Source organism: Euleptes europaea, chromosome 4, assembly GCF_029931775.1.
Source record: "Euleptes europaea isolate rEulEur1 chromosome 4, rEulEur1.hap1, whole genome shotgun sequence".
Taxonomy (NCBI): domain Eukaryota; kingdom Metazoa; phylum Chordata; class Lepidosauria; order Squamata; family Sphaerodactylidae; genus Euleptes; species Euleptes europaea.
This window is the reverse complement of record NC_079315.1, coordinates 50189370-50296273: the sequence shown is the minus strand read 5'-3', so window position 1 is coordinate 50296273 and position 106904 is coordinate 50189370. Positions and strand designations below refer to the sequence as shown.

At 42.8% G+C, this 106904-nt stretch overlaps 1 protein-coding gene across 1 annotated transcript; it reads right to left on the bottom strand.

Moving 5' to 3' along the window:
- Positions 1 to 24168: 24168 nt before the first annotated feature.
- On the bottom strand, positions 24169 to 86305 carry TMC1 (transmembrane channel like 1). Its single transcript, XM_056848981.1, has 17 exons — positions 86178 to 86305; positions 77749 to 77839; positions 77009 to 77090; positions 71740 to 71846; positions 70221 to 70319; positions 57620 to 57762; positions 52569 to 52713; positions 50647 to 50841; positions 42472 to 42651; positions 40832 to 40984; positions 37797 to 37925; positions 36646 to 36713; positions 31041 to 31280; positions 27821 to 27946; positions 26835 to 26913; positions 26625 to 26730; positions 24169 to 24350 (listed from the first exon to the last, which is right to left on the bottom strand). Exons 1-17 carry the CDS (start codon positions 86288 to 86290, stop codon positions 24169 to 24171), a joined length of 2238 nt encoding a protein of 745 aa, XP_056704959.1. The 5' UTR covers positions 86291 to 86305.
- Between the last annotated feature and the right edge of the window lie 20599 nt (positions 86306 to 106904).

Genomic DNA, 106904 nt, shown 5'->3' with positions numbered 1-106904 from the left:
TTAATAGATTTTGTATATGTTTTATGTAAGCATTTTATATGTGCCTTAAGCTTTGTTACAGAGAAAAGAGATTCTCCTTTTTTCCCCAGGAACATCTCTTGCCTCTTATTCTGAGTACAGAAGCCTCCCCTATTATGTTGGGGGAGCCTCTGACTCCTTTCTTCCCTGTTTCTGGTTCTAAGAACTGTGTGGACCAGTTCTGTAATTTGGGTTTCACAACTTCCATGTTTCTCAAGGAAAGTCAGACTATTTAGATCATTCAGTGAAAACCCATCAACTCCTTACTAGAATTAATGAGATGTCAGTGTTTCCAAATATGGAACTGATCCAATACTCTTAGACCCCACAGTAAGGTTTAGTAGGAATGCTAAGAGCCTCCATTATATGGAATAGTCTATCAGCAATCATTTCAGATATCCAGCCTTAGCAGGTCATCTTGAAACGAATCCCTCTCAAAGAGAGTCTTTCCCATTCTCACAAAGAACTTGTGAAATGGTATAGTTTCATATCACGCAAGACATGAAATGATAGAATATAATGGAAATGAGTTATGGCCAGACAGACTTGCTGTCCTCTCTGTAACTCATTTCATGTGTCTCACGCAAGAGACAAATATAGGGAGTGAGGTCAGTCAGCGTCAGCCAACTTCCATCAACTCCCAGCGTTCCTAGTTTTACATCTTAGAGGATGTCAGGAGACCCAGCAGCCAGACAGCATTCAGCTGTCCTCTACCAGTCCTCCTGCCTTTTGGCCGTTTGAGGCTTCCTTATATCCTCTCAGATCAGTGGTTATCTGAGCTGAGTCAGGAAGCTGCAGGCTTCTGTCATGGGTCCAAGTTAGGTCTTTCTGGAGAGTGACTGGCAGTGTCATTTCTACCTCATCTATGGAGAAAGCATTAAGTCACCAGGTTTACAAGTGCAAGGTCACCAGTACAAGGTCTGTTGTACTGCTGTACTGTCTTATCAGACAGTGGCATAATTCCGTCCTTTACACTGAATCTCAGAGCAGAGACCGAAAATCCCCAAAACAGAGATGACCTTCCATTCTATGCCTGGAAAAGCACCTCAGATAAGCAAGTGCCGACTTTTCAGACCCAGCTATCAAGCGGGCAGCATGAAGTGCCTTTAACCTTGTAGTCGTGTAGCTATTTCAAAACAGCTGTAAGTGGCATGAAGTTTACCGCACATTACTGCATTAGGTCTTAAGGAATGCTTTTTATTTATTTAGATCCAGAGGAAAACCATATGCTCAAGCCAATTATTGCCACGGACTGCTACAACCACACGTAGCTCCTAGCCAGGGCCTTCATGCGCACGATTCCTGGGTGGCAGACGTGTAGAGCCTCCAGGACCCTTGTGCACAGCTTCGCCAGAATCACCATGCGGCTCCCCCAGAGCAGGCACCCCTTGTTGAGTGATAGTTCGTGTTGGCGTGTGGTGAACAGCTTTAATTCCCCATCAGGCTTGGTGGCCGGCCACCCCTTCCCCACCCAGTTGAGAACCCGGGCGAGGGTGCGATCCTTAGCTGTGTGTGCGGCGATGTCTGATGCGTGGAGGGGGGCTTCTGGCAGCAACTCCAGCAGCATGATGTTGCCAGCGGGGAGTGGGTCAGGGTCGCAAGCCTCCAGTGGCAGGCGGCTGAGGGTGTCGGCGTTGCCGATGGACTTCCCAGGCTGATGGGCGAGCTGGAACTCGAAGGCGTTCGTGGAAATCGACCAGCAGAGCATCTGCGGCAACAGGATCTGCTGCGTCTGGCAATCCAGAACGAACAACCCCAAGAGCGGCTTGTGGTCTGTCACACTCATGAACCAGCAGCCGTAGACGAAGTCGTGGAATTTCTTGATGCCGGCCACGACGGCAAGGGCCTCTTGGTCGATCTGTGCGTAGTTGCGCTCGGCCAGTGTGAGAGTCCTGGAGTAGAAAGCGATCGGGGCTTCCCGGCCATCAGCCAACTGGTGCTTCAGGACTGCGCCAACACCGTACGGGGAGGCGTTGCAGGTCAGCACCACCAGCAACTTCTTGTCGAAATGGACGAGCAGGCTGGATGAGGAGAGAAGGCCCTTTACGGCCTCAAAGGCTCGCTGCTGCGGCTTGTTCCACGACCACGGAGCAGACTCGTCCAGGAGGCGGTAGAGGGGTTTGGCGAAGGAACAGAACTGCTTAACACAATGAGCAAACACTGTTTATATGCCCCCTTGGCTGCCTGTGGCCACTCCCCCCTTGATCTGTGATAGGAGGACATAACCTCCTGGTGACCAATGGTACATGTTGGCTTAGAGCCAATGGGGTCCATTTGCTTGACCAATAGGGTGAGCAGGGTTTAGGATCCTTCGTGCAGAACTCAAGCTCCTAGGTCTCCCCTTGCTTACTCCCCAACTATATACATACACAACAAAGACACTGGACCTTATCTCTATATGGGGAGAAGCGAATGTTCAGGAGGCTCTGGGATCATCACACAGGAATATTGACGTGTTTGAAAAGATATTAGTGGCAGAGGGCTCAGAAGAGCTCTTTACACAGGACCTGGAAACCATTGATTGCTTGCCCATTCTGTCCTCCACCCATGTTGTGGCTGGTGAGTACAACACCTTTTTTGAACCCTTTTCTCTGTGTCTGGGAGCGTGACCATGTGCTGGCTTTAAATCTCGCCTGCTCCTCCCGTTTTGCCATTTGGTCTTCCTTGCTTTTCCACCAAGAAAAAAGTGCCTCCATAGCAACAGGGCCATTTTGTCTGGAAGCTTTTCAGAGTCACTCTGGCCTTAATCAGGCCTGCTGACCCCGCTTTTTTAGCACCTTGGAGGGCTAAACGAAAGACTTGATTCCCTATTAGGAAAGCAAATACATTTCTTCCCCCTATGCCTACTATTAACTTTCCTCCCAGGAAATAATGCTTCCACATAAACAGGGCAATTTTGTCTGGAAACTTTGCACAGTCACTCTTGCCTGCGTTTTTGGTGCTCTGGTGAGCAAAACAAAAGGTTTGTTTTCCTACTAAGAAAGTATAATCGATGTTCAAAAGTCGCGTGCTTGTATTTAAAAGGGGGCCCTGGTGTGAGGAAGCTCTTTGCAGTGAATGGGGCCTTCTGGAGTGGAACTGGGCCTAAATTTAAAGCTGCTATAATCAGACACCATAGCAGTTTTATTTGCAAAATGGCATATTTTCACAAGGTGGAACTGCTTCTCAGATGAGAGGGCCCTTTGGTGTGGATGCTTTCTACAGCCAAGCAGGCCTTAACAAGGGCTTTGCATGCCTGGCTTCTCTTGCCCAAGGTACTGAGAATGTGCCACCCCCTCCCCCCCCCCAAAAAAATGCCCACTATTAACAGAAACTGAGCCATTTTTTTCCTGCAAGCTTTTCACCATCACTCCGGCCTTGAGAAAACCAGCTGGGCCTGCTTCGTTGGCACCTTGGGGGAGCAAAACAAAAAGTTGGTTCTCCTATTAAGAAAGCAAAATCAATTTCCAAAAGGCTGGTTCTTGTACTAAAAGAGGGCCCTTGCCAGAAGAAGCTATTTGCATCAAATGTGGCCCTCTGGGGTGGAACTGGGCCTAAATTTAAAGCTGCTATGATAAGACACCACAGCAGTATCATTTACAAAATGGAAGGTTTCCCAAGGTGGAACTGCTTCCCAGATGAGAGGACCCTTTGGTGTGGAAGCTTTCTACAGCCAAGCAAGCCTTAACAAGGGCTTTTCATGCCTCGATTCTCTTGGCCAGGGTCCTGCAAAGGTGCCTTTTCCCGCCCCCGCCCCCAGTGCCTACTATTTACTTGCCTCCCACAAAATAGCTTCCAAGCAAAATGAAGGCCATTTTGGCTGTAAGCTTTTCACATCAGGAGTAGCCAATCAGCTAATCATTCTTCCCTTTCCAACCTTTGCCCCCCCCCCTAAAAACCCCACCCCTTCTTGCACAGAATCCCAGCGAGGAACAGGCAACGGACCTTTCAATGCCCTGCCAGGACAGTTGTTCCACGCCAGGTAGGGTTGCCAGGTTCCTCTTTGCCATCGGCGGGAGGTTTTTGGGGCAGAGACTGAGGAGGGCGGGGTTTGGGGAAGGGAGGGACTTCAATGCCATAGAGTTCAATTGCCAAAGCAGCCATTTTCTCCAGGGGAACGGATCTCTATCGGCTGGCAATCAGTTGTAATAGCAGGAGATCTTCTGCTATTACCTGAAGGTTCGATGAAGGTTGGCAACCCTATATCCAGGACCAAGATGAAACTTCTTTTTCTATTGAGGAGGAGCCACATTCCCCCAGGACAAGGAGTCCAGGTAAGGGATCCTCACTTTTAATCGAAGTTGTTTGTTTATCGATGGCATTGAACCGGTAATGTGCTAATCTTAAACAATGGAGTCGCTATTATAAATCAGCTGCTGATCTGAATACCGTGATGGGCTATTTTTGGTGAACCATTCGACCACCACATTGATTCCTGTTCTTTCCTTACATTACAGAGACACAAGATCAAGAACGCCACACTCAAGTCAGTAATGGCCTAGTATCCACACCTCCCAGGAACCCAGGAGGTGAGACAATTTATTATGCTACATTATACTCTGCCTGTGGAGCTGTGATGTGATGGTGACTATAGCTAGCCCATTGGGCCACCACCCTTACTTTCAATTAAGATGGAAAAAACTTTGGGTAGCCTTCAAGTCCAGCACAGCATACAATGCAATGTAGAAATGGATCCATTTGTAGGTGTTTGGTGGTTTGTGTTATGTCTGGAAAGTTAACTCACTGTTAATGTTTTCTTCCCAGCAGGTGAACCCAATGAACCCAACCTGGAGGAACATGCCAGGGTGGACTCTCCAGCCAGAAGATTGGTCAGTGCTAGGAACAGAAAGAGATGCCTTGCAATCCTGTCCGATGTTGCCAACCAGCTACTACAGCAAGGTGAGAGGGAGGAGGAAAACGCCAGTCGACATCATGCTGATATGGTGCGGGACAATGAGCCTTGCTTCCAGGCGGAGGAGAGACGTTTTCTGGCCGAGGAGAGGTGCAATGAGCAATTTTTTGCACAGGCTATAGAAGACCTCAACGTCTTCAAGGAAGTGGTGGACCACAATGCCGAGGTCATGATGGCTGCTGCTAATGCCATGACATTCACGGGGAGAGCTTTATTCGGGAGATGAGAATGTTGCAGACATCAAGACGAAATAAAGCAAGACTCTAGCCAGCCAGGAGTTCAGGGCTACCCTCCCCACAAAATGAGAAAGCCATTGCTCAGCCTGGGACATAAGGGACCGACAGCATTTCTGGGGGGCAAGGTGTTAGTGATGGAGGTATCTCCAGAGAACCAGAAAAACCATTAATCCGTCAAAAACATTCATGCGTTGGTAAGAAGAGACTGCACATGAACGTTAATTGCACTTCTGGCCCAGTGTTAAGGTGTTGTTTTTAAAACCTTGCAATGCAGTGATTTTCATGGCTAACCAGAATTACCAGTGTTATCTTGTTCGGTTTTCAGTTTGTATTTGTTCATGCTATTTGCATTTATGCACTTTTGGGAGATTGGTATCAATTGTTTGTTGTTTTCACGAAAACACCGGCCCAGCATGCAGATGTGGTGCTAGCCTTTACATGTTCTTTCCTTTCTATTTTATTTGGTATAATAAATTAAGAAATGTTTTTAATGGAAACTTGATGCACCACTCACAAAGTAGCCATCTACCTCCGCCTGTTTTGTTTGGCCTTGTCCCAGATCACCCAGATATGTGTGCAATGAGGGTCGAGACCATTTGTTTATAATCAAATATTTTTATCAACAGGACACATAACATTCAATAAACCGACCCTCCCATCAAAATATTTACATGAACTATTACATCAACAACTTTTTGCTAGTCATTGTTCATCCCCAGCCTCTCCATAATGGCCGATAAATCGGTCTCCATGGCGAAGAGGTGGTTGCACACGTGGTCCACCCTTCTGTGTATTGATCTGTATGAAAAAAGGAAAAAATTCAGTCTGGGCTTTGGTCCACTGGTAATCCAGTGTATGGACTGGCCATGCTCATCACTACTTACACATGCTCTTGTCCTCCACCCCAGTGATGCTATGGCCTCCAAAATTTACCATGTTCCCTCGTCAGAGGGCCCTACTGCATTAACCCCCTGGGTGGATTCTCATGGAGCTGATGGTCCTATAATAAAAAAAATCCAGAGGTGCACTTTCTGCTGTGGTACCTTTGGTCAGCCTCCCGACATGTCAACTGCCACAGCAAGCCTTGATACTTGTATAGTAACTTACCTGGCTGCGGGGTGGGTGGGTCTGCCTTAGGCTGTGGCTGCTGGATCTCTGCCTCCTCCAGTATCCACTCCCCGGGAATGAGTCACATCCTCCTCTTCTGGCATATCTCCCTCTCCTGCTGCCTCCTCTATCCTCTCGGCCATGGCTGGCACCGCCCTCATCTCCTCCGATGCCCTTCACTGTTTGGCTGTTGGAGCAAAATGACAGTGTTTAGCCCACAATCACCTCTCTGACCTGGGCATAGAGAGCGCCAAAATCACAAACTCAAAGAGTTCACAATGAACATGTTGACAAAACCCTCACAATTATGTCTTGGCCATTTTGTTGACATAAGTATGTTAGCTTTGATGGCTGTCCATTACTTGGACAATAGTTAATGCCCCCTTCCTTGGGGTTAGCCGGTATGTTGGGCTGGCAAGTGGGTAGGTGGTGGATGGCAGCCCACGGGATGAACCCTGTAAACGGGGGTGTTGGTGTTGAATGAGAGTACACTAAGGGTGGGGAATGACCAATATTCTGTACCTGAAAGAAAATAACAGTCCCTATTACCTTGGTGTGTGTGTGTGTATAGTGCCGTCAAGTTGCAGCCGACTTATGCAACCCCTTTTGGGGTTTTCATGGCAAGAGACTAACAGAGGTGGTTTGCCAGTGCCTTCCTCTGCACAGCAACCCTGGTATTCCTTGGTGGTCTCCCATCCAAATACTAACCAGGGCTGACCCTGCTTAGCTTCTGAGATCTGACGAGATCAGGCTAGCCTGGGCTATCCAGGTCAGGGCCCTTGGTGGGTACTGGGCCACAAACTTCCAGATAGAACACATTTGAATCAAAAGGGGAAGCCTTCTTGGCTTTTTGCACCATGAGCAAGCTGATTTTTGTTTTGTTTTTTGGTTGTGTGTACTGGCAATATAAAATTACCACCCCCTTTTCAACCCCATCCCTAACCTGGGTTGAATACACTATAAAGATGATCTTGCCACTCTCATTTGGTTTCAGTATTAATAATAATAATCCAAATGTGTGCACTTACCAGCGTGGCGGTAGTCTTCCCACCATGGCTTTCCTGCAGCCTCCCACATTCTCAACATTATTGCAAAATGGGGCAGCCGCCTAGTGACCCAAGGTATGCCACGCCAGGCCTCCATGGTGTTGAAAAAAGTATTTTTTATTCTTTTGAATTTAGAGTGGCACTGCTCAACGGTCCTAGAGAAGTTGTCATTTTCAAGGTGTGTAGCCACCCTCGCAAACAGAGAGGAGTTCGCAGTGTGGGTGCTGGACATCAGCCTGTTAGCGTACCATTTCCTTTCAATGAAAACCAACATCCTCTCCTCCTCTGCAGGCTGCCAGAATCTCCCAATCCTTGTCCATGGTATTTTTGCTGGCAGCTCACTAAAGGTTCTATCTGCAATGAGGTCTTTATCAGGCAGGAAAACTGCTGCATCAGCAATGGCCATTTGATTCGAATTTGGTGCCAAAATGTCAGTATTGCGGACGCCTGGTAAAAAAAACCATGAGTGTGGCCCATTGCCGAAATACAGGAGAAGTGTCAAAATTATGTGGCCAGATTTCTAGGGAGTTTGTGGAGATTGGTTTTGGATGAGTCCATCTATGGATGAGTAAGTGAGTGGGGCTTCTTTTTTTTGGTCAGTGGAGGAAAACGGAGACATGCAGTAATGATAGGGGTGGCATTGACCTTGGTGACAGCCAGGGGCCCATAAAGGCAGCACCAGCGCCCCTTAAGACAACCAAAGGCTCGCTCCACCACATTTCATGCCCTTCACAAGGCATAATCAGAATTTCTTTCTTGGTAGTCCCTCGGCAGTCCATAAGGCTTCATAAGCCAGTGCCTCATTGGGTACGCCCCATCGGCTATCATAATGGCAGGTACAGATACCCCTCCAATGTAAGAGTCAGGTTGCGTGGAAAGAACGCCCCATTATCCATGGTCCTACAGATACCAGAGCATGCAAAGGCGCAAACATCGTGCACTCTACCAGACCAACCCACAACCACATCAATGAATCTTCCAGTGTGATCAACAGTTGCCTGCAACAGAATGGTGAAAAAAATTTCCTAGTTTCCATACTTTGCAACCTTTCCCCCCAGATTCAGGATAGTAATATGGCAACTGTCTATTGCGCCAATGCAGTGGGGCATCCCCCACATGGAAGGTGATCAAACCCTGCCATGATCTGCAATGTAGAAAAGACAGGACATTAGATTTTTTTATTCCCCACAACAGCATGAGATTTTCACTTTTACATTCTGACTTACTGAGATGCCGGGATACTGACAAGACAACACAAAAATTAAACCCAATACACAGAAGGCTGGCAAAGTGCCTGCCCTACACACGCCAGACATTGACAAATTAAGCAGGTGCACCTAATAATAATCAAAACATTCATAGGGAGAGTGTACCTGTTGAATGTCAGATCCTAGGCAGATGGTCTTTCAGTAGAGATCAAGCTGAATGCAAATGCTCACTTCATGGACGATCTTGCCAACCATGGTGACTCTAATGCCAAATTGATTTGCCATTAAGCTGTAGGGGCTGCCAGTTGTGAAGTACCATAGGGCCACAGCAACGCGCTTCTCTTCAGGGATCGGTTTCCGCATCACCGTATTTTCACACTGTAGCCTTTCCCTCAGAGTATCCACTATCTCCATGAACATGGAACATGTCATCCAAAAGTTGGCCAACCACTGCTCATCTCCCCCAGATTCCTGCTACCAATCGATCCCACCAGTCATTGCTTTTGGAGTACTCCTAGTTGCGGCAGGGCAAGGGCACATGGACCAGAGCATAACATCTCTGGCACAAAATATGGGTTGAAAGATGAGGAGCAAGGCAGCGAGCGGGTCTGTTTGGTCAGGAAGACATCAGCATTAGTTCTCTTGCTGCCCTCCACTGCTGACCATGATGTTGTAAATAAGATGAGGAAATTGCCGCAGCATTTTTGATGCACTGGCACAGCAGATGGAAAGCCATCATCATCTGTGCCATGATCAGTGGCATCCCCCTAAGAGGGGCTGACCTGGCGGGTGGCATGGCGTGTATAAACGCAACCTCCCAAACATGATCCTCTTTTCCTGCTTGTCTTTCACACAATGGCCACTCTTCTAAATTGAATGCAAGTTTCCTGTGAAGGGTTCAAGAGGGTGGCCAGTGATGAAAAATGGAAGAAAAAGTACTTTACAGCCAATCCTGTCTACGGATCCATGCCAGAGGAAGAAATCAACGCTAGAAAAACTATTTATTTTGACGAGACAATAGCATTGGTATGCCAGGAAAAAAATAAAAAAATTAAAAGGGCAAAAAAATATAGCAAAAAGAGAATAATCACTCGCCATTTGGGTGAGCCTCTAATCACCCATGGCCAATAACAAAATGGTGACGAAAATTACTGTGACACACTCCCCAAGAATCCCACCTTGGATGGTAATCCAGGGAGGGGGTTGGGGGGGTGGCCAGTGACGAAACATGGACCAAAAAGGACTTTGCAGCTAATCCAGTCTATGGATCCACATCAGAGGTGTAAAGAAACACGAAAAATGTGTTTTTTTTGTTTTTTTTTAAATGAGACATCCTGGTATGCCAGAAACTTTCCTTAAAAGAAAAAAGGCAAAATATCAGCGAAAAGAGGATAATCGCTTGCCTCTAACCACCCATGATCAATCAAAAATCGGTGACGAAAGTGACGTCAACACCCACGACAACTCCCAGAATTTCCCATGTAAAACAGAGGGCTAAACACATGGGTGCCTCGAACATGCTCAATAGTGGAAATGGTGTGAGATAGAGAACACCATGCATTTCATCTTAGAAACTCAGAATAAAATAGTGTGAGACAGAAGAGGGGTGAACCAAGGATGTCTTGGCCACGCATTAACCCCCTTGGTCAAGCTGGAGAAGAAACCCAGTCCACGTCTTCCCAAACTAAAGACAGCAGTTTTTCATTACAGGATGGCTGGTTACTGATAGAATGCTAAAAGTGGACTTGGAAGTTTCTTAGGGAAGGAAAAGTCCAATGAACTGGGAAAATTAAGAAAAAATTGGAAATCTATGTGAATTCAAGGGAGTCATATTACAGGTGCCATCTTGGCTGGCAGGACTTCTATTCTATTAGCAATTACAGACAGGCTGAAAATCAACAGATGGGATTTTCCTGGTATGGTGCCTATGACTTTTCCTAGTGGCCATGGTTACTCCTACAATGAGGCCAAGTAAGGCAGCTACTTCAGACAGCAGATTCTTCTGGGTGGCACATCTCACCTGCCCATCGATAGCTTCTCATCCCACCTACCTGTCTACTCACTTGCTGCCTACCCAGAAGCAAAAGTTGCTATCTTCCTTGGCCACTTACTCCCCCAGGCCTCTCTAAAAACAGAATGGTCAGGCTCTACAAAGGGTTTACTGAAGTTGATTTCTTCCTCTCACAAAAATTCAGATGTCATTTGGGTTGGGAGTCATGTGGCTGAACTCTCACAAGAGAAAGGAACCTCGCCCACTCTAGAAACCCACCCACTAGGACCTGTGCAGCTTGTAGTGTTTTTATGGGAGCAAGGCAGAAAGGAGGACTTGGTGATCTCTGGCAGAACAATGGTCTAAGCAGGCACCAGAGATGGCAGAATATAGTAGCCCTGCTGGATCAAACCCAAAGTCCATCTAATCTGATTCCCTGTTTTGCTTAACAGCCAACTAGATGCCACCAGGAAGTCCATAATCAGGGCAAGGAGGGAACAGCCATTTTGTGATGTTACCCCCAAGCAAGTGGTATTGTGTTGTACTGCCTCTGAATATGGAGGTTCCACTTAGCTATCATGGGAAAGTAGCATTTGTTGAGTTTTTGTTCATTGAAGACATGAAAAATGGTAGCATTCCTAATTTGGGGGAGAAAGCAAGGTTCAAGAAGGGGCAAATGGGAGTGCGAGTCCTAGAACAAGATACAAGGATTAAATTCTAAGAAGCACTAACCATCCCCAAAGGATTATGCAATGTGTGTAAACTGGCAGGTTTAAACATCAGGAAATGTTCAGAAGTGCTGAGAGATATTATTTAACATTGGCCTTTAATATCTACAAACAAATATGAATTCCTCCTTTCCATTCAAGGGGGAAATCAACACACTTTTTTTGTTCTTCATTGGAGACAAGCCCAGACCTTGATTAATCCAACATGGTACTGAATATGGCCAGAAGTCCTGCCAAAGCAAAGAGAGACACCTTTAGTCAATTAAGAATTCAGGTCAGACTAAGACTGAACCTGTTTATGTTTGCTTAAACCATCCAAAGAAGAAAGCCACCAACTCAGCAGGTACTGCTAGATCTGACAGAGGTTCGATACTGCACTCACTTTAGTAATGGTTTGCAATCATAGGCATGATCTGGTTCAGAACTTGCCTTGCAATGAATTTTGGAAAAGGCTGAATAACATCCAACTAATGACTGATCATGGATGGTTTTCAGAATCATGGTCAACTGGGGAAGGTTGCAAAGTTGTATTGAGGAAAAAAAATCTTCCCTAAATTGCTGAAGTGAAGCAAGGGTTATAAACGGGCCTGGAGAAAAACATCCTGTCCTTTTAAAAGAGGCCTAATATGTGGAAATGGGCAGATGAAGTTTTTCATGACCTGGAGATAAGTAGTATCACCTGGTAAATAACATCCCAGTAAACCTCTGTTAAAGGGACAGTACATTTATTTCTCCAGGCAGTTGGGCTTAATTTGAGGCAAAGATTCAATCCGGTTCTTATTTATAATATCAGGGTTCAGAACAAATGTGAAGTAAGGAGTGCATGTACAGCATGTACAGAAAGTTTCTCCTCTCTCCACTAAAACACAGTTTACTTCTGCATATCTGAGATTTGGGATTAAGGTAAACAAAAGAGCAAGTTTCCCAGGCAGATTTCAGTAGGGTTGCTAGACTGCAACATGTATAATATAAAAGTATCTGAATGGGCAAAGTACCTACAGATGTTTGCAAGCTCATCTCGGGTAATTGTTACAGATATCTTGTAAGCAATGTGAGAATTTACAACTGGCCTCTGGTAAGAGATGCAGAGAGATGACTGATTTTCCTAGCTGCTATTCTCAACAGAAAGTGATGAGGACAAAATTCAATGGGTAGTGCTCTCCTTTTGTGCATTTCTGAAAGATGCAAGATCCCTGTCAGGGGAAAGGGGGCCATTTAACTGCTTGACAAATAAGGGTGGTTACTGGAGACGCCCTGATCAAGAAAGTTGCTTGGCCATGAAATAAGAGCCCTCTGAGGCATCTCAAGTAGTCCGTGAGCAATTCTGAGCAAGCCTCTAAAAATGGGCACCACCAGAAGGAACGCAGGTAAATGGCAGCGGCCTATTGTGCAATGCTTCTTGCCACTCCACTCTCCTGTGAGCGAGCAGCACCCATAACAATCCTTCCTGCAAACATTCCAAGGGTTCACTGTTTCACCTTTCCAGAACAACCATAATGTTCAGTGACAGGTGATTTGCACAAATCACAGCAAACAGTCACTCTGAGGAAGCAGGGCACTTAAAAAAAACTGAACTCCCTGGGCACCTCCTGCACACCTGCTAGGAATTAGCTGGTGCTTGCTGTGCCTCTGCCTCAGGTACTGCCCTTAGCAGAACAGGTGGGCATCAAGAGGAGGCCTGCTTCTTGCTGTCTCATGCCCAGATCTATCCAACTCCCACAGGTAAATCTGGCAACCTCCCCTCCACTTGAATTATATCTGCTTCCTAAGATATCTAGTGTAATCTGACAGTTACCTTCACAGCTCCAAGATTTCATGAAAACAAATAATACATGTACTTTGCTTTGCTTCTCAGTGTATTCCTGAGCCAGTGCAACATACTGTCACTCATAAACATTAAGACACTATTTTCGTTGCAACCCTATAAAGTTACTTCAGTCACTTGCAAAGGATTGTATTGTTAGTGAAGTTGCCAGGTCCACCCTCTCCCTCGTCGGAGGTTTTATGGGGTTGGACTAGGCTGATCGCATGCGCGCGTGGCCACGCTACGTGATTACGTCATTTCTGGGTTCAACCCCAAAAGCGCCACATCATTGCTGCCGCTTTAGCACTCAAACCCCCAAAACACTGGTGCTTGGGGGGGGGGGGGTTGAGTGCTAAAGTGGCCGTGGCGATGTGGCACTTCCGGGGGTAAATTTTCAAGTGACGAGATCGGGTTGCATGCAGCCCCAGGCATGTGTGATCTCCGCTCAGGAGCAGTCCAGTGGATTGGTGGGCAGTTGCCCACCAAAACCACCCACCTGGCAACCCTGTTAGACCCAGAAACAGAATCCGGGTTACTTCATGGGCAACCATTTTTAAGGCAAGCAGGTTGCCATGTGGTTAGGGATGCCATTCCAGGTGGGGCCTGGAGTTCTCCTGGAATTACAACTGATCTCTAGACTGTAGAAATTTGTTTCCCTGAAGGAAATGGCAGCTTTGAAGGTTAGACTCTGTGTTATCACATCCTTGCTGAGCTCCCTCCTCTCCACAAGCTCTTCCCTCAAAGCTGGAGTAGGCTTTTCACATACATATCACTTCGGGGAAACAGTCTTGTGACAGAATGTAAGTGAACAGTTCCGTCAAGTTGCAACCAATTTATGGTGACCCTGTAGAGTTTTCAAGACAAGGGAGACCAGACGTGGTTTGCCATTGCCTGCTTCTGTGTAGCAACCTTTGACTTCCTTGGTGGTCTCGCATCCAAGTACCAACCAGGGTTGACCCTACTTAGCTTCCAAGATCTGATGAGATTAGGCTACCCTGAATGGAGTATTACATAGTAAAATAACAGCCGGCATGGTATAGGACCTAGACTGTTGGATAAGGATCTGGGAGACCTGGATTCAAATTGCTACTCTGCCATGGAAGCTTGGTGCGTGACCTTGGGCTTATCTTTCTCTCAGACTAACCTACCTCACAAGGTGGCAAGTGTGAGGATAAGGGGTGGAGGGAAAACCAATGTTGTAAGGCACTTAGGATCCTCATTAGGGAGACAAGTGGGGGTATAAATAAATAATGAATAAACTGGCCATTATGTTCTAGAAAACACTACAGCTTATCAAGGTGTGGTACAGTTACAGTTTAGAAGCTGATTCAAAGGACAATTATGCCATGTCGATATTATGAGGGGGAAATTACCACATGGAGACCCTATTACCACAAATAAATGTTCTTGTACTGTCTACAGCTAGTCTTGTCCAACCTAGTTGATGGTCAACCTATCTAGTCTCTCTCTTTCCCCACTCCTACACATGAAGCCAGCTGGGTGACCTTGGGCAAGTCACACACTCTCAGCCTCACCTACCTCCCAGGGTGACTGTTGTGGAGAGGGGAAGGGAAGGTGATTGTAAGCCGGTTTGATTCTCCCTTAAGTGGCAGAGAAAGTCAGCATATAAAAACTAACTCTTCTTCTTCTTCTTCTTCTTCTACACTTCTCCCTCTGCTGCAGTGGATGTAATCCAGAAATTCCCCCTCAACTGGGATTGTCACTTGTCAGGGCTCCTCTGCCTTTAACAGATTCACACCAGACAGACATAAAACAGGTGAAGCTACAAGTAGTGAAGAGACATTTTTTTCCAGTACTTTTCTGCCTGAAAGGGAGTTCTGCAATGCTGCTGAAAAGATTCATTTTATTTGTATGCTGATCATGAAATCATATCCAATTAAAAAAAAAAATTTTGAAAATGAACACAAAACCATCACTGCCTAGGCTATTTTGTAACTGATCATCAGCAGTATGGAACAACTATTTAACAGTTTATGGGGGCTGATAAACATGGGGAAATAAATGGATCTTGCTCTCAACCAAAAGGACTGAGAGGAGCAAAGTACTCTTTATATGAGCATATTGCTTTTACCTTATTATTTTTGCCTGTTTTTCTCCATTAAGGCTGTCAGCATAATCACAACAACCTTCTTTCTTCATATGAGTGGATGTGCAGAAAAGGAGGATTAACTCCTTGGCATTATCAGATGGAAAGAACCCCTGATTGAACTCTTCTGGTCATACTTGAGGAGCTACCTGATTGCCAGTTCTTGGGTGGAGGCTGAACGGTCTTTCATGATTGCTCTGGCCTCACAGCTCATTTGAGGTCAGGTCATTTGAGGCCATGCTAATATTTGAGTTTGCTTTAGTCACTTGACACGTCAACATTTCTCCTTGCAGCAAAAAGATCTGAGGCGGCTTTTTCTGGCATTAGGGTTGCCAACTGCCTTTAGAAAGTAAGGCCTGTCCCTTTAATATAGGCTTAATGGGATGTTATTTACCTTCATGCCATGAAAAGCTTCAGCTGTACATTTCCACACACACACATTTTTCTCCAGGCCTGTTGGCAACCCTACATGGCATAGACAGGGTGAACGCTCCATTTATCAAATGTCTACCTATTAAGCAGGACTGAAACCCTGCTAGAAAAGCCGGCAACTCTAAGTTAACAGTGAGCTGAGCATGTAGTTTGAGTTTCTCCACACTTAGGAATTGCTGTTTATTTTCAGGATCCTTCTCCTGTGTGCGTGAATTTAGTAAGTGGCCTCTTACCATGTACTGCCATGCTATGAAAAGTTTCACCTTCAAGCTTGGAAAGGTCTTTCCCAACACCTGCTGCCTGAGATCTTTTCAGTAGAAATGGAAGGAACTCCTCCTGGGACCTTCTGCGTGCAAAGTACACAATCCTCCCTTGAGTATGAACTAGGGTTGCCAGGTCCCTCTTGGTCGCTGGGGGTGTATGTGTGTAGGTCTGTCAGCTCCAGGTTGGGAAACTCCTGGAGATTTGGGACTGGAGCCAGGGGAGGATAGGGACTTCAGTGGGGTACAGTGGCATAGAGTACAGTGGGGTACTTCATTGAGGGGATAGGGACTTCAGTGGGGTACAGTGCCAAAGCATCCATTTTCTCTAGGAGAACTGACTTTGTAGTCTGGAGATAAGCTGTACTTCAGAGGATTCCCAGGTTTCACCTGGAGGCTGGCATCCCCAGTATGAACCTTCTCCAAAAGATTCAGAGGTACTCTCATCTCAAGCCTCTTGGCCAGGGTATTAGGCTCAAGCGTACAACTTTGCATCTCTCTGGAGCTTTTAAGACTCTACTCTGTCCCCTTTTAAAAAAACCTATGTATTGAAAGAAACCGTAATAGACTGACCAGATGCAAAGAAGGGGAAGTTGCCTATTGTTGTAACTGTTCAGTAATACTGTGTGCCATCAAGTTGCAACTGCCTCATGATGACCCAGTTATTAGTAGTCTGACCCCTCCTCACATTAAAGGGCTTCATGAAGGCAAGGGGACCTCTAAGATTGGCAGCAGAGCAAAGCATTGCTCACTCAAAACTAGATGCCCCTCAGAGTTTTGGGATCCATCTAGTTGTTTTCAAGCCTGGGCAGGAAGAGGTTAGCAGCTGACCTCCTCCCCTGGCCTAAAGGTGTGCTTTACAATGGAGGTAGCTATACCCTACTGTGTCACCTTATGATGATTTAATCTGAGCAAACCATTACTCACTATATCTGCACCTATTACTCTAATCATTTGGCACTTAAGAAAATGGTCCAAACATGAATGGACCCTTAAGCTCTCCTACCCTTTTGTCCAAAACCCTGAAAAGGCAATAAATTCTTTGGCTTTTCTGCCAGAATACTTCATACCACCTCAGGACCCATTTTATGTTATAAAAACAGTTCCTTTTGCCCCTACAAGGTGTGTATGTCTTGGATCAGTGCACTCATCCCCACTTGTGTGGGGGTCCTCTCTGCTTCTGGAAATGCCGATCGTTTTTCTCCTCAACGCTGCTTTCATGGACGTCTCCTTCAGGAATTGTAATTATCACCCTTCCCTAAGCGCTATCCAATCTCCTTTTTCTCTAGTTAGCTCTTGTGTGCTTTGCATTTGTATGTTCATTTTTTGGAATTTTTTTTTATTACTTTTTTTCTTTAATAAAACCCATTTCATTTCTAACAACTGCCTGTTTATGTGAGAGTTCTCACCTGGAACAATCCTGGTATACACAGATTATCAATCCTAGTTACCCCCTTTCGCTTTGTCTCCAGCTAATTCCCCCAATTTAAGTGGAGACTGCCTGCCAAGGGTAACAACAAGACCATAGGGTTTTTAAGGCAAGAGATGAGCAGAGGTGGTTTGCCATTGCCTTCCCCTGTATAACAACCCAGTCTTCTTTGGTGGTCACCTATTCAAGTACTAACAGTGGCCAACCCTGCTTAGCTTCCAAGCTCTGATGAGATCAGGCTAATCAGGACTATTCAGGCTGCTAACAGTTCAACAGAAGTGGGAGAACTAGCTAATGTAGCTTGTTATCACACAGCCAAAATTTCTTGGCAACACTGGATTTTTAATGCGTATTGGTAGGGAGTAGGATGGACTTCTCCATAACAAGATTGAGATAGTGGTAATGAGAAGGGTAAATGGTCCCTAAGTTGACCAGGGATATTCATACTGGCTCTCTCATTTTTAAACATACCAAACAATTCTTCCTAAACCGTCACTTTTAGGTGTTCACAGAATTATTTATTTTGAAGGTGAAACATTTAATAACAGCTTTGGACCATACACTAAGGAAAAGTATAACAAAATGGGAGGCTGAAACATGAAGCTTTGCAGAGACCAGAGACTACAAACTAAATGAAGCCAGAGACAAGGTAAATATTTAAAACTAAAAACTCTCATTGTTTAAATAAGGCATTGTGAAAGTAACTAGAAAATATCTGTTCACTTTTTATTCATCAGCTGGATGATGTAAAATAGATAGATAGATAGATAGATAGATAGATAGATAGATAGATAGATAGATAGATGCCACATACCTGTATAATAGAAGAATCAGCTGTGAGTATAATGCTTTGCAAGTAATTCGTATATAGAAGAAAGTATTACCAAAAGTTTCTGTAGAGTATTTTATTACACCTGCTCAGGATGATGCAACATCATCCACTGCTGTAGTCGTATTAATTCCTTCATTCTTTGAGATACTTGTATAAACCTGCACAATTATAGAGATTATCATCAGAGGCAACACTGTGTGCAACTGTGATGACATACTACAGGGCCTTTCTTGTGGTGGTGCCTCCAAACATATATTTGGCTAGGCCTAGGCAGCTGTGCTTGGTTCTAGCTATTACTTATTTATTTAATATTGTTTATTTACTCCATTGTTTATTTACTCCTTCCAATATTGTTTATTTACTTCCCCCCCCTTCTCCCCATTGGAGACCCAAAGTGGCTTACATCATTCTCCTCCCCTCCATTAATTCTCACAACAACCCTATAAGGTAGGTTAGGCTGAGAGTGTGTGACTGGCCCAAGGACACGCAGCAAGCTTCCATGGCAGAGTGAGGATTTGAACCTGGATCTCCTGGACGCTTATCCAACACTGTAATCAAGGGGTGTTGCTAAGTGCCTCTTTTTAAGCCCTATAAGCCTTTTTAATGGGGGTTTTTCCCCCTCAGATGAGCCATAGTACTTTGAGCACCATGGCTTAGCTGTGAAGTAGGGAAAGAGAATTGCTGGGCTGAGGGGGCTCAGTACAATTTTCTGCCATTGGTGCTTCTGCGCTGAACTAGAGCCGGCATGATATAGTGGCTAAGAGCGGCAGATTCTAATCTGGAGAATTGGGTTTGACTCCCCACTTCTCTACATGAGTGGCAAACTCTAATCTGGTGAACCAGTTGGTTTCCCCACTCCTACACATGAAGCCTGCTGGGTGACCTTGAGCTAATAACAGTTCTCTCAGAACTCTTTCATCCTCACCTACCTCTCAAGGTGTCTATTATGGGGAGGGGAGGGGAAGGCGATTGTAAGCTGCTTTGAGACACCTTAAAGGTAGAGAAAAAGCTGGGTATAAAAACCAACTCTTCTTCTTCTAGTGGAGAGGCAGGGGGTACAGGTACAGGGAAGGTATGTGTAGATGAAATCACTGCAGACTTCTCCCCTGCATCTGCTGCTTCCACAGTAGGGGCAGTTTTTCCTGCCCTGTGTGGGAGCAGCCACCAATAAAAAAAAAGTTGGTACACCTAAGGTAGAGACAACAGTATCAGCTGTATGCTTCCCTACACAAACTGTGTTGTCACATTTTTAACCTGTCCATCCTCCAAGGAGCTCAGGGAGTTTTTCATGGTTCTCCCCCTCCATTTTTCTTCACAAAACCCGTTATCCCTTACATTAGGCGAAGAGACCAAGGTCATGTAATGAGCTTCATAGTAGAGTGGGGATTTGTACCCAAATTGCCCAAGCCCAGTCCAACATCAATCACTACGCTAGAATGGTTCTCCCTTATGAGAATGTTACCTTTTCACCCAGTTTGATTGTGTTTCCTTCTACAGTAAACAAGGCAACGTCTTTCAGGTAAGAAGAAGAGGAGTTGGTTTTTATATGCCAACTTTCTCACTTAAGGGAGACTCAAACCAGCTTACAATCACCTTCTCTTCCCCTCCCCACAACAGACACCCAGTGAGGTAGGTGGGGCTGAGGGAGCTCTAACAGAGCTGTAACTTGCCCAAGGTCACCCAGCTGGCTTCGTGTGTAGGAGTGGGGAAACCAACCCAGTTCACCAGATTAGCCTCCACTGCTCATGTGGAGGAGTGGGGAATCAAACCCGGTTCTCCAGATCAGACTCCATCGCTCCAAATCACTGCTCTTAACCACGACACTATTTCCCTCTAGGAAGCAACTGTCTGGGTGACATCAGAGAATTTTCACATTGCTCCTATAAGAACTGAAAATATCATGTTAGCCTATTACTTTTAGAGTTTCAACTCAAACAGGACAGGGTTTCAAATCAGTACTAAGCAACGTAAAAAAGCTCTCCTGGGACAATTAGATTAGTATATTCTTCAAATCTGCATAGATAAAACTGAGCTTGTTAACACTCCTACCCTGGCCCAGCCTGATCATCCCCTTTTTCCACTGTGACACGTTGCAGAATGCTATTTTTCACTCCTTGAGTGTATTGTATTCATTTACTCAGTAAATTACTCTGTGCCACATTCTGAAACAGCTCGCATTGGTAAGTGATTGTTCACAGTTTTCATTTTTAAACACATTTAATCTTACAATGGGTCTGGATATACTCATTACAGAATTCCATTCAAGCCTAACTTACTAGGCAACATTTACTATGTGGATGGGTGGTTATAGGGGCATAGAAAAGAAAATACTGCATGGACATTCTATGGGGGTTACCACATTATGTATTCCCAGCGATGTATTAAAAGTTTGAAAATGTTATAAAAAACATCGCTTTAAAAGGGTTTTTGGATGCCACGGCTAAAAAATGGTTGGAAGACATCTTCACAGCTAAAGGGGCCAAACAAAGTGCGAACAGTATTTTTTATAACATTTCCAAACTCTTGATACATCGCTGGGAATACTTAGTGCGGTAACAGCCTACGTCTGCATTTGTGCACATGTGGACCTGAGTCAAGCTTTGCCCACTCTTACTTTCAGAATTAAGTTCTTGAGAATCAGGACAGACCAGAAACAGTCTAGTGCATTTGTTGAATGATCATTAACCTAGCTTTAAAAGGCATCCCCAACATCTAACCAATAGGTAAAATAGGAAGAGAGTTTTACTGGGGAAATGGGGATTGTACCTGGTAAATTATAAATCACTGGAACTTGTAAAATAGGTAGGCCATTGAAGTGACATTCATGTTTGGTTACTTTGTTGCCTCACAGATGAAGATCCATTCTAGTCCAACAAAGGTTAGCCAGATGCCCTCAAAAGTTTACTCAGGGCATGGAGAAAATTCCCTCTTGCTCATCACTAGCCTTTGGTATAGTGTGCCTGTCACATGCTGCCTTACGCCAAAACAGACTGTTGACCCATCAGAGTCAGCATTGGCTACTCTGACTGGCAGCAGCTCTTTAGGGTTTTAGGTAGAGGTCTTTCATACCACTTTGCCAGGCCCAGCAACCAGGAAAACCTGGAATTGCCATTATGCCTCTCTAAGAATCACTGGCGAAACCATACAGCTTTTGGCAATTCCTAGAGGAGACTGACATCACTACTGAGTTTTACCATAGAGTTTCTGGAGCTTCCTAGAGAAAACTGATGTCACCTCTGGGGGAAACCCACATATGACAGCACACCTCTGCTGATGGCGTTTTGGTTTCTTTTTTTACTCTCCCATCCCCAGCGGGCATATGGGCAACCTTACTTACTACCTGGTCTTTTTTTGTTTGTTTTTTTAACTAGCAGTGCTGTGGTTTGAATGTGGGACCTTCCATATGCCAAGAAGATGGGCTGCCACTGAGCCACAGCCTTCTTCTTAACCTGGAGGTTTCATTTAGCAGTTATGGCTAATAGCTGTTGGCAGACCAATCTGACACGGATTTATCTATTCTTTTTAACTGAATCAACCCACCGGGAACAGAACTGTGGATTTAGATAATCCATGTTGAGCCCTGCCCTCTGGTGGCGCTGTGGATTCATTACATGCAGCACTTGTAAAAACATGAATCTACTCCAAAACTGTCAGCGCTGTAAAAGAGAAAATGTACATCCTAATTTGAAATTATAGTATTTATACTATAGTATTATAGCATTTACACTAAACCTATCTAGGTAGTAAAGAAAGCAAAAGATGGAAGTGTTGTTGAGTAATTAACACAGCAGAGGTGCACAAGCTGACTAAAGTGTAAATAAAGCTTTGTTCAGGAACTAACATACTCGATAGTAAAAAGAAGAGACAGAGATAGGGTCCAATCTACATCACTAGCTGAGAGAGAGACTTCTGAGAAGAAACAGGATATTTTCCGAAGACTAGCAATGTGTAGCCAGCCAAAGAATGACATTTAACAGGAGAGAAGGAGCTGACCTCACTATCCCATCTAACTGCCCTCTTTCTGCCCCACCCCCTGTAGGGTTTTCTTTTCTCTTCTTTGTACACTAGACATTGCCTATTCCAACAGGATGGGAAAAATAAATACAAAGAATACCAAAACAAAAAAACCCATATTTAAAAAACCTCCATTGTTTTCATTTCTACAGCAAACAAAACCCAGATTTTGAAGGTAAAAATTATTAATAAACATTATTGTAAGTACTATTGGTAGTAAAAACACACTGGAGTGGATCCTACAGAAACACAAGTGGAAGAAGCTTGCAGAAGCAGATGATTCCCATATTCCCTTTCTCCAGCAGCCTTCAATAAACCTTTTCAAAGGGGTGGGGGACCCTTATGAGCCAAAGGCACTGGAGAATGTAGTGGAGACATGGATTCTTGCAAAATCATCTAGACCTCCTTTGCCTGGGGATTTGCCTGATGCCCCCTCCTCACTGGACCCAACACTGCCTTGGCGCTTTTTGCTCACAAGGGTCCCCCAAATTGCTGCAGAGGTTTACTGGGATCACTGGAGGATGCTGGGGAAAGAGAATGTGCCTCTGTTAGCTTCTTTGCTCACTCTACCAGTGAGCCCAGCCCATGATTATCTTCAATAATTGCAGAGAATACATTTTGAATTACCCCCAAATACACTGAAATGTAGTTAACGAAACATACAGGTATCAATCCAACTAGAAGCTCTCCCAGACAAGCCCCATTGATCATGGGTTCTTGTGATGCTCCCAGACATTTAAATGGGGTTTGTGCAGGAGAATTCTCACTTGATTATGCTGTTTTTTAATAGTCTACTTCACATTGTTGCTTTTGTCTTTTAGCATCTGGGCCTTTGTAGGACATTAAAATGTTTTCAGCTATTTGAGAGCTAGAATGGTGTACAGTGTCAGACTGAGACTTGGGAGACCCAGGTTCAAATCCCTACTCTAGGTAAGCTTGCTGGATTACCTAGGGCCAGTCACACACTCTCCAACTAGCCCACCTCATAGGGTTGTTGTGAGGATAAAATGGAGGAGAGGAGAGTGATGTAAGCCGCTTTGGGTTCCCATTGGGGAGCAAGGTGAGAAATAAATGAAATAAATAAACTATGGGATACACCAAAGCCCCACAATATCTTATGGTTTGGGATTTCAGAAAATGATGAAAATCATGACAAGAAAGTAAGACAAGCTGAGTAAACATTAGTAAACAAGCTTGGAAAGCCACAGAGATGCTATGCATGTGGGTATGAAAGCCAAGATAGGCTGCTTCTCCTGAGAGGCAGAGCTGGAAGCAAGTCTTCCTTGACCTGTGCCACTTACAAAGCAAGGCTGAGCAGACCCACAATAATCAGTATGGGGCTAACATGATAGAGAGGCACAGTTAGGAGAGACAGGATGGCAGACTCAAGCAGAAAACCTGATAACAGCACACCCACAACATCAGGGATCCTAGTCTCTTTATTAGGTAAAGTTCAAAGGTCAGGCTCCAGGAGGTACCACTGGCTTGATCAGAGACTTGTAACCATGTAACAAGCAATAAAGCCACTGCTGGGGATCCCCATACTCATCTAGACTCAAAGAGAGCATTGAGAGTCCTGTGTTGTAGTAAACTCCATTCCATCCAGGCCAGTATTTTGGACTGTCCTGGCTTAACCCCACCCTAATCCACTCTAGATTTATAGTGGGCTAGAAGGACAAAAAGGAAGCTCTAGGAGTAAGTTAAATTGGTTGCTGCTGAAACTCTGTGGAAAGAAGGGACTTCTTTATTACACTCTACCTATTTAAAACTGTGCTGTCTCCAGATCGGATTGCCTCATCTTCTGGGTATAACAGATGCTGACCAAATATAGTCCCAAAATGGTTCATTAAACCAGTTCCAGTTTCCTCACTAGCTGACAAGCCCCAGTCCCAGCTCTGCGTCTCCTTGTGACACTGTTAATCTTCCCTTTAGTAGTATCTGAAGTCCCTTATCAGTTATATAATTCTACGGAGAACTTATGTTGTAGAATAATCAAGTAAACGTTTATCTTCACTGTTGTCAAGGTGGTCTTGGCATCCTCAGCTGATTTCCTGGAGGATGTTCATTCACGCAATAGTTGCTAGTCCTGATGACTGTGTCACTGCTATACGTGGGGGAGGAACCAGGCCTCTTCCTCTTCCACTGCCTGGGGGAAGACCGTTTCCATTGGGGACTCCAGCAGGCGAGGGCTTTTCTTTCTGCTGCTGACCCTGCATTTTCTTGGCATTGTTCTCTCCTTTTTGCTTATCTGAAACACATTTTGGAAAAAAGAATGTTTAAAACCCAGACTCAGAACACGCGTTTGACAGCTGGTGCATGGCAACTAACCACATTTAACAAATGCTTGGTAGCAAATTTGACAGCAGTTACACCATGGCAACCAGAAAATCCTAACGTCTCTTCATCCCTTTGGCGTGTCTCTCCAGCATGGAGGTTTAGCAGAGATTCTGTGTTCCTGGCATTGGGTACCAGGAATATATAGGGCTCCTTCTGACCTAACATCTGAGCTGGTGAGGGTTACCTGGCCGGCTTGGTGGACTGTTCTTGGGTATGGTAATGGAGATTTTATCTCTCTACCTAAAATGTTTTTATCCCACCGTTTTTCCAAGGATCTCAGGGCAGCATCCATGGTTCTCCTGTCCCCTAGATTCCTAGTGAAATAGTTCTGGAAGACTTCAACATCCATGCTGTTGTTAAGCTATACTCAGGACTTTGTGGCTGTCATGACGATAGCGCTATCCCAGGTGTGACAAACAAGGCATTAATCTTCAGCAGAAGCTGAGAGACCAAGAGTGGGCGCAGCCAAAAAGCTGACACCCTGAGCACTGAGAGACAGAGAGGATTCTGAGCTTGGTAACTACAGTGAGAAGAAGCTGTGAATGATTCTAAGCTTGTGCACATGTGTGACAGGAAGCTGTGAACCACTCTGTGAACCTAAGGGGTTCGGTGTAGCCAAAGCTAGTGGAACACACAACCTGTGGAGTGACAGGATTGAGATTGGGTGGGAAAGGTCACAAAGGGGGTCACAAAGGGGAATTAGTCTCTGGGACAGAGCTATTCCGGTTGCAGGGTGGTGTGGAAGAGTACTGCCACTGGTGTGGGGTAGTTCAGTGAGAACTGGAAGAGGGATTTTGGTAAATCCCCATACTTCTGTATGTTCTCTGGGAATAGAGATTTGAAAGTCTCTTCCTTCCTGATAGCTAGGCTGGGGACAGAGTCTGTGAATCATAGAATCATAGAGTTGGAAGGGACCACCAGGGTCATCAAGTCCAACCCCCTGCACAATGCAGGAAATTCACAACTACCTTTCCCCCCCCCCGCACCCCTAGTGACCAGAAGATGGCCAAGATGCCCTCCCTCTCATCATCTGCCTAAGGTCACTGAGTTCTGAGGAACAGAAATAAGCTTGTAACCTAAGAACTGAAGAAACTTAACTTGAGTAACATCTAAGTTAAATCTAAACTAAGCTCTCTCTCTCTGTGAAGTAAATCTTATGTGTTTGTGCTTTCCCTCCAATTCAGCCTTGCCTCAAAATCCATCTTGTGAATACTGTTTAATACATTTCCCTGTTTACTTTGTTAATTCTAAGACACCTCTTGTGTCCTATTTCTCTCAGATAAAATCTGGTAGGGACTGGAGAATGAGAAAAATAATCTCCATATAATACTCTCTGGGAAAATAACAAGTAAGGTGATCCCTCTCTCTCTCCGTCAGCACCAAATACTGATCACTGGGAGATAATAGGAAGGAGTGGGGTCGTCATACCAAGCTATAGTAGATCCTACACATGCAAAAGAGCATGTGTTGGATCTATATTTCTGTATTGAGCAGTCTGCTGGTGATCTAGTGAAGAATTTTGAGGTGAGACCAACATCAGGGGCAGATCACAACTTGTTGAAAGTATAGTTGGTTTTGTCACTTCCTTCTTATAGGGGCCAAATTTGAATAATCCACTCCTGGAGGTGTATGGATCCTATTGGATTCCAGCATGCTCTGTCTGACTTTGGGAGTTGGTTGAAACCCTGGTGACAATGTGAAATATTGCATCATCCATAGCTATAGACAAGGCCACTGGCCTTTCCTTCCTTCAAACAGACTCCCCCTCCTTAGTGTGACTGGTGATTGAAATGGATTGCAAATGACAAGCACCATGACAATCTGGACATGCTCCCAAAACAGGATGTTCTTGTAGCTGTATGACCACACACACCACTTCTTCCAGGACAGCCATTCATATTTATGGGAAGGAGGCCAAAATATCATACGGGCCTCATGACCAAGAATATCAACTCTTACAATCTTGTTGTGACTCTGTTTATGAAATAAAATGCTGATCTTTCCCTCAGTGCCTTCCATGGCTGCATGTCAAGATACAGGCATGTAGGTGCAGTGATTAAAGGCAGGGAACTTGTCTTGAGGAGGAAAGGGTAGCTTAGTCCTAGCAGAAAAGACAAAGAATGGAGGAGGGGGGTGAAGTAAGGAAACTGTCTATGACAGCAATGGCTTGCAAACCGTTCCTTACCTTGAGTGCTGTTTGAGTTGTTCTCATTGCTCTGCTGAGCCTCCTCTAATGCCTTTCGGGCTTCCTGTGCTTTTTGCTTGTTCTTCCTTTTATTTTCGTCAGCTTGCTGATGGTAAGAAATAGAGCAAACATCCCATAATTATTTTCATGAAACCCTACGTTGAACAAGAAAAAAAAAGGAACTAACAACACTGAGTACAACATCCTTACATTTTGCAATTTCTTTTTGAGCTCCAAGATAGCTAACTGGTAGGATTTGGATGTAGCGTTGAGATAGTAGATACTCAAGCTGATGAGAAAAACAAAATGTGGAGGGTCATATAATGGTTACAGCAATGCAAGCTCATTTTATTACTCTGAAACCATGGGAAATCCTTTAGAAAACCTCTGCTGATGTAAGAGATTTTTGTCAGCAGAGTAGGACTTCCTCGCCTTCCCTCTCCTGATGTAGGCCAAAATGTCCAGCCCGGGGGGGCAGGGGATTTTCATGAACAGCATGGGGGGGAGTCAGAGGTCCAGACTAGGAGGTGGGGGAACTGGTGAAAATTGCTCCCCTTCCATTAGTGGAACTTCTCAGCAGGATCTAACCCAACCTTTGGTTGTCAACAGCTAGGGTTGCCAGGTGCCCGGTGGTGGCGGGCAAACCCCCGGCAATTCGCCCCTCTGCCCACCAACCAACTGAGGGTTAGCGGGCAAATGTGCATGTTCGCGCGCACACCGCGCGCACGGCACTTCCGGTTTACAGCCGGAAGTGCCGCCTCACGAGGGGCCTTTTCCTCTTAGTTTGAGTGGTAACGGGCCGCTTTACCACTCAAACTAAGAGGAAAAGGCCCCTCGCGAGGCAGCACCTCCGTTTGTAAACCAGAAGTGACGCGCACACACGCAATCCCAACCACAGCCCCATAGTCTCCTGCCGGAGGAGTGAGGGGACCTGGCAGCCCTATCAACAGCAGACCCAGGTTAATTGAACAATATAAAAATGGTGGTTATGGTTACTGATGTACCTGTAATGCAATTCCCCCACCAAAGGCATACAAATTATCTCTAATGTAGCTTACCCCCATTTTTTTGTGCTCTAAATGAACCAAGGGGGGGGGGAGTTGCCACAAACACAGCCTTAGAAATCAAGGTACATTAACTGTGAAGAAGAAAATGCAAGTTCCCACAGGAAAGCAAAGGGGTGAAGCTGTACATACACCATCAGCAGTATGAAGGGTAAAATCACTCCAGGGTTTGAGGCGAGATTAAAAAGTTTCCGAAACCAGGCAGGGAAATCATGCTCCAGAGTTTCTCCAATGACCTCAAACATTCTAGTTTTCCCACTGTTGATAAACACACCCAAAATAAATTAAAATCATTTTTGTAAATAAAAACACCACTAATCAAATCACATTTATAGGGATACCAGAAGAGTAGCCAGGGTTGCCAGCTCCAGGTTGGGAAATACTTGGAGATTTTGGGGGTAGAGCTTGAGAGGGACAAGGTTTGGGGAGGAGAGGAACTTCAGTGGGGTATAAAGCCATACAGTCCACCTTCCAAAGTGGACATTTTCTCCAGGTAAAATAATCTCTGTTACCTGGAGATCTGTTGCAATCCCAGGAGATCTTCAGCTACCACCTGGAGGCTGGCAATCCTACAAGTAGCTGTGACTTCAAATACAGTCCTATGTAATAACCATAACTATTATGGTGCAAGCCCACTTTTAATAGCAGGGAGGAAGGGATAATTCCAGCCTATAAAGTGTCTCCTTTTGGGCTGGTCACAGATATGGTAGCCACAATGTTATCAGTTTGGGGAGCAACTGCCATACTCACATATTTCTTCCTCCGCCATATGGCTGGTAAAATAGAATGCATCATGTCAGGGAGCAGCACACTATCATTTGAATGCATCCCTCATGTTGGGGTTTAAAAACCCTTCCAAGCAAAGATAACACTTGCTCAGCTGGAAGAAAGCCTAGTTAATTGCTTACTATGTTTGGTGATCACTTTGCAGGGAGTTTTTAACTTTGAGGAGCTTTTGAAACAGTGATCCAACCTGCAGTCTGGATCACAACAGTCTCTTCTGCTACCTTGTACTACTTCTAGAGTACATGCCAAACACATGGCTGTGAAAGCAATAGATAAACCTGAGAATTGACCCCTCTGCACAAGACTGGAAACGGTGCTCTCAAATATGTAGCTGAGCAGTTGAACCAAGGACAAAGGCTGAAAACAGCCATAACGATCCAGTTATCTACAACTGGATTAGTGTATCTTCTCCATTCTTATGCACTTTTGATATAGGATATTTATATATTTCAAAAGGCAAGCACGGAGTGATCATGGTGAGGAATGCTAGACTCACATCCAACAAATACTACTTGTTGTCCTAGAAGAATAATTCATAAAAAAACTCAAATTATCCCCCCAGTTTTCAGAATAATATTCAAACAAAAATCTATATAATTCTTGCTTGGTCAGGAAAGTGATTGGATAGCCCTGAACACATGAAGCCACCTAACTTTCTCCCCCATATCACAATGCCATCCATGTTGCGTGCCTCCTGCTGCTCTGTGCTTGTGCTGAAAATGAAGACATTTATCAGACATGAGCACTCAGACCTGAGCAAAGAGTCTAGCAGGAGGCACATTAATGGAGTATCTCTACTCCTGCCCTCTTGTTCGAAAGGAAGACTAATGAAATGCTGTTGGATTTGAGATCCCCATTTTACACTGCAAAGGGGGTAAAGTACAATGAATACAAATGAATTGCAGGGCTGTTGGAAGTCATACTTTCAGTTGCAATCCAGCCTTCCTGTATCCCCATCTGCAATATAGGACTCATAATTCTGAAATGTATCTGCATTAGCAAGACTTTTTAAAATGAGCTTCAACTATTGGAAAACATCAGGGTTTTTTCCTCCATCTGATAAGTATGGCCTGCTTTTCTGGAGGCCGCACACACGAGGCTTACTCACAGCTCTGCTAAAATCCCAGCTGTCACCTTAATTTCTATGGACAGTTATTTCTGCCCCATGATAGGCAACCCAAATATTGTTGCTTCTAATTTATTGGCCAAGCAATATATAAGTTTGGAAAAGTAGCTAGTACGAAATATATTTTATCTAGAAATACAGTATGTTGATTCCCACATTAAAATATCCATATAGGGTAACAGATACTTTTAACTATCCTGGCTTGGGAAAATATGTTTATCGACTTGCCCATCTTGAAAGGTTTCTAATTTTTAATGCATATAGTAAGCTAGTAGAGAAGAAGAAAGAAGAAGATGGCCAGTAGTTTATTTATGTTTTTTTTCATGGCCCAAAGCCATTAATGACTACCTGTTTCTGTACTACTTCTGCATAGGTTCTTTGACTGCATTTACCTAAAACCACCTCTAGATGTCACCCATGGTTTTCTATAAAAAGTAGCTCACCTCACCTGTTCTGTAGCCATTAGTTTTCCTTAGGGCAGGGGACCCCATTGTACTGCCTGTGGGCATCATGGTGTCAGCTGACATCTTTCCTGGCACCTGCCAAGCATTTTTAGAAAGTAGGAGGGGCCAGATGGAGCTTTTGCCCGGCAGGGTTTCTGATTGGCCATTGTGCCTGGAGACAGGCAAGATCAAAGTAGAGGCTACAGTATGTCTAGCTTCTATCTACCTCTGGCTTAAGTTAAACTTTAACAGTTTGAGGGAACAATAGACTTTTGAGCAGCTGGGGGTTAGTAGACGCAGAAGAAGAAGGATCATAGGTGGGGAGTCTAATATAATGCAATCAAACTCCCAATTTGAAATGCAATTGCAATGCTCTTAAGTAACTGTGGCCGAGGCTAGCCTGATCTCTTCAGATCTCAGAAGCTAAGCAGGGTCAACCCTGGTTAGTAATTGGATGGGAGACCACCAAGGAATACCAGGATCACTATACAGAGGAAGGCACTGGCAAACCACCTGTGTTAGTCTCTTGCCTTGGAAACCCTAAGGGGTTCCCATAAGTCAGCTGCGACTTGACGGCACTTTACACACACAAGTGTTTTTATACAGCTTGATCCTATGTATGCTTAGTCAGAAGAAAGTATTACCAAGTAGATGTACTTACTCCTAGTTAAAATGATCACAGAATTACATATACTAACTATAATCACAAAAGCTATATTTTCCACATTTACAACACTGATCCAAACCTCCCTGCCCACAGCTTGACTGATTTTAAAGAATATTTCAGACACTTGAGGATCCAACTATGGATCACTAGTGTGTCATCTAGTTTAAGGAAAGATACCAATGCTGCTGAGCAAGGGTGCACAGGATTGCTGCCTTTAATCATTTCATTTATTTTGATGGGATTGAGTCACAGCTACGTTGCAAAGGAATACACCTGACATCTTTATTTCTTTAGCTTTCCCCCATGATTCAATAAAGAAATGCAACAAACCTGAATGGACCACAGTCAAAAGATGGTGGGACGGAAACAACTGTGTAGACAACCGGCAGTGTGGAGAGGAAAAGAATAAACAGCAGCATGGCCATGTAGAAGTTGTTAGATCTTGAGGCTTTGAAGACTCTCGCATGCGGGACATTGCAGCACATCACAGCCCAACACTGCAGGTACATGGAAGTGTGGAGGCGGATCACGTTGATAGCTGGGAGGCAGGGTGCATAAAAGGCACCCATCCTGGAAACAATCAATAAACCATCCTGTCATAAGAAAGCAACAAAATATATACCACAACAAGGTGGTCAAATTCTTCCAGCTTCATCTTGTTAAGAATCCAATTAATTCATCTTCCTTGGGATTTAGTCCATCAATCTTCTGTCAAAGGCTTCTCCTCCTTTCCTCTCATCACCCCATCTACCAAAGTCACAGACACCAGAGAAAATGTTTTTCAGTGCACTTCCAAGATCTTTCAATTTAGAGATTATGGGGAAAACATCTCCATTGCTTGGTTAAGTTTCTAAGTTTATTTATTAGTTTACTTATTAGTTCAAGTTGTCTTACAAACATGGATAGCAGGTGGGGGGGGGGAGTTGTTCTGAAGTTCCTTAGTACACATTTATGGAAAGCTCACCTAAGGATTCAGAAGAATATCTAATGTAATTCGAGAGCAAGCCTAAGCAGGTCTACTCAGAATTTAGTCAGGTCTATTCAGTGGGGCTTACATACAAGAAAGCAGTCTTAGAATTGCACTGTTAATATGATAAATAGTTTGAGTATCAATTAATTATTAACTTATGTAATGTGATATTCAATTATATCACATGATTAGAGAATGACACAGAGCTACAGGATTCAACCCAAAACATTAAATATTTCAGACACTGACTACTGTGATCTTCTTTTTAATATGCTAATTCAGTTAAGGGGCACCTATTTTACTGCATTATTAACCCACCTTCCCTCTAGACTCAAAGCAGCATAAATAATATTATCTCTTTTGCATGCACAGCTGTAGACTCCAGAAAGAATAAGAAACTCACACTAGAAATGTACATTGGGGTATTAATAAACCAACCAATTAAATGAAAGGGACATTTTTGTTAATGCCTTTATTATTTGAGTCCTTATAGGGAAAATAATGGCATTCGCTTATATTTGATAATATTTAGGTTTATTGGTTCTATTAGACTTACTTAGACTTCATAGAGGTCAGTGAAGGAAAGGAGGATGAACAGTAGATGATATAATTGACAGGGCCATTTTCCAATGAACAGAGTTAAATGGGTGTCATCACTAGAGTTGCCAGCTCTGGGTTGGGAAATACCTAGAGATTTTGGGAGTGGAGTCTAAGGGGGTTGGAGAGAGGAGGGGCTTCAGTGGGGTATAATGCCATAGATAGGGCTGTGCATATTGGTAAAGCCAAACAGGAAAAAGGCCGAAAAATGCCATTTTGGCTTTTCCGGGTTCAGGCTTTACCGGATGCAAAAAACCGCAGGAAATAGCCCAGCTGAAATGGGCGTTTCTCAGATAAGCTGAAAATATATTTGGCTGTTCTGGGTTCGGCTATTTCCCGCATTTGCAAGGAGAAAGCTCTCCTTGGGGCAACCTACTTGGCTGTGGACACCCTAAACAGGGGGAGAGAGGGGCGACTTTAACTCCCAGTGGCCAGTCGGTGGCCAGACCTGGGAGAAGAGTGTTCTTTGGCCAATCACAGAAGCTGGATTGCCATTCAAACTTTTCTGTGTTTGGCCAAAGGCTATATATACTACCTGGTCTCTACTGGCCATTGCTCACTGAGAGAGAGTTTGTTCTGGTGCAAAAACCTTGGCTTTTGCTCCTGCTGCCTCATCCTGAGCTGACCTGGTGGATTACAGCCTGCTGCTTCCATTGGATTATTTCCTTCTTGCCTGGAGGAGAAGAGAAGACATTCAACAGTTTGAGACCCAATTATTACTCTTATTTTATTTGGGGCTTATTTTCTAAACTTGGCTACAAGCAGGGGGGGTTCTAGTTTGAGGGACTGAATTCACACTTCAACACTGTGTTGTTATTGCTCATTCCTACCTGCTTTGTGTGTGTGTAAAGTGCCGTCAAGTTGCAGCCGACTTATGCGACCCCTTTTGGGGTTTTCATGGCAAGAGACTAACAGAGGTGGTTTGCCAGTGCCTTCCTCTGCACAGCAACCCTGGTATTCCTTGGTGGTCTCCCATCCAAATACTAACCAGGGCTGACCCCTACCTGCTTTACTTCTTGTTTAAAAGTGTGTTTTGTTCTTTGGTTGTGTGTGTTAATTTAATTCCAGTTTAAAGTGTGTTGGCTGGTGGGTTTCTGTAACCAGAATCAGGCCACCTCTGCTGGTGATTTACTGATTTCTATTGTTTGGTTGTGTGTGTGGGGGGGGGGGGAGATGGCTGCTTGGCTTTAGTCTTGGACTTCCTAATCTGAGTGGCTAGTTTGATCGTTTTTCTCTTGGTTGGCAGTCTAGTGGGGTGAGGTGACTTCACAGACACACAACCAGCATTAATAAGATCTGTGAGGAAGTTGTCGGGCTACATTGGCCCCTCAAATTTAAACCCTAGCTGTAGGGCCTCAGTTTCTTACCAATTAGGCTCTGTTAGGTCTAAAGACCAAGGGATATTGATTTCTAAATAAATAGGTCAAACAGTTATCCAAAGCCTCCTGGCCTGTATTATGCCCGGCCGGCATTAGATTTACAGTTCAACAGTGAGGGAAGCATGTCCTTGCAGAGAAAACTACTCCTGGTTCCTTGGGTATCCATTGGTGGAGCACAGAGTTAGATAGGGTTTAATGTATCCTCAGTGTAGGTACTACTTTCTCCTTTTAAAATGTTTCCTAAGTCCATCTCCAGGACAGTGTGAGAGGTTAAACTTAGACAGGTCTCTAGACCAGGCTCACCAGGTTGTTCTTTAAAAAACCAAACAAACAACCAGAAATTATTAAGTGAAGGTTAGGTTAGGGCCTCTTTTTGTTTGCAAAAAATAATAATTAGTTTTCTTGGGGGAGGGTTCATAACAAGTTCTCAGGGACTGATCATAGTCTAGGACAGTTAGCTAGGCCCTTAAACCTCCCCGCATTACAGATAGCCAGAATTTGGCTCAGGGGAACAAAGAGAGGCAGGGGTGCAGGTAAGAAGGGCCCTGGGGGCAAAGCGAAGGAGAAGACTAAAGGGGTGCATTGGTTCTCTATGGAGGAAGGGGGTGACCTCTTCCAGACCCCATAAAATCAGACCCCCTGATCCAATCTTCACCAAACATGGGGGTAATTACAAGGAGAGTCACCTCAAGCTAACCTGAAAATTTGGGACCTCTACTTGCAAAAATGCCCCCCAGCAGCTTCGCAAAAAAACCAACCCCATTGCATGTATAGGTGGGAAAATCTAATCATTGCATTGCTTTGCATTGCTTCTCTATGGAGGGGGTGATCTCTTCCAGACCCCATAAAATCAGACCCCCTGAACCAATCTTCACCAAACATGGGGATTCTTGCAAGGAGAGTCCCTTCAAGGTACCCTGAAAAATTGGGACCTCTACCTGTAAAAATGCTCTCCCCAGCAGCCACAAAAAGCCCCCATAAGCTTTAATGGCTGAATTTTTGGGAAACCCAAAAATAACCTGAATTCCCATATTTACTGGTATGGGAATTCAGCTTTTTTCATGTTTCCTGAAAAAAATGGGACCAATAAACCCGAATTTTACCAATTTTTTTTTTTTTGCACAGCCCTAGCCATAGAGTCCACCTGCCAAAGCGGCCATTTTCTCCAGCTGATCTGATATCTATCGCCTGGAGATCAGTTGTAATCCCAGGAGATCTCCAGCCACCACCTGGAGGATGGCAACCCTAATCACCACTGAATTGACTTGTTCTTAGTAGTCTACTTCTCTAACGCATTATTACCAACCATATTGCCCACTCACTAGTTTGGGGATTTCCTACGATGTAGCTAAATTTTGCTGGAAGACCATTACTAAAAGGAATGCTCAAAATAAAAAGGGTAATATTATTAGAGATTCATCAGATGATGAGTGACGGGTGAAGTAATGTACAATGTATAATGTGCAATGTTTATTTGGTACCTTATTATGCTAATAATGTAATCAGTTTATTTTAGGCCATATTTTACTGAAAGTAAAATATAGGTAAAAAAATACCTATAGCCCACATCCTGATGATCTCAACATATATGAGATTTCATCATTGTGAAATCTTATACAGCTAATTATCTACAGCTAATTATCTACAGCTAATTAAAAGAGCAAGGCCTTGTGCAGCAGGAAGCCGGCAGTCCAGGGCAGTTTTGATCTACATTCCCCCATCCAGTTTATAGGCATTCTGCATGGAAGGATTCCTTTCCTTTCCTTTATCCCTTAGAAGCGCCATGATCCATTGATCCTGAGCAGCATAGTTTTGAATCTAATGTTTGAGGGATATAAGGACTGAGATAAATTTTTCCACTGCAAGCGTAGCCTTGGGATCCCTATCGCTTAATTAAAAAGGCATTATATCAGACATGGAGGCATTGGATTTATGTATTAAAAGTGGAGAGAGATATCACGTTCTAAAGTCCTCATAGAAATGACATTCCAAGAGCACATGAGCTAACGAGTCAATGGAGCCAGAAGACCACGGCAAGTCTTTTCCGAGTATGATAAATTCAAAATTCTGCCTTACATTTATAGAAGGGTTAGCGTTTAATCTAGCTAGAAAGAAGGCTCTAGAGATATGAGGAATTGTCAAAAAGTAGGTATAGGCAGGCAAACCACGTGGTGGTATACTGACAAACTGAGATCAGAAAATGCAGCAAGCACGAAACGATGTGCTATCATAATCAATCTCTTTGATACACTTTTTTATCATAGTGAAAGCTCCTGTTTTTCCAAGATCTGATAACATATCCCACAAGATGCCCATCAGTGACAGTTTCTCATCAAATATTTTTTTGCCATGAGGATCTATGAGTCATGCTTCAGAGAAACTAGGTACCCGTCAGTGATTAAAAAAACAACTTAAGGTGTAGCTTAAAAGAAAACAACCATGCCCTATTTTTGAGAGACATTTGGCTAAACTCAGAGCGAAGTGTATCACCAGCAACACATCGAGGGGCACTTAACAGTTTTCGTAAAAACTGAAACAATGGTCGACCCACAACAACAGAATAATACTGTGTATTTCTCCATCTCCTGTGCTTTCTCTGGGATAAGATGCAAGAGGAAAGCAGCACTGCATTTATTTAACCATCGTTGCCACCTACATGCCTCTTGAAGTTTGACTTTGCCCTACACTAGCAACAACTGCCCCGGGACAGCCCTTTGTCATGCCAGAAAGGTGACACTCAACGTCACTCCACAGGTGAAGTCTGATTCACCATTTGGTGACTTTCAGTTTATGCCAGTTTACTTTGAGGCTTCCAGTCATGATTTCTTTTCTGCTACACTAGCATAAAGCTGGAGCAATCAAGACCAAAAACGACAAGTGTGATTTTCCTGCATTTCTACTGGCATGAACATGATATGAAAGAATTCACAGTCAGGTTTTTGCCCAGATAGTTTATATTGGATCTGTTTGGCTGGTTTTGCTTACTCACCAGATCATGCCTTGATTAAAGATCAGACCCAACACATTGCCACTGATATCAAATTCCGAATAAGAAGGCTGAAGAGAAAAACATATCACAGACTCCCTTAGATTTGCAATAAAAAATATTGTGCTGTATTATAAACAGTTTTCTTTTCCTGGAACAAATAAACAAAACTCCAGAATCAAGAAAAAGAATCCATACATTATGCAGAATTCTACTTCTACCATTTTAGTATGTGCTTTGATAGAATCAAACTCCTTGATTTTTAAAATGATAGTCAAAACTGGTAGTGGGGAAATTCTCGTTTAAAAAATGCATGTCAGAAAGCAAGAGAAAATGTTTGCAGATACATATCCCCAGGAAGACCGAAAAATTTGATGGAAGAAGCAGTAATACCCAGGATGTTCTCTGTAGGTTGCGATCAGAAAAGTCTGAAATTACCTAGCTGTAACTTTCATTCTCAGGGCAGTCTCCGACATGTGTTTTTAAAATGCAAGGAGGAAGCAGCCGTATCAGCAGAAGCCCTTAGTGCAATAATCAGCTTCTTTTCTGGCAGGGCTTCTGTGCCTACAACAGCAATGTGGCAAGCAGCAATTCAGAAGTTTAAGCTTTCCCTGGCCTGCAGGTACACTTCAAACAGCTTTGTTTGCTGAATTTCTGATTACTACACTATGGGAACTGCCCATTCTCTTCTGCTAACGTGGCTGTCGATTCCTGAAGGGGGTGGAAACGTCTTAGTCTGGTGTCTCAGCTGTGACCATTCAGCCTTGAATGACTCTGCTAGGAGTTTAGCCTCTTGACAGAATCTAAGCCCCTTGCTGTATTGGTTTCAGCTTCGCAGACACACACACACACACCCCGGCACATCAAGCTGTGCATCCAAGAACATGACTTACCTTTGCAGAAACCATGTTGGTTTTAATTCAGCAGGGCTTGCCCTTTTATATCCTTGGCAATTTTATCTTTACTAATAACTTCCTTATAGATGGACTGCTGTACCCTAGTAAAACTGTTCTGGGATTTCAACCAGTACATCCACCAAAATTCAGTAATTAGTATAAAGCTGATACTTTCATAACTCGGTAACACTTAGTATAAGGTTACTTTCAGAATGAGCAGCTTAGAAAGTAGAAGGCAAGAAGAAATGGGATACTTACAAATCCATATTCCAGGTCCCAGCACCAGCAGTAATTGAAAAACCTGACAAAGACAGCTTTCAAGAAATCACCAATTAAGATTGTAACGTAAGTTGTCACAGTGTCAGAGACCGTCAGCCGCACAAATTCCTGCAGAAACAGAGTTTCCCTTTTTTAAGAGAAGCAAATCATTTCAGTTGTTTCTTCTGTTGGAGTGCTTAACGTATACCCCCCCAAAAAAAGCCATCTTTCGCTTTTGTCGAAACTGACCCTTGGAATTATTCAGGGGCACCTAAGCACTATTCTTGAATTATGCATGCAAACAAAAGTTTGTTGTCACCCGAACAGTCTTACTGAATACCTCTTTTGTGACCTTTACTTCTCTGTAACATTTCAGAACTGTAGAGTTCAGAGCATTCTTTTGCCTACTATTTTTCAAAACGCATAACATTTCTTATACACATCATCTTTTTGTAAAAAAACAAAACAAAACAAGAGGTCAAACCATGTGTAGTTTTTTGCCATGACCAATCACTTCTTTACCTAGTTCAGTGGTCAGCAAACCGGGGCTCACGAGCCGCATGCGGCTCTCTGGCCCCTTGAGTACGGCTCTGGAAAGCACCCTCCTCCTCCTCCCCCCTTTCCCTCCCCTCACAACGCAGCTGGGTTTTGCACGCGGCGCTCGAGGGCCGGCGGCGCCAAGGTGGGCGGTGGCAGCCAATCAGCGGGCAGGATTTTTCGCGCTGGTTTTGGCTGGCGGAGGAGGCCGAGGCGCTGAGGACGGGCAGACGGGCAGATGGCACGCCGGCCGGGGAGGGAAGGAAGGAAGGAGCCCAGGCGGCGGCGAGGAGGAGGAGGAGGAGGACAACGTCGGGGCCCAGGGGGCGAAGCCATGTTTGATTCATTTGTACTCTCTTTTTTGGATTTGTACTCTCTACATGCACATTTTCCCCATCCAGATTCTCAAAACAACAGTAAGCCCCCCCTGCAGAGTTTTGAGAATGCAGATGGGGAAAATGTGCATCTAGAGAACGGCAAATCCAAGACAAAACCTCCCGGGCATGAATGGTTGTTAAAAGGCGTTTTGGCTCTCAAAAGAAATCTCAGTCGTTGTACTGTTGATATTTGGCTCTGTTGACTAATGAGTTTTCCGACCACTGACCTAGTTCATTGCATGTACATTGGGTGTGCAGACACTGGAAACTAAACAGACTTACAGGTAGCAAAATGGATAGTTGGCACACTACATGCTTCTTTGTCTACAAACCTGAAGCAGTCCTTGGAGACTGCAAAGAGACAAACATATTCAATGAGTGCTGCTAGACAGGTGTGTATTCCTGGCCAGGGAGCTATTGGTTAGGCCCTTTGCGAGATAAGTGATCAACAGGAAGCTACTTGGTCCCAAATCATTCTTTTATTTTGCAGGCTACATGCATCCAAACAGTCCAGTTGTAGCTATCCGTGAAAAGATAATAAATCCACACATCTCTCTCTTCCTCCGGTCTCATTAACAATGAAAACAAAGGCACTTACTTTTCCCGGGCAAATTGGTGCTGGCCAATCAGTGGACTAGTACAGAGACATGTGACTAGTGGGGTTCCTAAACTGCAATAACTAGCATGCACTTCTCCCAAAGGGAAAGTACTATTTCCTAACACATTACCAATACAACATGAGCTTTAACCTATGCATTCTGGAAAGTCTATTACTCTGCCTGGGGGGCAGCACAGTGTGCTTTAAAAAAAATCCTAATGTGCGCATTGCTTTCTGGAAGCCTAATTTTTTAAAAGTGCTTCTAAATTCATATGCTGCCAATTTTCAGTTATGTATTTGAAACGTGAAAGTTTCAAATGCCGAACACAAAACACTATTTTCAGCGGTCTCTGAATCAATCCCAATTGGGGGGGGGGGTTTGAATTGGGCCAATTGTTTACTTTAGAGAAATCATCTGTGTATCTCAGTCCACATTCCTGCTAGCCACTGTGGGGAGAGTGTGGGATTGGATGAAAGATTCCACACAGAAAGTACAAGTTACAGGAGGTCAATAAAGATGGGCGAAACAATATTGAGGAAGGGTAAAAAAAAAAATCTTCTTCCATTGCCATGGACCCAATCAGCTCCCCATTCTCCAGGCAGCTGTTTTTTCCCTTCTGAAAAGCCACAGGAGATTCCCATCATGGATTTCTTAGGTCACATCTGCTTTGGCCATGAGTTGAAATTGCAGTTTAGGCCTCTTATATCTAAATCTCACAGCATGTCTTGACAGGTACCTCTCTGGGTGTGGATATCTTATACTGTACCACTTCCACCACAGATAGAGAAAAGCAGGTTGCCTACTTGTACCTGATGTTCTTTAAGTGGTCGTCTGTGAAGTAACACTGATAAACTTTGCAGCTGTACATAGCTTTGATACAGAGAGCTTTTAGGCATGAAAATCCTTTCCCCTTGGAGACACACTCTTCAGTGTATTTGCCAGGTGGGGGAGGGGAGAGTCATGTCTTTGTGCTCAGTTTCTCCAAAAAGTAATTCTGCAGCAAGTTAAAAGTTCCAACTTGGATACAGACTAGCCCATGGACTGTGATTTTCTCCCCTCTTTTCTCTCATAGCAGTCCAAAACGCCAACTGGAATCCTGTTCCTGGGGAAAAGGGGACAATTTAAGCCATCATGGTAGGGGGGAGGCAGAAAAACCAGATCAGGATGAAATAATTCTTTAGTCAGCCTGTGCTGCCAAAATGATAGGGCAATTTCATTGCAAAAACTAGGCCTACTGTAATTTGGGAATAAACTAATCCCCGTTACCACCAGGAAAGAAGATGATGCTTTCATATCCCAGTGTTACAGAAAGACAGTGATGGGACACCTGCCCTTTGATCCAAGTCATGCTCTGTACCTAAAAGTTATGTTTATGTGCAGAGTTTCACTGCCCCGCATCTCCGAACACAACAAAGAACAGTCAGAGAAGCTGCCATCATGATGGCATGCAAATTGGGGGGGGGGGCAACGAATACCTTTATAAGAATCAGCAAGAACAGTTGTACAAGAAATATGGCATTACCTGACCAACCATTGTTTCCCAACATGGGCCTCTAGGAACATCAGCAAGATGCACATGTGGTGGAGGATAAGTGACGTTTTCAGGGATTGTCCCATTGTATAGATGGGTTAACCAAATTGTCATGTTCTGCCTAACAATCTTCTCTTCCTCCAGCTAAGAAACATCGGGGTAAAACATATTTCTTTTAGTATCATAAATCACAGTGTATGGAGATCTTTGGTCTACTAGTTTTTCCTTGTTCCTTTCCATATTATAGCTTATTATATCATGCCTGAGGGTGTGATGGACTAATGCATGTCTTAGAGTGACGGTTGCTTTGACCACTAGAAGGAAGCCACTGTGAGACCCTTCCTGAAGAAGCTGTCCCTGGATTCTAATGATTTTAACAACTATCGACCAGTTGTAAATGTTCCTTTCTTGGAGAAAATACTCTACCAAATGATGGCTGTTCAACATCAGACTTACTTGGAAGAGATAGACTATATGGATTGCCACCTTTTGAAGTAAATCTGGTGTTGAGTGGACCTTCTCTATTGTGGCACCATGCCTATGGCACTCCCTCAATAAACCTTTGCACCTGCAAGTCCTTCTTGAGGTTTAGGTGCCTGGTAAGGACAATTTTATTCTCCTGGAGCATTAGCAAGAGGTCAGTCAGTTTATGCAGGCATTTGTGTGGGTGGGGTCCTTAGACTGTCCCTGGACTGTTGTTTTCTTTTATTAATTTGTTGTTGCTGACTGCTGTTCTGTTTCATTATGTTTAGATAATTTAAGATTGGTTTTAATTATTTTAATGGTGTCCTTGGTCTTGGACTGTAATGTTTTATTGGACACACCATTGGAAATGAATTGGCATAAAATTATTCAAGTTAATCAGTGAAGCCTTTTCTATTTATCCATATGGAAAAGGCAAAATGGTGAATATGATGTACTTCTTGTTGTAGTATGGTAAATTGTGATTGATTGTAATTGAAAGGAGAATACGTTAGTTTTGACTCAACTCATTCCATTTGTTTCAGTGGGGACTTACAGCCCATTTCTCAAAGGGGGTAGATCCATGGCTCCCAGGAGTTACTCAGCTGCACCACCTCATCAGAGGCTTTCTGGCCGCCAAAAAGAAATTTAAACTATTTAAAACATTAAAAAAAGGAAAATCCCACACTGAAATCAACAGGGCTACACCACAACAACAAAAAGTGGTATAGCCATGCCTTTGTGAAAGGGGGCGTTCCTGGGGTGGGTTAGGAAGCAGCCTATAGGCAGCTCTGCCCCCAGGAATGCCCCAGGAACTCCCCCCATGCCAGCAAAGGCTTCCCTTCTGGGAATTCCCTGCTGGCATGGCTGCACTGGTGTGGGGGCTGGCGCAGCTCTACGGCTCCCCAACGCTGGCATGTTTGCCCCCGAGATTGCATAAGTGCCCCTTATCCCAGGTTAAAGGGGCACTTATGCTGGTTCGAGGTTACACAGGCTCCTAAGGAGCTTCCCCCCCCCCTTAGGATTGCACGCTACATAATAACTAGCTATCTAGAGCAGGGCACACAAAATATATTTTGTAAATTTCTGAAGGTCATCATTTCGGCCTGGGACCTCCTTGTCAAAAATTGCAAGTAAACACACATTATAGGAAAGATGCCCTTCCTTGCCTTAAGGTTGATTTCATCCATCAGAGCAATGATGAATGTGTACAGGTTGCCCAGGAAGAGAGCAAAGATGCGCCCCAGCTGCCACCGCAGAGCTATTCGAGGGTGATAGTTCTCCAGAGCACTGATTATATCAAATACTGTAGGACAGAACATTCCCAGAAGAGACATGACCATGTTCACCTAGGGAAAAAAAGTTTAAAGATTTCATTCTATGTTCTTATTTCTTCCACTGCTGTTCCATAAACAAAGCTAATGTTAAATCTTAAAAAATAAAAATGGGACTAGGTGAAAACACTACGATATTTGATGAACACAGGTAATTTTATCTCTTTTGCTTCTTCTACATTGACTGTTCCAAAAGGAGCAGAAAGGTTTTACAGCAGCACATGTCACAGAGCTAGGCTATATTACGATGCATCTCAGACAGAAATGGAACCAAAAAATTGCATTTCCTCTCTAAATATCCTTAATTTATATAGGGAGAGCAACACTTTGCATGTACACGATGACCAAAAGATTTGTGCAAATGAAACCATATATGTTATCTGAATTATTTTCCAGCTGTCAATAAGTTAAAATCTCTTACTGAGATTCTTTAAAAAATGAGATTCTCTGAGAATATGGCTCAGCCAAATATTGCAACAACAACAAAAACACAGAAAAATGTATTGTGGAATCAAGAAGAACAATTCACCTGTGGATCACATCATCATTAGGGATGACTCCCAGTTGGGGGGGAGGGAAACCCTACCTTGTTTTAAAATCTGTGGTGAATAACAATAAATGCACTGATATCGTTTATCCATTCTCTAGTTTCTAGTAACACCGCTTGCCAGTTTCCACCAAGCTGTAACTGTGACTGAGTTTCTCACAAAGAGATTCACCATCAGGAACCCTAGGTGCCACACTTCTAGTCTGGTAAATTATACTCTATAATGAAGCTGTGATTTCTTGGGTCCTCAGTGATGTATGATTTTTAATGAACAAGACACAAATTGCAGCCAAGTGTAAATTCTAGCCCTAAGCAACCTCCAGCATGCCAGCAAAAAAATATTTAATTCTGACCGCTTGCCATTAAAATATGTTCATTAAGAGTAAACAGTTCAGCATGCATAAATCACATTCTCAACACCCATAGTGTCTGCAGTGCTAATGGTGTTGTCTAACGTGCATCTACAAAAAGCAACAATAAAGAGCTATCATTCATGTGAACATAATTTCATCTTTTTTATAATTAAAACATGATTTATTTATTTTGTTTGTTTATTAGTATTATTATTTACATATTTATTTATTTCCATATTTATTTAATATTTATTTATTTATTTATTTACAGCCTCAGAACCTAACAAGGATTTTTGTAATAAATTATCACTTTTCAAAGGTGAGATATAAAAATTTATAAGTGAATGAATTGATTAATAAGATACTTGGGGAAAATAATGTTTCTCAATAATAAAGGTACTCAAAAAATTAAATAGATTGTTTTGGTTCAGCTCTAGTTATATCTCTAGTTATCTCTCATTGGCTCTTAGATCCTAAATGCAAAGACTCAATGATACAGAAATGTCCACAAATTTATAACTTGGAAAGCATCTTCTCACCAAAGAAAAGAGTAATTGTGGTCAACAGCAACCCTTAGCATAACACTGTGAAAATCAGAAAATTGGACAGCAGCCTCTATTCTGGAAGCAGAATTAAAATATGCTTTCACGCATCCTCTTTTTTTCTTTTGTTTACACCGAAACATCCACCACTGAAACCATCGAATAAACATGAAACCAACAAAGCAAAGGGAGCTATACCCAAACTGTGAAACACACTAGGAACCTAGAAGGCTGAGCCACAATAATTAAAACTAATATTATAAATATATATTTATTATTAAGTGCAATCAAGCTTTTAAGAGTTAAAAAATAAAGCCTCAAAAGGTAAATTACATACATATAAGGAATCACATAAAACAGCACAATTGGTTGCACTATAAAAACCACCAAGACCATACCTGTGTCGGCCCATAGGGCCTTCTTCAGTGGTCACAATACAATGTATACGCATGTCTACAATTAACCAATAACATAAATTTTATAACAGTCAGCATAGGTTCCATATGAAACCGTTCATTATAGAGACTCCAGATATAGACATAAGTAACATCATGCCTGAACTTGTCCTGGAATTCCCATCAATCACGTAAATGGACGGGATGCAACCATGCTGCTATTGGCTGTCCAACATCCAGCGTGTGTTTGTAAAAGAAATCAATAAAACCAGTAAAAGAGGGATAAAAAGTTATCTCTGTCATCTGTCTTTATCCCAGGCATAGTCTGATCATTCTCTTTAATGTTCCCCCACCCTTAGCTGTCTGGCAAAGGAGTTTCAACTTTTTAGTAATCTTGGCTGCTCTCGTCTGTACTTCTTCCACTAATGCAGTGTCATTTTTTGAGATATGGTGACCAGAACTGCACACAGCATTCCAAATTAGACCACACCATAGATCTATACACAGGCATTATAATATTGGCCATTTTCTTTTCAATCTCTTTCCTAATAATCCCCAATATCGCTTGCCTCTTTCACCGCTGCAGCACACTGGATTGATGCTTTTATTGAGCTACTATGACACCAAGATTTTCTCCCCAGTCTGAGCAAGTTCAGAACCTATTAGCATATAATTGAAGTTGGGATTTTTTGTTCCAATCTGTGTCACCTTACCAACACTGAACTTCATTTGCCACATTGTCACTCACTCACCTATTTCATGGAAATCCTCCTGGAGCTCTTCACAATCATCCTTGGTTTTCATCATCCTGAATACTTTTGTGTCATCCACAGACTTGGCCACTACACTACACACCCCTAGTTCCAGATCATTTATGAATAAACGATATAGAACCAGCCCAAATACTGATCCTTGTGAGACCCCACTGCTTAATTCCCACCATTGTGAGAATTCTCCATTTATTCATACTCTTTGCTTCCTGTTTTTTAACCAATTTTTAATCCATAATAAGAGCCATCCTCTTATCTCAGGACTGCTAAGCTTATTCAGGAGTCTTTGGTGAGGTACCTTGTCAGAAGCCTTTTGAAATTCCAAGTATATAATGTCTACTAGGTTGCTGTTATCTACAAGACCCTTCCAAGTGACTTTTAATGGGTTCAAGGATTCCATGATCCTGCTTTATGTATGGAAGAGCTGGATCCAGCCCATTGTATATTACCTAAGAAGCTTTTATGTATTCTGTGACTTTCATTTTCTGATGGGCAGCCCATTCCTGAAGGGGGGGCAGTTAGGCAGTGGCCAAGAGTGACACAGCCACACCACCTCCACAGAGGCTTCCCAGCTGCTGAAAATAAAAGGAATTTAAAATATAAAAGAAGGAAAATGCCCCTATTGAAAACAGTGAGGCTATGATACCAAAAAAGGTGCCATAGCTACGCCGCTGTGGGAAGGGGCGTTCCTGGGGTGAAAGGGGTTAGGAAGCTGCTTAAAGGCAGCTCCAACCCCAGGAATGCCCCAAGAATGCCAGGATGCTGGCGCAGGGACTTGTGCCACTGAATTCTGCCGAGAGGCAGCGCCTGCGCCCAAGTCCCAAGCCAGTGTGGATGCCACCCATGACGGTGCATGTGCCCCTTATAATGGATTAAATGGGCACTTATGCTGGTGCGGGGTCATGCCAGCTCCTAAGGAGCTTTGCCTCCCCTTCAGGATTGCAGCCTTATTGCAGAATTGTTGTGTTCAAGAGTGAATGGAAGCTGTACTCACATGGAAATATATTACCTTATTGACACGTTACAGCAATCGTGCATAATGCTCTCCTAAAACGCATCACTGGTTGGCTTCTGCATGAACAGAATGCCAGTGAAACATCTGCAGAGAGCTAATATAATTTGCTATAAAGGGAAATATGTTGTATAAGTACACGAACCACTTGGATTTTCATTTCAATGATGTTTTACATGGTTTTCTTATGATTTATAAATTTAAGTAATAACAAATATGTAAAGCTAACCTCTACCATCACTCTTTTTGATTTATTAATTCTCTTGCATCAAATATTCTGGATTATTAACATTTCTGTAGAATTTTGCATGCTTGCTGTTCAGTTGGGCAGAGATGTTCATTTCAAGCTGGTTAGGAGAAATTTAGAGTGGCTGACTCTGTACCTCACTTGTCCTCTGTTCAAACAAGTTAGATATGTTTCCTGCTGTCCTATCTGAATGATGTCAGACTAATATATAAAGTAAAATCTGTGGCAATCAGAAACAGAGAAGTGAAGAAGGAGTTACTGTAAGTGAACCCAAATGAAAGGAGGATCTGCAATCAATACAAGAAGATCCTTTGTTCTTCTTCCTTTGCAAATGATTAGCAACGTTATTTTAAATTATTTAAATTTGTTGTGTTTAAATTATTGGTTTTAATGTTTTATGGTCTTTGTTGTTTTTAAAGGTTGTAACCTGCCCTGAGCCTGGTCTGACTGGGGGAGGGCGGATTATGAATAATAAATAAATAAATAAATAAATAAATAAATAAATAAATAAATATTGACCCTAGCAGATGCCGCTCTGTGGCCATGACTGCATGCAATTTAAAGTGCATATGTATTTAATAGTCACTGGAAACCAAAGAGCTACTTTAGGAAACTTGAATGATAGTGCTGTGGACTTTAGTCTTTTTTCTTTGGATCCCACACAGAAACACACACATACACTGTATGACAAACTACTTTCCCAACTCTCTTCAGTTTCAAAAGCCTTTATCAGGTACAACAGGAGCAAGAAATACAGGTCCAAAGTGCCTGGAGTGAACAAAAATAGTCAAGTAGATCTATGGATCCAAGCCAGAATGTTGGGGATTTAGTGCAAAAAAGAAGCCATGTAGGAGAGAGAATTAATATGGTTAGGGTTTACTGTGCTAGAGAAAAGGGTGAAATCTTTCACCCCCATCCATGTTGTTTCCCTGATAAAAAATGATCTCTCTTGGTAGGGGAAAAGACAGGTGTTTTTAAGATGCCTGTATTTTTCCTCTGCTGGGGTAAGGAGCAGACTGGGACAGCATTTTCATCAGGGAGACAGTGAGAAGGAAAGTGTTAACCCCCCCTTCCCCAGTGCTGCAGCCTTAATCCACATGCCCATGCCTCCATAGCTGTTTTTTGAGGCTAACTGATATGTTGCATGATCAGATCATGGATTCCCTATGTTACAGTACTCTTAATGTGTGTGTGTGTGTTAAGTGCCGTCAAGTCGTTTCCGACTCATGGCGACCCTATGAATGAAAGTCCTCCAAAATGTCCTATCTTTGACAGCCTTGCTCAGATCTTGCAAATTGAAGGCTGTGGCTTCCTTTATTGAGTCAATCCATCTCTTGTTGGGTCTTCCTCTTTTCCTGCTGCCCTCAACTTTTCCTATCATGACGGTCTTTTCCAGTGACTCTTGTCGTCTCATGACGTGACCAAAATACGACAGCCTCAGTTTAGTCATTTTAGCTTCTAGGGTCAGCTCAGGCTTGATTTGATCTATAACCCACTGATTTGTTTTTTTGGCAGTCCACGGAATCCGCAACACTCTCCTCCAACACCACATTTCAAAGGAATTATTTTCTTCCTATCAGCTTTCTTCATTGTCCAGCTTTCACACCCATACATAGTAATAGGGAATAATAGAACTCTTAATAGGAATATGAAAAACATTTATATGTGCCTTTAATGGCTGATTATGACATGTGGGTGATTCTGGCTGCATGTAGTAGACAGGTAATTGTATTACAAGATTAGCAAGATTTTCTGGTGGCCCATACTGAATGAACGCATGCAGTATGTATCACATATGCATTTGGTACCATTTTACATGTAAAATGAACATAGGAGTGAAGGAGAAAGCCAGGACGGTTGATGCCACAATACATTTTCCTGACTCCATCATACCATTCTACACAGCCAAGTCTGAAGCTTCTCTCCCACTTAAGGCATCTTACTACCTCTTCAGTGACTCCTGCTGATGGAAGATCCACTTAAGTTGGGGGAAGTCTCCTTAGGCTGTCAAACTTAGGAAGTCAAACTTTGCTGAGTGGAGTGGTAGAATCCATGCCATTAACTTCCAGTTCTGAACTCTACTGCAGAATATTTCAAAATCATCAAAATCCAGACAAGCATCCAAATCCAGTTATTGTTTGCTGGGAATACATACAGGCGACCCCTTAGTATATCAGTTGGCGGGAGCTAATGGAAGCAAAATCCTGCAAAGAAACCCCATTTTTAAAATCCTGATTTTGCCAGTTTTCATCCTACTCAGTGATACTTGTTCACTCATAAATCATCTGGAGTTGTTGTGGCATCCTGGCAGCCCTAGGCTACCCTGGTACCCCAGGCAAAGTGTTCAGGACTGGAGCAAGTGTGCAAGGATGGAACACTGCTGTATAGCCAGAGACAAAAGGGGTCTCCTGGCATCCATCTTGTGTGCCAAGCTACTGAGCCTACTGGGCAAGTTCAGGCTTGTTTACCTGTTTCCCCTTGGGAGGACATCTGGTGTAACTTGGAAACAAAAGGACAAAAGACAGACTTCTTCAGCATTTGTTTAGCTATCCCCTACAGCAGATAAGACACACCTCACTAATCTCATCAGAGACAGAACTCCATTCAGAGAATCAGGATGGATACAGACTTATCAAGTTGCTACCCTGGCAGATAGTTTCCCAAACCTCGCCTTCATCTAAAATTCTATAGCAAATGCTCAGGGGTACTTAGCCAAAAGTACGTAGGCATTGTTTCTGATCTACCTCACCTTCTGTTCTTTTCTCCTTCCTCTTAATCTCATCAAGAGCAATCAGGCATTTTGTCCACTGACAATGACAGGCTATTACCAGACATTGCCAGGCGCAGTGAAACTATACCTCCAACGCCTCTTTGGGGTATAAATATCAGCTTGTTTGCCACAACAAATTGCTAGTGTTTTCCCTTGGATCCCAAATGTGAGCCCTGTACTTGTGTGTACAGTCGTCCTTTGCTTTCCTTGTTAGAAGCTCTGGTCGTTACTTGCTCTATGCAGGTGCCTTTATCTGGACCACGCTCCCTGGATTGATAAATATACTTTCCCCTTGAAACCTCTAATCCTTGTGTCCACTCCCTCTTACCTTTATTTTCCTAGTTTTGTTTGTCAGGATTTTGTGTGTTTTCTGTGAATGTGTACACAAATTTGACCATTTTCAAGAAAACCCTTAAAATGTATAAAAGTTTTATTGGGAACCTTTTCCACTGATGCACTTTTTCCCATGCCAACCTCTTGCAAAGCTCAGTCTCCTAGCTAATTTCCCCCAATAAAGGGAGACCCCTCTATTTGACATAACAGAGTTAGGGTTGAGTTGTGTAATGGCCACATTTTTAGGTGACCCATAAGAATATAGGCAGATGGCAAAGAGGTCCAAATGGACCTCACCAAACAGGGTGGGTGAGCAACATCATCCTTCTACTCTGTGCATGGAATGCTTCATTTTCCTACATTCTGCTCTGTTTTTGCTGACTCTTATGACGCTGCAAAGATCATTCCTGGGATCACAGGAATGCACAGAGGAGCAGCTGTGCCAGTTGGGATAAAATGGATTAAAGAGAAGGAGGTGACATTGCTCTCCTTCCTCTTCCTCAAGTGCAATTCTGCTGAAGAAAGGAGTCAATTTCATCCCCTCATTCCTCTTCACTCCAACCCACCACTCTTCATGGCTGTTCCTAAGCATAGATCCTGCAACCTCAGGAGTCACCATTCCAGGGTTTGGAAAGAGCTGCAGGAAAGGAGAGGCCTGTAGGAGAACTCTGTGTGCCACACATTGATCGCAGGATACTGCCCAGTGGGAGTAAGGGTAAGAGCCCCAAACCCTAAATGATACTTTCACTGATGGGGTTTGAATTGCTGCAACTGTCCAGAAACGCCTAGCAGTAAAGAGGAAGGAACTGTTATATGACATAAATCTTCTGTTACTCAGATTTCATTTTCCACGGTACATGGAAGATCTTTTTTAGACTTTCTACCTAGCTTTAGGTCACTCTCGGGATCACGAAGAAACAAATGGCAATTCCTTTTTAGAAGATTTCTTTCCTAGCCCCTAATAATTACAACTTCATCACCCTGTAGAGTAAAATCCAGAGTAAAATAGCATATCTATTTTAGAAAGATGTTGGGACTAACTTCATTTCGCTCCCACCATCCGAGGTTTTCCATTCCTTCCAAAGCAAACTGTTGGGATCGCCTCACAACAAAGTAGATGAGATAACCACTCCCAGCCAGTGTGCAAAATGCAAAGAAGTTAGCAAGGACCCTCAGGAATCGAACCAAGTGGACATTCTCTTCTTTTCGACTCTCTTGTTCCTCCACAATTGCTTCCTGTACTTATTTGAGACAAACAAGAAAAAGGTTCGTGTAAGTGAGCATACTGGAAAACATCAACTTCTTCAGCTAGGGTTGTAGATGATGTAGGGGCCATGGTGGCTTCACCCCACAATGAAGCCTCAATCTTCTCTTCAAACTACCCTGGGACTGTTGACAAGATTGTCCATTCCTCCACCACACCTGGCATAGGCCAGCTACATGTCTGGAATTACAAAACTGCAACATTACATGTAGCTTGGCCCTCAGGGCACTGTGCAACGAGTCTCATTACACACTATACAACCTTTGTGTCTGCCTTATCCTTTGTAACCAAGTGACTGCTTCTGAACCTGCATTTGGCTTCTTGTTTTTAAGAGCTGAATAATAAGTGCAACTGAATGTCTTGATTGTAAAGGCCTCTGGCCATGCACAATAAACATGACTGCCTGACTGACTGCAACTGAATGTTAATTGCAAAGGGATACTTGTGTCAGTCTGTTAATGCAAAATAAAACAAAAGTCTGGTGGCACTTGAAAGACTAATATTGAAATAAATGTTGTTAGTCTTTAAGCTGCCATTTCGACTTTCATTTTGACTAACTGAATGTTAGCTAGTTGATGGTGCTGTTAGTTTAACTACTCTCTACCGGTGGTTTGTATGGTAATCGGAGACATGGGGGGGGGGGGACTTGTTGATATGGAATTTGATGGCCCTAACTATGTTTGCCTGCCAGAGGCAGGATTCAAAACACCCTCTTCAATTAAAAGAAAAAACAACAACATTTTAAACATTTTAAAATATCTGTATGTAATCTCTGTATATCTCTATGTCTCTACATTTGGTGCGAAAAACATAAAAGTATTACTCTTTTGGCTCTGGTTTGGCAAGCAATTTCCTTATTGAACAATAGGGAGGGTAGCCTCTCTGCCCTTGTCAGCCTTTTTATGAGAGAATGCCTGGACTGTGTGACTCTTGTTCTCTCCACCTATCTTAAACAGATAAAGGTGCAAGCACCAGGTCATTACTGACCCTCAGGGTGACATCACATCATGACTTTTGCTAGGCAGACTATGTTTATAGGGTGGTTGTGGGTGTGTGTTAAGTGCGGTCAAGTCGCTTCCGACTCATGGCGACCTTATGAATCAAAGTCCTCCAAAATGTCCTATCTTTGACAGCCTTGCTCAGATCTTGCAAATTGAGGGCTGTGGCTTCCTCAGGGTGGTTACAGGGCCATAAAAGTGATACAAGTTGACAGAAACCATATTAATTGTGTACTGTGAAACGCATAATGTGCAATAAAACCCTACTCTTATCTGCACTATCCAGTCGGGTATAGTGGCTAGAGTGTTTGTCCAGGATCTGGGAGACCCAGGTTCAAATACCCACTCTGCCGCTGAAGCTTGGTGGGTGATTAGACCAATTACACACCCTCAGCCTAGCCTGCCTCACAGGGTTGTTGTTAAGAGGAGAAAATGAAGGAGAAAATGATGTTACAAGCTGCTCGGGGCTCCCATGTTCAGATTATACAAATCTAAAGAAAGAAAGAAATGGCAAGTGACCAAGGTACTATTTTTACTGTCATATTACTTTTATTGCAATAAATTATATTAATATAATTTGTAACTAGTAAGATAACAGTATTATATAACTATTTACTATTACTATATTAAGTGATTTGCTATTCATTCTTGATACTGGGCAGAGAAAGCAGCGCACATCTTTCTAGCAGGCCATATATTACCTTAAAACTAGTTGTTATGGATGCAAATTTGTTATCTGCAGTTTCAGGATTGCCAATCAGGTAATCCCAGCTGGTGAACATTTTCCAGCTGAAATTAAAACTCGTATCATCTCCACCACCACCATCATCTGCATTCTTTGCCATTCTAAAAACACCAAAAACATTTGAATGTAAGTTCTACCTCAGTTTTTTGGCCACGTCATATTTATTTTAGTTGATTAACCAACACATTATTTAATAAATCAATTACATTTAATCAAATGTACACATTACTAAAACACCAATACAGTGGCTTGGATCCCTCAGTAAATTTCCACTAATGGGAAGGAGAGGCAATTTTCAGCAATGCCCTTTCCCACCACAGAACCCCACTTCATTTGCTATGCCCAAAGAAGCAGTATTTTGGGAAGCATTTCAGGCTGCAGCAGGAATGGGGAGATGAGGAAACCCATTCCATTCCACTGACAGAAATACCTTCCATTAGTGGAAATTTATTATGGAATCCAGAGAAATTACACTCTTTGAGAGCTTCTAACTCTAGAAATTAGATAGGTAATAAACCGAATGCCAGGGTGGTGTAGTGTTTAAAATGTTGGACTATGAACTGGGAGACCCAGGTTTGAATCCCCACACTGCCATGGAAACTTGCTGGGTGATCTTGGCCCAATCACACACACTTTTTAAAAGTACCACATATTCTTAGAACAAAAGATGTTAATCGTTTCTCTTTTATACTCTTGGCTATTAACACACTAGAACCAACAACACTTCAAAACATAAATAACTGTGCCATTAATTCTTAGCCCCATTGATTAGAATTTGCCCAAACAGATTAAAACTGGATCTAGCAATTAAACTCCAAATACTTGCAGGCCATTCCTGAGAGCTGCAGTGGCCGGGGACGGTGTGGGTGTGGCGGTGCTGCGGCACCTCCAAAGAGGTTTGGCTGCTGCAGCGGGGGGGGGGGAGGGGCTTTTTTAAAGTAAAATTTAGAAAAGGGGGGAACAATTGAAAACAGCAATGCCGCGCCAGCAAAAAGCTGGCACAGAACCGCTGTTGTTTAAGGGGGCATTCTTGGACTGAAAGGGGTTAGGAAGCTGCCTACTGGAAGCTCTGCCCCCCCCCCCCAGAACACCCCAGGAATGCCTCCCAGGATGCCGGCGCAAGGACTTGCACTGCAGGACACTGGCAGGAGGCCAAGCCAGCATCTGAGGGCTGAGCTGCCGCGGATGTCCAAGAGGGCCGGCACAAGTGGCACCACCACTAAACAGTTTCCAAGACAGTTTAAGAGGTGCCAGATTTTATTAAAAAAATCCAAACCTTTTAATTTTTGAATTTGTTGCTGCTTCCATTCAACCTGCATGTCTTATTTTATCATTTTATAATGTCATTATATATTTATTATATTATTTTTTACATTTTCTTTTTAAACCACTGTGGAGATTTTATAGGAAATGGTGAAGTATAAATATTTAAATAAAGTGAGTTTCTAAAAAAGAAGAAATTAGTGGATGGTAATACAAATTTGGCAGAAATACCTCCAAGAGTAGGAAAGTAAACTGGCATCAGATTAACTGCATTATCAGGATTTAATACTAACAGGTAATTCCATTGAAAGGCTTCACAATGGGAAGGTAGGAATATAAAGGACTGATGATGCCCTAGTAATGATTTTGACAAATGCAATATAATTTCCCTTTTCCCTATATTTCTTCCCTTTTCTTTATCTATCTAGCTAACAGCCCCTCCCCCCCAAAAAAGCTGTCTAAACAAAATACTCAATAATAGTGGGAATTTGCACTTATCATATTGTTTTTTTCTGTGAAATCATTAACAAACTGAAGAATATAAGAGGATTTACTCTTAAGGTTACCTAAATATAGATCAAAATTAACTCATGGCCATATGGAAATTTAGTACACATAGAACATTCTTTCCCAAGGGTATTTCTTTTGTTTTTGCCCCAGGGATTGTCTTGTAAGGATTTTTTATTTTTGTTTAACTCAGTAACCGACAGCCACCCAGCCATTCAGTTATAATTCCCTAATTAAGTCAAAAGAATCTTCTCAAAAATGTATCAAAGAAATATTTTTAATAACTCCCTAATAACTGGGTCAAAAAATGTGCCGAAGGCATTGAAATCCTTTATATGTTAATCAGGCGTATTTTGGAAGCTAACAGGCCTGAAACAGTGAGCCATATGCCGTTTATTGGCTGTAAAACTTGACATCAGTGGGTTTTTGTTTCTCTTAAATACTGCAAGTCTGGTTTCAACATATTCTATGGCAATGACAAATACAGCTAAAGATGGGGGGCAAGGAAAAGGTAGGCTAGGTGGTAGGTGGGAAGGAAAGAAGATAGAAGGGAAAGGGGAAAGGATATGGGTGCTGCCAGGAAAAGGGAGCGGGACTAGTGTGGGGCAAGGAATACAGGGAAAAGACAGGTGCCCCTCACAAGTCCTTCAGGGTACCCCAAAGTGCAACTGGGCCCAGCACTGTACCACTTAAGAGTTTTTCCAGCTGCCAGGGGGAGGGGAGAAAGCAGAAGATTGGGGGGGCAGATAAAGGTAGTGAGGCAGCAGACCTGTAAGAGTTAAAAATTGAGAAATATTATTATTAAATCTCCAAACTCAGAGGGCCTCTGGAGAGATATGTTTAGAAGCCAGAGACAGACAGAAAAGAATTCAAGAAGAGATAACTATACAATGCTGTTGTTTATTCCAAGGTTGGCTAACAGACAGAGGCGTCCAAATGTCTGAGAACAGTAGGGAGGACAAGATTAGTTGTAGCTAGATGTTCTAGCCAGGTGTTAGAACAATGAACTGTATACATAGGTTTGTTTAACCAATCATGATTATTGCTGCTTCATGATTTGTCAATCAAATGTCTGTATGAGTAAGCCAATGAACAAATGAATTACATATCAATCATTCAATAGAATAGCAGAAAAGTTGTAACCCAATCATTAGTATAATGTATAGATGACGTGTTTTAAAGAATGTATAATGAACTAACCAAAGTTTATAAAGGATTTTACACACCTTTGCTCAGGGCCGAGCTTTTCCATTTTTATTACTCTAAAGAGTGAAAAGCTGGGACTAGCAATTGCTAAATAAATCTGTTTTTTTTCCAAGACAAGTGGTCCGGGTCTTTGTGTCATGAACTCTTAAATCCAGCTCATAAATTTCTACAACAGTAGGTTGGCAGGTGGGTATGAAGGAGAGAAGGAAGCAACAAAAGGAGAGAGACTACAGGGCTGCCAGTGGAGGGAAGGGAGAAATCTTTGCAGGTCCCCCACATATTGGCGCAAATTGTAGTATTGCACATGGCTATTGACTACTTATTCAGTGAGATGCTTCACAATAATAATAATAATTTATTGCAGTCAAAGACCAGAAAATATCATATTGCATTTCTATGCTATATTTCCAAAAACCTAAAACCTTGCATTTCAAGGCTAACAAAACATAAAAATAAAATACAGATAAAATATTAATTAATCCAAATATAACAGTGTAAAACTCAGAGCAGTATTTCTATACTTATTACAGTTCCTTATTCTTTCCAGGAACCCCTTTCTTGCTACGGGCTTTTACCACACAAACACAAAATTTGGCCATTTGTTTCGAGATCATGGGAGTTTCGCCAATTAATAACTTTTCCAGCCATACCTGCTCCAAACTTAGGATAACCGAGCTTAACCCTCAATCCACTGTAATATGGGCATTGGAAAAAATGTATCATCTCCACCTCATCCATAGCACATGGACAGAGTCTCTCTAGATACGGTTTTTAAAAAATATTTGCCTTCCAGTATTGCTGAGGGCATAGCCTCACATCTTGCCAGAGTGAAGGCTCTTCTAATTTGGTGGGCACCAAGTTGAGAGAGATAAGGAACTGGGGCCATGATATATTTTGATTTCACAGGGGACCTCAAACCTGGTGTCTTGTTTAGGTCATGTTGTTGCTCTACGTCCTCAATCCTTTGTTTGACTAAGCTTCTTGCTTGTTTATAATCTAACTTCAGGAGCGCATTCAAAGAAAGGCCCACTCTCCCTAAGTTATTTCTAACCACCTGTATCCATTTAGGCTGGAAAGATTCTTGGCTTAACAGCTGAAGTAGTCCTCTTCGATTTTTATTGATAGACTGATTGAAGAAAAACTCTTGCCTCAATCCACATTATTCCTGTCTCCAATCGACTTACTGTGTTGGATACACAAGGGGGGACCTGCAGAATAGTGCGAAGGAATTTAGACTGTACCTTTTCTAGAGAGTCTAAATAGGCTATAGAGGGACCTAGATAGATACCATATAGCAATTGGGGCAAGATTTTAATTTGATACAGCTTTAGGGCCACTGGCACATAAAAGCCTCCCTTGGAGAGGTAAAACTTCAAAATGGAGTGTACCGACCTTTCCGCACGTTCAGACAATCAGTTCCTGACCCTTCTCTGCTTGCAAGAGGAATGATTGTATATTTGACACTATGCTAGATTGGATATCTTAAAAATGTTGACATCACTATTCTTTTTGTTACACATTTACTTCACACTTCCTGGCTGCATAGAAAATGTGTTATGCTCTTCTAATAAAGTTTTTCCCACCTCTGCCAGACTGTAAAAGTCCTTCTAGTATGAATAAATTAATATAGACATTATACTATAAATAATACTAAAACAATCCCTGGTTTCCTGCTCAGGCCCTCCCCCCAAACCTAAATTCCTGATGTTTGTGGTGCAGAGCTAGAGAAAGCAATTCAACTAACATAAAATGTCTTTCCCCCATACAAGCAAGTTGAAACTGCTAATAGGCTTTCATTTTGTTGTTATGACATGGTAGAAAAATGTAAACTGATATCTGAAATTGGTTTAATGGGAGTTTTAATCTTTAGAGACTATAAAACCCTTTTATAATTTATAATTGATGTTGACAATCTGAAATTATTGTAGATTACCAAGAGGTTCTGCCTTGGGAGTGGGACAGGGGGGAAATCCTGATCAGTCAATAAATCCATTCCCTGTTCTTAATTTCTACACTTCAAATGAAACTTACGTGCGGATGACAACCATGAAACTGTAACCAATGCACCCAACTCCTACAAGAAAATAGGAGAGAGGCAGCCGGAACTTCAGCCATCCAATGGTTCGTTGATTATTGTAATAGCCATAAAACAGCACAGAATATTGTGCGAAGCCCTGAAAAGGAGCAATTTAGAAACTCTTAACAAAAAACTTCAAGCAGTACTCTAGAGGAAACAGAACAATCATTGCAATAAGAAATGCTACATAAGGTGTAACTCTGTTTAGGACTGCACTAATTTGACAACATCCCCCACCAATCATTGTGCAAATCAGAGTGGGGTTCAGAAAGGCAGGCAGGAAGGAGTGCTGCAATATGGTAGAAGGAAAGAAAAGCTTCCTTTATAAGCAAGGATGAGGGCAAAGAGGGGCCAGGTCCCATGGCGTTCGCCACCTTCTCCTCAAATGTCCAAACTCTTCTAACTAATTACCAATCCACTAGAATTGAGGGTAAATGAACACTTTTCTTTATGATAGACCTTATATGCATGCCTCCCCAAGGCCAAGGCTTATCCCAACCCCACTTTCGTCTGTTCTGAAGCTGGGACGAGTATCACCTCTCCCAGTTCCTCTCCCTCTATGCCAGCTGTCATTTTCCTGAAGTTCTCCTTCTCTGCTCTCCCTTCCCTACCAGAGAATGTTCATATTTGTTTCAGAGAAAAGCAAGAGTTTCTACTGCTTATGCTCAGATGACAATACAGAATGCACCTAGAAGAGTGTAAACACGTCATATGAGCTTCCTGTGTATCCAAGCAACCTGGGCAACAGGCAAGAACACCACAGCAGACTCCCTATATGAAAACTCCCTATATGACCAACAATTGAAAATACCAAACTAAATTCAAAACAGAAGCTCAGGCTACTTCATACATTGCACTTTTTTACAGCGAGATTAGTCTCCATGTAGAAAAAGTCTACATGATAACTAACAATGTCACCAAATCTCATTCTTGAATAGAGGAGGGTCAGAAATTGTACCACATGCATGCCATTTGGAAACAATGAAGTTTTATGCTCAGCTCATAAATTGGGTCGGTTCCAATATGCTCTATGCTGTTTCTTGTCCTTTCATACCCTCCATAGAGGTGGAGGAAAGTAGGCTATGAAGAAGAGAGCTGCTTTTTAAGCTGTGATAAGCCCCAAAGCCTAAGTAAGAATCCAGAATCCCTTTCTGTTAACAACTATCATTCTCAGACATCTTTTCATGGGGAACTTCCTGTTAGAAAGGCTTATAAGGAAGGTTTGTGGAAGGTGAACTGTGACAAATAGTTAATCTTTAAGAGAGCAGGAAAGGTTGATATGGACGTTGCTGCCCATATGGCATAGCAGAGTACTGTCCCTGTCTCTGATACCTTGGTTGTTGGTATCGGTCCTTAAATCCAAAGGGCTTTCTAAAAGAAGTAGTTGGAGGGGCAGATACCCTCATATATCTAGCAGCTTGTCTTTCCTTCTTAAGCTGTCCTAGAGTATCATTGGTGAAAGCTGCAAACAGTGCCTTTCCATCAAAAGGAAGGTCCTCGATGGTACTATTTATGTCAGTAGTCAGTGCTGTGGAACGCAGCCATGCAAAGTGTCGTAGTGAAATAGCAGCTACCATCTCTCCGGCTGCAAACTCTGATGCATGCCTGCCAGCATTCATTTGGTGTCGGGCTAACTGTAGGCCTTCTGCTCTTCAGGGAGTGGTCAATATATGTTGACATCTTTGTCCACAGGAATATCTGGTAGGTCACCATAAATGCTTGATAGGTGCCAATTCGGAATCCCAGGGTATCTGCAGAGTAGTTCTTGTGGCGTAGGATATCAATTTTTCTACTATCCTTTTCGGCTGGATCCGAATGGCTACCCTGACAATGTTTAGGTTGGGATTCGGCCACAATAACTGAGGACGGTCCCAAGGAATGGTGTTTCTCCATCAAGGCTTGAGCAGCCACTGCTTCCAACGAAGGACCCTCCCTGGGTGACGACAAGTGGTGGCGATCTCTTGGTTCCGCGTCCTTTGGAACCGATGGGGTACGGTGCCGAGGGGATTGTCCCCTGGAACACTTGCGCTCAGTACCAGCCAACTTAGAGATGGAGGGGGTAGAGACGGACATCTCTGAAGCTCTGGAAGAAGAGGTAGACGCCATTCTCTTCCCGGTCGAGGATCCCAATGGTCTCAAGGCATTCTCATAAAGAAAGGCCTTAAGTTTAGCTTTGCAGCCCTGTTTAGCTTGAGTACTGAATCAGCTGCAAACTTTACAGGACCCTGTAATATGACCCTCACCGAGATAAAGAACACAATTGGCGTGGTCATTGTTCTGGGACATATTGGTCCAGCACAAAGTGCAGTTCTTAAAGAGAGCCATATGAAATATAACTCACGCGTCAGTCGAAGAAGGCAAGCAGAAGCTCACTACACGTTTTCTCCCCACAGTGGTGAAGAGAGAACTGAGGGATGGCCGACTCCCTCCCTCTCGTCACATGACCGTTTCGGCGGGAAGAGCTGTTGCTGGGTGGAAAACAGGTGAGAGGGAGGGGGAGTTATCCCTTCTAGAAGCTTTCTACATAGAAAGTCTCTGTGGCTGGCCTGCGCATGCGCAGATCCCATGTGGGACTGCACAGAGGCCACGAATATGAACTGAGGGCTGCAGGCCCAGAACCGTTGATTAAAGGCCAGCTGTAGAGGCAGGAGGCTGTGGTACAGAAGCCTGTTGAACCAGAACCGAGGGTTGTAGGGTTTGCTGAATCTTCTCTATCATGAAATCTGGGAGGTCTACACTGGAACCAGAAGAATCAGGTTCCATATGTGGAGAAGGAGTGCGTGGAGGAGGTGGAGTCAAAATATCCTCCGGAAGAACTGGTTCTGATAAGCGAGAAGTGACTGAAACCATCTCTTTATTTCCTTTAGATGAGCACTTTTCTGTTTTGTTTTTTGTTTTGCCTTCTTAGGTGGCAGTTCCGAAGCACTCTGAACCTTCTCCTTTGGTTCCTTTGGTTCTGGGTAATGTGTGCATTGCTTCTGTGGAACCGGAGTCAGATCCAATCGAATGGAATCGACAGACTTTGGGCACAAGGGAAGGTCTTGCTCAGCTGATGGTTTTGAGGCCGGCGTTATTGACCCCAAAATAACTTTCTCATACAGCCAAGCCTTCAAATGTGAGGCTCTATCGGTACGGGCCTTAGGAATAAACTGCTGGCATAACTGGCAGGCCCTGACGTTATGAGACTCCCCCAAAACAAAAAAGACCGAGTGAATGCTTATCTGTCTTGGTCATTTTAGTTGAGCACTGTAAGCATTTCTTGAATAGGGCCAACTGAGCCATCGTATCAGCTTAGCGACCAGACTCGCAGTTCAGGACAATGATGGGAGCAAGCCAAGAGACGTCCTTCCTTGTCAGTGGCAAAAGAAGAACTGAGAGACAGGGGGCGCCGCTCCTCAGTGTCATGATTTTGGTACAAAAGTCAGCATATGAGCAGAGGAGCTGGCACTCCCTTCCTGCACCTAAAGAAGCTAAGAAGTTCCTTCCCGCGGCAGGCCTGCACAAGCTCAGTCCCCATGTGGGACTGCACAAAAGACCGAAGATGAAACGTCTAGTGCAAACAAACAAAATTATTGACACAAGGTCAATCTTCTTGTTGTAGCAACCTTCTGTTGCTGCTGGACAGCAGACCATTCTTTTATGACATAGCAAAAAAAGCCTGCAAGTGGCCAGCATGAATTCCAGTTAGACACCAGAATTCAGTATGTGCCCTTGTAATCTGCCAACAGCCTGCAGATGAATTGGAAAAGGTTTTAATTGACTTTGGTAATGCAGAGGGGTTTAGCCCTTCTGAAAGTGAAATACATCTATTTCCTCTCCTTTTGCTGTTTAGCTGCTGGTTATTTCTTAAAAGTAAGCTGTTAGTAGATTAGAAGCTCGCCTCACATGTAAGCAAGATAGTTCGATCAAAGTTATCTTGTCCAGTGATTGTATCAAAGTTCTCAGCATCTCTGGTCATGACAAACAGTCTGGAGCACATCAGTGCCAGCCAGGAAAAAGTGGATATTTGGCAACAGGCAACAAACAGTCAAAGAATACTGGGAACACTCCTCTTCTTAGAACCTTATAGTAATCCTCTCTGCCTTGGATGGACTCCAGATACAAATGCCTTCCAAGAATTGCTGTTTGTGCTACTAGGGACAAGGCACCCCACACAGATAGCCAGGGAATAAGCACTTATACATCCTAATCTTACAAAACAATATCTGGGAGCAGCTCATTTAAGAAGAAAGAATTAATGCACACCTGGATCTTTCTGTCATGTTGCTTTGGGATCAAAGCCATGTTCCTCTACCAATACGGTGAGCATACTGGTGTTTGTTATCAATGAATCCCTTCTTAATGTGCCATTAGATGCCAATTTTTATGTATTTTAACTCCACAGAATAACAGATGTACAAGAGATTTAAGTGAAAGATCGACAAACACATTACTGCATTCCTGCCAGTGCCAGATTTTCCTGCAAAATTCACATGGGTTTTTCATTTTGACACATTTCCCATGTATATGCAGCCATGTTGTTTCCTGACAGTACCACTGGACTTAATATTTTAATCTCCCCTACTATCACACAATGAGTTTACACTACTTAGTCCAATTTGTGATTACAACACACCTTGGAGGTGTAAAGCTATACTGTGTGGTTAATTGATGAATAAAATAAATGTAATGTTAAACATAATCCAGGATTTTTATCTGAACAGAAAATATTTTCCATGAAGTCAGCCTTTTAAAGGCAGCCAATCTGATGATCATCAATAAAGCACCATGTTTGGGTGAACTAACCATACATCAGATTTCTGAATTCAGAGGCAGGTTTGGATAAAATACATTACTATTGATTTTTAATGCAATTTATTTCCTATCCTCAGAAGCAGAATGGAATCTCAGAAGTCCTGATACTATTGCTGAACCTGTATTATTTCTGTATGTATTTTGCTGTAATTCAAGCATTGTAATGGAACAATGGGTACGTTGTTGCCTCTATTTCAACACCCATTCTCAGAAAGATTGTTAGTTTTATATAAGATTATTCACTCATGTATTCATACAGATTTGAGTAGTTAAGGAGGGTGATAAGGGCACTTGAACAGGGACACTGTTATATATTTGCATGTGTCCACATGAATGCCGTTATGTTTTCACTTAGTAGCTGGTTATATTGAGTCTGCTGTTCTGTTGCATCTATTAGTTTTAATTAGTGTGTTACTCAACAGAATGTGCTTAGTTATGAACCCATGTTGTATATGTGTGTGTGTGTTTTAATTAGTTGTATGATTAACAGCAGCTATTTGATGTGTGTGTGTGTAAAGTGCCTTCAAGTCGCAGCCGACTTATGCCGACCCCTTTTGGGGTTTTCATGGCAAGAGACTAACAGAGGTGGTTTGCCAGTGCCTTCCTCTGTCTGCACAGCAACCCTGGTGTTCCTTGGTGGTCTCCCATCCAAATGCTAACCAGGGCCGACCCTGCTTAGCTTCTGAGATCTGACGAGATCAGGCTAGCCTGGGCCATCCAGGTCAGGGCAGCTATTTGATAGGCACCAAATAAACCATCAAAATTTAGATGAAATATTGAACATTGTCAGCAGGGTTGTGAACTCCAGGTTGGGAAATTCCTGGAGATATCGGGGTAAGTTTGGGGAGGGCAGGGTTTAGAGAGGCGAAGAACTTCAGTAGGGTAGAATGCCAAACATTCCACCCTCCAAAGCAGCCATTTTATTAAGGGGAACTGATCTCTGTACTCTAGAGATCAATTGTACTTCTGCAAGGTCTCCAGGCCCCACCTGGAGGTTGGCAACCCAAATTGTTACTGTTACATCATGTCATGTTTGTAATGTAATGTTCAGAGGCTTATAGGGCCATTCTAGACAGTTTCACCCTTCTAAGCACCATTGACTTGAAGGGTACAATTTTGTTTAGGATTTCACTATTAATTAAGACAATCTGCTGGGCAACGTGATGGTCTTAATTCAGTTTCTAACACATTAGGGCACATTTCAGCATTGAATACTGCTGGTGAGGCAGGAGAAAACTGAAGACCTGATTCGGTATGGCAACAGCCAGAGCAGTTTTTGATCTCCTCTTCATGAATCTGGAATTTCAGCAGCAGTGGTCTCACATTTTTGAACTCATTCTGAACTCACCCCAGGGCTAGTGCTCAACGGAGAGAGGAGTAGAATTTGGAGTCTTTCTAGGGTACAACACTTCTAGGTTTCCAGTGCAATCCTAAGCAGAGTTATCCCCTTCTAAGACCATTGGGATCTATTTCATTTATTTATTTAGATATGTTGACTATTTTTCCCCCAATGGAGACCCAAAGCAGCTTACAACACGGTTTCTCCACCTCCATTGTATCCTTTTAAATGCAACCCTAAGAGGCATGTTAGGCTGAGAGACGGTGACTGTCCCAAGATCATTCAGTGAGTTTCAATGCTCGAGTGCGATATGAACCTGGGTCTCCCAAATCCTAGTCTGACATTCTAACCACTGCATCACGCTATAAGCCTCCCCATTTTATGCATTTTGGATCTATTTCATATCTTCCTGTTCTTGGAGCATCAAAAACTATTTATTTTTTATTTATTTAATTTCTACCTCGCCCTCTATCCCTGGCCAAAGCCGGGCTCAGGGCACCTGAGGGAGGCCAGATTTGATGAAACCGTTGCTGCCCTCAGCTATAGGCCTGGCGGAATATCTCTGTTTTACAGGCCCTGTGGAATATCTTTCAAATCCTGCAGGCCCTGGTCTCACTGGAAAGAGAATTCCACCAGGCCGGGGCCAGGGCCTAAAAAGCCATGGCCCTAGTTGAGGACAGCTAGATAATCTTGGGGCCAGGGGTCACTAATAAGTTGTTATTAGAAGAGCACAACACTCTTTGGGGGGCGTACCAGGAGAGGCAGTCCCGCAGGTATGATGGTCCCAGACTGTGTAAGGCTTTAAAGGTAATAACAAGCACCTTGAACCTGATCCGATGCTTCACCTGTTAAATAACACAAGGGAGAGGATTGCACCTTGTGGAACCCCACACACCAAAGGGTACCGCTGCAATACCTTTTCCCCTAGCACTACCCTCTGTTCCTGACTCTGGAGAAATGAGCACAGCCATTGAAGGGCTGCCCCCTAGATCCCAGTGTCAGCAAGGCGGCAGTCTAAAAGATCATAATCGACTGTGTCAAAGGCTGATGAAAGGTATAATATCAGCAGCCCAACCCACCTCGATCCAACTGCCATCAGAGATCATCTGTGAGGGTGACCAGAGCTGTGTCTGTCCCATGGATCGGGCAGAAGCCAGACTAGAATGGGTCCAAGGCTTATGACTCATCTAGGAAAGCCTGAAGTTGTTCAGCTACTGCTCTCTCAACTACCTTACCCAGGTAAGATAGATTTGACACTGGGTGGTAGTTGGAAAGATCCCTCAGATCTAAACTTGGTTTCTTCAAGAGCCTCATTCAAACTCCCTGGGAAGACCCCCGTCATAAAATCAGGTTAATGATCTCACCCAGGGGAGCCCGCACCACATTTTGACTGGCCTTAACCAGCCAGGATGGGCATGGGTCCAGGAGACAAGTGGTGGGCCTCACAACCATCAAGATCCTATCAACATCAGCTTGGGAAAGCTGACTGAATTAGTCCAATATAGGACTAGAAGACGAACGACAGGCCTCCAGTTCATTAGCTGTATCAAAATTGGCAGGGAGGTCGTGGCAGAGTGACAAGATTTTATCCACAAAAAAGCTCAAAAAACCCTCACAGCTACAGGCTGAATTTGAACCTAAATTTGACTGTCCCTCAGAGAGGGATGTTAATGACCTGATTATTCTAAACTATTGTGCCAGGCGAGAGCTAGCGGACGCAGTTGAGGCTGCATAGTAATCCTTCTTAGCAGCCTTCGCTGCCACCTCATAGGATTTCATAAGCATCCTATAAGAAGTTCTTACCACTGCGTTGTGAGCCCTAGCTGTCTAAGCTCTCATTTCTTACTTCACAATATACCACGGAGCCTAGTTTCGACGGGGGTAAAGAGGGCATTGGGGAACAATTGCCTTGATGGCTTCGGAAAGTCAGCAATGCCAATCTTCAACTAGCTCATCCAGGGAACTGCCAGAGGGCATAGGATTCCACAGAGCGTTCTGGAATCCAACAGGATCCATCAATCTCCACAGACTAGCATAAATCCGGTCGTCGCTCAAACAGGGTGGAGGCGGGAAGTCAATCTGGGCCTTCAGAGCAAGGGGGCCTGACTATGATACATCTTCAGTTGATATCAGACCTACATCTAAAAATTCCTACTCAATCGGATACACTATTTGATCTAAACTATAAGGAGTTATGGAGAAGAATAGAAGAAGATCTTCAAAGATGGAATAGACTCCAAATTTCATGGTTGGGCCAAATAGCAACGATTAAAATGAATGTTTTGCCGAGACTTAATTTTTTGTTTCAAACATTGCCAATCAGTATAAGTTCATTTTTAATGTGTAAATGGCAGTGGATTATTAATAAATTTGTGTGGAAAGGAAAAAAAAACCAAGAATCAGATTTGCCGTGTTACAAGATGATAAAAACAGAGGAGGGCTGGCTTTACCAAGTTTGAAACTCTACCATCAGGCAGCATCACTGGTGGCGTTGACAGAATGGATCTTATGCCCTGAGGATCGGAAGATCAAACTCGAAAAGGTTGGCCTGGAACAAGGTTTTCACTACTGGTTGTTGTCCAAGAACCCAATGACACTTCCTAAATATGAAAACACTGAGAACCTAACATTTCAACTGTTAAAAGCGTGGAACTCATTCAGAAGGATTCTTAGCCCTTCCCCTCCTGGTTTGATGTCACCAACAGAGGCATATATGGATTACGCAGGCAGAAAGAATAATGTTTATTTAATCTATAACAACTTGATCAAGAAAGATGGGCAAATAAAATCATTGCAGGAACTACAGGATGGTAACTTCAAGATTTCTTGGTATGCTTATCACCAAGTTATACACGGGTTAAGAACTGACTACTTACAAAAAGGGAGAGAGAGAAAGTCAACGGACTTTGAACAGATGATTACTAAATCGCAAGGCCATCTTTTATCAGTAATTTATAAGCTGCTATTATCGATAGAAACAGCCCCGGAACAAGTAAAGACATGTATGATAAAATGGATGCAGAATGTCAGAGAGATGATCTCTATGCAAACTTGGGAAAAGATGTGGAAGGTAGAAATCAAGTTTTCCAGATTACAAGCAGTAAGGGAAAACTGGTACAAAATGTTTTACAGATGGTATTACGCACCAAAAGACTTTAAAAGGATGTATAAGTCAAACCAAGCAAACTGTTGGAAATGCTCAGAGACTCAAGGAACTTATTTCCATCAATGGTGGACATGTAAAAAGCTCAAAAATATTGGAAGTTAATACATAAAGAAATACAGGCGATGCTCCAAATGAACTTTGAATTAGAAGCTAAGTACTTTTTGCTCGGGATGACTCCAACCCAGATACAACTTAAGCATAAAGAATATGCAATGACAGCAGCGAGAATTTTGTTTGCAACGAACTGGAAAGACAGAAAGTACCTGAACTAACTGAGTGGATTACAAAAATGCATGAATATGCATCTATGTCAAGATTATTGAACTTGCTTCAAAGAAAGACGACAGGATTACAAACAAAGATGGCAGCCCTTCTATGACAGATATGTGTGATGAATTATATGTGTGTGTGTGTGTGTGTGTGTATGTGTATATATATATATATATAATCTGCTGAAATGTTAGATAGAAGTGACAGAGGCAGTATTAAAGTGTAATGACCATGATTTGTTTAGGTGGATGGGGAATTATAGAGCATAACAAATAGAGGAATGTATAAGAAGTATAAGAAGACTATAGTTTTATAGTGATATAGCTTTTAAGGACAAATAAACCTATGGTTAGATAAGAAGAACAAGGTGGGAGGTCGAAGCAGAGACATAAAGATATGGATAAGCTTGTAATATAATTTGAATGAGAGGTTAAATCAAGTAGTGTAATCATCATTAGCATAATAAGGCTCAATGTATTATTAGGGGTAAGATAGGGGGCGGAGGTTGCCCAGGACATGGATCATATGTTGATATTATTTTATTTTATTTTCCCTTTTTTCCCCTTCCTTCTTCTTTTTTGTACCCTATAAAAATTCAATAAAAATTTTTTTAAAAAAGAAGGTGGGTTAGAAATCCAAACAAACAAACAAATAAAGCACCTCACCAACTTCCAGATATTTCTTAGAATCACAAAAAATTGAAGGGCCAGGATGCAGGGAATATATGCCGGATGAGATTCGGGCTGGAAATCCCTGTGGCTCCCAAGAGAGCCTGGGATCCGGAGGTTTCTGCACCCACCTACTACTTGCCAAGCCCACCCTGGGTGCTCCAGGGGTGTCTGGAGATCTCCGAAGTCCCCTTAAGATACTCCGACAACCTCCTGTGTTTTCCCGCATCACACTATGACATGAAAATAGGGACGGCCACAAGCAGCAGGGCAGCCGAAACCAGGGCAATGGCAGCGGCCACATCAGGCCAGCCAGTTCTCAATTGGGCCATGCCCAGTGGTAGGGCTGTTGAAAAAAAAATTCAGAAAAATTCAGATTCGGCAAAATTCAGCCCGTTTTGATCTGGGAAATGCCGAAGTCCGAACTCCCCCAATTCGGATCCAGGGAATTTGGCCGAATTCCCGAATCAATTCAGCCGAAGAGTCCCGGGAGTCCCGGGAAGGGGGGCGGTGGGGGTTTAGCACTTCCCCCCTTCCCGGTCCGATGCTCAGCTGGGTCCCCGCCCAACAGCTGAGCTGGGGGAGGAAGTGCTTTGCGCTGCCTGGGCAGGCAGCGCAGAGCACTTCCCCCCCTCCCGGTCCAAATCTCAGCTGTTGGGTGGGGACCCGCCCAACAGCTGAGGGGGGGGAAATGCTTTGCGCTGCCTGGGCAGGCAGCGCAGATCACTTTAAAGACCCACCGCCCGGGCAGTGGGTCTTTAAACTGCTGTGCGCTGCCTGCCAAGGCAGCGCAGAGCACTTCCCCTCCTTCCCAGTCCGATGCTCAGCTAATGCTTTTAACCCTCCACTTTAAAAAGATCTTCCAGCTTTTCAGTCTCTGCTTATATCTTGTTCTTCTTGTTACTACACCAATCCCTTTGACCCAACCAGTTCTACATGCGATACAGTATTTGTTGTCAACTTTACTAAAATCAAGAGAGTCAGCTTCAGATTTTCTGTAGCGGATATTCACTTTCTAAGGATAGGGTGGTTGATAAAGGCTCATCTTTGGGTGAATTTGTACATGCCATCAGAGGCAGGACGTATGCAAGCATCATGAGAAGAATTTGTTACTGTATGGAATCAGCATATCTTTTACTTACCCCCTCATCTGGTCCCCACATACACTGCTAGTAGAAAATAGTGGTCCTGGTATGCTTGTTCTTTTCACAGAGCAGGTTAGGGTCTCTCTTTGGTCTGCCCCCAGGCCTAGGACAAGTACCAGCAGTCCTTGCATTGCCCTCCCACATGAGTTCAGGGTCTGATAACCACTGTTGCTTGCCTAAGCTTCTGACTTCCCAGCAGATGTAACATATCCACTGGACATATGTCCTGGCTACAAGAGAAGACGGTGCCCCCCTTTTTTCCTACCACCCAGGACAATAGCAAGGACTGGGTGCAGTTACTTCCCACCTAGGAGCCACAGTGTCACCTAGGAAGGCACCTGCATGGTCAGGTCTTTGGCAACGATCAGCCTGTTGGTTTGCAAGCTGCTTCGCAGTAAGGGCAGCAAGTTATTTATTGTGGAAGATAAGGGAATTGTGATAGCACATGTCCCACCGGAAACCACTCCCACCACTTTTTTACTAATGGACAAAGTACTCATGGTAACTGAACACACATGAGAAAATAGCAGACTCTAAAATCTCACTCTAGCTGCCAACGTAAACAATACTCTGGAATAGGAAAAGTAAAATGCATGAAAACACAAGAGTTCAATTCCTGAATCTCCTGTTTTATTTTTCTTAGCTCTCTTGCCATTGTCAGGTTGCAGGCTTGTTATTTCAGACAACCACAGAGGGCCAAGTAAACCCTGTAAGGCACCTTTACTGAAATTAAGCTACCTGCTGTGTTTTTGTACTTCCTGAAATGGGCCTGAGCAGACTCAGCATTGGGGCCCCGGAGCTTATGTTTATGGCATATAAACTCATAAACTCGAGAGCATTTTTCAGATACACCATCAGTCATTGATTATGCAGCTTTCACTTGCTCACTTTTAATTAATTTTATATGTCAGAAGCTCTGGTGTCAAGTTAGCATAAAGATATTTATTCATGATATTGGAAAGCCCTGCAGTTTTTGGTGTCAAATTGTGCCCCTTGACCCAACATTAAATAAATTATGATTTGTATTTATATCCTTTTTTACCTGCTTAAATGCCATATATCAAATTAGGGAACATGAACAACAAATTGTTGAGAAGCAAAATCCAAAAGTCCACCCAGTTAAAAAAAAAATGACACAGCTGTCCACACAGTGCTTGTGAATTGCATACTTACACTGAAGTCGTACAAAGTAGCAAAGTTCATTGCAGTTGCTTCTTCAGCTCTTGGCACAGTTTTTCTTGGTAAGCTGCCATAGGGCTTCCCCATCAGTGCCTACATTCAAACAGAGGGAGAAGCATTCACATTTTAATCACATTCCCAACAAACAAAGGACCAGCATGAAACACTGTGATAAACTGAATGATAGAATTTGCAATTTATAGACATTCCCATATATTTTAGTGTTAAGGAACTGGTCATTTGTGAACTTGCCCCAGTTGCCGAATATTTAGCAAAAATTTTAGCTATTGATTTTAGTATTGACAAGTAATAGTTATGCCAATTGTTTGTGTTCTTTGGTGCTTATAGTGGAACTCTACTATTGTATTATATTGAACTTGATAAGTATTGTACTATCTTAACATGCTCTTTTTATGCCATTAAAGGTTTTTGATTTTTTTTAACTTGCCCTAAAATTACTTGACCTAGAAGAAGGCTTAGAGCCTTCTGTATAAGATGTTTTAGTTCATATTAAAATTGCTTAAAGCCAGGGGTGTCCAAGTCATTTGTTACAAGGGCCGGATATGACATAAATGTCACTTTGTCAGACTGGGCCATGTGTACCATAAAATGTAATGCCAGGTACCAGAGAAGACACAGGCGAAGCAATTATATTATTTTTAACTTTATTTTTTACTTAAAATATGAACATGCTTAAAATAATCTTTAATTTTTAATATTTATTTTAATAAACAATATTTAATTAAAATAAATATTTATTTAACAGTCTTTCATCACTGACACATTGGAATTGAGGACGGTGGCTGCCTCAGCTGGTGAGCCCGCAGTGGGATATCCGGCCAGCCCAGATCAGGAGTGGGGGGGGCTGCCTCTGCTGCCTCGCGGGCCGGATAAGAGACCTCAAGGGGCCTGATCCGGCCTTTGGGCCATATGTTTGACACCCATGCTTTAAGCCATTCCTCTTTTTGGTAGTTTTATCCATGGGATCCAGAAATATTGCAGTAAGTGAGCTTCCTGATGATTTTTAAACATTACTTTCCTGTCACTGCTTCTGCTAACACTTACATTGAAAGGTAATGTTCAGTAATTTGCATGTGAAACATTACCTTTGACACTCAATAAAAAGACTGATCATCACATTGCCTCACTGAAATCTCTGTTATTCAAATATATGGCTTGGATTCTAAGATCTACGAAAGGAGCAGAGTTTGTAGAAGAGATCTTTGTCCTTTTGCAGGGAAGCTTCTGTGTTCCTTTCACAGCTACTTCTGAGGATGGGCGACTCTCACGAACAGTGTAGGATGCAATGTAGGGGGCTGCAGCATAAAGAGAGAGTCCTTTGTCCTCCCTTTGAGTTTTTCAGCTATGGCTTGATGCTGGTCTTCTTCACAGTGAAAGTTTAACTTAGGACTACAGTTCTTACTGTACACTTTAGCACTCCAGGCTCATCTTTGACATTTAAATCAGAGAAATGACGAAAATGGGCTGGGTATCTCTACTGAGTCATCCTTACCTCAGGCACCATAATAAGACCAAAGGTCAGTCCAAAAAGAACCATGTTTATTCCATACATCCATCGCAAAAATATGAAATAGGAGGCAACTGAAGAGCCAAAGTGACCTATTAAATATGAATAAAAGAGATAAAATTGGCATGTGAATCATTCTTTCTTTTATCTGAACTTAGAAAGTGGAATAAAATCAATCCAGAATGTTTATTCCTAACAGACTACAAATGAGTGATTTCCTCATTAATTGCTGATAATAAATGTTGTAGAATGCTACTCTGATCAGTGTAAAACCATAGCATTTGTAAAGGTGGGTCAAAAATATAGGCTGTTTTATTAAACCCAAATTCTTCTGATCTTTAGAGTAATACCTTCTCTGTACCATACTGAGATGCCCTTTCATTTAAACCATTATGATATAAATTATTTGATTTGCATCCAGTGGTGAGAAGCAGTGGCATGGTCCCTGAGAGCAGGGCTGTCCCCACTATTTTGGGCCCCCTAGGCTATGATGCCTAAGCCGCCTCCGCCATCCCACACACTACAGGGAGGTGGGAAGAGGGTACCTGCTTGCTTCGCCCCCTTGCTGTGGGGAGGAATGGGGAGGTGGAAAGACAGTGCCCACTCTCATTTCTCCTGCACTCTGGGGAAGCTGTATATATGTCCAGAGGGTAGCTGTTTTAGCCCATTCCAGCAAATTTCAACAGCAGTGCACCTTAAATACTAACACACTTTTATTTCAACATAAGCGTTTGTTGGTTAGAGCCAACTTTTTCAGATGCAATGAATGAATCATTAAGGTAGTAAGTATATTGGCCTTCCTGGCTTACCATATTAGGAAGTTCTGGGTATTCATTCTCTTAGCAAGAGCACTTTCACTTTCCTATTCCAATTCATTTTGGCTGGCTCTTCATAGCAACTAGTTCAGTTTTCTCATGTCATACTTTTGCAGTATAATAACATTAACTGTTGGTTATTACCTAGGGTTGCCACATGCCTGGTGGGGGTGGGAGATGTCCTGCCCCCAGCAGGCCTTGCCCACCAGCACTCCAGCAGCTGGAGAGAGAAAGACAACATTTTTTAAAATGGCCATCAATGATGGCATGATTTCACTTCCAGGAAAAGAGACATCATTCCTCTCTAGGAATTGCTAGAAAATCAACATTGTTGGAAATTCTTAGGGAGGGCTGATATCACTTCCAGAGGAAATCCAGAACTGACATCATTCCTCTCTAGGAATCACAAAAAGCTCTATGGTTTTCCTGGAAGTGTAGTCATGCCATCACTGATGGCCTCACACACACACGCGTACACACACATCGCAGCTGTACCTGGCAACACTAGATATACCCTCTGTGTTTATCTCCCCCTCAGGTTTAAATTGGGACTTGGGATTCTTATCTCACTTCAATATATCTTTGCATTACCTGAGACACACGGCAGGTATTAAGTAACTTAGCACACCTAGTGACTAGTCTCTGTATTTAACTTGATTATTTTTGAATTTTCCATAATGATATTTCGTCCAGTGTTTTTTGTATTTCATAGACCCTGGCCATGCTGTTTGTTTTATTCATACCTCTTACATAAAATGACAGCATAGTGAGGGTCCACTTATTACATCTGAAGAAGTCAGCTCTCATCCATGAGAGCTTCTGTGGGAATAAAATTTTTGTTAGACTGTAAATAGGATTTTTACATTGCAGTTTATACACAGATTCAGTAATAGAGACATAGCCCTTAGGAATAATACTAACATGGGGCCTTAAATCTTTTCTTTCTCCTTATGTTAGACCCTGGAGGTAAGATTCACTGTAGCTCTTTCCATGTCATGGTTTTGCCAGCCCAAATGAGAGAGTCAATATATTTTTATAGCCATGCTGCTCAACTGCTGGTGGGTTTTCATGAGTGGGTTTATCATGTTACTGATAATGAGACCTCAATAGACGGGATTATGCATACCCAGTCACACCAAATATCTGACCTTATGGGCAGAAAACTCCTCATCCTGTTGCAACTTCCAAGTGGGGTCCAGCGTTTCCCTAGAATTACAACTGATATCCAGACTACAGAAATAAGTTCCCTTGGAGGAAATGGCAGGTGGTCCCTGGTCCCTTCCCATCCAGCCCATAAGAAGCAAGGTAGGAGCTGCTAAAAACGCAGGGTAGGGCTGTTGAAAAAAAAAATTCAGTCCGGTTCGGATTTGGCCGAACTTGGCCCGATTTGGGTCCGGTTTGGCCGAATTCCAACCCCCCCTGTTCGGCAATGCCAAATTCGGCGGGAAATTCGGCATTCCCGAACAAATTTGGTTCAAAGCCCCCCCCGCCCCCTTCCAGGGACTCCTGGGAAAGCGGGCGGGGGGTTTAAACTGCTCCGCGCTGCCTGCCCAGGCAGTGTGGAGCAGTTTAAAGACCCACTGCCCCCCTTCCTGGGACTCCCGGGAAAGCGGGCGGGGGAGTTTAAACTGCTCCGCGCAGCACAGAGCAGTTTAAAGACCCCCCCACACGCACACACGGTTTCCTGGGAGTCCCTTGAAATCCGGTGTGGGGGGGTCTTTAAAGGCAGGAAAAGGCAGGTTCGGGGAACACCAAACCTGCTGAACTCACCGAATTTGGCTTGTCGTTTTCCTGCCTTTTTTTTAGTTCGGTTCCATCCGAACTGAAAACCCCCGAATCGGGGGAAATTCAGCTGTTTGTTCGGTTCGAGCTCCCATTGCCTGCTACTGTTCCAAGTAGTGGCAAGGGGAAATTTTTTTGAACTGGCAGCATTGCCAGTTTAGGAATCCCCAGAAACTCTATGGTTTTACTCTTTAGCATTTCCAGTGATTCTTAGAGCTGTGCACCATCACTTGTAGGTTTTCCCCAGAATTCACATCATCACACCGCCGCTCTCCACCATGTCCCCACCCCAACCCTCCTGCTGGTTGCCAGGCTTGACCTGGCAACCCTTAGGTTCAACCACTTTCCAAGTTACTTCACGATGGGGGTTACCACACTTTGTATTCCCAGTGATGTATGAAGAGTTTCAAAATGTTATAAAAAACATCGCTTTAAAAGGGTTTTTGGATACCACGGCTTATAAATGGTTGGAAGATGTCTTCACAGCTAAAGGAGCCACACAAAGTGCGAACAGTATTTTTTATAACATTTTCAAACTCTTAATACATCGGTGGGAATACATAGAAAGTGCAAACAGTATTTTTTTATAACATTTTCAAACTCTTAATGCATCACTGGGAATACAAAGTGTGGTAACCCCCTGAGTATCATGGCTGAGCAACAATTTGATCTGGAGTTTCACACATCAAAACTTAACTGCCCTTACTATACCATACTGGCTTCTGCACCATTTGCTGTTTGGGGTCCAAACTAGATGTTACACTTAACATACAACCACCACAAAGATTTGCAGCCAGAAGGCAGCTGCAAATTCCCTGTGGGAACACAAGTCTGAAGCTCTGCAGAGGCACAATTTGAATTAGGACCATGTTGCGGGGGAGGCAGCCTCTTCCCATGCTGTTTTCCGGACCCACAACACTTCTGGGGGGACAGTATTTGCTGCGTGGGGGCTGCATGTGCACTGTGGGCTGCATGTGCCGCCCCACATGGGGCAAATAACACCCCCAGGGTGCATCAGGTTGAAAAATGGAACGGGGAAAGGTTGAAGTCTCTTGTTCTCCATGCCATAGGACTGATCTGAATCAGAGCCCTGTGGCTGAAAGTCCTTGCGGAGATCATGTGTTAAACTTAACATCTAGTAGATATGAAGATTTTTTTTTCTGAAGATATTATTTTGGTAACTAACATTGCATTGTATGTACGTGTGTAAAGTGCAAACTTATGGCGACCCCATAGGGTTTTCAAGGCAAGTGAGAAGCAGAGGTGGTTCGCCATTGCCTGACTCATTGCATTGCACAGCAATATTTAAATAGTGGGGGGGGGGTACATTGTGAACTTTTTCTTGGAACCCAGAGATTATTATTCATGAAATTATTATTCATTGGCACATCCATCAATTAGGCACAAAGGAAAAAGGATTCATTGGCCCTGCTCCCCATCATGTGTGTAATCTGCCTAAATTTTGCAGCAACTGTCTACATGCAAAAGCTCCTTTCTGCAACGGAGAATGTATTAACAAGGCCCCATTTATACAGTGGAACTTTCTTGCATATTTGGCTGAATGTGTGGATGTGTGTGTGGGAGGGAAACAACAAGTAGGGCTGCCAAGTCTGGGTTGGGAAATTCCTGGAGATTAGGAGACAGAAACTGGAAAGTGCGATGTTTGAGAAGGGGAGGAGGCTCACAGGGATGTGATGCTATAGAGTCCTCCCTTAAAAGCAGCCATTTGGTTTAGGGGAACTGACCTAGAGTCTGTACCATGGGGCAGTCCCTGGAGAATGGGTCCTCCCAAGAGGAGTAACTCTACCAGGAGAATTCAGCCCCAAGGGAGCTGCCTCTGACCCCACAGCCTGAAGTGGGGCCTGACTCGGCACAGCCTTGCGAGGAGGCTGACAGCCCTGAAGCTGGTGACTCTCCAGGCACAGGACTTGCAGTCAGAAGTCATGGCAGAACCAACCCCGTCCTGCTCAGAGCCTGGACCCAGTGGCCCAGCTGTGAGCCCTCAAGCAACTAAGGCAGCAAAGGCTGACAGGTGGAGGCAGCAGCAGAGAAAGGCACTGGTGGCTAAAAGACATAGTGCCTGGCTGGAAGCCTACTAGCGTGTGTTGGAACAGCAGCAGAACAGTGAGTCCTCACAGGAGGAGGACTGACAGAGAAGCCAGATACCAGAAAAGCCTCAGCTGAACAGCCCAGGATTGAGGAAGCAATGTAGTGCATACCTGAGCAACTGGCTGTGGCGCATGCCTGAACAAATCTGACTTTAGACCTTGAACTGGCTGTTTGGCCCTCTGACTCTCCGTGACCCTTGACCTTGGACTGGCTACCTGGACTATGAACTGCAACTCTGATTTGGCAAGTACTGGACTCTAATCTCTGGCTTTGACTAGTGGACTTGTTCTTTGGATGCTGCTTTACCCTCTCCCTGCTGTTGCCAACCACCTGGAGCAGTATCTTAGAGACACTGTAAGTAGAGACCTGAGCATTGGCAGCTAGTCAGCACAGTCTGGAGATTAGTTGTAATTCCAGGGAATCACCTGGAGGCTGGCAACTCTAACACCAAGAGCTGTTTGTCCCCTCTACTTGTGCTCAGGAAACACTTGGCCAATGTATGAATTCAGACATACCAAGTAATCATATTGGTTTTGTAAAACTCTTACTTTCAATTTCTTTGATTTTCATTTCCCAGGGTATGCAAGCTGTTTTAAAATTGTCAAAGTCACGCTGAAATTTCACCCATTTCTGAAAGAGAAAAAAGCACATATACTATGAAAACTAGATAAGAGAAAGTGAAAAACTGTTGAATAAATACTGTATTTAGTATGGCAAACTCTTGTGTTCATAAAATATTAATCTATACACACTGTAGATGGTTTTGAAATAATAGGAAAGTGTAGGGTTTCTGTGCTTCTCTCCTTCATCCAAAATAGAATATTTATCCCAGCAAAGAGATATGCAGTATTTTCCCCAATCAGAAACTTGTATATGTTTTTGATGTTTACATATATTCTCTATTTATATTTATTTCTGTTGTAAATCTTCCTAAAATGGTATATCATATATTAACTGTGCTAATATCTGAATGCTCAGAACTTCATATTTTGTTTGTTTCTTGTTCTTGTTTTATTTCTTACTAGGCATTATTGTAATTACAGGATGAGAATGCAAACACGAGCAACAAAGGTTTAATGTAAAATCTAAACAATACACACATTGAAAGAAATATCCTGCACTGGAAACTTACAAGGTTTGTTTAAAAACAACTCAATGCAACCCAAATTATAATGAAACCATTCATGCTAGAAGACATCTTCTGAAAAAGGGGAATGAGCTACTGCTTAAAGGAGTATAAACTAAAAGTCATTGCCATTAAATAGAAACAATGAAAAATGAGCCTTACTTTCATCATCATCACTTTATATGCATAAAACTGTTTGCCTTTGCCTTTGCCAAGAGCCCCTTCAAATTTGTCCACAAAACGCTGGGCTTCTCTGAAAAAAGGAAACATAAAAAGGCATACATGAGATTATTCTATGACTTATAGTCTATCCCGCTGAAAGGCATGTAACATTCCTCATGAACTATCTTCCCAAATGAGACCCTAGGACTGTAGTAGACATTGTACATACATTAATGGTGTGGCTGCCACCAAATTGGCAGCCAAGTCACTTCTCTCCTTCTAATGTCTTATACAACTGTCCCAACTGCATGTATTCTGCATTTCCACACCCATTTCCAGCTACAGCTATCGATATGGAACAAGGACAGGGAAAACATCTTGGCATCAGGACAGCTGTCATAAAGGACAAAGGGGGAATTGAGGCAGGCAGCTGCCATTTTTGCCAGCAGAACTGTATTTCTTTTAACATGTTATTTGGCCCTAAACTACATGAAAAAAGTACAATTAATAGACACTAAATGTAATTATTCTTAGCTACTGTACCGACAGAGAATTCAAGATCACCTCATCTGAACAAATTACATTGTGAAATAAAAGTAGCTGAATTTGTGTGGGTGTATGTTATATATAAGGTGCCCCATGGTACAGAGTGGTAAGCTACAGTACAACAGTCAAAGCTCTGCTCACGACTTGAGTTTGATCTCAACGGAAGTCGGTTTCAGGTAGCTAGCTCAAGGTTGACTCAGCCTTCCATCCTTCAAGGTCGGTAAAATAAGTTCCCAGCTTGTTGGGGGTGAAGTGTAGACAACTGGGGAAGGCAATGGCAAACCAACCCGTAAAACATAGTTCGCCTAGTAAACGTCATGATATGACGTCACCCCATGGGTCAGTATTGACCCGATGCTTGCACAAGGGATAGGGGTGCCAGCTCTGGGTTGGGAAATACCTGGAGATTTGGGGGGTGGAGTCTGGGGAGGGCAGGGTTTGGGGAGGGACATCAGCATGGTATAATGTCATAGAACCCACCATCCAAAGTGGCCGTTTTCTCCAGGTGAACAGATCTCTGTCACCTGGAGATCAGTTGTAATAGCGGGAGATATCCAGCTACCACCTGGAGGTTGGCAATCCTAACCTTTTACCTTTATGTAATATATACCATATTTTAATAAAACCTGAAATCATGGCATTTCTGCTTGTCTGCTATCTGACTGTATCTTATTTCTGTGCATAATGATTATAATTTACCACATTTGAATCCCACATTTCCTCCAAGGCATACCTACAAAATTTGTTGCCCACTGAGCTGAACACAATCTACCAGCAACCTATAATGGCCCACCAGATGCTTTAAACCTCTCTTGTTTCTTCAGTACAAGCAGCAAAAACAGGGTATCTATCAAGGTGCGAGTGGGATGTGGGCTGGATTTGGCTTCGTGGGATAGAAAATAGCAAATATTCACAGAGTCCAATTTTTTTTCAGGAGCAATGGCTATTCTACTATTACTGTTAAGCTGAACAACACAGTGGTTGATAAACCTAAAGTTTGTTTGGAGCAACTGAATAGGATTTGTAAAATTTATCAGTGATTGATCACAGAAATCTTCCCACAGGATAGGTATTTGTTTGTACTGGGTGCTTTGGAACACAGGCAGGATGGTGCTGTGCAGTTGTCTTGTTTTTGGGCTTCCTGGAGGTCCCTGGTTGGCCCCTGTGTGAGCAGACTGCTGGACTTGATGGACCTTGGTCTGATCCAGCAGGGCCTTATGTTCTTATTTGCACTCCTTTGCACAGGTGGTACATTACTCTTTTGAAAATGAATGAGTTTACACACAAGGCTCTGGACTGGGATGACTGTCTACATGAATGCTTTTTGCTTTTTTAAAAAAGGGTTATGTTTCACAATAAAAGGAATTTGTTGCATATTTAATGGTTATTCTTAGCATCCTGAGCTGACAGCCATTTCAAAATGTGAAACACCAGACTACAGAATCTTAATTTACTGAGTTGGTGTGCTAACAAATAACTACTGAGAATGAGGTACAAAGACCAGTTTTTACTCAGCCTACCAAATTGCACTGGCATTGTAAACAGGCCCTGGATATTAATATCAGTACACACATAAAGGTGCTTTATAATAGCCCTGTTTAAAAGTTATAGTGTACGCACATACAATCTGTCTACAGCAGGGGTGCTGGACGTGGTGCCCGTGGGTGGCATGGTGCCCACCGACACCTTTTCTGGTGCCCACCAAGTGTTTTAGGAAGTGAGTGGGACCAAGTAGGGATTTTGCCCAGCAAGGTTTCTGACTGGCTACTGAAGATTTGTGCAGATTTTTTTTAAGTTTGCTTTGGCAGCAGCTGCCATCACAACACAAGGATCTACACTGTGTTACTGAAGTTAAGCTATGGCAAGGATTTTGTGGCTGTCTTCACCTTCTGTGGCAGCCATTTTGTGGCAGTAGGGTTGGCAAGTCCCTCTTTGCCACCAGCGGGAGGTTTTTGGGGCGGAGCCTGAGGAGGGAGGGGTTTGTGGAGGGGAGGGACTTCAATGCCATAGACTCCAATTTCTAAAGCAGCCATTTTCTCCAGGTGAACTGATCTCTATCGGCTGGAGATTAGTTGTAATAGCAGGAGATCTCCAGCTAGTCCCTGGAGGTTGGCAACCCTATGTGGCAGCCATTTTGTTGCTGTACCCACCATGCTGTGCCAGAATTCCAAAAATTCCCACAAGCTCAAAAAGGTTGGAAGCCCCTAGTCTACAGTGTACAGTGTACACTTGATTTTTCCAATGCATGTATTAATTCTCACGTTACATTCAATGCATGTACTAATGAATTTGTGTTTTAAACCCTGCATTTGGTTCTGGTCCATAGTTACATTTGTAAAGTGAACACATCTTCCTTACAAACAGATGTTCACATATATATGCAGGTTGTACATGCTTATAGTGAAACATGTACTCAGCTACTTTACTGTATTTAACGAAATGGTTGTTATGCCAATAAAGATACCTGAACTGTACTCAGCTACTGTGTGAAGACACTGGTCTACCTAGGTCAGTACTGTCTATTCCGACTGACAGCAGCTCTCTGGGGTCTCAGATAGGGGCTTTTACATCACCTGTTACCTGATTCTTTCCAACTGGGGCTGCTGGAGACTGAACTTCGAACCTTCTACATGCAAAACAGATGCTTCACCACTGAGCCACAGCCCCACCAAAATAAGAATGAGTCAGGGTTACTGTGCAAAAAAAGAGTTGCCATAGTCTGATGGAAATCAAGATAATTACCAGCATTAAACCCTAGCATTTTAGCACTACTATCTGTGTACTGAGCCAGTTTAATAACTTAGGGCCATGTACAATATAAGGAATCGTTCCTTGATTTTTAAAAATACTTTATTAAAACAAACCAAATAAAAACAAGGATGTAAAACACAAATTACTAAATACATTGACATCAAAATATACAAGCTCAAACTAACCGCACATTCTGGACAAAATTTTATTTCCATTTTTCAAACTTTTTGTACTTTTGGCTGTGTAACTCTGTCAGCTTTTCCAGCCATTCCTCCTTCAGGATAATATTTTTCTTCCAGTTTTGGGCAAGTGTTAACCTTGCCAACGTCACTGCATTCAGCACAAATTCATTGACTTCATTTGGAAGGAAATCCACACAATTCAGCAAGAAAACCTTAGGGGATCATGGTAACTCTTTCCTTATATCTTGAGCGATCACCATAGCAATCTTATTCCAGTATTCTACCACTCTGCTGCATTCCCACCATGTATAAAATTTGCATTATCAGCACCACATATCCAACACTCCCCTTTAGCCCCCTGATAATTTTTTTTCCAAGTTAGAAGGTGAGGGTGACTGGTAGGAATTGTTCCTTTCAAATAATCTGCAAGTCAACATATATGCCAACTACTGTTTTAATCATGTACTCTTGGGGCATATTAACAGATCAGTGTTGTATATTGATGGTATGAGATTATCATACACAGGTTTTTCTTCCTGCTGATAGATGTTGCTGCACACAATGGAGAAGTTATATCATTCTGTGACAACTGACATTTGATACATGTTAGAAATTTAAGGTGGCCAGACTGACATGTAGTTGTTATGATGATTAGATGAAAAGCGTGATCACTGGGCTGTCAACAGGTTGGGGACTAAAGAGAGCTCAAAGTTTATTGTCCAAAAATAACTTTTGTAAACAGTGAGTCTTTGAGAGCTGAGGAAATTATAAAAAGAAGGTGTGGCATCCCAGAGTTGGCAGTACTAATGGCAAAACAGAGATTGGTCCTGCCATGTGCCAGGATACGAAACAACTAGTATTATTCTCCAGCAGCCTACTCATTAGCAGCCCCCAGGAATGTTTGCATGATTAACTGAAATATCTTATTTAATAGGTACTTAAGGGCCCATTCCTGAAAATTGGGCCGTTAGGAGACCGACTACGGCCTCTGCCGGCACAGGGGCCCACACCGACGGCGCCCGGAAGGCGCACACCAGTGGCCCCAGCACTGGCATGCAGGACCAGGCACCACTCCCTGATCGCTGCCTCCAGCTGCCAGCACAGGCCGCGGCAGCCACTTTGCCTCCTAAGCCCGGCGCGGGCATTCCTTTCAGGCATGCGCTGTGAGTGTGCATCTCCAGGAAGCATCCCCCCTGTATCTTTTAAAAATAAAATATATGAATAGTAAATCTGCTGCTAGAGGAGAAGAGTGCAAAAGAAGACTGGTGAGTAATGAGACAAATAATGTATATGTGAGTATATCCTATGAGCTAATTTAAAAAACCTCGGTGCTGCTGCAGTCATCAAGTGAAGGTGGCACAATATTCTAGCCTTTGTTCTCTTTGTTACATTGACCATTCATGTAAATATCTGTATATTTATTTATTTGGGCATTTCTATGCTGCTTTTCTTCCCTGAAGGGATGATTCCCATGACTAGAATGTAGTAATGGCTGGATATGAGTTGTTCAAGAAAAACCAAAAAGGTCAAAGAGGTGGTGAAGTGGCACTGTATGTGAGGAGAGGGTTTGCTTGTCAAGAAATACTGGAGGAGAAGGGTGACAGCCCAGTGGAAAGGATCTGGATGAGGATAAGGGAAAGAAGGACAAACAGTATTGTGGTTGGAGTCCGCTGCAGACCTCCTGACCAGGGTGAGGAGGTGGATGCTGCCTTCCTTGAGCAGATTGACAGGGTATCCAAGCAACATGACCTTGGAGTTATGGGTGATTTCAACTTCCCTGATGTGTGCTGGGAGACAAACTCTGCAAAGTGACCCCAGTCACGCAAGTTCCTCACCTGCCTGGCCGACAACTTCCTTCATCAAATGTTGGAGGTAGCTATAAGGGGCTCATTCATACTCGATTTAATATTGATCAACAGGCAAGAGATGGTAGATGAGGTGAAGGTGGTGGGGACCTTAGGGGGAAATGACCATGTCCTCCTAGAATTCCTTTTGCTGTGGGGGACCAAGGAAGTTTCTAGCCACACTTGTCTGTTAGATTTTGGTAGGGCAGATTTTAATAAACTCAGAGGCATGATGAGAATCATTCCATGGTCTCCTAATTCTTAATCCAACACGTCTGCTCATTAGAGTTGTGTGCTGGCCTCTGCTGAGTATGGACCAGTCACACAAGTTGTGTGAAGGCTGCCACTAGGCCCAGGCAAGTTGTATGGCATCAAATCATAGTGTCACACCTGGGTGAGCTGCACAAATTACATTATACCAAGTTGCCTGGTGGTTGCTTCTAGGCTTGGCCCCAGTGAATCCTTTCTTCAGGGCAGGAGGAAGGGGAGCAGGGGTGGACTGGGGGGCCCAAATAACCCTGGAAAGGACCCTCCTACTGGATTTTACTAACAGAAGCCAAGATTTGACGGCTGACAATATTGTTGTGGTTGCCAAGGAACCCCCACAATTGACACAGATTTTAGAGGGCATCCATTTCTTAAACGAACTGGTGCTGCTAAGATCTGTATTGTCTGTTCATGACTCCAATCTCTGGATTTAAGTCCATAGATGGGGTCATATTGTGAATTAGATATATTGATGATACAATCCTGCAAGACCTTAGATCTGATCTATTTAGAATATCCAATGAAACAAAATTTATTTTAACAAAGAAAGGAGATGAGTGAAACAACACTGAATTAACTTACAGGAATGTTATTAAGATACAAGAAATTGTGTGAGAGAGAGTGCATGTGTATGTATATGAAGCTCTATGAACATTCTAGAGTGCTTTAAAAATGCCAAGTCATTTTCTTAAACTATCTGAAAGTATATAAAGTCTCTTTAAAACACAAAGCAAACTTGGTCATCCTTACTCAAGGATGAGAAAGTGCCAAAACACAGGAAATACAAAACTGGGCTTTGTAATCAGTTGGATTGTGTATTATAGGTAAATTATCAATAGCACAAGATAGGCCAAAGTGTACCCTTTTAGCTAACCATTTAAGCTTTATTAAAGTCACAGAAACATTAATCTAATTACCAACACAAGGAGCATCAATATTTCATGAGGCCAGGTATTATTGTCCTTAAATGGCCTGGCTTAATAATTAATTGTAGGTATGAGGTTGCAGCTCCCAAAGTGCTAGGTGTCCTGTACTTGGGCTGTTTAAGGCTTGCAAGAGTGGGGAATGAATTACTGAACTTAAGAGGTAGCAGAACAAGACGACGATTCAGGTGGATTGCTCAACTTTTCAGTAACAGTTCAAGATGGATTCAGTCACCAGCTTGAATCTCATTAAAAAGCAATGTGCTGTTAATATTGAACAATTTGGACGCCTCCAACTCAGTTCTTTAAAATGACTTGTTTTAAAAAATGGCAAACCCCCTATTGTTGCCAGGTTGTTGTTGTTCCTTAAGTAGAGTTGCCAGCTCGGGAAATACCTGGAGATTTTGCAGGTGGAGCTTGAGGATGGTGGGGCTTGGGGAGGGGAACGACTTCAATGGGGTATAATGCCATACAGCCCATCATCGAAAGCAGCCATTTTCTCCAGGTGATCTGATCTCTGTTGCCTGGAGATCAGTTGTAATAGTGGGAGATCTCCAGCCACCACATGGAGGTTAGCAACCTTGTCCTTAAGATTATAGGCTTCTGCCTACTCACAGAGATACTTTTTAACCTAAGGATTTTGAGGCAGTTGATCTATGTATTTGTTATCCCTTGATTGCACCAAGTTTGCTGACAAACATCAAAACCAAGCAAATCCTGTGGCATCTTAAATTCTCACCAGTGTGAGTATAAATTTACACAGGCAATAGTCTATTCCATCAGAAGCATGCAAAAGGCATTCTAAAACATTTTGTTTGAAATAATATCATATGACATTAAAAATTTATCCCTGGTGTTTTATCTGTGACGACACAGTCACTTGTGCAAGTGATAAACATACTCAAGTCAACCACCCTTTAGACTGATACATAGCTACAGATGTAAAACTTGAGTCCATATCAATCTACAGTATCATTTTAACTTCCTTCACTCTAAGAACAGGCTATTCAAAAAAAAAGAAAAAGTACCCTCACTCTTAAATTTGCTACTATGAGATCATTGGGAAGGGGGACATTACTGTACAACCTCAGTGTAATATATGACCCATGGGCATATTGTACGATGTGAGCTGGTTTGTTTATTCATTTTTTTCAGATACAACAAGTATCCACATGGGGAAGAACACCACCAGCTGTATTCTGTCCATCCACCAGCACCCCTTCCAAAGGTGTATACATGGTTTTCCTCTCCTCCTGTGTTTATCCTGTGTTTACCCTCACATCAACCCTTAGAGGTTAATTAAGCTAAGAGTAAGTGAGTGATTGGCTCAATGTCACTTCTCACATTCATCCGCAAGTCATTACCATTCCTTAAGGGAGGCAGATCCTCATAGGAGCTGGAGTGACCCCCCCACTTCAACCCCATGCCACTTGCACCATGCAAACTGGCAGGGACGCCAGAGTAAGGCAACCTACGCCAGCCCCCGTAGATGCCGCCAGCAGCATGGCACTCAGGTGCAAGTGCTGCCTCTTGCCAGCGTTTTCCCAGCATTTCTCCCTGCACTAGCGCCCAGGGGGGCATTCCTGGGAGCGGAGCTGCCTTTAGGAAGCTTTCTAATCCCTTTCGGGCTCAAAAAGTGCCATTTTGCTGGCGTCAACATACTCCTGCAAAATTGTGGCACAGCCCTGTAGAACTGTATGTCGAATTCCACAGGTTTTTTTAAAAAATCATTTTTATTTCTTTTTTTCAGCTTGCTGCACTGGCACTCTGGAGGCAGAGCAGGTGCGCCGTCTCCAGCCACCATGGAACCCCCCACCCCCCACTCAGGAATGAGTTGCCCATGTCAAATAACTGCATAGCATATACAAATCTATGACTGTACTCTACAACAAAAAAGTATTACAATGAGACCGTACTTTAAGACTTCCATTTTCTTTTTCATCTTCCAAGGCTTGGTTCTTAAAGTCGTAATTAACTTCTTTTTTTCTTCCACTGCTTCCTTCAGCTTTTCCATTTCCTCCTCTGTCATTTCATCCTCATCAGAACTAGAACCAGAGCTTTAAAAAAGAAAGACAGGAGAAAAAAATAGGAGCTTGGTTGAAAGTTCTATATTGCTTTTCTTTATAATATATTTGCAGTACTGATTTGTCTACTGGAAGCAATCAGGATTAGGGTTGTGCATATCGATAAACCCGAACTGAAAATAAACCCGAAATTAGCAATTTTGGTAAATATTTTCCATGCCTCATTTCTCTTGCATTTCAGCCTTTTTCCTCCGTTTGGAAGCTAACTTGCATGGACATCATGCAAAGTGACCCAGAAACAAAAGCAGCCCCAGACTTTGAGGTGCCAGCCAGGCAATCGGCTCTTTCCATCAGTCCTCGGCAACGCTGAGCTTTTGAACCTGAAAACCAATGGACAGCTCGGCTTGCAAATTCCTGGAGGATGGGGAGACCCCTTTGTGGGCCCGTAAACTTGGACCCCCTGTCCTAAAGTTCACCAAACTTTGGTGACTGTCTAAGGCGAGTCTCTTGCAGCCACACGGCTAATTTGGGGACTCTACCTCCACAAATGCCCCCACAGGAGCTTAAAAAAAATCCCCATAGACTATAATGGACCCTAATTTTTCAGGAAACCCAAAAATAAGCCAAATACCGAAATTTACCTGTATGGGTATTCGGCTTATTTTGGGTTTACTGGAAAAAAATTGGGCCCAATAAACCCAAAATTTACTAAAAAAAATTTTTTAGCACAATCCTAATCAGGATACATCAATATGCCACAGTGAAAATGTTAATTTGAAACTCAGTTCTCAACTGCTTAATCCAACATCAACTATAATCCAGAGTGCATATTTAACTTTTTCTCATTGTCATCTGAGGTATTCAAAAGAAAAGGAATTCTACAAGGTAAGGCCAGTAACAAGAAACCCTGCTGCTATCCCCTGCTACTAGTCCCTTCTCAAAAATTGGCTTGGAGTCAATACAGACAGGACACTGGGCTAGGATTACTAACTCCAGGTTGGGAAATTCATAAAGATTTTAGGGGTGGAGTCTGGGGAGTGTGAGGAGGCACCTCAGCCGGGCATAATGCCATAGAGTCCACTCTCCAAAGCAGGCATGTTCTTCGGGGAACTGATCTTTGTCATCTTGAGATCAGTTGTAATTCCAAGTGATCTCCAGACCCTTGAAGGTTGGCAAGCCTTCGTTAAGTTAGTGGGCTAACTGTGATCAGACCTTCCCATTGTTTTAAAAACAGTTAATTTTGATGGAGGCCATGGGAGGCAAAAGAGAAAAGAGCCTACAGAACAGGCCACACCAATATGCTAAAGCGCATATATTTCTGAGTGATCTCAGAATTAGGGCTAAATGGCTTCCAAAGTGATGTATGTACTTCATTTATATAGTCTGTGTTGCTTTAAAACATCTTTGCTATTCTATAGAGCTGTATTTGCCATTATTATCCACTTCCAAAAGCTTTTTTTCCCTTATACCTCATAATCTTTTTAGTCTTCAGGATGTCATTTCCATGCTTACCTTCTTTTTTATTCTATGGTAAAAGCGAGGGGTTTTTGTTTTTGGTATCCTGCAGATCTTGCCTTAGTTAACAATAGTTTGTTTCTATAAAAATCAAGTCTGGAAAAAGCTGTGATCTTGTTGAACTGTACGTCTAAATCCAAGAAGTGTTTCTTATAGGTACTTAGATTTATTTTCTTTTTTTTAATCTCTCAGTTGTCACCTCAAGATATGCAGGGTTGTTACATGTCCATTGTCTGATGAGCTTTTTATCTCTAGCCTTCACAATCCCATAGAACCTGGTACTTCATTTTTTTTATATTTCCTTAGAGATGCCCTTTATTTCAGATGGCACAGCTCTGAAGTGTGGCTTATTGTGGAGATTTTGGACTCACAACATTACAGGGAATCTAAAAGCCACTGTACTGCAATTTTCATTCGATTAATTAATTTTCTTATTCATCACACTTATATCCCACCCATTCTTCAAATGGTGTACCTGGATGGGTATTATTTTATTATTTTCCTCATAACAATCCTGGGAGGAAGGTTAGGCAGAGTGGGAATGGCAGGCTCATTGTCTGCCAGTAAACTTCAAAAGCGAATGTGGATTTAAATTCAGATACCCCTGTCCAAGTCTCAACACTAAATTTCCCTCTATTTCAAGAGTCTTCAATTTTATTAGGTCTATGACCGCAGTCTTGGACCAAGAAAGGAGGGAGGGATAGGGAAACAGGGAAGGGATAAAAGACATAGAGGAACATAAAAGGCATAAAAACAATACTATTTCTTGATCATTCATAACAATTTAAATGGGATTACTCCAAAGTAAGCCATTGAAAGTATGCTTTCTTACATATCTTAGTTTAAGAAAACTATGGCCTGTAAGTAATTTCCTAGAATGATTTCACTTTTGTTAACGGAAGAAGGGCAAGCAGTATTGGACTAAGATATGGGAGACCCAAGTACAAACCCCCTCTCTACCAAAGAAGATTGCTGGGTGGCCTTGGGCCAGTCATACACTCTCAGCCTAACCTACTTACAGGGTTGTGTTGGCAGAGTAATTAACACAGCAAGGGTGCACAACCTGATTAAAGTGTAGATAAAGCTTTATTCAGGAACGAACATACTTGACAGTAAAGAAGAGCAAGCGAGAGAGAAGGTCCTAATTACATGACTAGCTGAGTGCAAGAGTGAGAGTGGAACTTCCAAGAAGGAAGATCGCTACCTTAAGAGAAGCAATCTAGAGACAGATAAGGAATAACAGGAGAGATGGTGCTGACTTCACTGTCCTATCTAACTGCCCTCTTGCTGCCCTCTGCAGGGTCTTATTCTCTTCTTTGTACACCAGACATTGCCTATTCCAACAGGGGGGTGAGAATAAAATGGAGGAGGAGGAGGAGAAGAAGAAGGGGGAAGGAGAGTTTGTTTTTGTACCCAGCTTTTCCCTACCGTAAGGAGTCTCCAAGCTGCTTACAATTGCCTTTCCTTCTCCCCCCACAACAGGCACCTTGTGAGGTAGGTGAGGCTGCAAGAGTTCTGAGAGAATTATGACTAGCCCAAGGTCACCCCAGAGGCTTCATATGGAGGAGTGGGGAAACCAACCCAGTTCACCAGATTAGAGTCTGCTGCTCATGTGGAGGAGTGGGGAATAGAACCTGGTGGTCCAGATTAGAGTCCACTACTTTAAACTTCTACAACACACTGGCTCTGGGAGAATGCAGTAAGCTGTGTTGTGTCCCTATTGGGGAGGAAAGTGGGGTATAAATGAAGTAAATTAACAAACACCCAACTGTCAGACTTAACTAAAGATCCTCTCTTCCAAGAAAATGCTGTAATGAAGCTTTGGCTGCTTTTGGAAGAGGGGAAAGCAGCACCCTGGAACCCACCTATTGTGCCTCTGACATAGATCCACACTCAGTTTGCAGCAAGAAGCTATGAGTCTATTGGCTCAGCTGCCAAGTGGCATTCAAACAGTTTCACTGGGAAGGATCCAGCACAGTGGACTACTGAATGAAGAGGAGACTTGACCGTTTTTATTAGCTATATATGTGAAAGGGGAAATCAGATACGTAAATCAATTAACCTTTTTCATGAATCAGAAACAACAAAGAGTCTAACTTCTTGTTTCACAGAAGCACTATCCATCCATCCATCTCTCTTCCATTCCCCTTGCAAAGGTGTTATTCTACAGTCAGGTAGTGTCACCCCATCAGATGGAATTACTATGTGCTGGCTGGCTCTGCATCTTACGGTGACAGGACTAATCCCCCCCCAACAGAACTCTTATATTTTTAACAGTTATATTACAAACTGGATTTCAACAAGTGAAGCTTTCCCTATCATGTCAGACAAAGGTTCTTATGATGACTTTGTGCTCCCATGCAACTACTAAAGGAGCAGATTTTTTTTCAATTTTTAATTTCCTTTCCTTTGTAATACCAAATTTGTCTTTTTCACTGAGCTGGGCTTTTTAGTAAACCTTCTGCTATGGACATAACGGTAGGAATGACATTATTCTGTGAGCAGCTGCAGACAGGAAAGTGGTTTTGGTGAACACCAGCAGAGACTCAAAACATGGGGGACGGCTCTAGTCTTGAAAAAGCAGCAGTTCGAGTAATGGTTGCCCCATTTTCATTAAAATGTGTTTGTCCTACACTGGTCCCTTGTGACATCATTATATGAAGTTTGCAAGAGCAAATATTACATGATATCAGAAGAGAAACTGAAGATAAAATGGTGAAGCAAAAAATGGACTAAATGTCTCTAAGAAAGTTGATGTTTAGAAAGGCTACAGAGTTGGAGTAAAGAGTTTGTGTTGTACTACAGTATAAATAGAAGAAATAACAAATCATCTTCCATACAGAAAATGAAGATTAATATAAGACTTAATACTTTTCAGTCTTGTGGTAAAGCAGATAAGCAAACATTCTGTTTGAGGCACACTGTGCACAGGGAGGAAATGTTACATATGGAAATTAGAAATTATTGGAACTCACAGTGAAAGTGAAAGCATATATCTTTATATGATGGATTAAAAGCTTTAAGCACAAATTTATGAAGCTGGAGAACCAAATTACTAATTAATGATTGCTTAGGGTATGGGATACAAATCAAACAGATTGGGACAGCCATATTACTTAGACAACTTGATTCAACCCTGGATCCTATGGTGGGTATATGTGAGACAAAAGAAGTTGTTGAGAGGGCTGGTGGCAACAGGAGAAAAAGATGTCCTACAGTGGAAAAGTTCTTCAATGATAAAAAAGAAAAAATCCAGGTAGATACCATTTGTTAGAATATGATCTGGAAACCTACAAAAGTGAATGAGCAACCTATGACCTCAAGATCATCTTTGCTTCAGGTAATGCAGATATCCATAGGAGGATCACAAGAAATTTGCATAGCACTGAAAAACTTGAGCCAATGATAAAAGAAACAAACGAGAATGCATCTATACATACATCATGTACCGATAGGGCAACCAACTCTTGGTTGGGAAATGTCTAGAGATATTAGAGATGGAGCCTGGAGAGGGCAGGTTTTGGGAAGGGGAGGGAGCGATGTATAATGTTATCGAGTCCACCCTCCAAAGCAGCCATTTCCTCCAGAGGAACTGATCTCTGTAGTCTGAAAATCAGTTGTAATTCCAGGAGTTCTCCAGGTCCCACCTAGAAGCTGGCAACCCTAGGGACACACAAACTAGCATTTTGAGACAGGGCAGGGAAAATATTGCCAGTGACAGTTCAAAAAATAAACACTCAGATGATTATATCAAATTATAGACTAATAAGACTATCAGATATCGACAGTAATATTTTCTAAAAAAGGGAGACACATGATAGTAGGATCCAGAGTTCTATGAATGGATATTTATAGAGGGAAATATTGCTGGAGAACACCAACATACAACTGGAAAGCTAAACAGCAGCCATTTTGAGATCAACAACTACCGTATTTTCACTCCATAAGATGCACCTGACCATAAGACGCACCTAGTTTTTAGAGGAGGAAAACAAGAAAAAATATATTCTGAATCAAATGGTGTACTGCCACTGCATCTCTGCCCTGGGAAGCAGCTTGGGGCCCTGGGGTCTGAAAGGAGTTAGCCAGACTCCCTGCCCCCCAAGAGGGGCACCGGCGGAGACCCGCCCTGGGGACATGTGCGGTGGCTGGTGCCTGAATGCCCTGTCTGCACGAGGGGGGGCGTTACGCCTGGGGAAGCGCCCTAAATCCCCGAGCATGCAGACGGCGCTCCGTGCCCCGCTGCCGCTGCGCTGGGCAGCTGGGAGGGGCCTTCCGCCCCCCCAGCTGGCTGGCGGCTTTAAAGCCGGCTCCCGGGGTGCATGGGCTCCATGCCGGGCTCCCGCTGCGCTGGGCAGCTGCTGGGAGGGGCCTCCCATCCCCCAGCTGGCTGGCGGCTTCCTAGCCGGCTCCCAGGGCGCACCGGCTCTGCGCTGGGCTGCTGCGGCCAGGGGTCGGCCGTGGCTCCCAGGGCCTCTCGGCAGCTTTGCCCTTCTCCCCGGGGGCCGGATTCACACACATTCGCTCCATAAGATGCACAGACATTTCCCCTCACTTTTGAGGAGGAAAAAAGTGTGTCTTATGGAGCGAAAAATACGGTACTCTGAGTTGCACCATGTTAGTTAATCTTTATAGGATCCACACTTCAGTGGAAACATTTTAGAAAAAATGTCCATAATTAATATTACAGCTATGAGCATATGAGCAGAACCTTTCTTTCTCGGTAATTTTTTTGTCACAATGTATGTCACTTTGAACGTATCTGAATCTCATCTGCTATTTCATTGCCCAGTCACAAAGTACAAGTCTGCCAGGGTTTTTACCATCCTAAATTATTTCTAGTCATCTGAAAATGCACTAGTGATTATTCACATTTGATTCCAGATCATTTAAGATTAAATTAAATAGTAAAGGAGATCCTTAGGGAACTTCAGCAGTCATATTACTCAGTTCTGAGGACTTTTATTCCCCCCCCCCCAGTGTGGTGTAGTGGTTAGGAGCAGCAGACTCTAATGTGGAGAAGCAGGTTTGATTCCCCGCTCCTACAAATGAGCAGCAGACTCTAATCTGGTAACCAGGTTTGATACCCCCTCCACATGAAGCCTGCTGGGTGACCTTGGGCTAGTCACAGTTCTCTCAGAACTCTCTCAGCCTCACCTGCCTCACAAGGTGCCTGTTGTGGGGAGGGGAAGAGAAGGCAATTGTAAGCTGCTTTGAGAGTCCTTAAAGGTAGAGAAAAAGCAGGTTATAAAAATCAACTCTTCTTCTTATTCCTATTTTATTATTAAGAGTTGAGTAGACTGCATTCCAACTGGGGAGCCCCATGCTCTGTTATGAATTCATTCCCTGGGTATTCAGCCCAAGTTCTAGAAAAGTTCTAGAGCTTTACATAATTATGCGTGATAGAACATGGGGATTCCACTGATGTATTGTCCACCCCACTGTCCAACAAACTCATTCCTGAGCTGACAGAGATGGTCTCAGAGGAGGTGGTGCAGAGTTTCATGCTGGCTACCCTTTACACCAAGGCCCCCTTGTCTGGTATGGCTCAGAATTTCATGGCTGCTGCAATAATCATTGGGCTGGCTCAAATAATTTCTTTCCACTCTTTGCTTTGTGGATTCTGCTGTAGGCATACCGGTTTGGACATGAGGAACATGATCTCGGGGAAGAAAAGCTCATGGTGCCTTCTTTGTTCTGAGCAGATCACTGCCTCATAGGGTTTAAATTAGCATGGGTTTTGAAACAATGCAGGGGTTGGTGACTGATTAAAATGGTAAGTTCCTAGAGACTAATGTGTCTGGATGGTTTCCTGATAGTTCTTGAGGATTTTCCAGTTGCCATGGCTGCTCAGTTTATCAATAGTTCGGGATAGGGGTTCAACATAGGTGGTGCCCAGGTTGCACATTTTAGCACCAAGATGTCCTCTTCCAGTTAGTAAAATCCATTTGGCTCACTGAAGAGTTTCAGACAATGAAGCAGAAGGGATAATGGGTTGAGAAATGATGGGGGGGAAACTAAAGGTAGTCTAGCCAGTTACAAGATACATGATCCTGGGAGATGTGTATGCTTGGCTATTGTCCCTGCTGGCTACTTAAAGAAGCCAAGAAAGACTAGACAGGTAGTTGATGGTGGTGGGCTAATAAATGCTGCTGTAAGGGAGAGTTCTTATCCTGCTGAAGGAGGCTATAGTGAGACTATTGCATATCATTTTAATAATTTCTGCCCAGTCTCCAGTGTTCTATTATTGGGCAAGGTGTTTGAACATGTGATTACCACAGAACTCCAGGGACCGCATTTTTCACTTAGATCTACTCCAGTATAGTTTCCACCTAGACTTCAGAATACAGCCTATTTTAAGTTGTCCTGGCAAAAGACACTAGAAGATTTTTAGGTGGAGTCCATCCTTCTTGGGCCTCTCAGTGGTTTTCAGTATTATTAATCCTGTATCTTTCTTAATCACATGGCTGGATTGGGACTGGATTATTTTGTGGTGGATGCATTGCTTGCTGGAAGCTTGGTCTAGAAGATAGTGCTGAGAGACTACTGCTTTTCCCTGTGGCCTTTGACTCATACGATGCTGTAAGGTTCTGTCCCCTAAGCTTTTAAACATCTGACATCTACTAGGGGGAATCATCTAGAGATTTGGGCTTTGTCGGAATCGATATTCCAGTGACACCCTGCTCTATCTCATTTCCATCAAATCCTGCAGATGCAGAAGAACCTCTGAACCAGTGTTTGTGAATGAGGATGGACTGGATGGGTAAAAATCAGCTCAAACATAATCCAGACAAGATGGAGATACTTTTATTTGTTAACATGATTGACTTGGGGATGGATGTTGAACCTTCACTAGATACAGTTTTACTCCCCTTGGAAAACCAGGCCTGCCACTTGGGGTGCTTATAAACCAACTGCTACCCCTGTATGGCCAGAAGCATGTTTAGTTTCACTAGCTACAACCTCTTCTGTGTAAGTGGGATCTGGCCACAGTTACCTTTGTGTCATCTAGACTAGACTATTCTAATATTCTCCATGGAGGAGTATTAGAAAGAATCAGCTAGAACGGCAAGAAACCGAGAATCAGATTTAAAATATTACTGGATGAAAAAGCAAGAGGTGGTTAAACCTCTAAATCAGGGGTGGGGAACCTTTTTTCTGCCAAGGGCCATTTGGATATTTATAACATCATTCGCGGGCCACACAAAATTGTCAATTTAAAAATTAGCCTGCTATATTTGGTCAAACATTTAGCCAAGAGGCACGACTGGAGACGACTCCAAGTGTCTGCCACATAGAGCGACTCGCTTTTGAGCTCTGCCATCCCCAGCTGGGCTCAAGAGATTCAGGCAGGGCAGCATCCTTCTGAGCTAGAGATCTGCCAGGACTCATGAAGGGCCAGACCAAATGATTTCACGGGCCTTATACGGCCCCTGGGCCTGAGGTTCCCCACCCCTGCTCTAAATGGCCTGAGACTAGGGTTGCCAGCTCTGGGTTGGGAAATACCTGGAGATTTTGGGGGGCAGAGCCTTAGCAGGGCAAGGTTTGGAGAGGGGAGGGACTTCAATAGAGTCTAATTGCCAAAGCAGCCATTTTCTCCAGGTGAATTGAGCTCTATCAGCTGGAAATCAGTTGTAATAGCAGATCTTCAGCCACTACCTGGAGGTTGGCAACCATATCTGAGACTATAGTATCTTAAGGATTATCCCATATAGTCCTGCCCAGACACTGTGGGCAATTTTAGTTGTCTTGCTTCATGTGTCCCCATCATTTAAAATGGGATGGCCAGAAAAGAGAGGACCTTCTTGATAGCAGTGCCACAACTCTGGAATATCCTCCTGAGGAGAGTCTATTCGGGCCTTTTAGTTTTCTGCACTATGTTTCTTAAGAGAGCCTTAAACCTGCAAGTACTGTTTAAGATGCTGAATAATTTAGTCTGTGATTGACTTTCTACTGGTTTTAGCTGTGTTATTGTTTTACTGGCTTCTTTTTATCACTTTAATCTTTTAACTGGTTTATAAGTACTATTACTATTTATATATCGCTGTGCTTATTGTGTGATGTCTCCTATCACAACACTGTGAAAAAACTTACACAGATTTGTCACTATCCCCTCCAGCTGAAATTTCAGTATATCTCAGTGTGCTCAAATGTACACACACACACACACACACACACACACATACACAAAGCTAATTTGGGTGGTAGAACTGTTTCACAACTCCCAGGGCCTGTTTCAAGCACCTAATGCATAGATACATACTTCCATAGGAGTGGGAATGATTATTTTGATTTCCCTCCTCCTTTTCACAAATTAAATAACATTGACTAATTATGTACAATATTAGGGTTGTCAATTTCCTCTTAGAACATAAGAACATAAGAAAGGCTATGCTGGATCAAACCAAGGTCCAACAAGTCCAGCAGTCACATAGTGGCCAACCAGGTGCCTCTAGGAAGCCCACAAACAAGACAACTGCAGCAGCATTATCCTGCCTGTGTTCCAAAGCACCTAATAAGTTCGGCATGCTCCTCTGATCCTGGAGAGAATAGGTATGCATCAGGACTAGTATCCATTTTTACCAGTAGCTATGAATAGCCCTCTCCTCCATGAACATGTCCACTCTCCTCTTAAAAGCCTTCCAAGTTGGCAGCCATCACAACATCCTGGGGCAGGGAGTTCCACAATTTAACTATGTGTTGTGAGAGACTTCCAGTGAAGGTGATGGTATTCTGACTGCCTCTGCAATCTGTGGAGGAGCTCCATGAGCTGATTATGGCAGTGAGAGATAACTCACTGTAGGGTTGTTTTGGAAAAAATGGACTTTTATGAGGTCAGAACATTTGCAGTCTTGGCTCTGGGAGCTTAAGGATTCACACAGGTTTCAGTTAGTGCACAAGCACATAAAGATATCAACAACCATTACTTTTTTGAGAGATGTAAATAATAATGCATTACCCTGATCCTTTTCTTTTCCCCCTGTTCTTCATTTTTCTATCCCACATCTCATCTTCCGATGATGACCTGCTGCGATTTGATCTGCTCCTCCTGTTTGTGCAGCCTTCTCCACCCTCAGAGTCATCGTCCTCAAGTCCAGCTTCTATTCTTTGACGTCTTTTGTATCTCCGCCTACGTTCTGCAGCTGTAATTTCTTCATCCTCCTTCTCCACTTCATTTTTCTCTTTATTTTTCCTGTTTGCTGCATTTTTCTTTTGTTTAGCATCTTGTTCAGGGAGATGAACAAAAATCAGTCCATGTTTATCAAGCACCCATTTCTTTCCCAACCCCCCACAACACAAAAGTCCTTTCTGGTGTAACAATTTTACCCCAGGTGAAAGCAATGAATGATCAATCTATCTAACAGATAACATATTTTCATGGATTCAGAGGGAAGACTGTAAAAGATAGAGAAATCCAATTGACAATTAAATGTACTGTCATGGAACCTGATGGGATGGGGGAGCAAACTTCACAACTCTAAATTCCTTCTGTTCCTGTGTAGGTTTGACATTTTATGTCTACAGGAAACATGGATGCAGGAGTCAGGCTCTCCAGTCCTTCAGGGTTTGCTTTTGCTGTACCAGCCTTTGCTGTATCAGCCGTTAAAACCCGTGCAAAAGGTTGAAGGAGTGGGGGGTTTGGTAACTTTTTTTTCAGTTGATTTCAATGTAGATGTCCAGCTCTTGGGAACTAGGTCCCAGGACCACCTACAGGTTCTACTGAGCCAGGGTCAATATATGGGCTCTCTTCTCTGAGTTAACGTCTATATTCCTCCTAAACTCTTAAAACCACAGTGCACTGAGAACTTCTGGGACCTTCTGTCTACCACCCTTGACAAGTTAGCTCTGAAATTCCCTAATTCCCATCTTGTCTTATGTAGGTATTTCAGTGCTAGAAGAGGCCCTGGCATTTCTAACCCTCTGGTCAGTGTTAATAGCCAGGTTGCAGTGCAAGCCTGTTTTTTAGATCAGTCATTGCAAGACCTATGAAGAAGTCAGGCCTAAAATTCCTAGAACTGCCATCAATCCATCAGCTGCACATTCTTCACGGCACCAGGTTTGACACCTCTGGTGGCATATTTACATTTTTATCTACTTGGGGAGCCAGTACAATCGTTTACATAGCAACTTCATCATTGCTTTTATACCACATCCTCAGTTTTGAGGTTGGTAATAGAGCCAAGAGTGACCATTGCACATTAAGGCTTTTGCTGGCTTTCAGGTATAACATCCTTCTCTGCCCACCCCCGATCCTTTAGTTGGGTGTTTGCCTGGCACAAGGAGACTTAGGTGAATGACACAGCTCCTAGCCAACCTAACCCAATCCTTGGTGAAGGATGACTTGTCCCGATGCCAAGAACTATTGCGGGAAGGCTCAGATGCGATTAAGTATTTTGAAGATATAGTGCAGCTTCTTAGATCTCTGCTCTCCAATGACAGACCCTTCAAAATTACTACTCAGCCTAGTAGAGGGTGGTTTGATCAGGAATGTAGAACCACCAGGAACGAGCTAGTTTATTATACTTGACAGATCCGCCTTCGTAAGAAAGGAACATCTATAAGCCATTTTATCTCGCTAAAATCATATAAGAAGCTCCTCAGGCAGGATATGCCTGACCCTGTTAAGTTACAGTGGCAGGAACTAGAACTGGAAGCACAAAAAAAGAAGGAGGCACAATTTTGGGAATGCGTCTCTTTTGGGTCTGGTAGGCCTCATCTTTTGTTGGAAGTACAGATCTCGCCAAATGTTTGGCATGCCCATTATAACCAGGTATTTGGAGCTTCTACCATTCTGGAGTATGAGGCATCAGGTCAGAAGCCTCTTTGTGATTTGTCCATTTTCCTAGCATGCCCCTGTCACTGAGACTGAGATCAGAGGTGTAGCGCTCCTTGTGGGGACTCCCTGCTGGCAGCAGGTCCACTGTGTCTGTCCTGCTGCGCCTCCCCCGTCGCTGAGTCCCCCCCCCTTTGGTGTAGCAGGCTCCAGTCTCAAGCCCGTCAGCCAGCGCTACTGGGCTAAAACCCCTCGCAAGCCTCAGATAAGGGTGTTGGCCCACTCTTAGCTGCAGAGTGTCAAGCCTGCCCCTTAGCTCCCAGGGCTGACTTACCTCAGTCAAGCCCTGGAGCACACTCCTCCTTGGCCCCAGCTCTGCCTTCAATTTTAGTGCAGGCCCCACCCCCTTGGGGCCTGCTCCCTTCCCCCTCTCCTTTAGCCCTGCCCCTTCCAGGTTTATATAGGGGCCTGTTGTTCACCCCACCCTTGCCCTTATCCGAGCCCTGCCGGCTGCAAGCACCGCCACCCTTTCCTCTGCAGGGCCTGAGGGCATCAGCTGTGGAGTGGGGAGTCCCCCCCTTCAGGCTGTTCCTGAAGGGAGACCCATAAAAAGGAAACACTGAAGGGTGCTGTGGCCCCAAACTCTGTCCCAGCACTGATGGAGCGTGACAGTACATTACAGTTTTATTTCCCTTGTAGCTATGATGGGTGGCCTTGAGTAAATATTTCAGTCTAACAAAATTTGTAGAGGTGTTTAGAAGCTAAAGCATCACTCTTGGCTTGTCTGAGAAATAGCTGTATGCAAATGTAACAAATAACTAATGAACTGGTGATGGTTTTCTAGGGCCCAAGCTTTGGTGATCGGATGTAGTCGACATGGCATACCCTATTTTAGAATATTGGCCTTTTAATCTAATATTAGAAACTATCACAAGTGCCAAATTAAAATACTTTGTAATAGTTTTGGAATGGCCCATGCCAATATTTTCCACAGAGTGAGCATACATAAATTTCAGGACAATGCATAACTGTGGCAAAGATCTAAGAGTCCCGTTGATGTGTAGCTGAATTAGAAGATCCAGGGAATGTTATTTCATTACAATGGCACCAACCTAAGGTATCTGAAGAAGTGAACTGTGACTCATGAAAGCTCATACCCTACCAGAAATGTTGTTAGTCTTTAAGGTGCTATTGCACTTTTGCTCTTTTCTACTGCTACAGACTAACACGGCTAATGGGCTGTGATCACACTAGAAGGCTGTGCAGTTGCTTAACCAGCACTAAAAAAAGGTGTGTATCAGCTTTAGTTGTCAGGGTTGAACACTCCCTTTATTACAAATGAATGAAACTGACATAGTGCTGATCAAACCTTAGAGAGGGCATACAAGTTTCAGGATGCTCACTGTATCCTAGATGCTGTTGCTGTGGTCCCCTGCAGCAACTTCATATGGTGGGAACCTGTTTATACAGATTGCTTTTCTGGGTTGAGTATGTTAATCTGAAGGCTTGGTACAGAGTGTTTGCATATGACACTTTTTTTACAGACTCTGTGTAAGTTGTGACCTCACTTCCTGCCCACCTGAACATCAGGAAAAAGATCTGCAGAACTGGCATGAGACTTGATCTAACAAATGTGAAATTACATTATATGCACAGTGGGTGTGAGCCCAATGTGTGAACTTAGGTCAGGCAGACAGGCTTTGGGACGACCCCACTCAATCAGGACAGGCCCATCATATTGTTGCCAGGATGTGTGTGTTTTTTCATTTGTACGACTCATCATGTGGAACCATCTTCCAGAAATGATCTGTGAGATTCCTTATGTTTGTGTTTCCCAGCCTAAAAGTGGGTCACAGAGCCTGTGAAAGTGGGTCCCAGGCTTGTGCAGTTTTACTGATTTGTGCATAGTCTGTTTTTCTTAAGTGGGTCCCCATACCACTGCCTTACGTGACTGTTTTTGTTTGTTTGTTTGTTTGTTTTGGGCAGCATGCAAAGTTTTTCTTTTCTGGGAGGCATTTAATGATTTTTTTTTAGCCTTCTGGTTGGGAATCATCATATGTTGCAAGGCTGGCTTTGTTGTTTTTATTTTATGTTGTTCCATGCAGTTATTGTAAGCCACTCTGAACACAGCAGAGTGTGATATACATTATTTTAGTTAGGTAAATTGCAGGCAGATATGCTGACACAAAGGTTTTGGAATAACGTATTTTATATACTGCCCTGATGACTGTAAAATGCTCATTTGATGCTGCAATCATGATTGCTTGAGTGCTTATGTATCAAATCAAGATGATTGTTATCATTATTATTCACAGTGATATGAATTGTTTACATGCAAAGGCGTCTGAAAAATACCCTTTCACATTATCCATGTGAAACCGATGTGTTCCCTCCCACTCTGGTTTCTTCATCCTTCAGAAGGCAACTTTCTACAGAATTCAAACTGTCGACATCCAGTTACCTTTGATATCCTTACCTTCTCCAGTTTCAGCACTGCCTTCATCTTTACCAACATCTATGTTCACTGGGGAAGAAAAGCAAAAATCTTGTAAAATACAACAGGAAGGGAACTGGAAGCATCTAATAAGACCTGGACTGAACACTTGTTCCTACCTTTCTGAAAGTAAATTTAAATTTTGAACATTCTGGAAACTTTAGCAAGAACTGAAGGACAAGGGTCGAGGCTCTCAGCAATGGTCTGGGACAACCTCATCATTTGCTTGAAGGGTGAATGGGGGCTTGTTTGGTGGTATGCCTTTCTCTGAACTTTATTTTGTTTTCTATACATTTTGTCAGATGCATTGACTCTCCAGAGTGAAAGAAAAGTAGGAGGGATGAAATAAGTGAAATAAACCAGCAATCCCCATCATGGTGATACCCATAATGTGTTCTGGCTTGTTTCTTAAATTGGGGGATGGGGTAAAATCTGAAGTATCTTGAAAGGAACAGAGAGCTTTGGCTTACTCCCTACCAGCTGAGTGAGTAGCAAAGAGCTGATCTCATCCCAGGCAGACTCATCACAACCACACAGCCTTGGCTTGGCTGTAGAAACTGGTTACTTATGTATCTGGGCTTTGAAACTTCTCCCCGTGCCTATGCTGGAATAAAATACTGCCTTTTCTCTATAAACTAAAACCAAACAACATCTTTTGCCCCAAACCAAGAGCCAGTCCCAGCTTTTCCCTGCCTTAGTGTAGATGGTATTTCACAAGAACCCAAGAGAAATCAACTCTGCATTTGTCGGTGGCAAAAATCAGTCCACTGAAGTCAATGGGCTTAAAATGGTGTACTTTGTTTAGGATTGCACTAGGGTTGCCAGGCACAGCCTGGAAACTGGCAGGAGTTCAAGGTGAGGAATGGAGGGTATCATTGGCAATGGCATGACATCACTTCCAGGGAAAACCTGGAGAAAGTAGTGCCACACATCTCTAGGAATCATCTCATCCCCAGGCTGAAGGTAAACCCATAGAGTTTCCAGTGATTCCTAGAGGACAGTGACATCTAGAAGTGATGTTATGCTGTTACCAATGGTGTTTTTTTAACATTATTTTTTAACATTATTTGTCCTGCCAGCTGCAGGAGTGGCATTGGGAAATGGGTGGGTGACTGATAGTCCTAAGTGTAGCTAGAAGAAGGAAGGATATGTGTGGAGACATTTGTGAAGGAAGAAGGAATAAAAAATCACAGTAAAAATGAAAAGAGCTAAATTTACAACTAACAACGGGTGTGTTGTAGGCAGATTATAGAGGAAGAAGGGAGCAACAAATTGATTGGCAGTTCCAATATATTTCATCACTTGGTTAACATGTTTGGGGTCTCCTGCAACAGTATCTGAGTAGGAAACTTTTTTTTTACCCTAAACTCACTGGAGAAAGTATAGGATATGAATGACAGCAAGACAAGAAGTGTGTGGCTCCAGTTCAGATCAGAAGTGAGACAAGAAGGAGAGGGTTTAACTTTCTCTTGCAGTTTTGCTGACGAAAACTGCCCCTGGTGTTATTATTAACCCTGAAAAGGAGAGGAATTGAAGGCAAAGATATCCAGCTGCTGTTCGCCTTTAAGAAACACTGGGAAGGTAAGACTGATTGCCCATTTCCTAGTGATGTAAATAATTAAACCCTCCGTTTGTCCTAATGTTTGTCCTAAAGACATTTAAGTTACTTCTTCACATCCCTGCAGTCATTTTCCACATTTTCATTCATTAATTTTCAAGAAGTTAATTCACAGCCCATTCCTGAGCTTTTGGCAGCCAGGGACGGTGGTTTAATTTAAATTTTAAATGGGGCTTTTCACCCCATAGAGAACAGCGAGGCCGTGCTTGCTAAAAAGTAGAACCACCATTCTCGCCGCTGGCGTGCCGGGCTGAAAGGGGACAGGGAGCTGCCTAAAGGCACCTCCTCCCCCTGGCACGCCCCAGGGACACCCCTGGGGATGCCAGAATGCCCCCCCAGAATGCCAACGTGGGACTTTACGTTGGTGGGATGCCGGCAGAAGGCCCCGTCGGTGTCCGGGGGTGGCGCTACCATAGCAGTATGGGGAGACCGGCGTCCAGGACTCCCCGCCAGCGTTGGGTCCACTTACGGCAGCATAAGTAGCCTGGACACTGGCATGAGGGGCTCCAACCCTGGTGCAGCCCCTTCCTGGCCTCCTGAGGACTTTCGTCCTCAGAAGACAGGAATACGCTGTTAGTGTATTTAGTGTTTTCTTTGCATTTTTTTTAATTTTATTAAAAATTACAAATATACAATATTAAAAACTTTGAATAAACGAAACTCGACCAGTACTTATACAACTAATAAAACCTATACAACATATAACTTTCTAAATAAATACTCTCTTTATGAACCACCACCACAGAATCTAAACTTTTAAGCATGTTCTCCATCCTGGATATAGTGGGTTTCCATATTCTATCCAATTCTTCTATGTTTTTTGTTATTTTGATAGTAAGTTAATTTAATCAGCACATAGATCTCTCTTACTTTGTCGAACCAAGTATTTAAGCTTGGAGAATTCGCTCCTTTCCAATATCTGGCAAAATTTATTCTTGCCAAAATTTCTTCTATACATATGCCATATGTAGGCATACATCAAGGAGTTTCTTATTCATAGCTGGTAAACAGTTTAACAGGATTATTTCTGGATTCATGGGTATTTCTATTTCCAGACCTTTAGATATTATTTTTATCACATTTTCCCAATAAACTGTAGCTCTAGTACACTCCCACCACATATGGTAAAAATCTGCTTTATCCCTCTTACAAAACCAACATTTATTTGCATCTTCCTTTACATTCGATATTTTCTGTATACTGATGAGGGTAGTGTTTTCTTTGCATTTAGTATTGTCTGATTTTTGTTGTTGCTGTAAGTAGTTAAAATATTTATTAAATCAAACAATACTGGCAGACATTTACCCATATTTTTACCAAAAAATGACACAAATACTAATTAATTGTGCAAAAACTGTAATTGAACAAAACTGAACACTTTTTTTTTGATAAAGTAGGAGATAAAAGACTAGCTAAATATGTAATGCTATGAAAAAACAGCTATGGGTTTTGTTTCTTTCCTTGTGTTAACTGTGCAAGGGGTTATTATTCAGAATTTGACAGGCTTGCTTTTAAAAAGGCATATATGCAAGAAGCAGAATTTTTTTCCACAAAGCCAATAACACGTTCTGTCATTTCTACCAACATCTGCATAATCTTTTTTTCAAGGATTATGCAAAAATGTTATTCAATATCAAGAGTGGAATGCGAAAATGAGTGCTCTTTTGTTTGGTCTGGAGATATGCTTTTGGTTAGAGGCAGTATCTGGATCCACATTATACAAGGATTATTACAATTGCCATTGAGTGCTTCCAGTGATGAAGACAAATGCTTCTGAAAATATGCGTTGCATGCTAGATTATAGAGCATGGTCTTTTATTTGCAGCAAATGCCTTTGCTGATCTTCTTCCAGCCAAAGAGAAAATTCCCATGGAAGCATTCTAAAGAGATGGGATTGGTGGGCTGCACAGTGGGTCCTGATGAGTATGTGCAATAAGTGAACAGCTGGAGTTTTGTAATATACATTGCAATACACATTACAGCTGAGTGAATATCTCCTGCAAAAATCAATGTTATTATATCAAAAAACAAAGCACCCTCCATAACTGAGGCTTAAACACATTGTCAATGTAATTGATTGAGTTTAATAAAGCAAGGTGGCACAGAATAATGAACAAGCTTCACAGAATTCCAACAGGCAAGATGTTGATCTAAAGAAATACTTTGCTTCTGTGTCTGGTGCTGGAAGTAAGAGGGAAGCTAACTTATTCCAAATAATGGGAAGTTCTGTGGGTTTATCTAACCAGCATCCTGATTTTAAAGAGCAAAGATGTTGTACAAAAACAAAAAGCAAAGTTAACAGCCAAAAGAAATAGTTTCAATTCTGTCATAAAGCCAAGAATGAGTGGATTAACCCACAATCACAATGGAAGACTCAGAGTGGGTCACAGAAGTGTGTACAATGTCAAGCATATAAGCTCTAAGATAACCTAATATGTTTCCCCCACCTTCCTTTAAGAGAATATAGATTGAAAAGTAAGCTATTACAATCAGTTTACAGCACTAGAATGAAATGCAGCTGCTGTCTCCTGTTAGGGGTACAATTCATGCTAGTTACTCAATTGTCCTGGTGTTATTTGCAATTTCAAACATGAATGTAGTTGTCCATGGAACACAATGGAACTGGGTAATATTTCATGCTGATCCTGAAAAGATTAATATTGCTGTCTATTAATTATTTATATATGTGGCTCAAGTTTCTAATGATGCTGCTGGCACTAGGGAAGGTAATAATTCTTTATCTTACTTTAAAAATTGTTTTGTGTTTCCTTTTCTCTATTATCTAAATGATGTTGGAAAGATATCACTAAAAGACTGGAGAGAGGTAGGACAGCAGTGTTTTATTGAATAAATAATAGTGAATACAAGATCTTTAAACACACATCTTTTGTACAGAAAAAAACAAAGTCAGGGTTATGAGTTTTAAAATATCAACAGCACATCATTTGTGATGTGTCTGTGATACTTCCATGATCTTTTTTAATCAGGTTGATTTAGCTCAATGTTATAACATTGTGAGCATGATTTACAACAATAATTTTCAATCATATTTTTGTCCCACTCTTCCTCCGAGGAGCTCAGAGTGGTATACATCATTCTCTGTTACATTTTATCCACACAAGAACTCTGTGAAGAAAATTAAGACAAGAGTGTGGCTAGCCCACCTGGTGAGATTCCTGGGTGAGTGAGGATTTGTATTTGGGTCTTCCAGGGCCTAGTAAACCTCTCGTATTTTTTTCGCCTACTGCTGTTTTTACTTTTTCTTGTTCTTGATTTTGTTAATTTAGGTGATGTTAGGGGTTGATCTTTGTTTTGTTTTTCATTGTTCTATGAATTTGTTTGATCATGTTGTAAACTACATCAGACATGAATACAGAAAGATGGTAACCACTATACCTCAATGGCTCTTAAAACTAAAAAACAGGAGACTGTCTTAAATTAATTCCAATGGTAAAAGAACACAGGATGAATTCTATTCAAGTCTATTCAATGAGACTCACTCCCAGGAAAATTTTCTTAGTATGGCACTGTTAATGGCTTCCATGAACCGTATGCACATTCCCAGAGATGGAAACCTTTGGGTAGAACACTTAAAACAAGTGCTTCTGATGCTGCTGGCACCAGCTTGGAAGAACTGCCAGAGCTTCTTTTCTACTGAAAACCTTTTGTTATAATAATATATAGGGAAATAGATCTCTGACTGAACCAAGACTCTAAGACTCATCCCAACTGTGATTTCTTCATCTCTTTCTTAGTTGCCAGAGACTGCTGTTGCATAGTTCTGATTTACAAATTAGTTAGGTTGCTACAATGACAGTAGGACACTTAAAAACAAAGAAACAAATGCAGATTTCAAGAGTCCAACCAAGTTCTCCCTCTGAAAATATGCATCTAAAGAATATAGTAATAAGGTGTATAATTAAAATTGTAATTACCATTACTCGGTGAGGCGGCTGGCTTTTCACTTCTAGGCATCCTGACTGAATTTCACAGGGCTGTTAGAGCTACTGGCTGCATGGGCAATTAGCGGGATAAGTAGTTCAAGATAAAGTATCTAGCACATCACCATACTTTTGTCTGTCGGCGAAAGGGTGCTGGTACAGTTTCATTCTCTGAAACATAAGAAGGTATTAATTTCCCAAGTCATTCATTTTTTATGAATGTTTAGTTTGCCATTTAGGGGTGGCATAGGAGGGTCAATAGAACTGAAGAGTATCA

Coding starts and splice junctions, on each gene's coding strand:
- TMC1 (XM_056848981.1), bottom strand. CDS start 86,290: ATGACAGAGGAGGAAATGGAAAAGCTGAAGGAAGCAGTGGAAGAAAAA. Junction 42,652..50,646: donor GATGGTGGGAGCGAAATGAA/GTTAGTCCCAAC, acceptor TTTTTTCCCTAG/GTGAACATGGTCATGTCTCT. Junction 36,714..37,796: donor GGGACCTGGAATATGGATTT/GTAAGTATCCCA, acceptor TTTTCTCTTCAG/CCTTCTTATTCGGAATTTGA.